Genomic DNA, 144,179 nt, shown 5'->3' with positions numbered 1-144,179 from the left:
TTCAATCACCATATACTTTTGTTGTTATAGTTGTTGTTGATTGTGGGGCCTAGAACTCAGGGCCTGACCACTGTCCCTCAGCTCTTCAGCTCAAGGCAGGCACTCTACCACTTGAGCCACAGCGTCACTTCTGGCTTTTTCTGTTTATGTGGTAATGAGGAATCAAACCCAGGGCCTCATGCATGCAAGGCAAGCACTCTACCACTGAGCCACCTTCTCAGCCCCTCCATATACTTATTAAAATGGACAAAATTATCAACAATATCAGATGATAACCAGGACACAGAATGACTAGAACTTCTCTTGTTGTTGGTGAGAATGGGAAACAAATCTGCCCAAATGAGTGGTGATAGGGCCACAGTAGTAATAATTGTTCTAGATATTTCTATGTTGGTAGATTTTGAATGAGATTAGCAACTAAATTATCAGGCATTATGAAGATCTACCAAGTAAACTAGATATCTCTCCATAATGCATTGAAACTTATTGATTTGAGCCCTTAACAGAACACACACCAACTTTTCAAGAACAAAAAAGAAGTTCTGTCTGGAAATGGTCTTTATACTTGAACTATGACACTTCCTGGAGTTTTTATCCAGCCCACTGCCCTATCGAACCAGATTATGAACTTCTTAACCTACTATGTCAACATGACCCAGTTCCTAATTAAATCTCCTACCTTCCCTTCTCCTCTTCTCTCTTCCTCCAATTATCTAGTAAAAATCCACAAGTGGAGCTGTGGCTCATGTGGTAGAGTACCAATCTTGTGCAGATAAAGCTAAAGCCCTAGCACTAGCACAAAGAAAAAAAATAAACTTCAAAAATGGAGACAACTGACAAGAAAGGAAATGGAGGAGGACCTCACCTAAAAACAAATTATCAAACAGCAATAATAAATAAATTCTACCACAGAATATATAAACTGGAAGGGAGCAAAGGCCTGAAGCAAGCCTGTGCCCATAAGTGAGTGTGTACCTAACAAGTGCTTCTCATCTCACAAGAGAGAGGAGGGATATTCAGCACATGGTGGGGGATCAGTCAACAGCCTGCTAAGAGGAAACAAAAATAGGCTAATTGCTTAATATTATGCCACAAAATAAATCCCAATATTGTCAGAGTCAAATGTGAAATTAAAATCCTGGAAGACCCATGAAAAAGTCAGAAGGATCCTGTCATCTTGGAGTGGAAAATATTCTTTAGGCACTGAGATCAGAAAAGCATGTTTATCACAGAATGTAAGTGAAGAAGAATAAATGATTTTTAAAAAGATAGAAAACAAATAAGAGAGGGAGGGAATGAATGAAGTGAGGGAAAAAGGAGGAGAAACATTAAATAAGAGGTAGAAACAATAAGGAGTGAGGAAAAAGGGGGCAAATGTAAGCAACTTGCATGGGATTACAAATTGCTTATATTGTTGATATTCAAGGAACCCTTAAAATCTTTGAAAAACACCAACAAATAATAAAAATAACAGTACAGGATATGAACACAGTTTATTTTTTTTAAGGTAGATTCAAGGGAGAACTCAAACAGTACAATACTTTAGAAAGGCTAAATCATAGTACAAAAAAATAAAGACCAGGAAACAAGTACTGGAAAGGGAATGGATTATGGTTTAAAGAAAGCGAGTAGACAAATAAAGAGAGGAGGGAGTGAAGGCAGTCAAAAGTTCAATGCATATCCTACAAAATTATGAAAAGTGAGAGGAAGTGGTAGGTTGGGAGGGGTGAATGAAAATGCTGAAGGTAACACTGACAGAGACACATTGTGTTCATAAATTGATTTGTTGGATGGCTACACTTTGTACAACTACTTAAAGATAATAAAATATATTTTTAAAAAGAGAACAAGATAAGGCATGGTGACTCATCCTTGTAATCACCCATCTCCTACCTCCTGGGTACTAGGCAGACTTTTGTAAACCAGACTAGACGAATAATTAATAAGACCCCATCTCAAGGAGTTGCTGTACATGCTGGTACCTGCCTCTTATCTGAGCTACACTGAAACACTAAATAGGAGGGTCACAGTAAAGGTAGGCTAGGGCAAAAGCTCACGTTCAGAAAGATAACTAAGACATTATTGAATCTATTAGAAAAATAAATAAAGCAAAATAAGCTTGAGCAATAGTTCAGGTGGTAGAATACCTATCTGGAAAGTACAAGGTTCTAAGCTCAATGCCAGGACCACTGAGACAAGGCTTGGGGGGGAGAATATGTGTGTGTGTGAGAGAGATAGAGAAGCTGTTGGATACAATTGAATATAAATACAGAAACTTGTATTTATAAATGCATCTATATGCAAAAAGCAACTTCATATACTTAAGAAATTGCTGGGCACTGTAATCCTAGATACTCAGGAGGCTGAAATCACAATTCAAAGCCAGCCCAGGCAGGAAACTCCATGAAACTCTTTTTTTTTGGGGGGGGTGTCTGGTCATGGGGCGTGAACTCTGGGCCTGGGAGCTGTCCCTCAGCTCTTCAGCTCAAGGCTAGCACTCTACCACTTGAGCCACAGTGCCACTTCCAGCTTTTTTCTTTTTTGCTTATGTAGTGCTGAGGAATCGAACCCAGGGCCTCATGCATGCAAGGCAAGCGTTTCTACCATTGAGCCACCTTCCCAGCCCCTCCATGAAACCCTTATCTCCAATAAACCACCAGAAAACTGGAAGTGGTGCTGTGGCTCAAGTGGTAGAGTGCCTTGAGCTGAAGAGCTGAGGGACAGTCCCAGCCCCAAGCCCCAGGACCAACAAAAGAAAAACAAGAAAAAAAAGATACTTAAGAAATAAAACTGGACTCTGCCAGTGGGAGTGGGAATGGAATTGGAAGGTGGGTGACAAAATGGAAGAAAGAATTTTATTAGATAATTTTTTACAATTTAAAAGTATGTGAACTACCTAAAGATAATGTTTACTGAAAGTTAAGTGAAAAGAAATGAGCTTCCCTCCATGGGGTGAATGATTTAGTCACTCATTCACCACCAAACTAGTGATATATGACAGATACTGTAAGCCACAGGAAATAATATGATCACAGACATTAGTCTCCCTTTCTTGGAGTTAGAAGGCAAAACATTGAAAAGCCAATAGTTACAAATCATTGGCATTTACAAGTACAAGTAAGTAAGTACTTCTTGTACTTTTGCTAATACTTGGATGATAAACTCTCTTTTCTGATCTGCAAGGGTTAATAAGATTCCTTCATGGTTATTAGCAAATGGGCTTACACATGTTGAATAATGCAACAACACAGGAGACATTACTCTCTTCAATGTACTCTTCTACCAAGCTAGTTACACTACCTTGCAGTCATTTTAGGGGCCAGTATGGATTATGGACTGGGAATTCCTAACCAAGAATATTGAGAATCAATTAAAAAAAACCTGATTGGTTGTTTAGCATGACATAATTAATACAAGTTTCTCATTTGGTAGCAGCTTAATTTTTGAAAACCTGGGGTTTCCTTATGCAGTTTGTTGAGATACATATCAGGATCAATCTTCTTGGATGTAAAATTATGCCATGTTTCAGAGAGACAAAAATTCCCTTTTAATATATCAAATCCCTGACACTGGTGTTGAGTTTATGATAAACAGTTGTTTGTAGCTGCCCTGCCTGTCAGAAGGTCATGGATCTTCTGAGTTTCAGAGCTCATTGCTAAGTATGTATTCGTGAATAGGTATTTTGAAATACTAGACTTTTATTTCCATTTAAACCTTTTCCAGAAATAATTTGTTCCTTATCCTTGGAAAAATAGTGGGATCAAAAATAAAGTATGCTCATTTATTTTTGGACAAATTACTGAAGAGAGAGACAGGTGCATTTTCCCAATGTTTTCTTAGTAAAAAAATTCTCTGAGCATATGAAGAGGTTCTCTGAGTCTCTGTCCCATGTCCAGTCTGTAGGTGTGAGGAAGCCCTTGCAAAGATAGGCTGTGGTGATAACAAAAGTAAAGAGCCTCTGGAGATATAAATAGCTTTGTTTGTATTCTAGCTCTATGCTTCTTGACATGGAGGCCTTGGGCAAGTTACTTCTGAATCAGTTTCTTCTCACAAAGAATAATAATAAAACTTCCTTATGGTGTCATTATTGGGAAACAAATTATTTGCAAAGCAATGGAGGGACCTGTGTGTGGGGGGAATCATCTTAAGTGAAATAAGCCAGACCCATAGGGTCAAAAGATGCATGTCTCCTCTCATATGTGGTATCTAGAATTAATTTATAAATATATAAATAAACACATTGGGTGATATGCACATGTATATAACTGTATTAAGCAAAATATGGTAGACTGGGGGAGAATTCAAATAGTAAAATTTCTTAGTAGGGCTAACTAACAAAATAAACACCAGGAAAGGAGTACTCAAAAGGCAAAGTCAGGGCCAAGAGGAGGGGTGTTGACATATGAAAAGAGAAAGGAAGAGAATACAGTAATAAAATTCACTGAACAACATATAAAATTAAGAAAACTAAGGGAAAGGGTAGGTTTGGGAGGAAAGGGGGAGAAGGATGAAAAGGGTGACATCACTGAAGATGTATTAGATTCATAAACTGCTTTGTTGAATGTCAGCTCCTTTGTACCACTATTTAAAGACAATTCATACACACACACACACACACACACACACACACACACACACACACACACACACACACACACACACACACACACACACACACACACACACACACACTGGGCTGGACACCAGAAGCTCAAACCTATAATCTTATAATCCTAGATAATCTGGAAGCTAGGATAAAGCCAGTCAGGGCAGAAAAATCTGTGAGACTCTTACCTCCAATTAACCAGCAAGAAGCCAAACACAAATGTCACACCAAATGTCCTCAAAAAAGTATAGGTCATTATTCTTTTAGATTGTTTGTTTTTAAGTTGACAAATTTCAAATTTGTATTTTTATAATGGTTTGACTATATTGCAAACAACATTGTCAAAGTTAAAATACAGGTTATAACAAGGCAAATTTATACTCATGCAAAAGATGAAAAGCTGAAAATTACATTTATCAATTCAATTTCCATTAAAACATTCTTATTCATTTGTAATTCTTTTGGAGGGAACTCTGTTCAATTCGTTTGCCTGTTTATTAATGGGGTATTTATTCTTTTGCTGTTTAGATTTTTACTTATTTTTATTATCTTTAGGTAGTTGTACAAAGAGGTTACTATCCAACAAATCAGTTAATAAGTTTAATATATCTTGATTGGCATCACTTCTTCCATTGTTCTCTCCCACCCTCAGCCCCATCCCTCCTCTTTTTGCCCTACTTTCACTAGATAGGCCCTCAGTATTATGACTGTACTACACCCTTCTACCTTCATTCATCTTTTTAGGGTTCACAATTTTGAGATTCCATTTTTTAAAGCAATTCAGTTCTGAAAATTACCCTAAGTCCTTGCTTGTTCCCTCGATCATTTCTTCTTTTTTCAATTAAGTAAATATGCAACTTGTTACGGAAAGATCAGGTTAGTAAAATAAATGACATTAAAAGCCTTTTTGTTCCATATCTTAGCTATAGTAAATAATGCTGCAATAAACATACCCCGATATCCCTCAGTAGATGAATGGATCAAGAAAATGTGGTATGTATACACAATGGAATTCTATGCCTCCATCAGAAAGAATGACATTGCCCCATTTGTTAGGAAATGGAAAGACTTGAAAAAAATTATATTAAGTAAAGTAATCCAGGCCCAAAGAAACATAGGTCCTATGGTTTCTCTTATTTGCAATATCTAGTATATGTATGAGTCCAGCAGAAAGGTCAGATAAGGTGATGTTAGGGAAATGAACCCCAAGATATGTATTCAAATGTTTTTTTCTTTCATGCAATTGTTTCTAACACATTTATAAGATTAATTCTTTGATGCTTTGTATGTCCCTCCCCCACAGTATAACCCCTGCTTTCACTGTATTTGATGTGGGTATAATTTGTGGAGGAGAAGGGGAAAAACAAATCGTTTAAATAGGGATACAGGTGGACCCATTGCAACAATGAGATGTACAAGTCATTATGTCAAAAACGAAATTTACAACTTTGGTGTGGGGGGGCGGGGAGGATTGGGGGGGTAGGGGGAGGATGGAAAGGGATGGGAAGGGGAAACAAAGGAGGAGGCTACAATGCTTGATAAGAAATGTACTCATTCTTTCTGATGGAGGCATAGAATTCCATTGTGTATATATACCACATTTTCTTGATCCATTCATCTACTGAGGGGCATCTGGGTTGGTTCCATATCTTAGCTATGGTAAATAATGCTGCAATAAACATAGTTGTGCTGGTAGCTTTAGTGTGGTCTTGTTTGTAAACATTTGGGTAAATGCCCAAAAGTGCGATTGCTGGGTCATAGGGGAGTTCTATGTGAAGTCTTTTGAGGAACCTCCATACTGCTTTCCAAAGTGGTTGAACAAGTTTACATTCCCACCAACAATGAAGTAAGGTTCCTTTCTGTCCACATCCCCTACAGCATCTGTTGTTGTTAGAGTTCTTGATTTTTGCTGTTCTAACTGGAGTGAGGTGATATCTCAATGTTGTTTTGATTTGCATTTCTTTTATGGCTAGGGATGACATTGCCCCATTTGTTAGGAAATGGAAAAACTTGGAAAAAATTATATTAAGTGAAGTAAGCCAGGCCCAAAGAAACATAGGTCCCATGGTTTCCCTTATTTGTAATATCTAGTATATGTATGAGTCAAGCGGAAAAGGTCAGATAATGTGATGTCAGGAAAATGAACCCTTAGATGTGTATTTTAATGTTTTTTTCTTTCATGCATGTGTTTCTAATGCATTTATAAGATTATCTCTTTGTTGCTTTGTATATCCCTCCCCCACAGTATAACCCCTGCTTTCACTATATTTGATGTCAGTATAACTTGTGGAGGAGATGGGGAAAAACCAGTTGTTTAAGGATACAGGTGGACCTGTTGCAACAATGAGAAGTACAAGTTGTCATGTCCAAAACTAGCTTTACAACGTCTGTGGGGGGGGGGAGGGGAAGGGGGAGGGAAGGAGAAGGATTGGGATTGGGGGGGGAGGGGGGAGGCTGGGAAGGGATGTGAAGGGTAAACAAAGGAGGAGGCTGCAATGCTTGGTAAGAAATGTATGCATTATCCTGCCCACGTAATTGTAACTCCTCTGTACAGTATGTTCACAAATAAAATAAAATTAAATTAAAAAAAAAAGAAATGTACTCATTATCTTGCCGATGTAATTGTAACTCCTCTGTACAGTATTTTCACAATTTAAAAAAGCCATTTTTTGACATTTTCTTCTTTAAGAAGTAATGTCCTGTCAATTTTCTTAAGAGAACTTCAATATATTCAATTTAATAGCTATCGATTGAGTGTCATCTTGTCTCAGACACTTGAGTTAGTCTTAGGAAAGACATATGTGGCCTCCTTCTGTGTGAATCTCACACTTTCATGGAGTTTATGTAAAATAAGCAGACAAATAAGGTATTATCAGACATGTTATATTAGAGAATACAGACTGTTATATAAAGAAACTCCTAGAAAGGGGTATACAAATGAAGAGAGGAAGGCAGAGGAAAATACCATGAAAAAACTCAAGGAAGGCATATCTTACAAAAATTATGAAAATTGAGGAGAGAAATAGAGATGGGAAGGATGTGAAGAATAATGAAAGGGGTGTCATCAATAAATAGTCATTTTATTCATAACTGATTTATTGAAGGAAACTTCTTTGTACAACTACTTTATAATAATATTTTTCAAAAATCGAAAAAGACCAGTTAGGCACTGATTGCTCATGCCTGTAGTCGTAGCTACTCAAGAGGCTGAGATCTGAAGACTGAGGTTCAAAGCTAGCCTCAGAAGAAAAGTGCATGAGACTCTTATCTCCAATTAGCTAGAAATGGAGCTGTGGCTCAAGTGATAGATCACTGGCCTTGAGTAAAAAAGCTAAATAAGACAATATCATGTGTTCAAGCCGCAGTACTAGAAGAAGAAAGAGAAAGAAAGAGACAGAGACTGGAATAAAGGAAGGAAAAAGGAAGAAAAAGAAAGAAAGAAAGAAAGAAAGAAAGAAAGAAAGAAAGAAAGAAAGAAAGAAAGAAAGAAAGAAAGAAAGAAAGAAAGAAAGAAAGGAAGGAAGGAAGGAAGGAAGGAAGGAAGGAGTGAGGGAGGGAAGGAAGGAAGGAAGGAAGAAAGGAAAGAAATAAGAAAGAAAGAAAGAAAGAAAGAAAGAAAGAAAGAAAGAAAGAAAGAAAGAAAGAAAGAAAGAAAGAAAGAAAGAAAGAAAGAAACAAGAGAAAAGGATGGAGAGAGAGGATGGGGGAAGGAAGGAAGGAAGGAAGGAAGGAAGGAAGGAAGAAAGGAAGGAAGGAAGGAAGGAAGGAAGGAAGGAAGGAAGGAAGGAAGGAAAGAAGGAAATCCCAGCCATAGAGGAAATGCTAATGTCAGGCTAGAAACATAGGAAAGAGGACTTGGAGTTGTCAGGTTTGGGCAGAGGAGCAGGAAGGAAGAAGTGCAGAGTCAGTTGAATAAACAAGAAAATAAACTTAGTCAAAGGTTTTGTTCTAAATCAATGTAAAGGCTTTAGGATGTTAAGACTAAAGGGAAGCTGCAAATGTAGATGACATCATAGTGCAGATGATTAGGTCTGTCCTTTAGAAAGATTCCCCTGACTCATAGGATATGATTATCACTGCCATTGTTAGGCAGACAAATATTGCAGGTGGAATAGTCACAGGAATAGGAGGCAAGTACCTTTGGTGCCTGCAAATCTGATCACATCAGTAAGAGAATAAGTGAGTCGGGGGTAATCACTTCTATTTTTTTTAATTGTGAAAATACTGTACAGAGGGGTTACCATTACATGGGCAAGATAACGAGTACATTTCTTATCAAGCATTGTAGCCTCCTCCTTTGTTTCCCCTTCCCATCCTTTCCCATCTTCCCCCTCCCCCCTTTCCCACCCCTGGCCAAAGTTGTAAAGTTCGTTTTGGACATAACGACTTGTACATTTCATTGTTGCAATGGGTCCACCTGTATTCCTATTTTAACAACCTGTTTTTTTCCCTTCCCCTCCACAAAGTATACCAACATCAAATACAGTGAAAACAGGGCTTATAACATGGGGGAGGGACATACAAAGCAACAAAGAAATCAGAAGAAATGCTCAACCTCTCTAGCCATAAAAGAAATGCAAATCAAAACAACACTGAGATACCATCTCACCCCAGTTAGAATGGCTATAATCAAGAACTCTAATAACAACAGATGCTGGAGGGGATGTGGACAGAAGGGAACCTTACTGCATTGTTGGTGGGAGTGTAAACTTGTTCAACCACTTTGGAAAGCAGTATGGAGGTTCCTCAAAAGACTCCACAAAGAGCTCCGCTATGAACCAGCAATCCCACTTTGGGGCATTTACCCAAATGATCACAAACAAGACCATACTAAAGCTACCAGTACAACTATGTTTATGGCAGCATTATTTACCATAGCTAAGATATGGAACCAAACCAGATGCCCCTCAGTAGATGAATGGTATATATACACAATAAAATTCTATGCCTCCATCAGAAAGAATGACATTGCCCCATTTGTTAGGAAATGGAAAGACTTGGAAAAAATTATATTTTTTATTGGGAAAATATCATACAGAGGGGTTACAATATACATAGGTAAGGTAATGAGTACAGTTCTTTTTTTGTTTGTTTTTGTTTTTTTTCATCATGTGTCTGTTTTTTTTTTAATTTTAATTTTTATTTTTTGTGAACACACTGTACAGAGGGGTTACAATTACATGGGCAGGTTAATGCATACATTTCTTAGCAAGCATTGCAGCCTCCTCCTTATGAGTACAGTTCTTATCAAGCATTGTTGCCTCCTCCTTTGTTTCCCCTTCCCATCTATTCCCCCTCCTCCATCCCCATCTCACCCCCCTACACCACACCAAGGTTATAAAGTTTATTTTTCAACATAACGTCTTGTACATCTCATTGTTGCAATGGGTACACCAGTATCCCTATTTAAACGATTTGTTTTTTCCCTTCCCCTCCACAAATTATACCAACATCAAATACAGTGAAAACAAGGGTTATACCATGGGAGAGAGACATACATAGCAACAAAAAATCATCTTATAAATATGTTAGAAACAATCTCAAGAAAGAAAAATCATTTGAGTCCTTATCTTGGGGTTCATTTCACCTAACATCAACTTATGGTAATCGCTTCTATTGAGACTTAATATTAGGGTCGGAAGAGAGTTATTATAAGCTGAAGAAAGACGTCTGAATACCAAAGCAGAGAAAATGGAGTGAAATCAGAAAGATAGAAAAACAGGCTGTATGCTCTGGAAACCTCGGTGCACTCTGGTCCATCTCCTCCAGTCTGTCCAAGGTGCACAGGTTGCAGGCAAACACAGTGGTAGAGAACACACAGAAAGTATTTAGAAAATACACACTGCAGAGAACGATGGAGCTGTAGAGGATGACATTTTCAAAATCCTCCCAAAAAGTAACATTAGAGATTTTTAGGTATGAAATAGATGTAGACCAGAATCAAATTCACTATCTTAATGGATTAATTGTCTCTCTTTACTTTTGTGTGCCTTTTACTTTGTGTGCTTTTTGTGACTCTTGTGTTCTAGTGTTTTTCTGTTCTAATATGTGTATGCATATATATGTGCAATATGAGCATGAATGTGAGCATACATGTGAATGCTGTGTGCCTATATGTGTATGAATGTGCGTGAGGTATGTGTGCGCACATGTGAAGTTGTGCATGTGTGTATGCACTCTACCTGCAAGTGGTTAGGTTTGCAACACAGATATTTCCTTTTATGTATTCCACCTAAATCTTTATGATGAGTTTCTAACTTGTACTTGTCATTTTTGCCTTTTCTCACAGTTGGTTTGCAATAATCACTTCACACGTGCTCTCAAATTGGATTATTTGAAACTCATTTATTTGGCTATGTTTATGGTGAGAACAGCCCTGCTGGTGGACACATGCAAGCAAAGTTGAGGCTATAACTTCCTGCATGATCCCTTTTTGGCCCCTCAGCACATACATCTAAAGCATAAGAGTGGAGAGTTACAGTTCTGTCTTAGCCAGGAATGAGAACAGAAAATCTGCCATCCCCAAAATGGGGATTTTGAAGTACTGAAATCTAGATCATTCTCTGTCACCAGGGTGGCATTCCCCATGTGAGCCCTGAGGGACGACTGTGCCCACATGTCTACTTCTGTGGCTGTGTTGTCAGCTTCCCTCTATTGTTAAATATCTCTTTGCCTCATTCTTATAAGTGTACTTATCTTTGGACTGATAATGTAGGAAAAGTTCCTTCTCACAAAATCATTCACTTAATCATGTCCTTTTCCAAATAAAGTAATAGATGATTGTTAAAAATGTAAGGAATATTAGAATTAGCACATGGAAAGACTTTCTTTTTTATAATATATATTTTTATTGTAAAGATATTGTCCAAAGGGGTTACAGTTACATGAGCAAGGTAATGAGTCCATTACCCCTTCCTTGGATTTTCCCCTACCACCCCTTCCCTCCCCACCTCCCCAACTACTCCCAGTCCAAGTTGTGAAATTCATTTCCAACATAGTGTCTTGTACATCTCATTGCTACAATGGATCAATCTGTGTCCTTCTTTCAGCATTTTGTTATTTACTTTCTCCTCCCCAAATTAGAAAAATGTATATACAAGATGCAGGGCACCATAATCAAATACATCAAATACAGTGAAAACAGGGGTTATACCATGGGGGACGAACATACAAAAGAAAGAAAAAATCAGATAGTACATTATAAGTACTTTATAAATAACAGCAACATAGAAAAAAAAACCACTTGTGTCCCTATTTGGGGGTTCATTTCACTTAGCATCATCTTATATGGTCAGTTGTCCATAGCTTTTGACTTTTCTACTGGTCTGGTCAGATTATACTAGACTCATACTAGTTAGTGAAAATAAGGGAAACCATGGAACCATGTTTTTGGGGAATGGCTTATGTCACTTAGTAATATTTTTCCCAAGCCTTTCCATTTCTAACAAATGGGGTAGTGACATTTTTTGTATTGGAGGCATAGAATTCCATGTATATACCACATTTTCTTGATCTATTCATCTACTGAGGGGCTTCTGGGTTGGTTCCATATCTTAGCTATGGTGAATAATGTTGCCATAAACATAGTTGTGCTGGTAGCTTTAGTATGGCCTTGTTTGTAATGGTTCATGTAAATGCCCAGAAGTGGGATTGCTGGGTCATAGGGGAGCTCTATGTGGAGTCTTTTGAGGAACCTCCATACTGCTTTCCAAAGTGGTTGAACAAGTTTACACTCCCACCAACAAAGCAATAGGGCTCTATTTTGCCCACATCCCCTCCAGCATCTGTTCTTGATTATAGCCATTCTAACTGGTATGAGGTGGAATCTTAGTGTTGTTTTCATATGCATTTCTTTTATGGCTAGAGAAGTTGAGCATTTCTTCTTGTATCTATTGGCCATTCTTATTTCCTCTTCAAAAAAGTCTCTCTTTAAGTCTTTTTTATATATTTTTTTATTGTGAAAAAACTGTACAGAGGGGTTACAATTACATGGGCAAGATAATGAGTACATTTCTTATCAAGCATTGCAGCCTCCTCCTTTGTTTCCCCTTCCCATCCCTTCCAACCCTCACCCCCAATCCTTCCCCCACCCCCCACCAAAGTTGTAAAGTTCGTTTTCGACATGATAACTTTTACTTCTCATTGTTGCAACGGGTCCACCTGTATCCTTATTTAAACGACTTGTTTTTCCCCTTCCCTTCCATAAATTATACCGACATCAAATACAGTGAAAGCAGGGGTTAAACTGTGGGGGAGGGACATACAAATATATACACAATGGAATTCTCTGCCTCCATCAGAAAGAATGACATTGCCCCATTTGTTAGGAAATGTTAAGACTTGGAAAAAATTATATTAAGTGAAGTAAGCCAAGCCCAAAGAAACGCAGGTCCCATGGTTAGTATATGTATGAGTCAAGCAGAAAAGGTCAGATAAGGTAATGTTAGGAAAATGAACCCTAAGATATATATTTAAATGTTTTTTTCTTTCATGAATTTGTTTCTAAGGCATTTATAAGATTATCTCTTTAAGCCTTTAGCCCACTTATTAATTACACAGTTGTTTGAGGATTTGTTGTTTGGGTATCTATCTTTTTGAGTTCTAAGTATATTTTAGATATGGGACCTCTGTCTGTTGTATGGCTAGTGAAGATCTTCTCCCGGTCTATGGGCTTTCTATTGATCTAGCTATGTCCTTTTCCATGCAGAAGCTCTACAGTTTCATGCAATCCCACTTCTCCAATCTTTCTTTGATTTGTTGAGTTTCTGGGTTTCTATTAAGAAAATTTTGGCCTGTTCCAAGTTTCTCCTATTCCTTCCTGTAATGTTTCTAGGGTGTCTTCTTTTACTTCGAAGTCTTTGATCCATTTAGAGTTGATTCTGGTGCAGGGTGATAGATAAGGATCTAGCTTTAGTTTTCTACAGTTGTTTAACCAGTTTTGCCAGCACCATTTACTGAAGAGGCTGTTTTTCTTCCATTCTACTTTTTAGCTCCCTTGTGAAAGACCAGGTGACTATAGGTTTGTGGATTCATTTCTGGGTTCTCAGTTCTATTCCATTGATCCTCTGGACCATTCTTGTACCAGTACCAAGCTGTTTTGATTATGAAGGCTTTGTAGTAGAGTTCAAAATTTGGTATTGATACTCCTCCAGCATTATTCTTTCTGCTAAGGATTGTTTCTGCTATTCAGGGTCTTTTATTTTTCCATTTGAATTTTTGGATTGCTTCTCCTATTTCATTGAAAAATGAGGTTGGGATTTTGACAGGTATTGCGTTGACTTTGTAGATAGCATTTGGCAGTATTTCCATTTTCAGAATGTAAATCCTCCCAATCTAGGAGTATGGGAAGTTTTTCCATTTCCTTAGTTCTGCTTTAATTTCCCTTTTAGTTTTTTTAAAGTTTTCTTCATACAGCTTCTTCACTTCTTTAGTTAACTCTTAGGTATTTTATTTTTGTGAGGCTATTACAAAAGGAGTTATTACAGGAAAGTCATTGATTTCTAAGATTTAATTTTATACCCTGCTACTTTGCCACTCAAGTAACTTGGGAGTGGAGTGCCTGGGGTTCTTTAAATACAAGATCATGTCATCTGCAAAGACAGAGAATTTTACTTCATCTTTCCCTATTTGGATCCCCTTTATGTTTGCATTTTGTCTTATTGCTCTAGCTATGAAATATAATAGAGAGAGTAGACATCCTTGTCTCATTCCTGAATTTAGAGGAAATGGCTTTTAGCTTTTTGCCATTAAGTGTAATGCTAGGTGTAAGTTTGTCATATACAGCCTTTATTATATTGAGGAATGTTCCATGGATTCATAGATTTTTCCAGAGCCTTCATCATAAAGGGGCATTTTCTGTATCTATTGATGTAACCATGTGGTTCTTATCCTTGTTCTTGTTGATGTGATGAATTATATTCATTGATTTGCATATATTGAACCAGCTTTGCATCCCTGAAATGAATCCTGTTTGATCATAGTGTATGGTTTTTTTTGATGAAATGTTGAAGTCTATTTGCCAGAATTTTGTTGAGAAGTTTTGCATTAATGTTCATCAAAGAAATGGGTCTATAGTTCTCTTTCTTTGATGAGTCCCTACCTGTTTTTTTGGATGAAGGTTCTAATAGCTTCATAGAAAGAGTTTAGTAGCACACTTTCACTTTCAATTTCATTGAAAAGTTGGAGGAATATTGGTGTGATATCTGCTTTGAAGGCTTTTTAGAATTTAGCTGTAAACCCATCCAGTTCTGGCCTTTTCTTTGGTGGGAGGGCTCGTAATGCTGCTTGTATTTCAATGCTTGATATGGGTCTGTTAAGTTGGTTTAAATCATCTTGGTTTAGTTTGGGCATGTAATATTTGCTAGAAATTCATTCATTTCTTCCAGATTCTCACACTTATTAGCATAATGGTTTGAGAAGTATTCCCTTATGATGTTCTGAATCTTGGTTGTTTCTGTGGTGATATTTCCATTCTCATCTCTGAGTTTGTTTATTTGGATGTGTTCTCTTTTTTTCTGATAAGATTTGCTAAGGGTCTGTCAATTTTATTAACTTTTTTGAAGAACCAATTCTGTTTTCTTGATTCTTAGTACAGTTTTTCTGGACTCAAATTCATTTAATTCTGATTTAATTTTAATTATTTGTTTCTGTGTACTGGATTGGGGTTTATCTTGTTGCTCTTTTTCAAGGAACTTCAGTTGCCTCATTAAAATGTTGGTTTCAGATCTCTTCAATTTGTTGATGTAGGAACTCAGAGCTATAACCTTGCTTCTACCAGAGGAGCTGGTAGTTTGTGTACTCTTTTTTGTTAAATATCATGAACATTTGAATTTCCTTTCTAATCCCTTCTATGACCCACTGGTGGTTCAACAGTGTGTTGTTCAGCCTCCATGTGTAACAGGATTTTCTTTGGTGGTTTTTGGTGTTTAATACTAATTTCATTCCCTTGTGGTCTGTGAGAATGGCAGGGCATAAATTCAATGTTTCTGAATTTGGACAAATTTGCTTTTGACCTAAAATGTGGTCTATTTTGGAGAATTTCCATGTGCTGCTGAGAAGAACATTTATTCTGATGCTGCTGGGTGAAATATTCAGTAGATGTCTGTGAAGTCTAGTTGATCTATGCAGTTGTTTAGATCCAAGGTTTCTTTGTTGAGTTTTTTCCTGGGTTAATCTGTCCAGTGGGGATAGTGTTGTGTTAAAGTCCCCAACAATTAATGTCTTTGGTTTATGTGAGATTTGAGGGAAAGTAGTGTTTCTTGAATAAATTTGGGTGCTCCATTATTTGGTGAATAAATATTTAGAATTGTAATATCCTCCTTTAATTAGTATGTAGTAACCTTATTTATCTCTTGTCACTAACTTTAATTGAAGTCTATTTTGTCTGATATTAGAATTGTAACTGTTTATGGAAGCTGTTTGCTGGGTAGATTTTATTCCAGTCTCTTACTTTCAGATTGTTTGTTTTTCTGAGCAAGGTGTGTCTCTTGAAGGCAGCAGATAGAAGGATCTTGCTTTTTGATCCAACTAGACAATCTATGTTGCTTAATTGGAGAGTTAAGTCCATTAATATTGAGAGTTAGGACTGAGAGGTGTTTGTTCCTGATTTTTTAATCCATTTTTGAGGGGGTACTGAGCCTTGACTGTCCTTGCTGTGATTACATACTTCAGTGGTTGTAGGTTATTTCACAGCCAATATCCTGTTCTTGTTGGTTTTCTATGTGTACCCAGGAATAGAGAGAGATGAGTTTAAATTAAGAAGAAAAATTGGATATAATGATACTGGAGGGATAAGGACAGCTTAGAGGAGAATTATATGTAGTAGTAAGAGAATAGAGACCTTGTTTCAGAGTGTAAGTGGTAGAAAAGAATTTGAAGAAAGGTTATATAGGGAATAGCTTAGAGATCTAGATGAAAATGAGAAAAATTATATATATATATATATATATATCGATATATATTTGGGAAAATTGCTGATATTAGAAAAAGGTTTATTGAAAGAGTATTGGAAAGTTGATTAATCTAAGATAATTCTTGTAATTATTATGTTTACAAACATAGAAGGCCTTACTTGTGTATAGAAATAGACAGGTTATCTCTGACAGAGTAGTAGTACAATGTGGAGAGAAATGAAGAGGAAAGAGTGAGAGGAAAAAAATTAAAATTAGGGGAAGTGGCACAGTGGCTCAAGTGGTAGAGCACTTGCCTTGGGCTGAAGAGTGCAGGGACATGCCCAAGTCCAGAGTTCAAGCCTTAGGACCGACAAAAAAATAATAATGATTAAAATTAGGAAATTGAAAAGTGGACAAAAAAACTAAATAATAGTAAAAAAAATAGAAGATTTAAGTAAAATAGCAAATCCTAAAAACACAAAATAATGCAAAGAAACAAAAACAACCAATAAACAATCAAACATTAAAAAAACTAAAAGAAAATCGAAAGAGTGAGTTTTGGGCTTGTTTGGAGGAGCTTGTGTCGCCACATAATCCTCTAAACTGATTTTTGATAAAACCTTGTATGCCTTGCAACAGTCCACTTTCCTCATGGCTTGGTTGGATTCAGACGGCCTTTTTTTTTTTTTTCCTTCATGTGTCTTTTCTTTTTCCCTTCTTTTTTTTTTACTGTGAAAATACTATACAGAGGGGTTACAATTGCATGGGCAAGATAATGAGTCATTTTTCTTATCAAGCATTATTGCCTCCTCCTTTGTTTCCCCTTTCCATCCCTTCCCAATCCCCCACACACACCCGATCCTCCTCTACCCCCCCACCAACCAAAGTTGTAAAGTTCGTTTTTCGACATAACGACTTGTACATCTCATTGTTGAAATGGGTCCACCTGTAACCCTATTTAAACGATTTGGATAAGTTGATATTAGGGAAATGAATCCCAAGATAAATATTCAAATGTTTTTTCATTCATGCTATTGTTTCTAACATATTTATAGGATAATTTTTTTGTTGCTTTGTATGTCCCTCCCCTATGGCATAACCCCTGCTTTCACTGTATTTGATGTTGGTATAATTTGTGGAGTGGAAGGGAAAAAACAGACAGCCATTTGACAAAGGACTGTGACCACTACCTAGAATCCCACTCTCAAGCCTGATGGCAGGGAGTTGGGGGGAATTGAGATTTGTAATCTGTGGGGCTGTGTTCGCAGGCTTTCCCAGGTAGCCATTGGAGGTTTTGGAACATATTTTAGATCTATGTTCACTTCTGATGTGATCTCTCCCTTTTGGGCGGAGTCTTGGGTCAGAGGGCTTTGGGACCCTACAGAGTATTGCCACCCCCAAGGAATGGACCCAACGGGGTTACTTACAAGATCTGTAGCTGGTGGTGCTAGACCACAGAGCCTGTGTTGTGGCAGCCAGGATGGTGTTGGTGGGTTCTCAGTGGAAAGGTCTAAGTGTTGGCAGGACCAGGTTGAGGGAAGGTGGGGTGGCATCTGCAGCAGCTGTAGGTTCTTGCTCTATGGGGTGGGGAGTCTGGGCACTGGGAGGACCAGGTGAAGCTTGGTTTGGCGGGCTGCGGTGGGCAAGGGTGGGTGGCAGCAGGCATCCCTGGGGGCTTCTGCCGGCTGTGGGCTGTATCAGCTGCAGTGTGGTGGGGTCACCTAGTTCGGAAGGTGGTGTCGTCCTGGCAGCAGGGCAGCAGGGTGCAGGCTTGTGCAGGGTCAGCAGAGCCAGCAGAGTAATGCTGCGGTGGCTCTGGGAGACCCGGGTTGGCTCCCTGTGTCGGCTGGGAGGGAGCAGGTCCTGGCAGAGGTTCCAGTCAGCCGTTAGCCAGGCAGTTGTCCCTTGGGGGCAGGGGATTGGCTGTGGCTGTGGTGTCCTAGGGGCTGTGCGTAGAGGTGGCAGGGCTCCACTGGGATCTTGCTGGCACTGCTGGCTTGGGACCTCTCGTTGCCTCCAGCCGCGATTTTGGGGTTCTTAACCACTGGTGTCAATTTCTGGTGGTTGCAATGGTGTTTGCTGAGTCCCCTCAGAGCACATTCTCTGTGGCCACCCAGTGAGTGGGTTGGAGCCAGGGTTTGCTTGCCGACTCTGGCATCTTCACTGGTTTCCCTCTTAACTTTCCACCGGTCTGGTGCTGAGAGCTTTCTTCAGTTTTTGAATGCTTCTCTGCTTAAAATCTGCAGAAAATCTTGGCATGGTGTGCAGCTGTGTGGTGCCACCCAGGTGGGGTCCTGCTCAATGTTTCCCTTTTCGCTTTCCTTGTTTGCCTGTTGGGATATTCCTTTTGTAGTAGGAAACGTCTTTAGCCATTTAGAGTTTGAGGTAAAGTGTGGCTGTGGCCCTAGATCTTAGTTTTGTCAGAGACACCTGGGAGGATACCTATGAGAGCTTCGCCATCCTGGAATCTCAGACTTTTTTTTTCTTAATGGGGCTTGGACTCAGGGCCTGGGAACTGACCTTTAGCCTTTTTGCTCAAATTTCCAGCTCCAAGTCCAGCCTTTTGTGGTTAATTGGGGAGAAAAACCTCATGGACTTTCTTTCTCAGGCTGAGATTGAACTGCAATTCTCAGATCTCAGCCCCATGAGTAACTAGAATTAAAAGCTTGAACAACCAGTACCTGACCATTCTGTAGTTTGTTGGGTTTTGTTGTTGGTGGTGGTGGTGGTAGTGGTGGTGATCATAGGCATAATGGGCAATTGAACTCAGGGCCTTTGCACTGTCTTTAAGCCTTTTACTCTATAAGCTAGTGCTCTCATTTTGAGCCATAGCTCCACTTCCAGTTTTCTGGTGGTTAATTGGATAAGAGTCTCATGAACTTTCCAGCCCAGGCTGCCCTTGGACAGTGATCCTCAGATCTCAGCCTCCTGATTAGCTAGGATGAGAGGTGGATGGCCAGCTTATTCTGTAGTTTTTTAAGACAGTTTTTTTAAGACAGTTTTTTTTTTAACAATTTTATTCTCATCTACTAGTTTGTGTTTTTTAAAGGTAGACTCAAATGTTTTAAAATTTTCTTCCCAATTGTACCCAAATATTGTGTATTTCTTTAAACTTTTTTACTTTAGAGACCAAAAATTTACAATTGTTTTTGTCTTTTCTTTTTTGGTACTGAGGATCGAACCCAGGATGTCGTACTTGCTAGGCAAGCGCTTTGCCACTGAGCTACATCCCAGCCCAAATTTACAATTTTTTATTCCCATGACCACTAACAAACTCTTTCACATACAGTAGCCAGGGGAAAAATGCTCTGTTGCATGGTTGGATCACAGAATGGAAGAATGTATGTATAATGATTTTTAAAGCAGTTTTGCAACAGATGCATTCAGAAGCAAGCATGTTTGATCAAAATGTTTGAAAAAGTGGCCATGTGATGACATAAAGATAGAGCATTTGGGACATTGGCTACAACTGGATTCTAAACAACTTCACTCTACAGGGCAGGGGTCAATGCTGACACAGCATTTGCATTTCATGTCTGAGAAAGTAGAAAACATCCATTGTGCTCGTAGTGTCATGAAACTGTGTTCTTCTTATGTAATATCAAAGAACATTCTAAGAATTAGTGGAGTGTAAAGAAAGCCTACAATTCTAAATTACAGGATGTATGATGCTGCCCTGATGGCTTCTAATTATCTGTGATGGTGCTGAAGCCTAGAGTGGAACAAAATTATAAAACATGGCAATGAAGGTGTCCTGGGCATGACCATTGCTTTGTAAAGTGCCAGCTGTGACTGATTTGACAAGGGAATCCACAGACCATCTGCAGCCTGCTGAGAGGATGTGACCAGCTCTAACATCAGACCAGGCTACGCTCCAACTTGACCTTCTGATTGAACAGCTGGACAGGACATGGGCTCATGGTGTAGACATCCAGCTCTTTATTTTCACTCCTTAAGCTCCTCTTGCTACAGCTAAGTATGCTGATCAATAACCATCTGCTGACCCAAACTTCCTGATAGATAGGGACTAACTGAAAACTGCCCAGTCTTTGAATGTGACCTGTTAGCTATATTGAACTTTAAGAGAGAATGTGGAAATACCAGTGAGAGCAGAGACTCAGTAGAATTCTAGGAGTTGCTAAGACCTGGAGGGGGTAAGCTAGATGATCTTACTATGAACATCTAGAAAGGGGTCAATAAATGCCAAAACATAGAAAGAGCTTGAATTTCCTCTAGGCACACATATGCATGTGCCTAACTACTAGTATGCTCAGTGCCTGGGAGAGAGCACCAGCACTGTCTCCCAACTCAGCTGACAGCTTTAGATGAAATCCACTGCCCTCTCCTGTCATTGTTTGGTTGTTGTTTTACAGTATGTGGAGTGGGGGCTGGGAAGGTAGCTCAGTGATAGAGCACTTGCCTTGCATGCCAGAGACCCTGGGTTCAATTCCTCAGCACCACATAAGCATAAAGAAAAAAGCCGGAAGTGGCATTGTGGCTCAAGTGGTAGAGTGCTAGCCTTGAGCTGAAGAGCTGAGGGACAGCACCCAGGCCCAGAGTTCAGGCCCCATGACCGGACCCCCCACAAAAAAATGTGGAGTGGTGATCCATATCATGGTGCTATATTTTATGGCTGTCTATAATATCAATTTTAAGAAGTAGTATGTGAGGCTGGTGAGGTAGCTCTGTGGTGGAGTGCTTGCCTTGCATGCATGAGGCCCTGAGTTCAATTCCTCAGCACCACATAAGCAGAAAAAGCCGGAAGTGGTCCTGTGGCTCAAGTGGTAGAGAGCTATCCTTAAGCTAAAGAGCTGAGGGACAGCACCCAGGCCCAGAGTTCAGGCCCCATGACTGATTTAAAAAAAAAAAGTAGTATGTATTTAAAAACACAAGTCTATAGAAGTAGAAGCAAGTAGAGATAGTATTATTTCTACTTTATTGAAATGCTGCAACGTAGAAAAATGACATTTAAAAAGTTGGATTAACCTGTTTATAAAAGAAATGAAGGGGTATAGGAAAAAAACAAAGGAGGGAGGTAACAATGTTCAACAAGAAATGTACTGATTACCTTATTCATGTAACTGTAACCCCTCTGTACACCATCTTTACAATAAAATAAAATAAAATAGTTTTTAAAAGTAGTGAACTCTAATACATGTGCTAGTGGTTCATTCCTGCACTCCTAGCAAATCAGGAGGTGGAGATATGATTATAGTTTGAAACCAACCCAGACAGAAAAGTCTATGAAACTTTTTTTTTTTTTTGGTCCAGTCGTGTGGCCTGAACTCTGGGCCTGGGCACTGTCCCTCAGCTCTTCAGCTCAAGGTTAGCACTCTACCACTTGAGCCACAGTGCCACTTCTGGCTTTTTTCTTTTTGTTCATGTGGTGCTAAGGAATCGAACCCAGGGCCTCAGGCATGCAAGGCAAGTGCTCTACCACTGAGCCACCTTCCCAGCCCCTCTTATCTCCAGTTACCCAACAAAAACTTAGAAATGGAGCTGTGGCTCAATTTGGAAGAGGCCCTGCCTTGAGTGTAAAAGCTAAGGGAATGCACAAGGCCTTGAGTTCAAGGCACAGTACTGACACTAAAAAAAAATCAATTAATTAATTAATAGTGGTTAACTCTGGTTCAGGTTGACCATTGTCATTTCTTTATTTTAATTTAATTTTATTGTCAAGGTGATGTACAGTGGGGTTACAGTTACATAAGTAAGGTAGTGAGTACATTTTCTCCCAGTTTCCCCCCCTTCCAAGTTGTATAGTTCATTTCCAAATATTGTCTTGTAAGTATCACTGTTGCCCTTTGTCTCACTATTTTGTTGTTCCCCTTCCCTTCCCTAATTTAGATAAACATATATACAATATCCAGAGTACCTAAATCAAATACAGTGACAACTGGGGATAACCAATAGGGAAAAAAACATGAAAGAAAAAAGAAATCACAGAGTATATTAAAAACAACAACAATTGCTTCTTAAATGATATAGTACCCTTTCCATGATTTGTGTCCTATTCTTTAAGTAGAAACTGTTAGAATCTTTGTGAGAAAGCATCATAAAAACTCGTTTATTTCTGAAGGTCTCCATGGGTACTAGGAAGGAGTCTGAGTCTGTGATAAAAACTAATTCATTTGATGTTATAGAAACTGAAGTAAATCCATGTTCCACTCACCTTATTTTATATGAAAGGAAGTTTCCATTAAAGAGTTTGTAGTGGTATCCTGTGGAATTTCATTATAAATCCAACTTCAGGGCTCTGACATTAATATGATTGACTTCTTTCCAAAAGCCTAGGTTTTAGATAATTATACTATCACTTAGGAAAATAATTAGAAAAATATCTAGAAAAGGAACTCCAATGTGAACAAGGAAAGGTTAGTCAAGTGATATAATGGAAACAAAGGGACTATAAAATGAAAATCATGATTCAGATGCTGTCTGAGGAGCTGCTTGTAGTCATTAGGCTACTGGTTGGCTGCCTCTTTATGACTGAGGTTCATGCACATTCCTCCTGGCTACACAAGAAACTGGAAACACTCCTGAATATTTGTGCTCTGAGTAACAGGCATATATTCATAGGAACATACCACTAACAATGCATGCTAGCCTTCAAAACAGAAGATGTTTGACAGATTTTGTCTTAACCAATGGAGAGGTCTGTATTCAAGATTTATATCAGAATATTTGTACTTCTATGGGGAACAGATGGACAATTAGTTTAACATGAAAAGTAAACCTAAGTACCGCAGCCACTGTACAGAGAAGAAGGAAAAGCAAGTTAGATTCCAGAGAAATATGAAAAGTAATGGGTATTAGGAAAGAGTCATTCTATTAGCACATTTCTTCAACTACCAGTTTATATGCTGATAATTTAGAGTTTCTTTCAATATGCAAAGCAAGAAGAAAACAAAAACCTTCTTTAAAGATGGTTCCTAGATTTCTGGATGCCAGTGACTTATACCTGTAGTATTGTAAACACAGGAGTCTGAAATCCTGAAGATTACATTTCAAAGCCAGCTCCCAGTATAAAAGTATGTAAAACTCCATTCCTAAAAATAACCAGCAGAAAGCTAGGCTGGAGGCATAGCTCAAGCAGTAGAGTCAGTGAGTAGAACTAGTGTGAAATCCCGAGTTGAAACCTGGTATAGGATAAAGAAAACTTTTTTCACATGATGGCTAATGTGAACATAACTCACACAATGCTTCAAGAGAAATGATTTGAGCACTCTACTAATCATTCACTTAATTCTATGTTTATAATCTGCCTCCTTAGATGGGTATCAAACTATGATACATGGATATCGTAATAAAAATTATAAGTATAAAATCAGAAGCATGATCAAGCTCAGACCTGAAAAGTAGTAGAGCTGAATTCATTGAGTTTTGGAGTAATTATTTCCTAATCTAACAATGGAAGTGATAGTGATTTCTATTTATTAGAGTTCTGGTGAGTAGTGTTCAACAGAGTATCTGGCAAATGTTAAATAGTTGTATCATTCAACAAACTCATGTTTGTTTTTTATTTTTTATGACTCTAATGTCAAGTTCCATAGACTATGAATGTGGAGTCAAAATACTGGTTAATAACTAAATAGGTGTCATTTTGCTATATCTAATAAGTTAAGCAATGCAAAGGAACATACCAAAAAACCATTGATAATAATAAAAGTTGTCTGGGTTAAGCAAATTGAGGACTTAAAAAAGTGTCCTAAAAGATTTTCCATGTCTTACTGATCCAAGTGTATATGAGATTGCTACTATCTAAATATCCCTGCTTTCATAATACTCTTCCTCTATCCCAGGGTCTTGAATTAAGTACTCACTACAAGTGCCTCAAGCTCTCTATACCCCTGAGACTTTAACACAGTTTCCACATGCCTATAGGTGTAACAATAACCATACTTTATAAGAATCCCATGAGGATTAGTTTTGAACCTATTAATAAAACAACAAAAAACATTATAAATATCTTTTTCTGCCCCCTTATCTTTTTTGCCCTTGTGATGAGCTGCCCAAATGCTTCAACCACACTAAGGTGTCAATAACCAACATGAAAGTTTTCCTGTTCTGGTTCCTGCTTCTTTAGCTTTCTTTTCCCACAGCTGGGACCACTTAATCCTCATGTGCAGCCCATGGGAGTGCCTGTGTTCTGCCAGAAGGCATTAAACAACTCTCTCCATATACAGAAGAGGGGTTGGGGAAGAAAGGAATTACTCACAAAATTACCCATCCATCCATCCATCCATCCATCCATTCAAGTCATTTTTTTTTTAGTAAACACTTAATAAACAGATACCATGTGTCGTGCTCTTAGGTATGTAATATAGACATGATGAGAAGAATAAAACCATATTAACCATAATACATGTCCCTGTTCTCAAGTTGCTCAGTATTCAGTGAAGGAGACAGAAACATAAACAAACCCCTGATGAACAGCATACCAGAGGCAGAAATGAGCTGTAGCAAGACAGGTTGAACTATCTTCATCAAGAGAAGGAAGCAGCTTATCAGTCTCCATTGTGGATCCCAGATCTGCTTTCTGAAATCTATGCTAGGTTGATTGAGATCCCACCTTCCAACGACTCCAGGAAAAGTGTCTTTAACTTAGTTCCATCTATTGAGCTGCCTGTTACCCAAGTCCTTTTCTTTTCATCTATGCCAACAACTAGGGTCAGCATCATATTAGGCACCTTGAAGTCCTTACTGTTGCCTTAACTTCTAAAAAACTATGCTGATGACAAAGTATATCCATAATATGCATTAGTCTTTATACTTAATATAAATTAATAAAAATGATCCCTCATAACTGTAAGTAACATACTTATATTTGGTGTGGAAATAGAAGCACTTTAAAATTTTAATTCACACTTTCATTATTCTCCACCATCTTGCTTAAACCCACTTTCCTCCTCAATTTACCTAGTTACATTTTGACTGAATATTATATGTATACTGAATATTATGTCTGATTTGCCCACGTTTCTTCTATTTGTCTGAACCCTCCCCTTGAAGCCTCTCCTCAGACAACACATGCTTCAGCTTCCTGTTAAACTGTTAGTTGTTCAGAGGAGTTACTACTCCATTGGTATCTTCTCTGTATATACCATAATTTAGTTAATATGTTTGTGTATATATGCATATGATCCTGTATATGTTGACATATGTATGTATAATTTAGATCAGCTCAGAAAGACAACTCTACTCTCTGAATCTGCTTTCATATGCTGGTGATGGAAGGCATCCAGTCATTCAGTGTGAAGAATACCTGATCAGACAGACACTGTGATCGACATTGAAGATTTTACAGTGAACAGAGGCATAACCCATGGACTCTCGGTGAATCAGACAAATCCTACCCAGCTCTGCCCCTATAAGCAGTGGTAAGACAGACAGAAAGCTTAGCTTTGATACTTCATAGTTCAAAAGCAAATTCAGTTTACAGAGTACCCAATATCTGAAGATAATAACATTCGTTAAGTACCAGTAGTTGGTCAAGTTCTTTTCTCAGCTTAATTTTCTCTAACTCTTGTATTTTCTTGAGATAGACATGCATTAAACATCATGGTATTTTTTAAAAAGTCAGTCATGACTAGAACTAAAAATTGGAAGTGTTTTGTATATCCCATTATACTACATATGAAGGTAAATTAGTGACAATTTCTAACCAAAGAAGCTCATTACATAGAAATCAAGGACAAGTATAAAAATTAATATATAATCTTAAGTGCTCTATTTCCTGATGGATTTGTTATGTATATGAAAGACTTCGCCTATGCCTAGAACTTGAAAAAAATTCCATATTTTAGATGTGATTAACTTGGAATCACAGACACATGTTTCTCCCTACTGGCCCCTCATTGTTAGACTGACAACATTATGGGCATGCTTTTCCAGACAGGTGCACTTTCTGACCTTCACATATATGCTGAAAAGAGAATTCTGTATTTGGTTGCGATTTGTTGGTTCGAACCTCAGGCTTAGTGTCATGCTGAAACACTTGTATATAGTATTGCATATGTACTTGGTTCTATAGTTTATTATTAGCCCCAGTTTTCAGATGAAGAGGATGAGTTTGAGTGATATTACATAATTCCCTAGACTACTTCACTGGAGGTTACAAAACATTTTAACATTAATCTCATTCTCTTGTTCCTAATGGCTTAGTCCATCTTAAAGAATCTTATTTATTCACTCTGAGTTTTGTCTTTTGCTTCATTTTCTTGGTAGGAATTTTCTCAATCTTTTTCATTCACATTGAATGCATGCCAATGCTCTGCTAGGGATGCAAACCAACCTCCACCCCAAAAGAACTTTAATCTTTTAAACCTCCTGGAAGTGGCACTGTGGCTCAAGTGGTAGAGGGCTCACCTTGAGCTTAAGAGCCCAGGGACACAGTTCAAGCCCCACAACTAAGAAAACAAAAATAAAATTATATCTATGTACACACACACATATATATATATATATATATCCATATGTGTGTGTGTGTGTATATATATATATATATACATATACATATACATTCTCCCAATATCTTTTGATTTAAAACAAACATAGTCCTAGTCATCACTTTGTGTTCCATAGCCTAACCTCCAGTTAACATATTATACCATGGGGAATGTCTCCTATGGAAGCCTTTCAGGCCTTTGACATCAGGGACTCACCATCTAATAGCAGGGATAAATGATTTTCAGAAGCATAAAATGGACACGATGACAGAGACAAGAAGAGATGCTACATAAACTCAGGTGGAGAAGAAAGCTCAGGATGGACTGCTTTGGAGAGAAAACATCTGCATGGTATCCAGATAAGTAAGAAGAAACAGTAAAGATAAGGGTGATTTATAATAACATGTGAGGTGACAAGTTGGCAATGTTCCTGCATGAAATTGGAAAGATCACAGTTAAAACCGACTCTCCCAATTCATTACATGCTCATTGAGCCCAGGCTAGGATTCAGCTAGGATGCTAGTTGAAGCATCAGACAGGCCTGATTTCAAAACTGCCACTCTCTGAACCTCAATTCTTCAATTGCCAAGCAGGATAATGTCTGTGGCGAAGAATGAATGAGTTTGTGGTCAGCATTTAACAATGATGAGAATGATTCATGCTGCTGCTGGCATGCAGTTACTGGTATAGTACAAGAGACTGGGTAGATATATCCATTACCACCCTCTTAGGGCTTCTATTACACATGGTTTTGAGTTGTAAAACGCTGCGGCAGAATCTACCTTTGGTCTCTGAGAGAGGATATGAATCAGTGCTGTCTATGGTATGAAAGCCATAATTCTCCAGTGATCAGCCAGACATGTCTAGGCACGACACATTCAGGAGAAAGCTGCCCCTGACATCCACTCTCATTTTGTTTTTCTAAGAATGATAATGGTCTTGGCTTCCTTCTTTCCTCTCAGTGAGCTCGAACATAACAAAAACAAAATTTATTTCATTGTTCTGCCAACACTTCATTTCTCTGGAATAATTCTCTGGGTATACCTTAGCTGCTTCCTATTTGTCAGTCTTTGCCAGGTACAGCTTAGGAGAACTTAGAGGAGAGATACTAAATCAATATTTGAGCTTATGTAGGTCCTAAAACAGTCTAAATATACAACAGTGAGCTAGTAGTACCCGAGTTGCCCTGACAGCAACCCTGTCCACTTGGGTTAGATTGTGACTTAGAAGTAAGACCTTTCCAGCAAAGCCTACTTCCCTGTCTTCTTCCATAAGTCCAGAAGCTGGAATTTCCTTTCTGTTGCCAGCTCAGAAATATCAGTCAGTGGGTTTGGGCATTATGTAATCTTCTCTCTGTTGTGTGACCATAAGTAAATCATTGACTTCTATGATCTTTGTTTACTCTTAGAAATTGGATAGGTCTGGTTAGTCTCCAAAGCTACTTCTAATTCTAGAGAACAGCTAGCAAGCTCTTTTCAGTACTTAAGTAGCAAAATAGTCATACAGCTACTCATTCATTCATCTAGGAAACATGTGCTGCATATTTATTCCTGCTGTGCATTCTACAAGCACAGCAAACAAAAATGTCTTGTGGTCTTTGTCCTCTCAACATTTTTATCCCAACTGTGCCTCGCAGAAGACGTCACCATAAGATAATTGCAAATGTCATGAATCTTAATTAAAAGCAAATAGGAATTCATAGATAACTCTAATCTTCCCTTCTCAGAGTATCAAGCTTAAGAGACTTGGATACAAAGATGAGAGCTGTATTTAAACACTCATGAAGACAGAGCAGAAAACGTTTAGATTTGAACACCCCAGGAGAAGCAGAGAGACACTAAGGAGACTAGCACACATAAGTAACTAAGCAAGAAGACAACCTGAGAGAGAGCATTTATTTTTTATTTGCAAAAAATGAAAAGTATTTAGTGTCGATGAAAGATTAAATGTGTCCTAGATGGTTTCATAAGACAAAATTATGCCCAGTAATTGGAAGATAGAGGGAAATAGATTTTCACTTTATATAAAATATCTCACAATGTAAGGATGCAAAGATAGACTGCTCAGAATATATTGAATTGTTGGTGGTATTGAAGCCTAGGCTAGCAAGCTGACAGGAAGAGCAATTTTTAGCTGTATTGTAAACATACCTCTTTCATGTGTTCAGTAGGTAAAACAGAGGAATAGCTAAAATAATTAATATACTTAGTTCCAGAACACACAGTACCCCAAAAGCTTTACAAACAAGCTTTACTTTTGCTGCTGGAAATATGATCTACAATTTGATGGATCTAGAATTTCAAAGAAGTGTCTAGGCTATGTAAAGTGATTTGGGAAGCATAGAGAAGATGTTCTCACCATAAAAGATCTTTTTCACCTGCTTGGAATAAAAAGGATCTCACTTCCAGAATCTATAAAATGATAGAAATAAAATAATTGATAGGCATAGATATTACATATATACAAGTGATATATACACATATGGTATATATACAAATATGCATATGTACATATGTATCACAGAATATGAGGAATAAAATCTATGTAAGAAGTAGTTACTGCTGTGAAATTAATTAATTCTCACAAAGCACTTAGAATTGTACCTGATAGATATTGATTCTAGTTTGAGGCAGTAAGATTTGCTGTTTTTATATAGGAAAGGACACTAGAGATAAAGAACACATTACCAAAAACCTTTGAGGAGAAAAGCAAAACCGAAGATAGCGACGGGGCAGTAGGGAAACGCCACAGCTCTCTCCAACCAAAAAGAGAGTTCGAGTTCCAACGCTTAATCTCCCCAAGAGACTGACAACAACAAAAAGAAGAACACTCAGAGAAAAACCAGAGGCGGAAAATAACAAAAAAGAAAGAGAGGAAAAGAAGAATTTCAGAACAGAGAAAAGCGAAGACCCCTCCCCCAACCTTTACTGGAGGCAGTGCGCCAAGCCACCGGCCAGCCGGCCCGGTGGGGGCTGCCGGAGCCCCAGAGACACAGGGGACCGCCTGCAGATCACCAGGTACCAGTTTGCAGAACAGTGGATCGCCAGGAACAGAGAAACCTACCAGCCGGGAGTCTCCATGAGGATCCCACCCCCACCCCTCACTCTCCACCGGAGCAGAGAGGCTCCATCCCGCCAAAGCTGCTTGGCACCAGCAGCGCGACAAAGGGACCTGTCGGCAGACCACCCGCCGGATCGCGATCACAACGATCCCGCAGGGCCGCCCGGGCCTCAGAGGCACCGCGAAGAAGCTGCATGAGCATGGACACTTTTGACCTGACAGCTTCAACAGAGGCAGAGACAGAAAAGAATCACACAGAGCCACCACCACCCAACCCAGCCCGCAACCACCCCAACTGAACTCGGATTGCAACAACAACTGATGACCTACACCACACAGAAACAACCAGCTCCAGGGTGAGTACCCCACAGGGGAAGTGTATCCCTCAAGGGAGACCAGAGCTGGAGGGAATCCCCAGACCCTGACCTAGATTCCCTACCCCAACACCCGGACCACAGGACCCACTAAAACTGGGAACTGTTTGAGAGCTCCACCAGCCCGTGGAGCACACTCAGCTGGCAAGGCTAGAGCAAGAGCACCCCTGGAAGGGAGCTTAAATGCCCAAGCCAGGAACAGCGCCCCTGGATCAAGACTACCAACAGTAGAAGAAATTTGAACTATGTCCCCCAGGCTGTATAACCTAGGTGGTATACACATCAGCACAGGCCTAACGAGTGTGCTCCAGGCTGCATAACCTAGGTGGTATACACATCAGCACAGGCCTAACGAGCGTGCTACAGGCTGGGGCCGGAACCAGGCCTGGGGATCCGGCACCTGAACAACACGACCAACTCCTCCCAACTGAAGTAAAAAGCTGAGCATACGCCTCAACAGAGGGGAGAAAACCAGGAAACAACACTCCCCGGGAAGCACGCCTGTGACAACAAAAGACCTGGAGGCCCGGGACAAGAGAAGCCCAAACCCCACCAAAACTCCACCCATATACCCTAGACTAGGAATTGGGCAACACAGGCTGCCAGCACCTGATAGTAAGCAGGAGCTCAGACTGTTAAGGCAGCTCAGCAATAGAGTGATAGTCTTGGATGTATGAGGCCCTGGATCTGATTCCTCAGCATCACAAAAGCAAAAAGGGTCAGAAGTGGTGCTGTGGCTCAAACGGTAGGGTGCCAGCCTTGAGCTGAAAAGCTGAGGGACAGCACCCAAACCTAGAGTTCAAGCCCACAACCAGCCCAAAACAAACAAACAAAAACACATCAGGAGCCCATAGCAGACTCCAGTATTTGGGAGAGTGCATCCAGAGCATCTGTTCTTCACAAGAGCACCCGTAGGAGCAAACACAAGCAGTCTAGGCTGCTCAACCCTTCCAAAGGTGGGAACTGCCAGCGATCTACAGCAGAGAGCTGAGAACCCTAAGTAAGTCAGAATAGCAGCTGGAAATAGGCTCCCAACAGAACCCAGATCAGGCACAGACTCTCTCTACCAATACAGAATCAGCAACCAAGCAAAGACAGACACACCAAAACAAAATTGAACAGCAGTCTCCTGAACCTGCATGCGAAGTCTCCTGAACCTGCATGCGAAAATCACAGAGAAAAATCACAAGGTTTACCTCCACCCAGGACAGCAAGCTCACCTCAAAAGCCAGCAGCCACGCAGGGGAGAGCCCCAGTGGGAACAAAGCAGGAATGGAAGACAAAAGCTACATCCAAGGGTTGCTGGAGGCAATGACTCAAGAAATAAAGTGAGAAATTGATCAGAAATTGAAAGAGCACAAGGATGAACTATCAAAAGAGATACAGGATATCAAACAAGAGTTGGATGCAAAAATAGAAGCTGCACAAACCTCAGTAAGAAGTGAGATAAACGCCAAATTAGAGGTAATGCATACCTCACTGAGAGGTGAGATCAGTACTCTGAGAACCAACATTGAATCCATAAAGGGATCCATTTCCTCCATGCAAACCGCAATAGAAGCCACGATCAACAGAGTGAATGAAATGGAAGGTAGAGTGTCAGATACAGAAGACAGAATACACCAACTGGACCAAAAAGTGACAGATATGGAAAAATCACTCAAATTAAACCAAAGGTAAATTCAAGAGCAAGCAGATAATGCTAAAAAATTTAACCTTCGCATAATCGGAGTGGACGAAGGTGAGGAATTCCAGAGCAAGGGAATGCAACACCTATTTAACAAGATAATCAATGAAAATTTTCCCCACCTCAAAAACGACCATCTTAACTACATCACAAAAGCTTATCGAACACCCAACAAGCAAGACCCCAGGAGAAACACTTCTAGACACATTATAGTAAAAATGATAGATCTGAATAATAAGGAAACAATCCTGCATGCAGCAAAAATGAAGAAAGAGCTATACTACAACGGGAAAAAAATTAGAATCACTGCAGACCTCTCCACACAAACAATGAATGCAAGAAAAGCCTGGGAAAGCAACATACGAGCCCTGAGAGCCAATAACTGCCATACCTGGCAAAGCTAGCATTCACATTCGATGGAGAACTGAAAACTTTTAATAGCAAAGAAAAACTAAATGAATACATAAACATTAAGCCAGCATTACAAAGAATTCTAAGAGGGGGGACACAACCTGAAGAAAGCAACCAGGAACTGGGGCCTGCCCCAAACAGGAGTTACTCAAAGTCTAACTGAGCAAGCACAGGAGGAAAGGAAAGAAGAAAAACTTAGGAAAACTGAATGGCAGAGACAACAATGCATCTCTCTATACTTTCTCTTAATATAAATGGGCTGAATTCGCCAATTAAAAGAAAACGAACTGAGGACTGGATCAGAAAACAAGACCCATCCATCTGTTGCCTTCAGGAGACCCACCTCTCAGCCGAACATACAAACAAACTCAGAGTGAAGGGGTGGAAAAGGATCTACCAATCAAATGCCCCCAGTAAGAAAGCAGGAGTAGCTATCCTGATATCTGACAAAATAAACTTTTCATTAAAATCAGTACAGAAAGACAAGGACGGACACTACATATTAATAAAGGGAACAATCCAAGAGGAGGATATAACCATCATTAACTTATATGCCCCAAATATTGGTGCACCCAGATATGTCAAACAAATGCTCTCAAACTTACAGAATAAAATAGATCCCAATATGATAATACTAGGAGACTTTAACACACCACTCTCACCAAAGGACAGGTCTACCAACCAGAGGATTGGCAAAGAAGCTACCGAATTAAGAGAGGCCATACTCCAAGCGGAATTAACTGACATCTACCAAGTATTTCACCCTAAAACAACACAGTACACATTCTTCTCAGCAGCTCACGGAACTTTCTCCAAAATAGACCATATCATAGTTCATGCAAGGAACTTAAGCAAATACAAAGGGATCAACATAATCCCCTGTATCCTATCTGACCACAGTGGAATCAAGCTAGTTCTCAATAACAAAGCATACCACAGAAATTTCTCTAATACATGGAAATTGAACAGCACACTCCTTAACAATGCCTGGATAACAGCAGAGATCAGAGAAGAAATAAAGCATTTCCTACAACTCAATGAAAATGAAAACACCTCACAAAGAAACTTGTGGGACACAGCAAAAGCAGTCCTGAGGGGCAAATTTATTGCCCTCAGTGCCCACATTAAGAGAATGGAGACAGACCAAGTAAATAATCTCATGTTGCAATTAAAACAGCTAGAAAAACAAGAAAAAATGGGACCTAAAGGTACTAGACGAAGCCAGATAACCAAATTAAAAGCAGAGATTAACCAATTAGAAAATCAGAAAACCATAACCAAAATAAACCAAACAAAAAGCTGGTTCTTTGAAAAAATAAACAAAATTGATGGCCCATTGGCTAGATTAATTAAAAAAAGAAGAGAGGATACCCATATTAATAGGATTAGGGATGTCACGGGAAACATCACAACACCTACCCAAGATATCCAAACAATTCTAACAGACTACTTTCAAAAGCTATACTCTCTAAAGGAAGAAAATCGGGCAGAAATGGATGCATTTTTAGAGAAATACAAGTTGCCCAAACTGAGCAAAGAAGAAGTTAACCAATTAAATAAGCCAATATCCGATAATGAGATACAGGAAGCTATCAAAAGTCTTCCAACAAAAAAAAGCCCAGGCCCAGATGGATTCACAGCAGAATTCTATAAGACCTTTAAACAAGAACTAATACCCATACTCCTCAAGCTCTTCAGAGAAACCGAGAAGGAGGGAGCTATCCCAAACTCATTCTACGAAGCCAATATCACACTCATCCCCAAACCAGGCAAAGACCCAACCAAAAAGGAGAATTACAGGCCAATCTCCTTGATGAACACAGATGCAAAGATCCTTAGCAAGATTCTAGTTAACAGAATCCAGAAACACATAAAAAAATAATTCACTATGACCAGGTAGGCTTCATCCCAGAGACACAGGGATGGTTTAACATACGTAAGTCAATAAATGTAATCCAACATATCAACAGAGCCAAGGTCAAGAATCACATGAGTATCGCCACAGATGCAGAAAAGGCCTTTGACAAAATTCAACATTCATTCATGCTAAAAGCTCTGGAGAAAATAGGAATAGAAGGAACATTTCTAAAAACAATAAAAGCCATTTATGACAGACCAATAGCCAATATTATACTTAATGGGGAAAAGCTATAACCAATTCTCCTAAAATCAGGAACAAGGCAAGGATGCCCACTGCCTCCACTCCTCTTCAGTATAGTCCTAGAACCCTTAGCCAGGGCAATAAGGCAAGAAAAAGACACTAAAGGGATCCGCATAGGGAAAGAAGAAGTTAAACTATCCCTTTTTGCAGATGACATGATACTATACCTCCACGATCCCCAAAACTCCATCCCCAAACTCTTAGAAATCATAAATCACTTCGGCAAAATAGCAGGATACAAAATAAACCCACAAAAATCAGTTGCCTTCCTATACACTGATAATGTACAGGAAGAGAGGGAAATAAACGGAGCAACCCCATTCACAATAGCCTCCCAAAAAATAAAATATTTAGGAATTAACCTAACCAAAGATGTAAAAGAACTATTTAAGGAGAACTATAAAAAGTTAAAGAAAGAAATTGCAGAAGACACTAGGAAATGGAAAGACCTCCCATGCTCCTGGATAGGCCGACTTAATATAGTAAAGATGGTAATACTTCCAAAACTAATATACAAATTCAACGCAATTCCTATTAAAATCCCAATGATATACATCACTGAAATACAGAAAACAGTCCAAAAATTCATATGGAACAACAAAAGACCTAGAATAGCCAAAACAATTCTAGGGGATAAAGACAATATGGGCGGGCTATCCATGCCGAACTTCAAACTCAGAGCTATAATAACAAAGACAGCATGGTACTGGCACAAAAACAGACCCGAAGACCAATGGAACAGAATAGAAGATCCAGAAATAAATCCACAGGCCTACAGCCAGCTGATATTCGACAAAGGATCAAAGACATACAATGGAAGAAACACAGCCTCTTCAACCACTGGTGCTGGGAAAACTGGGCAACCACATGCAGAAAACTAAAAGTGGAACCCAGCCTATCACCATGCACCAACATCAACTCAAAATGGATTAAAGACCTTAACATTAAACCTGAATCTCTGAAACTACTGCCGGACAGAGTAAGAGAGACACTTGAACTAATAGGCACAGGAAGGAACTTCCTGAACAGAGTCCCAGGGTCACAACAAGTTGGAGAGAGACTCGACAAATGGGACTACCTTATAATAAAAAGCTTCTGCACAGATAAAGCTATCCCAACCAAGCTAGAAAGACAACCAACTAATTGGGAAAAAATATTTACCAGCAATATATCAGACAAGGGGTTACCATCCTGTATATACAGGGAACTCAAGAAATTAATCCCTCCAAAACCTAACAAACCAATTACTAAATGGGCAAGGGAACTAAAGAGGGACTTCTCAAATGAAGAAATAAAAATGGCAAAGAAACACATGAGGAAATGTTCATCATCTCTGGTGGTGAAGGAAATGCAAATAAAGACAACCCTGAGATACCACCTTACCCCAGTCAGAATGTCCCACATCCACAAATCAGCCAAGGACAAATGCTGGAGGGGATGTGGAGAACGAGGAACGCTATTACACTGCTGGTGGGAATGTACACTTATACAACCACTCTGGAAAGCAGTCTGGAGGGTCCTTAGAAAGCTAAAGATTGACCTCCCTTACGACCCAGTCATACCACTTCTAGGCATCTACCCTGAACAACAGGAACCAATATACAAGGACACGTGCACCTCCATGTTTATTGCAGCACTGTTCGCAATAGCTAGGATATGGAAACAACCTAGATGCCCCACCACAAATGAATGGATCCAAAAATTGTGGTATCTATACACAATGGAATATTATGCAGCCATTAGAAATGACAAAATAATGGCATTTGCAGGGAAATGGATGGAGCTAGAAGGAATCATGTTGAGCGAGGTAAGCCAAGAACGAAGAGACAAACAGTACATGGTCTCCCTGATAAGAGGATGCTAAATCCAAAATGTTAGGTGATATGACAAAACTAACAGGACTTAAGAAACAAAGAACTCCCACTCATCTGGTTGAACCACTACTAAATATCCCCATGCTGCTGATCACATATATGGTATATAACATGTGAGCACCATTATATATTACAGACTGTGATAGACAACTTGCTCCAGGAAAGTTAGAATGAACTTGTGACTTTAAATGAGCATCATTATTCCACAATACTGTGAATTTCCAGAAATTATGTAATCACTTAATCACAATCAAAAAAAAAAAAAAAAAAAAAGAACCTCGGGGAAGGGAGGGAGGGAGGGGATGGTAGGGGGAAAACAATGGAGGGGGTAACAATGTTCAAGAGGAAGTGTACTCATTACCTCACTCATGTAACTGTAACCCTCTGTATAGTATCTTTACAATAAAAAAATTAAAACAAAACAAAACAAAACAAAGCAAAACCAAATAATTTCCCGGAGTGGTTTGGACTTCCTGGCTTCTCTTCATAAAAAAAAAAAAAAAAAAAACCTTTGAGGAGGAGTCTGGTTCAGTCAGTGGGAAGCAGAAACTTGAAAGCTTGAATCAATTGGAGATGAGCTAGTTACCCCATCCACACACAAAAAGTGTCCTGAATGTCAGATCCAAGAGAACACCCTTTAGGAGCACAGGCTTGGATTTAAATAAATAAGGATAAACAATATTTTTTTTAAAAAGTCAAGCAATTTCAAATTTTAGTATGTACATAGGCCCAGTAGGTAAAGCTAATAAATATATTTGTTGACCCTACTTCAAAAATTATTTCCAACACTTTTTCTCGTCTCTTTCTTTTGTGTCTCTGACCTTGAACAGAAGGAAATAACTCAATTAAAGGACATAGAGCAAGAGTTTGAAAGAGCAGACAAGATCAAAACCAAGGTAGACCCCTGAAGTGAGTCCTTCCCTGAGGTGAGTAGAGGGGTAGACTTTCATCTTTTCCTTGTTATGGAAGGAAGGAGAAGATGCTAGCTCAGATCTCCATGAATCTCCTTTTTGTCAGCTTCTGTCCATCTTCCCTGCCAGAATGGTCCTCCAGGACAACAAAGATGTCTACTAAATCTCTTCACCGAGTCAGTGTGGACACACCCTTGTAATCCAGTACTCAGGAAGCAAACATAGGACTGCAAATCTGAGTCTAATCTTGGTACATAACAAGACTCTATTATAAATAGATAAATAAATAAACAAACTTGGCTGAACACACATAGTACAGTCACCGCTGCATCCCATTCTGTTTCCTGAGGGCTGCTGCCCACCCAGACCTTCCTGCTCATGTCTATTACATTCGCCATTCCCTTCATTTGAGACCATGCTCCTGCCCACTGGAACCGCTCCTCACTGTGGTCTACACAAATCTATCCCTTCCAAATTCTTCCCATAATACATTACAGCAGCACTTCGGAAAACTTTCTGCATAACCTCTCCCAAATGGGACCAATTCCCAGTCATAACAGGCTTCATTTCCCCCAAATCACTTTCTTTACGTCTCTAAACAATTTTTAGAAAGAATTATGTCAGGGACTCATTCCAAGTGCATAGAAGATGCTTGGCACTTAGTAGGTACAATATCAATATTGTTAAATCAACAAATGCTTAACCTTTCAACTTAAAGTCCGTAGAAACAAAATAAGTTCTGAACAAGACACAATGATAATAATTTATCATCACCAAATAGTCATAATTTATGACATACTTATGTCATAATTTATATGACATAATTTATGACAATGCTGATAAGTATGAATTGTAATAAATAAAAAATAAATAATAATATGATTATAGTAATGATCATCTTGTTTTCCTATTCTGTCTTCTATTTTATGTACTATATACATCTGCACATCTATTTCAATCAACTAGATACTTATTCATTTCTTCTGATTTAATTTCTTTGTGCATATATCTATCAGGCATGGGTATCTCAACTACTGAGCCTTGCATTCATAAATATCTGCTGGTTGGTTAAACTGTTCCAACACCATCACCATTTTAATGGAGGTGGTTTACAAAGCCTGCTTGATAAGCTTTGCCAGGGCCTAACCTATACTGGACACTAAGATGTGTCCCTCATATCAATTCATACTGCATTGAAATATAGATTAAAACACATAAAAGTAAAGTCAACTTCCTTTAGACTTAATAAAATTTAACCCATCTTCAAGAGTGCATATATTTTCAAGGTGAATATCTTTACAAAGAGCTCTGTGACAGGCAAACATCCCTCAGGAGACATGCTGTTGGGACATGGAATTGGTTAGTAGCTTTGGGATCAGCATTTCATGATATACTATGATTTGACTGACAGCTTTATTTCTAGAGTTTTCCGTAAAGGCTGGACAAGGAATTGACTGTCTCAGGATGGAAGTGCACCTTGGTCTTTGGATCCTGAGCCATTACATTTTAATCGTAAACTCCTGGTGATGAGAGAGGCAGGTAGGTGGGAGCAGAAAGGGGCTATTATTCAAGCCAGCCTCATTCTAACCCAATTTGGAAGGGGAGCTGGCAACAAACCAGATGAGCTGACACGTGGAGTCCCTATTAGCTGTTGCTGCTTGTGATTTCTGTGATTGAAGAAAGGAGCTGATTGTGTTTTTCACCACATTAATAGCAATGGAGTGGTGAAGTGCCAGGCTCTTCCAGGGCCAGCTGCAGTCACAGCCAGACTGTGTCAAAGGATAGTGCTACTACTTGCAGCACCCCTGCCAGGTGTGGATGGGTCCTGCTTATCCTATGACTGGAGGCACTTGCTGGCCTGAAGCTTGATCAGAGAGAGGGAAGACCGCACTGACTGCACAGAGGTAAGCGCCAGTTTTCCAAACCACTTGGATGTTTCCCAGAAAGATAGAACTAGGAATTCCTTGCCTCACTGCTTTTCTTCTTCTTAATACTAGGTGGCTCAGGAAGCTTTGCAGATAGGGTAGCTTCTTCAGATCGCTCCTGAATCTTTAGAATAGGATATGGTTGCAGTTTTGAGAAGAATGTGAGGTCTATATGAGATATGTCAGTAGCAGCCCATGGATGCAAACTGGAGTTCATTAAAGAGAGGAGGAGAGCCAGGCATTGGCAGCTCGTGCATATAATCTTAATTACTCAAGAGGATGAGATTAGTGAATTGAATTTGAAAGCCAGCTCAGGCTGTGGGATTCTCATCTGCAATTACCCTGCAGAAAGCTAGAACTGGAAGTTTGGCTCAAGGACTGGAGCGTCAGCCTTGCCTCAGTGAAAAAGGTGAGTCGAGAGCAAGGTGATCTGAGGTCAAGTCTCAGTACCAGCACAAAAATAAGTAATTAGATAAACAAACAAACAAACAAATAGAGTGAGGAGATGGGGAATATGGCTGAAAGCCATCTCAGTGGTTTTTCCATACTCCCCCTCATGTCTGAGGAAATACAATTTCTCAGGACTCCTGGGTGAGCCCATGGAAGATTTCTCTCTTTTCCCCTACTCTATTTTGTTTCGGTTTTAGGCTTACTTTTGTTTCCTTTTTAATGATATGGACATCTGTGTCTACTCCTGTGTGTATGAGTACACACAAATATACACACATGTTCTTTTAATGAAAACAAGACATGTTATGGTTTAATATGTATTATTTCATCTAATAATGCATGCAATAAATATATATGAATGTTTATTAATCAGTGACAAGAATCCTAATATTATTCCAAACAGCAGTATCATTTTCTCAGCCTATTTTTATCGGTTGGAATTTCACTGTGGCATTCATCATCAATTTAACCATGAGAACTGAAGTTTAACCATGAGAACCACTCAACATTTTTACCACAAACAGTGCTACTATGGTGACACAGCTGCTACTCAAAATGGAGCAAGGAGAGGGGGAGTCTTGAGTCCTCTGATTCGTAGTTAGACTTTTAGCTTTCATGAGAGACCAGGATAAAGTTTCTATCAAACAGTAGCATTGATTTGCTTGGGATACAAAACACCAGAGACCAGATTACATAAACAACAAAACTTTATTTTCTCATAGTTGTGAAAAGTTCCAGAACACGATGCTGTTAGCTTTCGCTGCTCCCAAGGCCTTTCCTCCTGACTTGCAGGTAGCCACCATCTCCTTGAATCTCCACACAGCTTCTGTGTAGGTTTAGATATCTCTTCCTCTCATAAAGTGATTCCAGTCATATTTGATTATAATCAACATTTGTGAAGCTCTTATGTAAGTTCATCTGATTTGGGGAGAAGAAGGGAAGCATAGGAATAGTGGGACAAAGGGTGAATTACTTCATGATACTTCATGAATATCATGAATATCATGATTACTTCATGATACTCATGAGACACTGTTGAAAGTACAGTATGAAACTTGGGGGGAAGGGGCTGGGAGGGAGAAAAAAGCTCAAAGAAAAAGAGGGAGGGGTTAACACCTTTCAAAAAATTTTACTTATTACCTGACATGTAACTGTAACCCTTCTATACATCACCATCACAATAACAATTTTAAAAAAAATAAAATGCAGTTTATTCTGAGGTAATGGACTATTACACCCAACAGAGGTATTTGAGGGAACATAGTTGAGTAATAATAGTTTGTTTCTCAAAAGAAATCATTGAAGCCCAGTGTCAGTGGTTCACACCTAAACACTAGCTTATGAGAAGCCTGAAATCTGAATACCACAGTTCAAAGCCCAACAAGTCAAAGAAGACCATGAGACCATATCTCCAATTAACTACCATAAAAAGCCAGAAGTAGAGCTGTGGCTCAAGTGGCAAAGTGTTGGCCTTCAGCACAAAATGGACAGTGCCTGGACCCTGAGTTCAAGCCCCAGGACTGGCACCAAAACATAAATAAATAAATCATTGCAAACCTCAGAACCAAGATTGATCCAAATTGGGGCTGGTGGCTTCTGCAATCTGCAGTTTGACACTGATATGCTTATCTGAGTCATTCTGTGAAACCCCATTTAGAGTACTAATCATTGTCTTGCAGTACTAAACAAAACATAATAAAAGATCTTTGGAAGCATAAATCAAGATGCCAAAAGGCATCTTTTACAATGAGACTTTTGGAAAGCTTTTCATGTGACTAAAATAATAAGAAAAGAGATTCAAGTTTTTGCTGATATAAAGCTGGAGAAACTCTCTGGAATATATTTTTAACTCTTCTTCATCTGCACTGCCTACTCCCATCTCTCAGAAGGTACTGGAGAAAAACAAAATTTTAAATTCCCCCACTAAACCAAGCCTCCTTTGGACAGCCATGAGTAGACATACACATGATTCTTGAATAATCACAGACTCATAGACTACCCCATCATTGTAAATTGTTTTCCTTGACTGTACTGCCTCAATCATAATGATATTAATTTTTCTTATCAATGTTAACATGACAAAAACAAAATCAAAGCTGCTGTTATTCAATGACAGATATATCCCTAGATAGTTATTTAAGTTTATTATAATTAACTTCTATATATATTACAATTCACTTTCAAAATAGCCACATGTAAAAAATGTGACTATTATTCTTATTAAAAACTGAGAATAAAAGGCTGGGTGTGGGGTCTACTGCTTCTGATCCAGCATTCCTGAGGGAGAAGCAGGAATATCATGAATTAAAAACCATCATGATCCAGACAGTGTTGCCTAGACTCAATGAAAAAAAGAACAAAGAAAACACCTTAAAAAAATCTCATGGTTTCGCTTATTCGCAATAAATAAGTATATGTCTGAGACGAGCAGAAACGGTCAGATAAGTTGATGTTAGGCGAAATGCACCCCAACATAAGGATTCAAATATCTTTTTCTTTCTTGCGATTGTGTCTAACACATTTATAAGATGATTTCTTTGTTGCTTTGTATGTCCCTCTCCCATGATATAACCCCTGTTTTCATTGTATTTGATGTTAGTATAATTTGAGGAAGGGAAAAGAAAAAGCAAATTGTTTAAATAGGGATACAGGTGGACCCATTGCAACAATGAGATGTACAAGTCGTTATGTGGAAAACGAACTTTTTTACTTTGGCTAGGGGAGGGGCGGAAATGGGAAGGGATGGGAAGGGGAAACAAAGGAGGAGGCAACAATGCTTGATAAGAAATGTACTCATTACCTTGCCCGTGTAATTGTAATCCCTCTGTACGGCATTTTCACACACACACACACATAAAATCTCTATTGACTGGGTGCCAGTGGCTCATGCCTGTAATCCTAGCTAGTCAGGAGGCTGAGATTTGAGAATCACCATTCAAAGCCAGTCCAGGGGGCTGGTAAGATGGCTCAGTGGTAGAGCGCTTGCCTTGCATGCCTGAGGCCCTGGGTTCGATTCCTCAGCACCACATAAGCAAAAAGAAAAAAGCTGGAAGTGGTGCTGTGGCTCAATTGATAGAGTGCTAGCCTTGAGCTGAAGAGCTGAGGGACAGCACCCAGGCCTAAAGTTCAGGCCCCATGACTGGACCCAAAAACAAAACAAAACAAAAATATCAAAGCCAGTCCAGGAAGGAAAATCCATAAAACTCTTATCTCAAATAAGCCACTAGAAAACCAGAAGTGGCACTGTGGCTCAAGTGGTAGAGTATTTGCCTTGAACCAAAGAGCTCAGGGACCACGCCCAGGCCCAGAGTTCAAGCCCACCTTGGACAATAATCACACAAAACAAAATTCTATTCATGACCAATGTTGTGACTATTTTCTGTTTGGTTCAAAATCCTTCCAATTTCCTGTGAGTGCAGTCAATCCAATTTGACTAAGTACTATTCTACAGCAGTGTTCAACACATTTGCTCAAAATCTCAGGCTCAACTGACTTGATCAAGCCCAAAGTCTGAGCTGGTATCCTGGGTTAGAGTCTTATTTACTGTCCTGTCTCCATACCCAGGGGTGTGTAAATGACATGGATTGTCATTCCCAGAACTGTTAGTCATGGTATACACATTTTGCATTATTTCATTTCATTTTCCATGTCTGTGAAATGTCCACTCACTTAGTATTTAATTATTGTAATGAATTTGATTTTCATCCAATACTCCAGTAGCTGTAACCAATGCCAGACATCCCAAATTGATATATTTCTGTTTTGGTTATGTTGTTTGTGTATTTCACAACATAAAACAATTGACTAGAACTATTCACACACTAGGAGACTAACATCCTTTCTAAGTTTTAGGCACTTTCTGTGTACTTAAAAGAATTCATTTGGTCCTTGTAATGACCAATTAATATTATACCATGTAGCAGATGAAGAAGCTCTAGAAAAGATCAATCATTTACTCAAGTTTACCATTTACCCACTGGGATTGGTAGAACTGGAACTGAGCTATAACAAGGTAGATACAGAGCTTGTCTTTTTACCACCCCAACCTAAAGAAATGGCTCAGGACATACTCATTGGGATGCCATTGCCTCAGAAATACATGAAACAATTTCTTGCACTTCACAGTTTGAAAGACATTTTTTTCCATCTATCACCAGCTCAGTTAAGGACACTGGAAACTCTGGTAACTAATACTGTGTGATTACATAATGTGTCTAAACATAGTTGAGTTGCAGTGAAAATTAAAGAGATACAAAATGCATTGCATTGTTATAAATACACCAACTCTCAAAAACATAATCTTGGGGACCATTTCATTCTATTCCTAACTTCTTATATTTATATAGCGTGCTCTAATTTCTAAAAATATTTACATAATATTTTCTATAAATTGAACATTTTATATCTATTCATGCTTCATTATAAGGAAAATATAATCATTAAATAAGCTTGTTAAAATGAGCATACAGTAAGTGAAGGGTTAAAGTTTTGAGGCAGTGATCACTTGTTGCTTGTTTCTAGCAGAGCAACATATGGTGGTAATCCAAACACCTGGTTGGTTGTGAGCCTTTATAACCCCTGCAAATGTTTAGCTCGGGGGATCTCCTCCTGGGCTTCACTGTGTCAGAGTGTAGGACGAGGCCCAAGCTGCAGCCCGTTTAAATAAAACCTTAAAACAGCTGTAGAGTCTGACTCTCAGTGGTCTTCTTGGTGGGGGTCCTGCGACCTAGGCATAACAGTAAGTAAATAATAATTATCCAAAATATCAATGAAAATCATCTTGGTGGTAAGCCCAGAGGAAATACAGATTTTCCTGAAAGCCTACATGTATGGAAAGTTCCTGTTTCGTCGTCGTTCTTCTCTTTCTCTCTTTTTTTTATACCTTTCTGTTTTCTTCCTTCCCTTCACAATCAATGAGTACATACCATATGCACAGCAATATTCTTAATACTAGAGAGAATTAAAAATAAAGTTTCTGTTGGGCACTGATGGCTCATTCCTATAGTCCTAGATACTCAGGAGGATGAAATCTAAAGACAGGGCTTTGAAGCCAGGTCAGTAGGAAAGTACATAAGACTCTGATCTCAATTAAGTGTCAAAAATGCTGAATGTAGAGAATTGCTCAAATGGTAGATCACTAGCTTTGAGTAAAATAGCTCAAAGACAGAGTCCAGGCACTGAGTTCGATCCCTGGAATGGCACTAAAATTAATTAATTAATTAAAAACAAAAGTCTCATTCCCACAAAACAGTCTTCCTATCCCCAGGGAAATCAACCAAGCCAGCATATAACATTAAGAAATTTAAGGAACACATGATAAAGAGGCAAAAAGCAGAACGAATGTGGAGAGAATTCAGCCCCTGAAGAGACACTCTTCACACTTTTCTGTTTTGTCCTGTCTGAGCTCTGTCATAAGAATGTCTCTGGGAGGAGATAACAAAGTAGAGCAAAGAGAGTCATCAGAGGTTTTTCTCTCTCACTTCCTTCCTGCAAGGTCAATGGATTACAGAATGGGCCTCCTTGCTTTCTGTTCCTGAAAGTTGACAACTAGTTCCCTGGTTATAAGAATAGTGAACTGCTATTTAAGTGAGGTGGCCAGGGATGTCCTCTTCTGGAGAGTTTCATTTTTCCTTCAAAGCAGAATGTATTAAAAGACAGAAAATAAGATAAGCTCAACTATCTAATAGTGCAAGCCTTTCCTGAGGCCTCATTACATCACTTCAAATTTTTTGAAATTTGAGTCATATATTTGTATTGTTGCTATTCCTTCTTGGATACAGTTATTAGAAAAGAAAAGCAAAGAGCACCTGAATTACAAGCAAGGACTTGCACATTGGAAATGATACAGGCAGCTGTTTAGAAGGGCAGTTGAGGGTCAGTTAGCACCACCGACAAGGGAAGGAGGTGCCTCTCTGATGCCCAGGACAAAATCCTCATCTCCATTTGTGAAGATGAGACATTCTCCATATCTGATGATTGGGTGTGTCCACACACATGGATACCCTTTTGTTATCTTCACATAAAGCAATTTTGTTAGTTTTATTTTCCCAAGAAATACTATTAGAAATAATAAAAAAAAATGTAAGCATTTTTAGAGCAAAGTGTATTTTTAAATTCTCTTTGCTTTAGTTGCTCTTTTAAAAAAAAAAAAATTATGGCTGAAAGAATATAATTAATTCAACATGGTTGCTTAGAGAGAAACTTTTCAGGTCCTGCTCGTTATACTATAGACATGTATTCCATGTTGGACCTAGGGAAATAAGACTCTCAAGTAAATAATTTATTAAATTTGATATAAATTTATCTGGTGTGGGGAGCCGGGGCGAACGCAATTAGACTCCGCCCACTCCCTTGCAGCTTTGAGGTAAACAACTCCATATTAGGCAGTGCTTGGCAGGACAGTGGGTCCTGGGCTTTGCGCATGCCCGAGCCACGTAGAGTCCCCAGCCAATCCTGTGGCACCTGGTGACGGTGAAAGGCAGACGACCAATGATAGAACGACACATATCCCTATTCCCTATATAAGCGGCCATGTTTTTGTGCACGCTCTCTCGCGCTCAAGCTCTCCTACAAGTAAAAAGGCTCTCCAATAAAGTGTGATCTGAGAAGACTCCTGGTGTGGTGGTCGTTCTTCCTCGCTGCTGAGAAGGCGTTCGCCGCAAGTGGTGCCGAAACCCGGGACCCACACGAAAGGCTGAACAGGAGCCAGAACTCAACACACGGAGAGGGTGGTGCACCGGTAAATTCCCAGGAAAAGGGGGAATCCGACAAGAGCGGGGGTAAGTTCCCAGGTGAAGTGGGAATCCGCGATTAAAGCGGGCATAATACGGGGCTCTTCTCTGTAAAAGAGAGAGCGGAAACCCGGGAAAAAAATAAAACACAGGCCTAAAGTGAAAGTAACAAAAAACAAAAAACAACTAAGATGGGCGCCACGACGTCACATCCAATTTTTCTGGCCCTGGAAGAGCTGCTACGCTCAAAAGGACTAAAGTTAAAGAAGGGTACTTTACAGAGCTTCCTCGAGGAATGCAACATTGTAGCTCCTTGGTTCATAGTGTCCCGGAGCCTTACCTCAAAGGAAATGATGTTACAAATGGGCTACTGCCCAGGGCAAGGACTGGGAAAAAACTTGCAAGGCTGTAAAGAGCCTATTGATGCCCACCGAAAACTTGATAGACATGGGCTGGGTTTTTCATAGGGGCCGCTGAGAATCATATTTGAAAGAATTATATTTTACTGCTCATCATTGTCATACATTGTAACTAGCATTTAGATATTTAAAGGATCTATTAAATTAGCATTGTATTTGGACAAAACATAACCAAACTGCAGGCCTATTTTCTTTCATACCTAATTAGAAATAAAAGCTAGAAGTTCTTTAAATTCAGTAGGCCAGTAATAGCTTATAATTCCCTTTCTTAAATTGACTCTTCTGCTGTGAGCTTTCTAATGACTTTATTTTCGAAGTTCCTGCTCAGGAACTTGAGGAAAAAATGCTTGGATTCAGGTTGATTTTGAATGTAAGTTTCCTATAACTCAAACACAAATTTTGATTAGTTTTAATTGGATCCTAAGTGTTTTGAATTTCTTGATTGATATAGTAAGATAGTAGAAAGATTCAAGTTTCATAGACTCACGAACAAAAGTTAGACCAACAGGGACTGGGTTTTTCATAGCGGCCACTGGGGTGGGCATTCCCATAGTTTGGAAGACGGGGGATCCAGTATGGGTGCCTCAGTGGCCACTGCCCTCAGAAAAGCTTGCTGCTGCTCAAACTCTAGTACAAGAACAGGTAGAACTGGGGCACCTTAAGCCTTCTGTTTCTCCTTGGAATACTCCTATTTTTGTAATAAAAAGGAAATCCGGAAAGTGGAGATTGCTACATGACTTGTGTGCAATCAATGGACAAATGCAAATTATGGGTCCAGTTCAGAGGGGCATTAATTCTCAGTTGCGAGGAGGGTTAATGGTGGTCAACCAAAGGATTGATCTCATCCAGGAACAAGTGGACACCCTTTGGCAAATTGCTCAGCTTGGCTGTCAGTGGAAGTATGAGGGGTTATGTGTGACAAGCATTCAGTATGATAACCTTACCCGAGCTGCAAACTTATCTAAACAGTTGTCGAGTTATCTTCTAGGTAACTGGACTGGTGAGTTTGATGAAATGCTGGATCAGCTGCGGATTGCCATTGTGACCGTGAATTCAACGCGAGTGGACCCTGGATTGGTGGAGGGACTCCAGTCTTGGATCTCCTCTGCAGTCTCCTGGTTTAAAGAGTGGGTGGGAGTCGGAATGTTTTTAGCCTGCTGCCTGGGAGGATGCGTGGTCTGCCTATGGTTGGTCTGTCGCCTTCGAGCCCAAACCAGAAAGGACAAGGTTGTTATCTCGCAAGCATTAGCCGCTTTGGAGAGTGGATCCTCACCCCAGATCTGGCTGGCGGCCCTGAGAGGCAATTAAGCCTTACCATCCTGCATAGCCTTAGCACCCCGAGGGATCAGGGGATCCCATTGCACCGGGACAGGTATGCAACTTGTAATTTGGGACAGGGTGTGAGGCAAGTGCACTGCACTTGAGGAGGACCATCTCCTCAAGAAGAGCATGTTGGGTTGCATGTGGGTTGATGCCCAACATCCCACCTCTGCAAAAAAGGCATCGGATGGGCCTGGTCATCACTGGGGAAGGCGCCCTTCAGGCGAAGGCCAGTGCAAGGTCCTCTCATTAATGTTTTAGACAGAGGCCCAACCTCTACTCTTACCTGTTGCCAAAAAACAAAAAGGGGGAACTGTGGGGAGCCAGGGCGAACGCAATTAGACTCCGCCCACTCCCTTGCAGCTTTGAGGTAAACAACTCCATATTAGGCAGTGCTTGGCAGGACAGTGGGTCCTGGGCTTTGCGCATGCGCGAGCCACGTAGAGTCCCCAGCCAATCCCGTGGCACCTGGTGACGGTGAAAGGCAGACGACCAATGATAGAACGACACATATCCCTATTCCCTATATAAGCGGCCATGTTTTTGTGCACGCTCTCTCGCGCTCAAGCTCTCCTACAAGTAAAAAGGCTCTCCAATAAAGTATGATCTGAGAAGACTCCTGGTGTGGTGGTTGTTCTTCCTCGCTGGCCGAGAAGGTGTTCGCCGCAATTTGGATTCTTTCACTTTTCTGAAAAATACATATTAATGGTTTTAGACAGTGTGAAATATTTGTAACACCTGATATTTCTGGGAGAGTTTTACTATTCCATCACTCTGCTAAACACAAATTAGAGTTCAGCACCTCAGTGGGTTTTTCTGAAAATAAGTTCATTTGGTAAGAATTTGTATGCCATGTGGATTTTACCCAGGGCAAAGTAAATTGAACTTCTGAGGATGAAAGGAAAATATATTTTTTCTTATTACTGTTATCAAAAAATTGCTTTTGGGAGAGCCTTTTATTTGCAAATGGGTCCTTACTCATTTGACCAATCATCTATGGTTTATGTGAAATTTTAAAATACATGTTTTGCTAAATTCTAATATAGCAAGAGCTCTTTATTTTCCTGAAATAACCACTTTGAAAGAATGAGCTTGCAATTTTAGAACTAGTACTTATTATTTCAGACCATTCTAACATGACTCATGTAGCAGGTTTGCCACTCACTCATTTTTGGCTAGCAAGAACATTACCTCCCACAAATTCCAGAAGTGTTTATACATGCTATGTTAACTGTAAGCTCCTCTGAGGATTGGGAATGAAATAATTTATGCCTTTTTTTATAAAGTTTGTATTGCTATAAAGCAAAATTAGAAACTATGTTCATAATGCTTACTTTAAAATATGTAAGAACAACAAAAATACTCTTTGCTACATTTTCCTGTATAGAAAACATAGTTAACCATTCTGCTAATATTTCTTCTGGACAAGGTATATTTTGGGATTTCTCATATAACAGGGCTTGGCTTTAGAGCTAGAAAGGACCTTAAAATTTACTGAGTTACCCAGAATGTCACCACTTCAGAGTCCACACAGAGGTGCCCAGGCACTTCCCTATGTTCATCTTTCAGGGTGGCTCTGAGACTTCAGACTTCAAAGACTATCAAACATGGAACCAGGCCATTGAGAATCACTAACAGGGACCCTGGAGGCCCCTGGAAGATGTCCAGGTTGATGACCTAAAGAATTAGGACACAGTAATGACTGCTCCACAATATGCTACCAAGCTTTAGCAAGACTCTACAGCTGAAAATTCTTGTCTCGGGAGTTGAATTCCCTGCTTTGTACAGGAATACATAAAGCAATGTGTGGCTTTCTACTTTCTACTTACTACTTTCTACTCTCCAGCCTTAACTTGGTCACCAAGCTATACATTTCCACAAATAGTGCTCTAATTCACCCCATGTAAATCATATGGGCTGGCAGAATCCTGAATACTATTTAGAAAGTGTCAGGCTGGGAAGGTGGCTCAGTGGTAGAGCTCTTGCCTTGTGTGCATGAGGCCCTAGGTTCGATTCCTCAGCACCACATACAAAGAAAAGAAAGCTGGAAGTGGCGCTGTGGCTCAAGTGGTAGACTGCTACTTTGAGCCGAAGAGCTGAGGGGCAGCACCCAGGCCCAGAGTTTAGGCCCCATGATCAGGAAAAAAAAAGAAGTCTGCATTTCAAATGGCCTAGATGCATTTCCAATTAGCTAGATGATCTCCATTGGCATCTCTGACCTTTTTAGTTACAACACCAAGAGAGTGCCCATGTCTCTTTTATTCCAATTCTTAATCATTTCTAAAGGGAGATTTGGCCACTTGTCAGGTTGTACAAAATCCTCTGTGCACAATAGAGCAGCTACACTTGAATTTAGAACCAGGAGTCATTTTTCATATTCCAATAATAATCAGGTCTACAGAGCACATCTGTTGTAACATTTTCTTAAAGAAGGACTTTTTCCCAATTTTTTTCCCTTTTGCCCTTACATGTTTTTTTAAATACTTCAATTATGTTTTGCCATTTTCATGTCTTCATTAGCAAGTACTAGCAAATCTTTTCTCCTTGAATCCATTACTCACCCCAACACTACCTTCAGAGTATCAATTGTTCACCAAAGGACTAGAGCACTCTTTATTACCCTGCACAATAAAATAACATGATGTATTCCTTGGTGTGAATTATGAGGACATCCATATTTCTTATGTATCCTCTCATGATGTTGAAAATTTTCAGTTGGCTAAATTTAATTCAACCCCTTGATCCACAGAATGTGAACCCTGGAGCAATACATATTTATAAAGTGCCTGCCACATAGACACGACACTGAATCTTCTTCACTGGCTTAAATCAAGCTTTTCCTTTTCTCCTCTTACTGACTGCTGTGCCTACACCCAACAAGCTCTCGGATACATCAAATACCACAATAAGTATAGAATAATATACTCAAAAGAGTTAATGACAACTTCAAGTGTCTATGTACAGAGTTGGGAATACTTGTCCCCACCAAAAACACCAGGGCAAACCAAAAGACCAGAAAAAAAGTGCCAAAACCATGTTTGGAGCCAAATGTTAGTGGTTCAAGAGGCTAGCTAATCAAGAAGCTGATGATCACAATTCAAAGCCAACGAGGTAGTTAATTTGTAATAATCAACAATTAACCAGTAGAAAAAACAGAAGTAGAGGTGTGGCTGAAGGAGGAAAGCACCAGCTTTGAGTGAACATATAAGAGAACATAACCCTGTGTTTAAGCCACAATACTGGCACCAAGGGAAAAAAGAAATTAGGAAAAGAACAAGACATATTCAGGCAGAACCCAAAGATCTCAACCCAACACCTGGCTGCATGTAAACCTGTCTGTCAAGCTATACTAAAGAGGCTGTGAAACACAGCTATCGTCAATGGCTAATATGAACCCTAGTGACACCTCCCTCCCCCACATTCTTCCCCTTTCTTTCCATGCAAGCAAGCAAGTCCCATGATTAATCATTAGTACCTAACTTTGTTTCTTTCTTCTTTTCACCTCTATTCACATTCACTTCCATTAGTAGTCAAAACTCTATTTACTTCTCTAATGAGCTAAAACACAGATTACAACCATGAGTAAGTGTGCTGAAAAACAACAAATAATGAGGTGGGGAAGAAAAACTTGTGAGATATAATTAATTCCAGATAATATTTTTATAGTATCCTTTTAATGCTTTATATGAAATGAATTATGAAATGAATGCAAAGTATTGTAATCTGAGGGTTCCAATTTACTTCTTCACTACTAATGTGTTCAATGAAGTCATGGAGGTTCTTTTGGCCTAAAGAAATCACTAGAACTACTTTTATTACCAGTAGCCATGTATGTTTTCTGACAAATTGGGAGACAAGTCTCCCAATTTGATTCTGAGTGCTGTTTGTACTACCCATCCCCCGACATGTGGCTTTTAAGAACATCTGTGTGAAAACAATTTCACATGTTTTTGATAACCACCTTCTCTGGTCAGATAACCAAAGAAGGGAGAGGGCAACCTGCAACCTGAAGCTCAATCCTTCACCACCACAGATGCTACCCTGATGCTATGCTTTCCCCACTCTTCATGTGGAGTTCAGAACAAATTTGGAAGTGAGTGAAAGATTGAGATCCAATTATTTGGCCTATTATTTAACTGTTATTTTCATTAACAGTTAAAACAAAGGATATAACCCAATACAGAAGATCTCTAGGCTTTTTAACACTAAACCTTAGAATGGATCAGAATGATTTCTCTTTCTACCAAGTCCCACACTGATGCAAGCTAAGATTTATTTACCAGAGTGGACAGTGATGAAGTTTTTGTTATTTCCAAGAGGAATTACTGAGCTGAGCTCATGCTGCACAAATATACTAATCAGATTTGTTGCTGGCTGGCTGTCCCAGAATGCTGATCACATAAAGTGGTTAAATGTAGCCAGAGATATTGGGGGAAACTCCCTCACAATGTAAACCTAAGGCTGGGAAGAAGCAACCTCTCTTTCAAATTGAGGGCAGGCAAACCCACAGACTTAAATGGAATCATTTTATAACTTTAAAGCTTCATCTAGAATTATTGGTCTAACAGTTTTTGGTCTTCTTAGTTACTTCAGGAGTAGTCCTGGCCATTTCTGTAGTTGGTACAGCCATGGGGTCTATATCTCCTGCAATAATGTTTACTTCTGAGCATTGTTTCCTAATTATAATGCTTAGTCAACCAAAGTAGGCTGGCCAGACATCTCATTGGAGCCACTGTGGGAACTGCCCAGAGATTAGATTACCCACTTCAGCAGCCTGGGAGTCGATCCAGACTTATGGCTGAGTCTAACATCTCTGACTGAATATGTGGAACTCTGCCCTGGCAGAGCCATTAACTTTTTCAGGGCCATGTCATTGTCCTCTTTGCTACCATGACACTAATTTGACTCTGCAGCAGAGATAGCCAGTGTTTAGTGCTTTGTGTAGCAACTCATTCATCTGACTCCCAAAGAGCCCAGATGGACTGATGGCACAATCATAATGCTAAGTTCTTAAGAATGCAATGGAATGACAACAGGTTATACTGCCAGCATGGTCACCATGTTCACTGTGTCAGGTGAACATATTATGGCACCTATTGATCTGTTGCTAATTATTGCAACTCTATATTGTTTTGTATTACAACACCTTTGAAAGCATAAACATACATCATTCTTTCATCATTTCCATTTGTTTGACCATTTTGCATGAAGAAAAGGTTACAGCTTGTGACTTGCAAGGCACTGAAATTTATCACAGTGAAATAGGGAATGGGATCACCTCTCTTGGTGTTCTTAAAGGGAGCATTCTTTCCCATGTGCAAAACATACATTCGTAGTGAGACATTGACAGTATCATATGTGCAAAGAATTTATCAAACATATATATGTCAAACTTTATAGTATTTAAGAATTGATTGGATTTAAAAATCTATATTATGACACTATCACACAGCAGAACTGTAATAGTCTTTTAGTATGCTTTTGGTGTTTAGGCGATAAAACTTTTGAACAAGGAGATTAAAGAAAGTCTTCTCTTGAATGTTTAAATTATAGTTTATCCGTTGTTCTTTATTCTTTAATCTTATTTGTTATTTAATGGGACTAGCTTTAAATGGTGATGTTTTATAGGAGACACAGAAGAAGAAATGATGGCAAATTGAAGTTTCTGGGAAGAGAGTAATGACAGCGTGATTATCTTTCTTAAGACAGGTGCTGACATCCATTTGGTTAAACAAGAAAGCTGCCAGGTGCTGGGGATTCATCTCTGCTGAGGATGGACATCCTAGACACACTCTTAACACATTGTCCAAATCAGCAGATGGTCAAAGAAAGGCATAGCTGAGATTAGGTGAATCACAGTTCTAGGAATTCCTTTAAAAATATTTACATAACTTCTTCTCCATAGATAGAAGCTGAACATGGTGGCACCTCCCAGCTAACCCAGATAAAAATAGATAGATCATAACTCAGATGCACCAGAGCGGGAAGCAAGACCCTATCACAAAATAATCAGAACATAAAGGGCTAGGTGTGTGGCTAAGTGGTAGGACACCTGCCTAACAAGCACAAATCCCTGAGTTCAAACCCTACTTTTGCCAATAACAAAAACAGAGCAGCAAGTTGAACCTAAGACTGCTTCCAAAGCATTTACTCTACAGGGTTATTTCCTGGTCTCAACAGGAAATAGGAAATCATCAGTTAGGACATCTGGTGGAACATCCATAAAATAAATCACAATATGAAATAATTAAATTTATTAATGACTATCAGTCAGTGAGAAAGGATGTCAGGAAAATAAAATTACAAATAACTTTTATTTTTTATTTTTATCCTTTCAATATTTGTTCCCTTATCTTTCATGCCAACTTATCTCACTAAAATTGTGTTTTCATTCATAATAAGTATTTATAGAATAAAAATGTATGCCTTATACTCAAAATATTCCAAATTAAAATGAATCCTTTATTTTATCCCTCTTACAACCTAGTAATATTTCATTTCATCATCACTTTGTGTTTATTTAATCTCACACAAGTACTCTACATGAGCCTTTATAATCTAGCCTCTCCAAATGGAGATGTAGGCAAAAGTCACTCTAAATCATCAAAAATTCCTAAAGCCTATTATTACTTAAGGTCCTCTTACAGCCCTAAATCTAGAATAAGTTTTCTGAACCCCTCATGTGTTTATTTAAAATGTAAAGAAATCTGTCATGAACTTTCAAAGACACATTGGTGTCTTCTACATGCTTCTTAATCTTTTTGAAAGTATTTATCAAGCTTTTACTTACCCTTATCTACTCATCCTCCTAGTCCATGAATGACTTAAGAGAAGCTGTTTTCTTGTGCAGTCACATGAGTAAATGAATCACACGATCAATGAGCTGGGTCACAGATAAATTTGAAAGTGTCTGGGTAATTTAGGAGCTCAATATATGTTCATTATGGATTCCATGGTCCATAGTAGTCTTGCCTTGACAGTTCTTTACAATCTTTACTTACATCCTAGCAATCTTTTCATACATCCATCTCCTAGAGAAATTATAGAACCTTCACAACCTATTCCATAGAAAGAAAAATTAACAAGCATAAAAATTAAATGTGTTAATAAAAATTTAAATAATGAATATTTTAAATTCGGTCCTTATATTCAGTTACATAGCAAATTTTATATCTAGGTAATACTCATGATTATCTAAAACCCATTCATTTAACAATAAAGGAGTGTGTGCTCTATTCCAAAAGCATTCTGTGGAAAGAGAGTCGAAAAGTAATACCATCACCAAGGTTCTCTGGGCCTCAGTGTTCTCACTTTGTACAAAGTTCATAAGATAATAATTCTATATGGCAGAATTTATATAATTACTAAAAATGTGGTTGGCTTATAATCAGCATTTACTACAAGTTAGCTTTTGCTAGGGGAATAATAAAGATGAGGTGACGACAACAATGATGGTGGTGGTGGATATTTTACCACAAAGAGATCTTACATTCTTATGGAAATAATGAACACCAATGAATTATTATACACAGATTTAAGAGTACCATGAAAACCTAAATAAAGGAGGCAGAGAGAGGCCAGGTGTATGAATGAGAGAAGTCAGTTCTTCCTGAGAAGGGGACAAGAAATTGGACTCCCAAACCTAGGGAATCAAAGGATTCATTAGAGTTTGTAAGCATTGTGAAGGTCCTTTGTTAGCCCAGCTATAAGAAGACAATCAAGTTGGCTCTCCTGGGCAAGCATGGGAACTCATTGATCAACTCTCACTCCAGAGTGAGTTAGTAAAGGAAAATAGATCTCTTACCTTCTATCCTGGCAGTAAGTAACAAGAGGGAGGTGAAGGAAAGCAAAAGGAGGATGATGATGTGTAGTTATAAAGGTAAGAAGCTCGGCATGGGAAAAGCCATGGGACATTTTAGATAGACCTGCTTTAGGATCTTCAGAATAACTAGTAACTCAGTGAACGTTAAAACATGCAACATTCCAATACCTATTCCAAAGGCAATACAGCTGAGAGGCAGAAAGAAATAATACAGGCAAGCATTACTAATTTCACTCTTAGATTTCTATATAGTATATATACTATGAGATAACATCTACATTTATAGCTGTTATACTAGGGTGTGCTTTTTGACTGAGACTTGATACACATGTGAATGGAAGTGTCGTTAAAGATGATCAAAGCATTTTTATGTTAATCAATTCAGGATGCTCAGAGAAGACAAGCCATTCAGGTTGGATTGTAAAGGATCATACTTTGATAGGAAAACCAGAAGATGAGAGAATGCTTCTGAAGCAATAGCACAGAAGATACACCAGTACAGTTGGATACTCAAGTAGAAGCACAGAAGTGAGGGTGTGAGAAAGGACAGTGGAAATAAAAACAGAAAATTAGGATATGAGTATCTGGTTAGAAACCTGGATTTATACCTGACACAGTATAAGCTATTCAGAGTTTATGCAAGAGGACATGTATTTTACCATGATAAGTCTACAGGGTCTGAGATATTTATAGGAGTTACTGAAAGAGTAAAATCACTAAGAAGGTTACTGAGAGAGAGAGTCTCAAAGAGAGTTTCAAAGACAAAATGGAGTAAGTTATCCACTAGGCATGAAATCTGCAAGAGAAAATTGTAGGTCTGTGTGTCTCAAACTTGAATTATTTTGCACATGAAGTGGATCACACTTATAATCCCTTCCTAGTAGGCAATCATTGGGAAAATTGCAGTTCCAGGCCAGTCCATAACCCTAGGATATGTATTCAAATGTTTTTTTTTCTTTCATGCGATTGTTTCTAACACATTTATAAGATTATTTCTTTGTTGCTTTGTATGTCCCTCCCCCACAATATAACCCCTGCTTTCACTGTATTTGATGTGGGTATAATTTGTGGAGGGGAAGGGGAAAAACAAATCGGGATAGGGATACAGGTGGACCCATTGCAACAATGAGATGTATAAGTCATTATGCCGAAAACGAACTTTACAATTTTGGTGGTGGGGGGGAGAATTGGGGGGGCGGGGGAGGATGAGAAGGGATAGGAAGGGGAAACAAAGGAGGAGGCTACAATGTTTGATAAGAAATGTACTCATTATCTTGCCCATGTAATTGTAACCCCTGTGTATAGTATTTTCACAATAAAAAAAAGAAATTCCCATCCCAATCAAAAATATAAAAACAAAATAAAACAAAATAATTTAAAAAGCCCCAAAACACACCTGAGTGTGGTGGCTTATGCCTGTTATCTCAGCTACGTAGGAAGTATAAGCAAAAGGATCAAGGTACAAGCCCATGGCCAAAATATAATAGCTTATTTAAGAAAACAACCAAAAAGCAAAAAGGGCTAAGGCTGATCTCAAATAACAGAGCCAGCCTAGAAAATACAAGACCCCCAAATTCAAACCCTACTACTCTAAAACAAATGAAGATTCGAATTCAATAGGCCTGGAAAAGGCAGTAAATGACAGATGATTATAATGGTGCTGATGCATGAATTGTACTTTGAGTAGCAGAATCTGGGGCAACCATAACTCACCTATCCCTATGAGACTAACTGTGCTGTTTCATTCAACATGTTTGGATCAGGGAGAGTTGTTAACTGAACCCATTACCGAACACATTCATTAAATGCAAATTCTAGAAATGTACCTAAAGCTGGGCATGTGGAATTGGAAATCACTAGAGCAAAGGAAGAAAACAAAAACTGAAGTATATAACACTTTCCAGATAGAAAGATTTGTAGAAAACAAAGATCAACACACTCCATTATTAAAGACCCATTCTTGTTGAAGGAACAAATGAATACACTCATATATAAGAAGAATATAGGGGGAAAAACAAAGGAAGAGATAAGAGTGCTTGATAGGAAATGTACTAATTACCTTACTTGTGTAACTGTAACCCCCTCTGTACAGTACTTTTACCATAAAAATATATATCAAAAATAAAATGTAATCTTAAAATAAAGTCTAATAACTTTCCCTCTCTTGAACACACTTGGAATAAAATTAGCATATAAAAAAGAACTTAGTGGGGGAAAGAAACAAAAAGAACAGAAAATTGGATTTGGAATGGAAGCAGTCAAAGGAACTAACAGAAGTCTAGGTCACAGAATACAAAGCAAAGAAGCCTACGCATGGGAGCAGGAGTGGGAGTGACCCACATGGCAATGTGACTCAAACTTTTCTCTCGAAGGATGACTTCCTAGAGGCCAGCCTAGGCTAAGACAATCCCGCGGAATTCAATGGGACAGCTCCATGACCCTCCTTCCCTCCATGCAGATTCTGAGAGCATGGCCCGGTGTAATTCCATTTCCCTGAGTCCTGTTCTATGACAGATGCGGTGCTCATTTCTAAAGCATAAAAATCATTTCTCCATAAGTGTGTCTCCCCACAGGCCCTCTGCACACTGAGAGTACCCTTCTCTAACTCATCCACTCTGCATTTCTGCTCGTGAAACTTTACTACTAGGTGCTGCTATACCATCTGTGCAAAGCAGCCCAGCAAGCTTGGGGGTCACGTTTTGCTCTAGTAAGGTCATATTACCAGCTGTTTTCTCATGTCTTGCACATCTTCTCTCATTCCTTCCCACTCCTTATTTTGCAGTGAGCTGTTTAAGGTACAACATCCCTCCTTCCTTGTTTCTATTATCCACCTGCTGTTGCAGAGAATTGACATTATCATATGTACTCTTGAAAATGGAAGGACATAGAGCTCACTAATTAAATTTGCAGATCAAACTAAAATGTAAGGCATAGTAAAATCATTAAGGACAGGCAAATAACATAAATTGGGTTTAGAACTTCAAAATAGGAGCAGGAAATAAGCAAATGTGTTGTAGCATGGAGATGTGAAAGCTAATACATCTGGAGGAAAGAAACTCGAAACACAGTAATTTAAATTTCCAGGGAGAAACCCACAAAGCAGCAAGACTATCAAGAACAGAAAAGAGAAAAAAGAATAGGAAGTTAATATTAGACACTTTGACACAAGCTTATGGTGTATGGCTACGGAATAAAAACAAGATGCATTTCTTGGCTGCATTTTAAAACACATTTCCACACATGGCTGCAAGGTGATCCTATGTGAATTTGCTGTGTGAAAGACCATGTAGGTCTTCAGGTTCTTGGAAAATTGCATGAAACAGACAAAAGGAGGGCCATTGGAAGACAGACACAGAACAATTAAGGAATGGCAGTGATTGAATTACATGAGGAGGGGGCTGCAAGGTTAGTTGAGGGAATCTCATTTACTGCCAAGATGCTTATAGGAACAACATGTGTTCTAGTGAGGAAAAGCCTGTGCTGGGGTGTCGCTCACCAAAATGGGGTTAAGGCTGGGAGACAAGGGGAGTTCTGAAAAGTTGGCAAGTACTTCCAAATGGGCAGCCACCATCTATGGCTGTCCACAGAGAACTGTAAAAGAAGCATCAGCACACCTGTGGAAGAGATGAAAACAGAAAGGATCGTGAGCCCGAGACCAGCTTCTTATGCCATCAATGCAGGGATGGAGTCAGTCAGTTCAGGTAACAGCTAGTCTATGTTCTCAGGTTTCATTGGTTTAGGAAAAACACTTGAATGAGCAAAATCCACTAGCTTAGATTATTAATAGAAAAACTTCCGTCCTTCATCTCTCTATTTTAAGCATCCGGTGGAACACAAATGCTTATTAAATATTTTCTGAATTAATTAATAATGGAAACCTGAGGAAAAAAATATTATAACTGTGATGAAGTTCTGCTAGAACACAGGCTCAGCAATTCTGTGACTGTGGGAAATTTCCCAGAGGGTTTACATTCAAGAAAGATGTGCATGTTTCTCTGGCTAGGCTCATATTATCTTTGGGGGGGAGCGCAGAAAACCCTGTATCATGTGGCTAGACAGGGTCCTACATTAAAACTTAGGTGGCTCCTTTCTTTTTAATGTTTAAGAGTGAAACCAAAGAACCTAACAGGAAACATTCATTAATGAACTGAACAAATGTTAGGATGCTATGTAGTTAAGAACACAGGTCTAAAGGCCAGATGGCTAGATTTCAAATTCTCTGCTGCTTCCTAATTGAGTACGTCCTTTGCAAGTTATTTAACTGCCCTGTGCTAAATTTCCCTACTTGTAAAAATAAAGACATAATAGTTGTACTAAATACACAAATAAAGCTTTCAAAAGAATGCTGACTCATAAATTTGTGTGTGTGTTTGTGCATATTTATGCATGTTGATGTATGCAACTGGCTACAGATGTGAGTGTGTAAATATGTGAATACTATGTGTGTGCAAATGTATGTGTATGCAAGTTACCTGTGTGCATGTGTATGTGTGCCCATGTGTGTTGTGTGTATGTATATATTGTGTATTGAACAGTTATGTTGGACTAGGCATTCTTGCACATTAGGGAGACAGTGATAAACAAGACTTCTAAGTTCTTTTCAATGTAAACCTGTTCTTGGATTTCCATTTTAGTTAGGAAGTTAAGTATAAATGAATACTCTAATTTCAGATATATATCAGTCCTATGAAAAGATAAAATGAAATGAGGTGCTAGAGAATGATTTGTGGAGACACAAGATGATGCAGTAGAGTGGCTAGATGAAATCAAAATGACCAAATGAGACAACCACATGAGGGTGTGGAACAGAGGGATGTGGTGCAAAGACCCTCTCAGGGGAGGAACAAGTTTGTTACATCCAAGAAGACAGAGTGAGGAGGGCTTTGTGGAAAGGCAGAGCAGTGGAACTGGAGGAGGGTGTGAGATATACCTGAAGATACTGAGCTGTTGTGCAGGAGTAATAACACCAACTCAAACAGAACTGCACGTGTTCACATTTATATCCGCAGAGGGCATGCTGCTGACAAGCATGGCAGCTGCTCAGATCATTTCCAAACACAGCACCGCTTGGTTGGATTGGCCCAGCTCAGGGTCACAGTCTCCTTACAATTGGATAACACCCAGAATTTGAACCAAGGAGTGGGGAGTTTTATTGTCAGGCTTTTAACAAAGAACTTTGGGGAAGTGTATGGGAATGTCTCTCAGACTTGATATCTTGGTGGGCAAATTTCACAGACAAAGGGGGAAAGGGCTAAGTGAGAGTCCATTTGAACATGGAACCAAAAATTAAGACTAATGATGGAAGACTGGACAGGACTAGATTAAGTAGAGCTTAGCTGCATACAGTAGTAACTTTTCCTTTTATATTGGGTAACAGGAAACCATTAGAAATGTCTACACAAGGAAAAAGTCATGTGATGTAACTGGCAAGTGCTTTGGCTTTTGGGGGCCTGAGAAGAGCAAGGATATCAAGATGGACATTGACTGTCACAGAATCCAGGTAACAGCTAATGTCATGTATCTTCAAATATGACCTTGGGAAAGATGTGTTAAATTTAAGGTATGTGTTAGAGAAGAACTAACCAAACTGTTTAGAATAATCTATGAACATCTTTAAACCTAATTAAGCCCTGGCCTGGGTGTGGGAAAAATACTGAGATCATTAATACAAAATCCCTCCCTTTCAGTAGCTTTCAAATTATTTTTCAGGGTCCTAAAAGGAAATAGAGTCCCATTCAGACTTTAGTGAAGGCCTGGGAAAAGTTAAGGAAACCATCAAGAATGGTAGAGAATGGAGAAATTAACAGAGTTGGAAAACCTCACTACCTGAAAAAGCAGGGGGAGGAAATGGTATTAACTGAACCAAGTGAAATCTGAGCCCTTCTGGAGAAGTGGTCTGGAAGAAGATGTGCTTCTAACAGTGAATGCTCCTTGCCACAGGGGATATCTGAGGGCAAGACAGGAAGCAGTGAGTAAATGCCTCAACTTCTTTCCCTCTTACCCTCCATTAGCTAAAGCTAATGTTTGTCATTAGGCCAAACCAAATGAACTCCAATCAGCAGAGAAATGCATGTATAACCAGAGGTGCCAATCATTCCAAGTCAACCAATAGGCCAGAGAGAAACAGAGGATGGACCTGGGTATGGTGCTGGATGAGATAAGGAAAATGAAAATACAAGCACACACAATTGCTAGGCACCAATGGCTCATGCCTGCAATCCTAGCTACTCAGGAGGCTGAGATTTGAGGATTGCGGTTCAAAGCCAGCAGGAAGGAAAAGCAGGCAGGAAAGTCCATGAGACTCTTATCTCCAGAAAACCACAAGTAGTGCTGTGGTTCAAAGGGTAGAGTACTTGCCTTGAGCTGAATTGCTTAGGGACAAGGCCCAGGCCCAGAATTCAAGCCCCACGACCAAAAACAAACAAACAAACAAAAACTCACAATTATGTGTGAAAGAAAATACAAACAATTGTAATATCAATTTTATGGTTTTTGCACAACTTGAGCTCAGTGCCAGTACTCAGCTCAAATTCTACCTTGCAGAAATCCATGAATATAACTTTGAAAGAAACCCTATTCACTCTTCTTTCTTGTATTTCATAAGAAGAAGAAGGAGAAGGAGGAGGAGAAGGAGAAAGTTATGCTTGCCAAGAGTAATTTCATACCTGTTGCTTCTAATTGAAAGTAGATACTGTTTGTAAGACAAGAAGGACAAAACCAAATCAAAACAACATTGAGATTCCACTTTACCCCAGTTAGAATGGCTATAATCAAGAACTCTAATAACAACAGATGCTGGAGGGGATGTGGACAGAAGGGAACCTTACTACATTGTTGGTGGGAGTGTAAACTTGTTCAACTACTTTGGAAAGTAGTATGGAGGTTCCTCAAAAGACTCCACAAAGAGCTCCGCTATGAACCAGCAATCCCACTTTGGGGCATTTACCCAAATGATCACAAACAAGACCATACTAAAGCTACCAGCACAACTATGTTAATTGCAGCATTATTTACCATAGCTAAGATATGGATCCAACCCAGATGCCCCTCAGTAGATGAATGGATCAAGAAAATATGGCATATATACTCAATGGAATTCTATGCCTCCATCAGAAAGAATGACATTGCCCTATTTGATAGGAAATGGAAAGTCTTGGAAAAAATTATATTAAGTGAAGTAAGCCAGGCCCAAAGAAACATAGTTCCCATAGTTTCCCTTATTTACAATAACTAGTGTATGTCTGAGACAAGCAGAAATGGTCAGATAAGTTGATATTAGGTGAAATGAACCCCAAGATAAGGACTCAAATGGTTTTTCTTTCTTGAGATTGTTTCTAACATATTTATAAGATGATTTCTTTGTTTCTTTGTATGTCCCTCCCCCGAGGTATAACCCCTGCTTTCACTGTATTTAATGTTAATACAATTTGTGAAGGGGAAGGGAAAAAAATTGTTCAAAAAGAGATACAGGTAGACCCATTACAACAATGAGAGGTACAAGATGTTATGTCGAAAAAGGAACTTTACAACTTTGGTGCAGGAGGGTGCAGGAGGCAAAAGAGGGTAGGGGTGGGGATGGCAAGGGATAGGAAGGGGAAACAAAGGAGGAGGCAACAATGCTTGATAAGAAATGTACTTGTTACCTTGCTCATGTAATTGTAACCCCTCTATGGTATTTTCACAATAAATAAAAGAAGGACAAAACCCAAAATGGGATGGAAAATCTTTTTTTCTGCAAAGGACCATGTGAGTATTGTATGATACCACTCAAAGACCATACTAATGATCAATATAGGTATATGGCTTTATGTTGCTGAGAAGAAGCTTATGTGTTTGTCCTTCCATGTACGAAACACTTTCATGGTGCTGCTACAGCCTAGGGCCCAGACATTTCTTATTCTTGGGGAAACATAAAAAGGAGAACACAAAATTTTACAAAACTCAGTTCCACCAGATCCATGAGCACAGGTGCTACAATGTTTCTGAGACTAAATGCTCAATAGCATCTGCTTTTGCTTATGCTCTTTCTCCACATACACTTATTTAAGTACCCACCTTAACGCATATCTCTGTGCTTTCTTGGGAGTAGAGTTGCAAAAAGCCATTCTATCAGGGAAAAGTTTTCATGATTCTCTCCTTACCAATATCACCATATTTATCTGAATCCACATTTTATGAACCACCTCACATTTAGCACCTGAGGAAGTGCAAGTCACCATCCCTGTGAAGCTTCTGGATTGCCATGGAATGTGATTTGCTTCATCTTCCTCCACTTGCCTTCAATTTGCTTTCTTATCATATCAGAGGCTTGAGCTGCCTGTGCACACAATAAATCAATGGCATGTTAAGTTTTCCCTGTGGCCTCAATTACAACGCATCATGTTTCAGCTTGCTGTGCTGATCACGTTTATGGTTTCAGCTAAATTGTTAATGCTCAATCTCAGTGCAAAGAAATTGGATTTTTTTATGAAAATGTAACTTTTATCTTACCTATCAGACAATTGCCAATATTCTGTCAAAGGAATGAAATAGAACCCCAAAGCCATACTTTCTAGGATTTAATACTAATACAGTTTGAGGCCTTGGTTAGAAACTCAAATGTAGATACAGGTCATTTCTGCCTTGAACATTACTGTATTACTATAGCTCGTTGCTATAACTATCATATCATTAACACTTAGCAAGTATTTGTTATAACTGAAGAGCAAATTGTTTGGCAAATGGAGTTTTTAAGCATCTTTTCTGTTATGCCATCTTAAGCATGAATATGTACCTATATATGTGTATATACATAATCTATATTCACAGAATTATGATGCTCTTAGTGATGCTTAAACCCATGCATATCTCAAAGTGTTCATATGATTTATTAATACAAGAAAGTAGAAAGTATGTCTTTCAAAGAACAATTGACAAAGTTAGCATAAAAGAGACTGTCCACTTCACTCACTGGCTCTGTGTCCAACCATTAAAGGAGCCATGTGTTCTCAGAGTTCTTTCCCATTTGCTGCCTGTTCATAATTGAAGGAAGAAACTCAGTTTAGTCCTTACATTCACTACCACTTTAGTTCACCATAATTTCAACAGAATAGGAATTCTGACTCTCACATTTATGTTGGCTATTCTGGGATTATTCTTGGACATAATTTGATCCTAATCTTTCTCTCCCACAAAACCTTTCTTATCTCTTTCCATCCCTACTCTATTGCACATTTTGTGCTTTGTCCAAATGCTTTCTTTAACAACACCCTACTACTACTCAAGATATTTATAGTTCCTACCTGGTGCTTAATTTTTCCTTTGTTTAATTGCACATTTATTTGTAGGCTATTAACATATTGAGGAAAATTCTTAAAGTCTTTTTAATCTTATATTTCCTCACACATATATTTAACATTCAGCTATAAAAGTTGGCTTGTCTTTGGTCTCAGAGCTCCTGCTTCTTTCCATCTTTGATCTGTCAAAGTAAATGTGATTTGGAAGAAGAATACAAAAACAGAGAAGCAAAACTATTAAGGTAAGCCCATGAAAGTAAAATGCTCTTTGAGCACTACATGTTTAGCATGCTAGGTTAAATACTACTCAAATCCTTTGAACTGGAATTCTTATGAGACTTCTTTTCTTCCTTCCTCAGGCATTAGCCAGACTTGGAAAGAAAGCAGCGTCCTTGTCTGCAAGCAGGCCTAGCACAGTAAGAACAGATGTCTCACATGTATTGCTTTTATGATGATCCATAAATACAACATCATATACAATAGGTGGTCAAAATAAAATAATGCTGTTTTTATTTTTTTGTTTTTGTTTTATTTTGGTGCTGAAACTGCAGCTTGAACTCAGGGCCTGGGTGCTGTCCTTAGCTTTTTGGCTCAAAGGTGGCACAGAACCATTTGAGTCCCAGATCCATTTCTGGCATTTTGGTTGTTAGTTGCAGATCGGTATTACACAGACTTCCTGACTAGGCTGGCTTCAAACTTCAATCCTCAGATGTCAGCCTCCTGAGTAGTTAGGACTGTAGATATGAGCCATCAGTGCCTGGCTTGGATGAAAGAAAGAATAGAAAACACAGATCTTCTTATTTATATGCAGCTTAATATCTAAAGAGTATGTCATATCCACTTGACAGCTAGTGCTCATAACATTAAAGCAGGCAAGGCAGTTCCTATTCCTCACCTGACAGATGAGGACACTGCTTAAGGTAACATATAGCTATAAATGTTAAGGTCAATCCTCAAAAATAGGATGAGGCTGAATACAGTGAGGCACATCTGTATACCACTGTGCATACCTGTAGCTACTTGAGAGGCATTAACAGGAGGATACTATCCAAGGCCATCCCTTGGCAAAGGGCTGAGGAGTGTGGACTAAGTGGTAGATGGCTTGTCAGAAAGCAAAAGGCCCAGAGTTTAAATCCCAGTAACATATCTTCTCCAGAAATGAAAGTTGGATAGGTGTAAGAACTTCTAATTTTTTATAGCACAATAGAATAACTATGGTTGGCAGCATTTTTGTTGTAGATCCCAAACTTGAATGTTACCAATGAAAAGAATTAATAAGTGTTGGAGTGATGGATATATTATACATTGTGAAAAAAATCAGTTCTCTTTAAACTTACAATGACTGTGTCCCAATTAAAAGAACCTTGTGCACTGTATATGTAATATATATATTATATATATATTCTTGTAATTCATGGAGAAAAACTCCTACACAATTTCAGACCTTGAGGGAAGGGGTGAGTGAGGACACAACGTTTGTCTATGACATTTTAGTTCCTGAGTGATATCAGTGGACAAGAAGAGTGGATGTCACAGAAATGTCTTTTCTGGAATAAAAAGACAAACAGGTTTCGTATTATGAATTCTGGCATTAGCGATCCAAGTTTAGGCTTCCGGTGTCATTTCAACTTGTTCCCACCTGATCGCCTTCATCTGAGCTGGTACTACTCCGGATGGATGGATTAGCAATCACCCCCCTCCTCCCCACACCCACACACACACCACCCAGGGTCATCAGAAGGCTGCACTTCATCAGCTAAAGTGCAGGAATCCCGAAAGAGCCCGACCTTACCCCTGGCTTAGCAGTGAAGGGCAATGAAACTCTGAGGCTCATTTGCGGCTATACGTTAAGTGCTAGTTTATGTAACTTCCTTCCATAATGTCTTAAAGAACTTCCAGCCACCAGCCCGGCCCCGCCACGGGACTGGGGTGCGGACTTGGGGTGTGTGCCTGGGATGCGCGTGGCCTGCCGAGCTTCTAGAATTCGCTCCAGGACCCCGTGCTCCACTTCCATTCCAAGTTGCCTAGGCTCTACATCTGACAGGCAGCATTGCTCAGTCAAAGTCAGGCCTGGCTTGGAATACAAGAAATGTTCAACTTTTGCCTTAACATTTGCTTGGCAGAGTGACTTGGTAAAAGTACCTTGTTGATTGACACCCCACCTAGCGTGGGAGGGCGGAGCCGGGCAGGGTGAGCAGGGCAGGGCAGGGTGAGCCCCAGGGTGAGCTCCCAGCCCCACACTGCCGGTAGGTGAGGACAGGGACTTAAACAGAGAGTCCCTGGGAGCTGAGCCCAGGGCCTGCTGGCCACTGCCCAGTCTGGGGCCTAAATCCTGGGTCCCATGATAAAGTGAAAAGGAGGGCTTGGTTTTGCTTTTAAAGAAAGATGAGACTGGCTCGATTCTTTCCTTTTTTTTTTTAAGTAAGTTTTTTATGGTGAGAATACGTACAGAGGGGTTCCAGTTACATGAGCGAGGTAATGAGCACATTTCTTATCAAGCATTGTTGATCCTCCTTTGTTTCCTCCCATCTTCACAACTAACCTCTTCCCCGCCCCCCCCCTAAATTGTAAAGTTCGTTTTCGACATAAGGAGTTGTACATCTCATTGTTGCAATGGGTCCACCTGTATCCCTAGTTAAACGATTTGTTTTTTCTCTTCCCCCCCACAAATTATACCAACATCAAATACAGTGAAATTAGGGGGAGGGACATACAAAGCAACAAAAAAAATCACGTGGTACCTTATAATTACTTTAGAAACAATAGCAAGAAAGAAAAATCCACTTGTGTCCTCATCTTGGGGTTCATTTCACCTAACATCAACTTATCTGTGCTTTTTTTAAAATTTCCAGTGCAAACCTACATATTTCCACTCTGTCCCACATACAAATTAAAATAAAGTATTTTATTTGCATTGGATATGTCATTATATCCTGTTTGCAACAAGTGGGAATTTCTTAAGATAAAATTATATTTATTAATAAAATGTATTTAAAATACATTTTAATAAGGCAGACAAACTTTCAGTCCTCAATAATTCACAGTTCTGGGGCTGGGAAGGTGGCTCAGTGGTAGAGCACTTGCCTTGCATACCTGAGGCCCTGGGTTCAATTCCTCAGCACCACATAAGCAAAAAGAAAAAGCCGGAAGTGGCGCTATGGCTCAAGTGGTAGAGTGCTAGCTTTGAGCTGAAGATCTGAGGGACAGCGCCCAGGCCCAGAGTTCAGGCCCCACAACCGGACCCAAAAAAAAACAAAAACAAAAAAAAAAAAAACAAATAATTCACAGTTCTGTAGGGAATACTTAAGATTTTGTTTCATCAGCAAGAAACTATGCAGCAATGCATACACATACACACTATGTATTTAGCAGCCTAACAGATCATCATATGTATGCTCAGATTTCTAGCCATATAGCTTGTTAGGTCTGATAGTATAGCATTCTATAAATGTTGCATAACATGCCAGGTACGAGTGGCTTACACTAGTAATCCTAGCTATACAGTACACTGAAATCTGAAGATCCTAATTCAAAGCTAGCCCAAGCAGAAAAGTCTGTGAGACTCTTATCTCCAATTAACTACTCGAGTTGTTGCCCAAATGGTAAAGGATCAGCCTGAAGCAACAACAAAAACAAAAGTGAAAAACTAAGAGACAGTGCCCATGCCCTGAGTTTAAGCCCCAGTAACACCCCACAATGGAGGAACAATTGTCAAAAATTCCAGATAGTATTAGAAGAATGCATTTGCTGACATCAAATGCAAAACAACTGGAAGGTATCTACAACTTGGATAGAATTCCCTCTGATTCAGATAATAAATTGTACAATAAGGAAAGCAAGCAGAGAATTTAGAGTCATAAAACTAATAGGAAAATTGCTAGATCTTTGGGAGCTTGACCAGGACATACCATATTAATATTTCTACAGATTTCTGCATAGTAAAAGGCCCATAACAAGGCTCATAAATGCTCCCTAGCCAGAGCACAATGTGCAGGTCTGCACTCAGCCACCATGACAGAAGACTGAATCCCATCACCAAAGCTCACCAGCCCAGAGAGCAATACTAGCTCCTGCCCCCCTAAAAGGCCCATATTAACAACTGAAACATTTCCCATGCCCAGAACCCCAGGATTCAGTAAAGACCACTTTGTGATTTTCCTACCTTCACTTGTTTACCTGTTTTCATGGAAAAGAAGAAGAAACAAATACTTAGGCATAGGAAAATACAGAATAGGTATACCAAAAAGTAGCTCATTGTATTTTGGAAGAAATTTGGCTTCTGACAGGGGAGAAATATGCTTGAAAATTTGCTAGGGGAAAACTCAGACATGTTGTTAAATTTATTATTTTAATTTACTACCATAGAAATATACTCATTAAATCACCAAAAGCAAAATTGAAGTTTAACCAAATGAAAGAGCACAGGATAGAATCTAATAGAGACTTGTTTCCCATTAGAACTCTAGGAACAATGTTAATTCTCCAGAAAACAATATTTGGCAACAAGGAAGCTGTCCCAGGCATAACACACACAGACACACAGACACACAAACATAGACACAGACACACACAGACACAGACACAGACACACACACACACACACACACACACACACACACACACACACTATTTATTGGAATTCAGTCATGTAGGGAATGAGTGTGTGCTAAAGTGACCTTACTTGGTTTCCAGCCACTTCAGAGACCCAACTGACTGATAAAGCAAGGCCCAAGACAGCCACCATCAATCACATTGTTAGCCCAGACAGACTAGCATGTTTCCAGTCCCCATATGCAGTGAAACTCATACAAAGCAGAATGTTCAAAGGACATAGAGGTTATCTCCAATGAGCCATTAAGGGTGAATACTTTGTTTATAATACACAGATCTGACCTACACAGATCTAGTCCATGGATGATATCATATCACATCTAGAAGACTAGGAAATGAACCGGCAGCTAAATATAGCAACAGAGTATAGAATTGTTTAGAGTGAAGCAATGTAAACTAATGACCAATTTCAAATTTGTTGTGCTCATCCAAGTAAGATACCAAAGCTGTGTAATAGCATAGACAAGGGAGCATTTATGAGCCAAGGAATTATGTGATGAGATCTGTGTGAAGTCTAACCAGAGCCCAATGTGCAGGTCTGCACTCAGCCACCGTGGCAGAAGACTTGAATCCCATCACCAAAGCTCACTAGCCCAAAGAGCAATGCCAGCTCCTGCCACCGTAACCCAAGAGCAGGCGTGATGCCTGTATTTGATGAGAGACTGCAGTAGTTGGTCTTTTGAATGGATTTCCAAGTTAATATGTCTAAAAATGATATTCTACCAAAAATAAATAATTTAAGTCAAATAAAATAATTATAACAAAGAACAATTTTCTTGTAAGTGCTGGTGCTGGGGTTTGAATTCTGGCCTAGAGTGCTATACTTTTTCACTCAAGGGTGTGCTCTACCATTCTAGACAGAGATCTATTTCTAGGTTTTTGGAGATTACAAGTCTTATAGATTTTCCTAGTTAAGCTGGCTTCGAATCTTGAGCTTCACATTTCAGCCTTCTGAATAGCTATGGTTATAGGCATGAGCCAATAGTTCCCAGAGTATATCACAGCACTTTTTAAAAGGTTTTGCAATTATTTTATTTTTCCATTTGGTCCTTTTCCCATTCCAGCAGCAAGGTTTTCTCAATTAGCAAATGAGTAGAACAGTCTCAAGCAGGGACAGAGAGAGATAGAATAAAGACAGAGATGGAAAGAGGTAAAGATAAAGAAAGAGAAATGGGAAGAGACAGAGAAAAGGGAAATAATAAAGGAAAAGAGAAAAGAAATAGAAAGAGAAAGAAGGGTCAAGAAGAGAGAGAGTGGGATTGCTGGGTCGTAGGGAAGCTCTATGAGTAGTCTTTTGAGGAACCTCCATACTGCTTTTCAGAGTGGTTGAACAAGTTTACACTCCCACCAACAATGCAGTAGCGTTCACTTTTGGTCACATCCCCACCAGCATCTTTTTTTAAATTAGATTTCTTGATAATGGTCATTCTAACTGGAGTGAGGTGGAATCCCAATGTTGTTTTAATTTGTGTTGTTGTTTTTTTTAATAGCCAGGAATGTTGAGCATTTCTTCATGTGTCTATTGGCATTCTTATTTCCTCTTCAGAGAAGGCTCTCCTTAAGTCTTTAGCCCACTTGTTAATGGCGTGGTTGTTGCTTTGAGGATTGGGGAATTTAGTTTTTTGAATTCTAAGTATATTTTAGATATGAGGCCCTTGTCTTTGTATGGCTAGTGATGATCTTTGGGTTTTCCATTTATCTGGCTAGCTATATCCTTTGCCAGGCAGAAGCTCCACAGTTTAATGCAGTCCCATTTATCCAACTTTTCTTTGATTTACTGTATTTCTAGGTCTTTATTAAGAAAGGTTTGACCTGTGTCAAGGAGCCCTAGTGTTTCTCCTATTCCTTTCTGTGATATTTTCGGGGTATCCGTTTTTACCTCAAGGTCTTTGATCCATTTGGGCATTTATCCAAATGACCACAAGAAAGGCTACACTAAAGCCACTAGCACAACCGTGTTCATTGCAGTATTATTTATCATAGCTAAGATTTTGAACCAACCCAAATGCCCCTTAGTAGATGAATGGATGAAGAAAATGTGATATATATATATATATATATATATATATATATATATATAAACACACAATGGAATTCTATGCTTCCATCAGAAAGAATGACATTGCCCTATTTGTAAGAAAATGGAAAGACTTGGTGAAAAAAAAACATTAAGTGAGGTAAGCCAGACCCAAAGAAACATAGGCTCTCTGGTTTCCCTCATTTGCAATAATTAGTATATATATAGAATAGTCTTAGCAGAGGATGACAATAGCTTAATAGCTATGTATTTATGACTATATAAGCTGAAGCTAAGTGAAATGAACTCCAAAATATAAAAAACAACAGGTTTTTCTTTGCTGTTGTTTTTTTTTAATATACTGTGTGAAGTTATTTCTTCTTCCTTTTGTTCCTCTTCCCTTTAGTTTATCCCCTGTTGTCACTGTCTTTGATTTTGGTACCCTGGGCCTTGTATATGCTTTTATCTGATTTGGGGAAGGGAATGGGAACAACAAAATGATGAGACAAGGACAAAGAGTGAACCAGTGTAACAGTGACAACATGTTGGAAATGAACTTTACAACTTGTAGGGGAGGTAGATGGAGGTCCGTAAAGTGGGAGAAAAACAAGGGAAGGGGTACAATATTCAACAAGAAATGTACTCATTACTTTATGGATATAACTGTAATGCCTTTATAAATCACCTTGATAATATAATTAAATTAAAAGAAGAAGGAAGAGAATGAGAAAAATTACATTTGATTTTTATGTATAAACACGGTATTTGGGAAAAATATAACAGGGAAATAACATAGACAAGAAACAGGGTAAACATTTAAAAATTAATCAGTTGTTCTATCCTTGACCTGCAAATATATTCCATTCAAGCCAAAAGGCAGGCCGAGATGAGAGAGCAGCTAGAATAGAGTGACTACACACAGGTCTAGGATGATCTCTGGGGACAGCACAAGCTGAGAAGAACCTCTGAGCCTCATTCTGAGTTTGTCTTCAGGAAAAAGTGAACCTGTGGGAGGAAGACATTACTTCATAGATTGGTAGGCCTTAAGAGAACCTCACAAACTCCTATGGTGCTGGTGAACAGCATGTATGCCTCCAAGAGTGACTTGAATGTGGCAAAGCAGGGTGAGTTGCTGCCTAGACAGGTTAAAAAATGGTATCATATGCAGCTGCAAGAACATGATACTGCCCAGGACTATACTAGTGACAAAACACTGCACAAAACAGTAGTGGTTTGTCTGACAAAGAAGACTTATTGGAGCTTGTCTTTTGGTAGGTTATTCTAGGAGCCTCCTAGATAAAATGAAATTCAGGGGAAATGTTAGTGTAATCCACAGACTGACTAATATTAATTTTCCCAACTAGTCAGGAGAAAGGGACATTAAAATCTGTCAAATCTGTCAAAGTAAAGAAACAAGTAAAATGTTATTTTTCACATGTTATAGATGCAACCTTATACACTCACGTGACTCCTTCCCACCTCACCACATGTATTCCAACTGGTTTGAAATGTGATCCCTGAGTGTCTTATCATCCACTCATACTCCTCACATTGGATCTAATCACTATATTTCTGTCTCAGTGAGATGAACCTCCTGAGAGAAGAAATTGAGTTGAATACAGTGTTTAATCTTCCCTGGTGCCTAGCAGACTGACAGAAGTGCCAATTGCTTTAGTGAGTTTGATAAATGAATAATTATTATTTGGAAAAATAACATAGGAAACTGAGTTTCACAAGGACATGCCACAATGCTGCAAGATTATGCCATCATATTTCGGCCAAATTTCCAGGTAGAATTGTTTTGTGCCATCTGATAACTACTCAGGGACTTAATAAATCAGTCAGTAGTTCTGGGTCTGCATGGACAGTCAGACCTCCAATGAAAATGTGAACCTGACAATGTGGGAAGGAGATGTTAGGGAGAAAAGTCCCCACTATATGAAAAATATTCTGTAGTCTAATGAAAGACTCCAAACACAAATATGCCACTGGTTCTTTGCAGCTCATTATTCAGATTGAATCCCTACAGAATGTGTTCTCATCAGAGAGAGAACATGGCAAGGGCAAAAGAAGGAAATAAGTGACTCATATGTGTGCCAACACAGTGCCATCCCACCTTGTGAGCAGCAATCTTCTCTGCAAGAGGAAATGTTCCTTTGTCATCCTGCAGACTACTTATCCACAGATGTATCCTCCCTAAATTAAATATTTCTTTTATTTTCCCTTTTGGAGCCTATATTTAACTTCCATTTCTAATCAACTGTCTGTTGAATGGCATAAATTAGTTATCATGCAAGAAGCATTTCCCTTGCTGACAAATACCTGGTTGTCTGAAAGCCACAGGCTTAGTTTCAAGGCAGGCTCTCTGCACACAACTCAAAAGCCAGTGATTTGTTAATATATGCATAATGCCTCTTTAATTTGTTAGATAGATATTTAGTTGAAAAAATTAAATCCTGCCAGAGTGTTATTGAGCCAGTTCTGATTTTAAAAAAAGAATTATGCAGTTCACAGAATTTTAACACAGCTTAAATCAGGCATTTTCAGTCTTTCTCTTATGACAGAGTACAAGCATATCCCAAAGCTACCTGTCACACATCTGCAGTCAAAGGAGTCTTTGAGGAGATATGATTTCTGTTTTTCTCTCCAATTCCAGATGTAAGGGATCTAGAACTGTGACATAGGTGAATCTCCACATTCAAAAGATGTAGAAGTAAAGCACATCACCACTTTATTGTGTGGGAAGCAGCATGAGATAATCTAGTCCAAACTCTTGAATTGCAGTCTTTTCATAGTGACATTGTTAAGTAGCGATATCATGCAATACAACTAGAAGTTCCCACATGAATAAGAAGGGGCCATTCCCTCTTTTTAGAGGTCATTTTTCTAATATGAGTTATGGAATAAATATGTGCCCCTCAGATTGCTGTTCTGGAGACACCAAGTTCTGAAGAGGCTTGGATAGCATCATTAGTGTTTGTCCATTGTTTGCTAAATACCACCTATAATATCACTCCCTCCCTCCCTTCCTTCCTTTCTTCCTTTCTTCTTTCCTTCCTTCTGTTTTATTTCTTTTTTCCTTCCTTCTTTCCTTCCTTCCAGTTTTTCTTTCTTTCTTTCTTCCTTTCTTCCCTCCTTCCTTCCTTCCCTTCTTCTTTCCTTTCTTTCTGTTTGTCTGTGTTCTATGTACTTTTTTGGTTGTGTGGTTTGATTATCTATGCAAATTTGATGAGGATTTGAATTTTTCATAGTGATAATAAAATGCCAGCTTACTTGTTTAACAATGTGTTGATTTTGTATTATTTATGGTTGAGGAAAGCTTTTATAAGTCTACAGCACATAAGTAGTCATGTCATTGAAAACATTTAAATTGGTGTTACATTGTGAAAGCATGAATCAAGTTCTTTGCATGTGTCACCTATATCAGCCCATTGTGTGAAGATAATGTTATTTCTTCCATAAATGTTCAGTAGAATTCACAAAGAAATCTACAAAGTATCTGAAATTTCTATGGCCAAGGTTTGAAATGTTTCATTACTATGTATTTATTGTAAAAAAAATTAAAGGTGTTCATTATGTCACTTTAACCATCTATATAAACTACTTTGATCATTTTCACCTCCTTTTCATCTCTTACCTCCGGTCCTTCCCACTAGTCTCCTTCCTCTTCAAAAATAATACCTGTTCAACTTTCATGTATTTTTTTAAATCTAGATTCTACATTTGAAAGTAAAATTGATTGATAAATCACTCTCTTTTCTCTCCTCACTTCTTTCTTTCTCCCCTCTTCTCTCTATTCTGTCCTCTCCCCTCTCCCTGCTCCTGTGTTTGATTCTGGGCCTTATAATTTGAAGGCAGGCATACTACCATTTGAGTCACTTCATCAGCCATTTTGTGTTGGTCACTTTGGAAATAAGTTTTGCTTTATGTACAGCCAGCCTGAATCACAAACCTCTTATTTGTCTTTGCTTGTGTTTCTAGGATGACAGGTAGACACCATCATGGACAACTAATCCTTCAGATTTCTGCCTCCTGGGTTACTGGGATTCCAGATGTGAGCTACCACGTTTCATATCTAGCTTTGAGTCTGACTTATTTTATTTAATATAATGATCTCAGGAATCCAACTTCTCTAATAAATATGACTACTCAAATTGCTTCTTCTTTTATCAGTTTTATAAAGCTTTATTTTTCTAGATATTTACCCATTCTATCTGTAATTCAAAAAATTCCGACATGACTTGTTCACTATATCCTTACATAGAAATGTCTTTCATTCTTGTTTTTTTTTGGGGGGGGGGGGTCCAGTGGTGGGGCCTGAACTCTGGGCCTGGGCACTGTCCCTCAGCTCTTCAGCTCAAGGCTAGCACTCTACCACTTGAGCCACAGCGCCACTTCCAGCTTTTTTCTTTTTGCTTATGTGGTGCTGAGGAATCGAACCCAGGGCCTTAGGCATGCAAGGCAAGCGCTCTACCACGGAGCCACCTTCCCAGCTCCTCATTCTTGTTATTTTTTGAGCTATTTCTTTATTGCTTGGTAAGACTTGCAAAGGGTTAACATTTTCATTATTTTGAGAGAATTAGGCTTTTCCTTCCTAATCATTTTTTTATATTTTGTACTTATCTATCATGCTATATTTGTGTCAATGTTCATTCTTGCTTGCATTTTAGTCTTTGTTCTTCTTGCTTTTAGTTCTTTATTTTTTGAGATGCCATCTTCACCACCTTAATGATTTCATGATACTTGCTGTTGGTAGTGATGTCAAATCTAAAAGGGCTTGCTTTGTTAGAGATTATGCTCATGAATATAATTCCACTTATATTTTATATTGTTTATTGAATTTTATTTTTCCTAAACTGTATCTTTAAGTCTAATGTTTTGAGTGATGCTCATCGAGTTTCATGGTTTCTCCATTAACTTGTTTCTGAAAATATCAGTTTTTCCTCTGTATTTTTTTTTACCAGGTAGAGAATACATGCTGGCAATCAATAACTGCAAAAATATTTATTATTCCATGATATCCAAGATCTGTTTATTCCTTAATTATATTACTGTCTTTTTACTTGTTCCTATTCTATGTGAAAGAAGGAGCTATATCTCCTGTGTACTAGAAAGCTTTCTGAATTACATGTCTGAATCATTCATTCTATTTTATCATTCTCAGATTCTTTCCTATTACATTTGCATAAGACTTTACCATTACATCCTCTCTTTTTTAATGTGTATCTTAAACCTGCATACACAATTTAACTCTACCTTAAACATATATCCATTGTGGTATACTTCTCTTCTTCAGATCGTGGTCAGACTACCACAGTCTATCTCCTAAGATTTGGCAATGGCCTTGTTATTCAGATCGTTTCTCATTTTTAGGCTAAAATCTTTGATCAGAAAAATCTTGATGAGATGTTCTACAGATCATGTAACACCTACTCAAACCCTTCAATGTCTTCTTTGATGTCTCACATCAATCAAAGTGTAAAACCTTTCACTCTTCCAAAGCCTAAAATCTCCCAGTCCCACCCCAGCTCCCTCTGCGGTGCTTTGCAATACTCTTCCATCTTTTTAAAAAACTTATTATTATTGTGAGAATACCGTACAGAGGAGTTACAATTACATGGGCGAGATAACGAGTACATTTCTTACCAAGCATTGATGCCTCCTCTTTGTTTCCCCTTCCCATCCCTTTCCATACACCCCCAGGCCCCCACCCGATCCTCCCCCAACCCCCCACCAAAGTTGTAAAGTTCGTTTTTCGACATAACGACTTGTACATCTCATTGTTGCAATGGGTCCACCTGTATTCCTAGTTAAACGATTTGTTTTTTCCCTTCCCCTCCACAAATTATACCAACATCACTCTGAACCTACCAGTTCCTTGTCTCTGAAGTATACTACCTATGTTCCACACCTTTTCCTTTGCCCTTAAGGCTCTGTCCCATTCAAATCTCCTCTTCTGAGGGTTTTGCTCCAATGTCAGGTTTCAGTGGTCTTCTTGCCTACTCTACAAAATTCCTCTAAGACTAGCATGCTCCCTGCAGCTGTACCATAGAGTCTCCTCTCAGGGCAGTCACCACTGCCTGAAATACTATTTGCATTAATTCCCCAAGTCGATCATTATCTCTCATTTTCTTCCTGTAAAAAATGTACTCTAATAAGGGCACCTAGCTTTATTTTCTCTTCCCTTAGATTTCTATTTTCTAGTATATTTTTTAAAATCTATATATATAAATAATTAATATTGATTTACAAATAAGAAAACAACTTTTAATTACCTTTTTTGACTTTTCTCTTTCTGGTCCATAGTGGTTAATTTTGTCATATAAATCTAACATTTTATTTTCTCAATTGTGTCTAAAATACTCTTTATAATATCCAGTATTCTTTCTCAATTTTGTTCTTAGTTTTTAAGAGTTATCAAGCTCTTAATTCATCTATACATTTATTTTTATTTCATTAGTGTATATTAATTATACAAAGGGGTTTTCTTGTTATTTTTCCATGCAGGTGTATAATGTTCTCTGAACAAATGTTCTCTGAAGGGATTTACCATTTTTCATTTCTTTCTTTTTAAAAAAATTTTTGGTACTAGGGTTTAAACTGAGGGCATCTCACTTGCTTGGCTTGTTTGTTCAGCTAGTATTCTATCACTCAAGCCAGTAGCTCCAGCAAGTTCTTACTATTTATTCTAGAAACAGTGTTCCTGTACTTTTCTGCCAGGACCATTCTGATTGCATGTTGAAATGCAAGAATTTATGTGCAAGTGTGAACTTGGTGTCTGGTAGCTATGGTGACCTTGGGTATTGAAAGGACAAAACCCCTGTTTTCACTGTATTTGATGTCAGTGCCTTGGATCTTGTATATACACGTCTCTAGCTTGGGGAGGGGAAGGGAAAAAATAAAATGCTTAAATAGGGATACAGGTTGACCCATTGTAACAATGAGATGTACAAGACACTATGTTGAAAAACGAGCTTTGCAATTTAGGGGGCGAGGGGACAGAGGAGGGGGGAGGGCATGGAAGTTGGAGGGAAGGGATGGTAGGGGAAAAACAAAGGAGGAGGTAACAATGCTTGATAGGAAATGTACTTATTACCTTGCTCATATAAGTGTAACCCCTCTGTACAGTATTTTCAAAATAAAATGTATTTAAAAAAGAAAAAAGAAAATAAAAGAGGTTTAGAGCTTTTATAACTTAAAAAATGCAGTTTAGTGATGACCCTGGACCTTTGATAGTAAATAGAGGTGTCTCTCAGAAGGTGTAGTATCTCTGTACTCCATAGTTCTCAGGAGATACTATTCGCTAGGGTTCCTAGAATCTAAAATACATGTAAGCAACCATAGAGAGGGGTTACAATTACATGGGCAAAGTAGTGAGTGCATTTCTTACCAAGCATTGTTGCCTTCTCCTTTGTTTTCCCTTCCCATCCCTTCCTATATCACCCCACTCCTCACCCCTCCCTCCCCTTTAAGGTATTAAACATCTGTGTATGTTATTAGAACTCAGTTTAACAGGAAGCAGAGAGGTGTGAAAAGTGTATCCAGCCATTCCTCTCAGTCCTGTCGTTCTCTTGTCATGGCCATGTGAGGGCAGTCCTATTAGCTTGGCCACACTAGTGGCTCCAAGGCTAACATGAGATTTTGACTTCAGAGTATGTCAGGCACCACTTTTTTTGGTTATTGCTGTCTACTTCCAAGACTGAGAGTACCTCTGCATTTGGTGGCTTGAGTGTCAAGTGCTGTCCTTTATGAGTGAGTTTTCACTTTCATATAATGATCATTATAATGATATTCTTGTGTTTTTATGTAATCTCCCAAATAAAACTGGTTTTGCTGATTTAAAAGTGTAGACAAGCAGGACATTACAATGATCACATAAAGAATAGCTCAGAGTTCTAGAGCAAGTGTTGTAGCATTGTTAAACACTTGAACACATTTGGGTATATGCCCAGAAGTGGGACTGATGGGTCATAGAAGAGCTCCATATAATGTCTTTTGAGTCCATTGTATAAATATACCACATTTTCTTGATCCATTCATCTACTGAGGGGCATCTGGGTTGGTTCCATATCTTAGCTATGGTAAATAATGCTGCAATAAACATAGTTATGCTGGTAGTTTTAAAATACCCTTGTTAGTGATTGTGTGGATAAATGCCCAAAAGTGGGATTGCTGGGTCATAGGGGAGCTCTATGTGGAGTCTTTTCGGGAACTTACATACTGCTTTCCAAAGTGGTTGAACAAGTTTACACTCCCACCAACAATGCAGTAGGGTTCCCTTTTGGCCACATCCCAGACAGCATCTGTTGTTATTTTATTTCTTGATTATAACTATTCTAACTAGAGTGAGATGGAATCTTAATGTTGTTTTGATTTGCATTTCTTTTATGGCCAGAGAAGTTGAGTATTTCTTCATGTGTCTATTGGCCATTCTTTTTTTTGTCTTTTCTTTAATATCTTTATTCTCCTTAAGTAGTTGTAAGCAGGAGTTGCCATTAAACAAAGCAGTTTTTGAGTAAAATGCATCTGGATCAATGTCAGCCCTTTAACATTCTCACCTAACTCACCCCTTCCCCCACTTTTCTTAATTTTGTAAGATATGCATTGAACTTTGTCTGCATTCTCCCTACTTCTCTTTATGTTTTTTTTATTTTTTGTACATTTTTTATTGTAAAAGTACTGTACAGAGGGGTTACAGTTACATGAGCAAGGTAATGAGTACATTTCCTATTGAGCATTATTGCCTCCTCCTTTGTTTTTCCCCTACAATCCCTTCCCTCCAACCTCCACAACTACCCCACACATACCTCCACCCCCCAGCCCCTCACTCCTACCAAAGTTGTAAAGTTCCTTTTCAACATAGTGTTTTGTGCATCTCATTGTTACAATGGGTCAACCTGTATCCTTATTTAAGCATTTTGTTTTTTCTCTTCCTCTCCCCAAGTTAGAGAAATGTATATATAAGATGCAGGGCACTGACATCAAATACAGTGCAAACAGGAGTCAAACTGTGAGGGAGGAACATAAAAAGAAACAAAAAAAATCACATGTTTCATTGTAAATACGTTAGAAACAATAGCAAGAAAGAAAAAAGATATTTGTGTCCCTATCTTGGGTTTCATTTCACTTAACATCATCTTATATTTCATATGTACATAGCTTTTGTCCTTTTCTGCTTGTCCTACACATGTACTAGTTATTGCAAATAAGGAAAACCATGGGACCTATGTTTCTTTGGGTCTGGCTAATTTGACTTAATAAGATTATTTCTAAGCCTTTCCATTTCCTAACAAATGGGGCGATGTGATTCTTTCTGATGGAGGCATAGAATTCCATTGTATAAATATACCATTCATCTACTGAGGGGCATCTGGGTTGGTTCCATATCTTAGCTATGGTAAATAATGCTACGATAAACATAGTTGTGCTGGTAGCTTTAGTATACCCTTGTTGGTGATTGTGTGGGTAAATGCCCAAAAGTGGGATTGCTGGGTCACAGGGGAGTTCTATGTGGAGTCTTTTTTTTTAATTGTGAAAATACCAAGTCTTTCCATTTCCTAACAAATGGGGCAATGTGATTCTTTCTGATGGAGGCATAGAATTCCATTGTATAAATATACCATTCATCTACTGAGGAGCATCTGGGTTGGTTACATATCTCAGCTATAGTAAATAACGCTACAATAAACACAGTTGTGCTGGTAGCTTTAGTATACCCTTCTTGGTGATTGTGTGGGTAAATGCCCAAAAGTGGGATTGCTGGGTCATAGGAGAGCTCTATGTGGAGTCTTTTGAGGAAACTCCATACTACTTTTCAAAGCGGTTGAACAAGTTTACACTCCCAGCAACAGTGCAGTAGGGTTCCCTTCTGGCTACATCCCCTCCAGCATCTGTTGTTATTAGATTTCTTGATTTTTGCCATTCTAACTGGAGTGAGGTGGAATCTCAATATTGTTTTGATTTGCATTTCTTTATGGCTAGAGAGGTTGAGCATTTCTTCATGTGTCTATTGGACATTCTTATTTCCTCTTCAGAAAAGTCTTTCTTTAAGTCTTTAGTCCACTTATTGATGGGGAAGTTGTTTCTTTGAGGAATTATATTTTTGTGGATTTAAATTTTTGAGTGCTAAGTATATTTTAGGAAGCTACCAGCATAACTATGTTTATCACAGCATTGTTCATCATAGCTAAGACATGGAGCCAACCAGATGTCCCTCAGTAGATTAATGGATCAAGAAAATGAGATTATATATATATATATACATATATATATATACACCCATATATATATACAGATATATATATATATATATGTATATAAACAATGGACTTCTATGCTTCCATCAGAAAAAATGACACCTGCCCCATTTGTAAGGAAAGGGAAAGATTTGGAAATAATCATATTGAGTGAAGTAAGCCAGACCTAAAGAACTATAGGTCCCATAGTTTCCCTTGTAATGCAATAATTAGCATATGTTTAGGATAATCTTATCAGATGAGCAGAAAACTCAAAAGCTATGTACATATGACCATATAAGTTGATGCTAAACAAAATGAACCACAAGATATGGACACAAGAGGTTTTTCTTTATTGTTGTTGTTTTTAATGTACTATGTGATTTTCTTTTTTCTTTTGTAGGTTTTCCCCCTATGCTATATCCCTTGTTGTATTTGATTTTGGTAACCTGCATCCTGTATATACATTTATCTAATTTGAAGAGGGGAAGGGGAATAACAAAATGCTGAAATAAGGACACAGGATGACCCATTGCAACAATGATACTCACAAGGCAGTATTTTGGAAATGAACTTTACAACTTCAGGGTGGCGGGGAAGGAGTGATAGAGGTGAGGAAGGGAAGGGATAGTAGGAGAAAAACAAAGGAGGGAGTAACAATGTTTGACAAGAAATGTGCTCCTTAACTCCTCATGTAACGGTAACCCCTCTATATAGCATCTTTACAATAAAATAGTTGAACAAACTCATGTGTGCGTGGGAACACACACACATATTGAGATTATACAATTCACCATCATCACCCCATTTTTATATGTTTTTTATTGTAAAAATACTGTACAGAGGGGTTACAGTTACATGAGTAAGAATGAGTACATTTCCTATAGAGCAGGTTCCTCCTCCTTTGTTTTTCAGCTACCATTCCTTCCCTCTCCGTCTCCCCAACTCCTCCCCCCACCAAGTTGTAAAGTTAGTTTTCAACATAGTGTCTTGTATATCTCATTGTTACAATGGGTCAACCTGTATCCTTATTTCAGCATTTTGTTATTTCCCTTCCCCTCTCCAAATTAGAAAAATGTATATACAAGATGCAGGGAACTGACATCAAATACAGTGAAAACAGGGGTTATACTGTGGGAGAAGAACATACAAGAGAAACAAAAAAAAATCACATAGCAAATTTAAATACATTAAAAACAATTGCAAGAAAGAAAAAGCCACTTGTATCCCTATCTTGAGGTTCATTTCACTTAAGATCATCTTATATGGTCATCTATACATAGCTTTTAACCTTTTCTGTTTGTCCTAGACTAATGCTATTTATTGCAAATAAGGGAAACCATGGGACCTATGTTTCTTTGGGCCTGGCTTACTTTACTTAATATATTTTTTTCCAAGTCTTTCCATTTCCTAACAAATAGGGCGATGTCACTCTTTCTGAATTCCATTGTATAAATATACCACATTTTCTTGATCTATTCATCCACTGAGGGGACTCAGGGTTGTTTCCATATCTTAGCTATGGTAAATAATGCTGCAATAAACATAGTTGTGCTGGTAGCTTTAGTGTGGTCTTGTTTGTGATCATTTGGGTAAATGCTCAAAAGTGGGATTGCTGGGTCATAGGGGAGCTCTATGTGGAATCTTCTGAGGAACCTCCATACTGATTTCCAAAGTAGTTGAACAAGTTAACACTCCCACTAACAATGCAGTAGAGTTCCCTTCTGTCCACATCCCCTCCAGCATCTGTTGTTATTAGAGTTCTTGATTAGAGCCATTCTAACTGGGGTGCAGTGGTACCTCAATATTGTTTTGATTTGCATTTCTTTTATGGCTTGGGAGGTTGAGCATTTCTTCATGTGTTTATTGGCCATCCTTCTCTCCTTTTCAGAGAAGTTTCTCTTTAAGTCTTTAACCCACTTATTTATTGGGCTGTTGTTTCTTTGAGCATTTGTTGGGGGATTTAGTTTTTTGAGTTCTAAATATATTTTAGATATGATACCCTTGTCCATTGTATGGCTAGTGAAGATCTTCTCCCAATCCATAGGTTTTCTATTGATCTTGCTAGCTATGTCCTTTGCCATGCAGAGCTCTGCAGCTTCATGCAAACATGACCCCATCTTTTTAGATGGTAAGTCAGACTGCTAAGCTGACCTAACTGCTGATCTGTTTATTCAACATAGGATAGAATTTACTACTTTAAGTTCCTATGGTTCCTATGCAACACAGAAAGAGATTTACCAGCTCACTTATGACATCCATCAAAAGCTTGGGTGAAGACAATGTAAGCAACAAGATTTCAAGAGCATTTTGCTCTCCATAAAGTATAAGGATTCATCACCTCTTAGAATTTACCTGATTCCTCCTTCCCTTGTGATTCACTAGAGGTATAAGGGACAATTTCTCAGGTAAAAGTCTGTGCTTATGTGTTGATGATAGTGATATGATAGAACCCCAAATTATCCTCATTGCTCATTTATAGAAAAATAAAGTGGAGAGGCTTCTAATAAGAAGAGCGTCCTGCTTGAAAACAGCTTAAATGCCTGTCTCTACCATTCTTTCCACAGTGCCTGGAGTCAGCTCTCTCTCTTGGTTGTGAATGGCACACATAATATCAAGAGCAATGTGACATCAGCATCAACAACTACATTCTTTACCATAGAGCACTCATTGTGTGCCCGGCAACACACCAAACACTTTGCAGAAACCATAGTTTTAATTCTCAGAAAGACTAAATGAGGAAGGCTGGGATGTTAAGAGAGATAAAGACTCTTAAATAAAAGATTAAATAATTTGCTATAATCACCAAGAGAGTAACTAGCCCAAACTGCTACATAAAATGAAGTCTCTTCCTGAAACAAGTGCCTCAGCCAGGTGCCAGTGGCTGATGCCTATAATTCTAGCTAATTAAAAGCTAAGATTTGAGGACTATATTCAGGATCACATTTCTCTGGGTAGAGAAATCCACCAGACTGTTATTTTCAATTGGCTAGCAAAAGCTGGAGGTGAATAGAGGTGAAGGAGTGGTTCAAACCATAACAAACAAACAAACAAACAAAACAGTTGTGAACCAAGCTGTGGCTCATGCCTGAAATCTTAACTACTCAGGAGGCTGAAATCTAAGGATCATGGTTCAAAACCAGCCAGCAGGAAAGTCTGTGAGACTCATAACTTCCTTTGACCTCCAGAAAACTGGAAGTGGCACTGTAGCTCAAACAGATAGAGCTCTAAGTTTGAGCAAAAGAGCTTCAGGGACAGTGCCCAGGTTCTGAGTTCAAGCCCCACAACCAACTGAAAAATAAAACCAGCTGTGAGAAAAGCCTAGTAAGAACTAAGTTCAAGCTCCAGTACTGACTACTGGCACTCACACATTCATACACATCTGTGCACAAGTGCACATATGCACACTTGTGCACACACACACACATACACACACACACACACACACACACAAACTTGTCCTCATTACCATGTCACTCTTGTTTTTTGTCTGCTTTACAACCCACCTCATACTCCTTGTTCAAAAGCATCAACCAGGCTCCTCTTTGTGAGCTCCTGGTAATCAATTAGAATAATCCTAAATCTCAAAACTGGTTTTTACATTAACAAGTAAATTATTGTACTGGTCTCACAGTTCTTTGTGGTTTTTCATGTGATATTTTCTTAGTCTACCAAGAACTAACAAAAATATGTTTTTAAGTTTATTACAGCATTATTTACCATAGCTAAATATGGAACCTACCCAGAGGCCCCTCATAGATGAATGGATCAAGAAAATGTGTTTTTAAGTTTAATATGTTTACAAGCGCTTTTAATGAAAATGGATATACTTCTGATGTTTCCAAACTGACATTTGAAGTCATTAGTCTCCAGTTTTCCCAACACACGTTTCCCATAGCAAACTTCTTCTGGGCCTTCCACCCCATCTTCCAGGAATACTGACATTTATTTCTCCCTTCAAAGGGGAGCACATCATTCCTTCTTCTGTACCTTTATCTTGGAGCCCACTCTGTCTGGAATGTCTTTGTCTGACTGCTGTCTGCCTGAAACAACTCAATTCAAATTCCTACATTGCCACAGTTCTTGCTTTGACAATCCTATTTTGGAACTGACTGATTTCTCCTCTCACTAAACCACTGAGTTTGTGTTAGCTGCCCCCCCCCTCACACACATGTGTATACATAGAGAAAGGGGGGGGCAACAGACAGACAGACAGAGAGGCAGAATACCTTCCAGGTGCACACCGAGGTAGAAGTCAGATCCCATGGCTCATGTCTGTAATCCAAGCTACTCAGGAAGCTGAGATCTGAGACTCTTACTCCAAAGCCAGCCCAGGCAGGAAAGTCTGTGATACTCTTATCTCCATTTAACTATCAAAAAGCCAGAAGTGGAGCTGTAGAGTGATGTCCCTGAGCAAAAAGCTCAAAGACAGCACCCAGATCCAGAGTTCAACCCCCAGGACACACACGCACACACACACACACACACACACACACACACACACACACACACACACACGCACACACACACACACGGAGATAGAGGGGGAAAAATCCCCATCAAACAAAGATCCTATTTCAAAAATAACCAGTGTAAGAATGGAAGTTTTGTCTCAGTACTAGAGTGCCTGTCTAGCTAATGTGAGGCACTGAATTCAAAATCCTTACCCCAACTAAAACAAGAATATGAAGTTTTGACATCACTTGTTGCTCAGTTTATCTGTGGTTCTGTTGATCTCTGTTGGTCAAGTAACATATACCAGTTGTCTAGCTTCCTTTTATTGCTTTGATGTAAGGAACATTTACCTCTAGGCACATTGTGAATATAGTAGGTTATCATATTAACTTGACTTCTAATCTCCTTGCTCTTAGGTAGTCACTTCCCCCACATTGAATCAAGCTGACTCTATACAGGAAGACATCGTGGAAATCGAGAATAGGACTTCAAAGACCATGTCAGTCAGAATAGATCATGTGGCTAGCTAGTATCCTGCTCCCATGTGGACCACTTGTTCTAGCAGAAGCTCAATGCCATGTGTGAGGACATCCAAGCAGCCCCATGGAGAGGCCCATGTGGCCAGGAACTACAGTCTACCACCAGCAGGTGGGCCAGGAAGCCATCTTGGAAGCAGGCTCTCCAGCCCCAGGCAAGGGCTCAGATGCCTGAAAGCTTATCCAACATTTGAAATGCAACTTCATTCATAGTCCTAAACCAGACACAGAGAAGGTGTTCCTGACCTGCAGAAACTATGCAATAATAAATGTTTGTTTAAAGCCTGTCAATATTTTGTCATTTGTTCTACAGCAATAGATAGCTGATATATAATTCAGTGTCAATGATTAATTTCCCACTGCCTTTACCCATTATCACATTTTGTCTACTCAATACATTTTGAGGGCAAAACTATTACAATAAATTCTGAGAGTAGTCACATAGATATGAAGTTGTTGGCTTGGACTTGAACCCATATCAGTCTGCTTCCAAAATCTATCTCTTTAACTATTACATGGAATCATAAAATCATTTTGTTAATGCACTAAAAATAACTGCCAGAACGGATGTTTATCAACCTGGCAATTAATCTACAATGGATTTTCATGCCAGGAAATAAAACCATGCTGAAACAGACTGTTCAGAATTTCAAAAGATTGCTTTTTTTCTTTTATACTACCTTGTGAACTACTGAGATTAAAAGGTACTTAATGTAACCAATATAAAGTTCATATGGTCTGATTAGGTGGTGGGTTACTCCATAGATTTCTCTTTTTGTAGTCACTCTGGGGCTAATATTTGAGAAAGTCAAAATTTTAATAGTTCATTAAATTAAACTAAACCTGTGAGCAGAGATTGGCTGGCAATAAGAGAATTGCTTTTGTAGACCAAAGCAGCACTGTCTGGTGATCACTGTGAGCAGCGCATGATCCTCTTCAGACAAAACTTGCTCCAGCAGGAGTGTATGACATTCAAAAGAAGATCTTAGGTTTTAAATTGCTGTTTCACTACCATGTATCCAAGGGGTTATGAAAACCCAGAAAGGGCAGACAGAGAAGGAACTGGGATAGCATATTTTGTGGAATAAGCTGATGTTAAAATAATAATATAGAGGCCAAACTTACATGGCCCTTGTAAGCTTATTAAATCTCTTGCATACATGTGCTCCCAGGAGCCTTCAAATTCTCTTAAATGAAAATGGCAATGATAATGACCAGATGGAGTATTATTACCCTTATTTTACAGCAGAAAGTATGGAGGATGAAGTAATTCTCTCAGAATCATTCAGCTGGAAATACAATCTACAACTCAAATCTAAGTTGTCTTACTTCATGAAATGCTTTGACTGTTCAGCATTTTCATTCATGTCACCACAAGTGGAAGATGACCTTACCAATAGCAGGATCTCAATGCTTTCTAGTTCTACTGAAAATAAGATGGAGTTTATGAGAATTAGAGGAAAGTCAGTTACCAGGCATCCAGTATTATTAGTTTCTTTACCTACTTTTTCCCCTCTAAATGCAGAACAAGCACAAAGAATACAGGAAGCCAATGGACTGTCTTGGAGCTGGATTCCAGGGGGACAGACCAAATGGAAACACGTTTCCTTATCTCCTCATTTCATTCTTGCTCTTTAAAAATTGTGTAACTATTAGCTGGATCATTATGGCAGGTGTGAAGGTTATCTTGATTCCTTATTCTCCCTCCCCTTCATACACATTAACACTTGAATACTCAGAATAAAAACTGTCCTGAGGCTTTGGAAATTTCTTTCCTCCAACTCTTCAATGAAATTGAAAGTGAAAGTTCATGAGCAAACTCTTTCTATGAAGCCAGCATAACCCTCAACTCAAAACCAGATGGGGACTTTCGAAGGAAGAGAACTATAGAACCATTCCTTTGATAAACATTGATACAAAACTTCTTAATAGAATTCTGGCCAATTGACTTCAACAATTCATCAAAAAAAATCATACATTATGATCAAACAAGATTCATTTCAGGTGTGCAAAGCTGGTTCAATATAATCAAGTCAATTAATGTAATTCATCACGTCAACAAGAGCAAGGATAAGAATCACATTTTCATCTTTATAGATGCATAAAAAGCATTTAACAAGATCAAGCATCCCTTTATGATGAAAGCTCTGGAAAAACTAGGAATCCATGGAACATTCCTCAATATGATAAAAGATATGTATGACAAACCTACAGACAGCATTATACTTAATGGCCAAAAACTAAAGCCATTTCCTGTAAATTCAGGAACAAGACAAGTATGCCCCTCTCTCCACTTCTCTTCAACTTAGTATGAGAATGCCTAGCTAGAGCAATAAGACAAGATGCAAACATAAAGGGGATCCAAATAGGGAAAGATGAAGTAAAACTCTCTGTCTTTGCAGATGACATGATCTTGTATTTAAAGAACCCCATGGACTCCATTCCCATGTTGCTTGGGCCGATCCAAAATTTGACAAACTAGCAGGGTATAAAATTAACCCTCAGAAATCAATGGCTTTCTTATATGCCAATAATGAGAATGGCATGGCTGAAATCAGGAAAGCAACTCCTTTTGTAATAGCTCCTCAAAAAATAAAATACCTAGGAGTTAACTGAAGAAGCAAATACGTTATGGTGAAAACTTTAAAAACCTAAAAAAAGAAATTAAAGCAGAACCAAGTAAGTGGAAAAACCTCCCATGCTCCTAGATTGGGTGGATCAACAGCATGAAAAAGGCAATACTGTCAAACCCTATTTACAAATTTTCTGCAATACCTATCAATATCCCAACCTCATTCTTTAATGAAATAGAAGAAAAATCCAAAAATTCATAGGAACAATAAAAGACCCCCTATAGCTAAAACAAGAAAGAACAGTGCTGGAGGTATTTCAATACCAAATTTAAAACTCTACTACAAAGCCATAATAATCAAAACAGCTTGGTACAGGCACAAGAACAGACCTGAGGACCAGTGGAATAGAATTGAAGACCCAGAAATGAACCCATAGATCTATAGCCACCTAAGTTTTCTATAAGGAAGCAAAAAAATAGGATAGAAGAAATACAGCCTCTTCAGTAAATGGTGCTGGCAAAATTTGGTTAACCAACTGTAGAAAACTAAAGCTAAATCTTTATATATCACCCTGCACCAGAATCAACTCCAAATGGATCAAAGACCTCAAAGTAAAAGCAGACACCCTGAGAACATTACAGGAAGAAATAGGAGAAACTCTAGGGTTCCTTGACACAGGCAAAAAAATTCTTAATTAAGACCCAAAAACACAATAAATCAAAGGAAGGTTGGACAAATAGGATTGCATGAAACTTCAGAGCTTCTGTATGCCAAAGGACATATCAGGTAAAATCAATAGAAAGCCCACAGATTGGGAGAAGATCTTCACTAGCCATACAACAGACAAGGGCCTCATACCTAAAATATACTTAGAACTCAAAAAATTAAATCCCCCAACAACAAATCTTCAAAGAAACAACTGCTTGTTTAATAAGTGGGCTAAAGACTTCAGGAGAGACTTCTCTGAACAGGAAATAAGAATGACCATTAGACACATGAAGAAATGCTCAACTTCTCTGGCCATAAAAGAAATGCAAATCAAAACAACATTGGGATCCTACCTCATCCCAGTTAGAATGCTATAATCAAGAACTCTAATAACAACAGATGCTAGAGGGGATGTGGACAGAAGTGAATGCTACTGGACTGTTAGTGGAAGTGTAAACTTGTTCAAATGCTCTGGAAAGCAGTATGGAGGTTCCTCAAAAGACTCTACATATAGCTCCTCTATGACCCAGCAATCCCACTTTTGGGATTTACCCAAGTGATAAGAAACAAGGCAATACTAAAACTACCAACACAACTATGTTTATTGCAGCATTATTCACCATAGCTAAGATATGGAACTAACCCAGATGACCCTCAGTAGTGAATGGATCAAGAAAATGTGATATTGGATAGATGGATAGATAGATAGATAGATAGATAGATAGATAAATAGATAGATAGATAGATAGATAGATAGATAGATAGATAGATAGATAGATAGATATGTGTGTATGTGTGTGTGTGTGTGTGTGTGTGTGTGTGTGTGAGTGTATGTACACACACCATGGAATGCTATGCTTCCATTAGAAAGAATGACACCATCCCATTTGTAAGGAAATGGAAAGACTTGGAAAAAATCATATTATGTCAAATTATCCAGACCCAAAGAAACATAGGTCCCATGGTTTCCCTTATTTGCAATAATTAGTGTATGTCCAGGATAATCTTATCAGATCAGCAGAATAGCTCATATATATGTATATATGCATATATACATATATATGTACATATAACCATATAAAATGATGTTAAGTTAAATGAACTCCAAGACATGATCACAAGAGGTTTTTCTTTGTTCTTGTTGTTTTTAATGTACTATTTGAATTTTTGTTTATTTTGTATGTTCTTCCCCCTATGGTATTTCCCCTGTTGTCATTGTGTTTGATCCTGGTACCCTGGTATTGTATATATGTTTATTTGAATTAGGGAAGGGAAGGGGAACAACAGAAATCCTTGGCTGAGTGGGATCCTTCTGAATGCTTTTGTCTCAATGCAGCCCACCTTTGCTGAGAAGTAGATCACAAAAGAAGTTGGTTTCATTCACATCATTTAATCAATTAATCATGAATTAAAGCCACACTCTCAGGTAATTTCATCATTCTACTTTCAGAGGCAAATTGCCATTTAAAAGAAAATGTGAGTCCTCATGCTTCTCCCTCCTTTCTATCTTCTATCTCCCCTGCTCCCTCCTCTCTCTGAGAGCCAGCACAGACATTGTTGAATGTCTGGCTGCTAACCTTAAACATCCCATTCAAGATACTTGGTCTGTATATCTATCTCCTGTCAAAATCTGTTTACCAAGATTAAAGGTTTTGTGAAAGATAACAAGCATTTTGCCTTTTCACAGAAGAGTAATGGCTGAGCTGAGATGCCCACATTTCTGTCCTTTGATAGCTTTGTGTTTGTACCTATGTTAGAGAATCAAGAAAATCTTAACAGCTGCCTTTCCAACAACACCAAAGTTATAACTACATCATTAAAATGAGATTACTTAAAGAGATAGTACTTATTTTTATGCCCTCTTTCTTTACTTGACAATATTTCACTACATGATTTTTCAGAAAAAAAATCATTCTGTGAAAGAGATCTTTGTTTTACATTGTGTAGATGGAAACATCGGTTGATAAAAAAAAAAGTAACATTCCCATAAAATAACATTTCCCAAAAGCTAGATTTAGTGGCCTGGGTTTGGGGAACATTGTTCTTGATCTGTGAGCTTCACTTATTCATTTCATTCTAATTACTCCTTACACATAAATTTGTTCTCATAGAAACTAAATTTTACCTTTTCTCTAAGGGACTTGGAGTTTTAGAACTGCATGTTAACCCTATTGAGATGCAAATGACTCCTGGTGAAGTCTACAACAGGCATTTCCGCTATAAACTACACTTGCTATATAAAAATACATCAAGCCACAACTAAGGACTGGGATGTGGTTTACTAAGAGTGCAAGATATGATCAAAACACTTCGCAAGAGAAGAGTAAACAAATATGAACACGCTTAAAATATTTCAAGCACAATCATTAATTACTCATTGATCAGTCAGTGTTAATTTATTTAATTAATTTGAGAGTTGTACTTTTGAACTATGAGGCTTATAACAAAGCTTTAACACCAACATGTCCTTTATAATTTAAGCCATATAATGGTATAATTATAAAACATTTCCTGAGTTTCCATTGGGTATCAATATGTGTTTATTTAAAGAGATTCCCAAAAAATTGCAACTGATCCAGTAGGATCAGTACGTAGTCATGGGAAAAAAAACCCTCAGCTATGGCAGAGCTTTTTTTAAAAATTATTTTTCTTATTTATTATTATTTCTTGATGTGGCTGCTTTTACTGTTTTTTGGTTTAGGGCCAAACTATTTTTAACCAAGAAGAAATTTAAAATTCACAAATACTTTATTCAGACCTTTGGGGCCACATGCCATTGGGCATCATGCACATATCATATTTTACTTGAATTGGTTGACTTGAAATCAATAGAAGAATTTTATGAAGATTGACTTTTAAAGTTCTGGTCCCATGTTTTTAAAAAGTATAAGACAATTTTATAACTTTAATAAGCTCAATATCAGTAAACCATCACTTGTAATATTTGCTTAATGATTTATTGTCTCAGGCCTTGGAGTGAGCCAACATGGTTGCACTTGAACACTTTTAAGCACAAGGTGGTAAACTTGGAGTGAGCTGCTTACTTCTAGATCTAAATTTCATCATGAACTTTCTCTGAGGATTCAGTGAGATATGGCATATAAAGGTTCTAGAGTTTAAGCACATAATAAATTATAAACTAGCAAAATTATTACAATGGTAGTGACTCTACCAAGTTTACAGCTCGCTCAGTCAATAGAAATACTTACGCATGGCACATATCATTTTCTTTAGATAAATGGTATTATTTTACATATTACAAGATAGATCACAGAACTGAAAGATACTTCATTCTTAGACTAGCTTATTTCTCTCCCTTTTCTTTTCTTTTTCCTTTCCCTGTCCTTTCCTTTTCTTTCTACCTGTCTTTAGCCCTCTCTCTCAAACACTGGATCTCTCATTCACTCACACACATACTCACAAAAAATACAGGTTTCTTCCTATATATTGTAATTCCTAATTTTCTGTAACTGCATTGCTATTTTTATTTTTATTTTTTTTCATTTTATTTTTTTTTACTTTTTTGTGAACATACTGTACAGAGGGGTTACAATTACATGGGCAGGATAATGCGTACATTTCTTATCAAGCATTGCAGCCTCCTCCTTTGTTTACCCTTCACATCCCTTCCCAGCCTCCCCCACACACCCCCCACCCAATTTTCCCCCCCCACCCCCGCACCAACGTTGTAAAGCTCGTTTTTGACATGACAACTTGTACTTCTCATTGTTGCAACAGGTCCACCTGTATCCTTAAACGACTTGTTTTTCCCCATCTTCTTCACAAGTTATACTGACATCAAATATAGTGAAAGCAGGGGTTATACTGTGGGGGAGGGACATACAAAGCAACAAAGAAATAATCTTATAAATGCGTTAGAAACAAATGCATGAAAGAGAAAAACATTAAAATACATTTTTAGAAAAAAAATTCAGAAACTACAAACAGGTCTTAATGGCAAGAGAGCCAAAATTTTGAGATTCCCTTTTGCTAAGTCATGTTTTTTACCTGCTCAGGGTACACCTTGGCTAACATGCCCCAGGCAACTTTGATTATTTCTATTCCCTAAAGTTTCCAGTGAATTTAAGAAGTTAGTGTTTTCCTACCATTTGCTATTTTTTCCTACTATTCTCAAATGTTAGATCCTTTTCAATATTCTAATTTTAAGTATTGTACTAACTTGCTCTGAGACTTGGACCTCTGTTTACTCATTTACTCATTTATATAATGGTAATATTATTTCAATATTATTACCATAAACAAGAAAATCTCACTTTAAAATATACCCCATTTCCCAGCACCATAAAGTAGAGGATCTTAAAAACAAACATACACATGCACAAATACAACAAACACCAGCTACAATGAGTTACAAGATTTTTTTATTATTATTTTGTTTTGGGAAGTCAGAGGATGGAGATAAAGTGGAAAGGTAACAAACTTAGGAACTACTGTGAAAGTGTTTGATGTTAACTAAAATCTCTAATTAGTTGACTTCTTATACAAGGTGGGCCTATTTAATAGAATAAAAACCTTTTAAAAGATGAGAGTAACAGAAATACAGAGACAGAGGAAGAGAGACAGAACCACAGAAAGAGACAGAGAGAGAGGAGGAGGATAATATCCACCCATGGATCACATGCTCCTGTTTGTGATCACCAAATTCCTATTCAATCTAGAATTTCTCAAAAGCAATTGCTTAACCCAATGTATTTTCAGAGAGATAGATCTGATATATAGATGATTAATATAATATACATGTATGTGTGTGAGTGTGTGTTGGTTTGTTGCTTTGGTTGAACTTTGATTGATAATAATCCCAAGCTTGATAATTATCATTTCAGTTAAACACCATCATTATGCCTAGTAGGGAAGGGTAATGATAAATGAAAAAAAGAATACAAGCTTAGATTCCAGGAGTGAGAGTAATCCATCTCTACAAACTTCTTAGCAGGATGAAAACATGGAGAAACTTTATCTCCTAAGTACAAGTTTGAAAGAAACTGACACTAAATCTCCTATCACATAATAAAATCTTAGTAAACATTACCTCTCTTTTCTTCCTTTTCCCAAGTACAAAGGATTTAAAGGGAATAGAATGAGCCACACCTGTCATCCTAGCTTCTCAGGATCTTGGTTCAGAGCTAGCCTGGGCAGGAAAACCCGTGAGACTCTCATTTCCAATTAACTACCAAAAAGAAGGCAAGTGAGAAGTGGAGGTGTGGCTTATCTGGTAGTGCACCAGTACCTTGCACAAAAAAGCTCAGGAACATTGCCCAGGCCCTGAGTTGAAGCCTGAAAGGCAACACACACACACACACACACACACACATTGAAAGAGAGAGATGTTTTGATTGACATTAATCTGGAGAATAATGCTAGCATTTACTGTATACCAAATATTCCTAAAACATTAGATATAGATATTAACTCATTTAAATAAGGTAGTCCATGTGTAAAGTAAATGATTAATGCTATAGCCACTCCTATTTTTACAAATGAAGAAACTGAGTCTCAGGAAGGTGAAGAAACTTGGTTAAGAATGTCGGGCTGGGAAGGTGGCTCAGTGGTAGAGCGCTTGACTTGCCCCTGAGGCCCTCAGCACCTCATAAGCAGAAAAAAAAAAAAAAAAAACAGAAGTGGCACTGTGGCTCAAGTGGTAGACTGCTAGCCTTGAGCTGAAGAGCTGAGGGACAGGACCCAGGCCCAGAGTTCAGGCCCCACAACCGGACCCCAAAAAAATTTTTTTATAAAAAGAATGACATGATGCATTAGATCCCAGCATATCTGGCTCTAGATTCCACATTCCTGGCAAGTACGCTATACCAAATATGTGAAAACATAATGAAGTTTGCAAAAATAGAGACACAACAAAAATTAAAATATTGTCATATTAGTTTAATAGAGATCTAAAGTATCTGACCTTTATAATTTCTCATAGTTTTGAAAACTAGCTCATCCAAAGCAGGACTAGAAGCTCTTCTCATTCTGCACCCCAGATTCTTGGGAACTAGAATTTTTTTCTCATTTCCTAGCATATATACAATATATATAATTTATACACACACACACACACACACACACACACACACACACACACACACATATATATATATATATATATATATATACATATAAATCTTGTCCAAAAGGAACTTGAAAATTTGTAGAGCTGGTTACTTGTTATTTGACATTAAATTGTGTTGCATTAATGAAGTTCTACTTTTCATCCAAAAAAGGTTCATAAATCCACAAGTTGCCATAAAGGAAATCAGTGCTTTGAGGAACCTAAGATTTTTTTTCATAAGAAAGGAGAAATAGGAAAGGGATAACTAGGAAGAAAAACAACACCCAGAGGGTTTTTGGAAATGTATTTGAAGCTGGGACTAGTAGATTGGACATGGGCAGGGTGGCTTCCAATGCCAATGACTAGCGAACTTGCACAATTATAACTGCTGTCAAGAAATGACACTTGAAAAAGAGAGAGAGAAATGACACTTGGCTTCACCTTTCCAGTTTCCAAGTCTCATGTTCAAAAAAATTTCATGTTCAATAGCTTTCCAATTTGCAGATAGGTAGCACAAGGATTAGGATTATTTTCTCCAATGTTCCAACTGTTACTTTACATAAAATATAGAGAGAAAGCAATATTGAAGGATCATTTGTTACCTACAGGATAAAGGAAAAAGAGAGAAATTTTCATTTATTTTGAGTAACCTCCATGTATTAATAAAAGTAGCTTATATTTATTGTTTATTAATAATTTCAAGCCAATATGCTTTCACAATATTAGTCATTTATACTCATTAGAAATTGGTAAAGTATGGGCTGGGAAGGTGGCTCAGTGGTAGAGTGCTTACCGTGCATGCATGAGGCCCTGGGATCGATTCCTAAGCACCACATAAGCAGAAAAAACCAGAAGTGGCACTGTGGCTCAAGTGGTAGAGCGCTAGCCTTGAGCTGAAGAGCTGAAGGACAGTGCCCAGGCCCAGAGTTCAAGCCCCACAACCAAAAAGAAAAAGAAAAAAGAAAAAAAGACATTGGTAAAGTAGGTTCTGTAATACTTCTCACTTTATAGATAAAAAAAAAATACCTTAGGGGAGTAAATCGGCTTCTCCAGAACGCAGAAATGATTTTGGATCAAGATGTAGAACTCAATGTAAACTTGTTCAACCACTTTGGAAAGCAGTATGGAGGTTCCTCAAAAGACTTCACATAGAACTCCCCTATGACCCAGCAATCCCACTTTTGGGCATTTACCCAAATGTTTACAAACAAGACCACACTAAAGCTACCAGCACAACAATGTTTATTGCAGCATTATTTACCATAGCTAAGATATGGAACCAACCCAGATGCCCCTCAGTAGATGAATGGATCAAGAAAATGTGGTATATATACACAATGGAATTCTATGCCTCCATCAGAAAGAATGACATTGCCCCATTTGTTAAGAAATGGAAAAACTTGGAAAAAATTATATTAAGTGAAGTAAGCCAGGCCCAAAGAAACATAGGTCCCATGGTTTCCCTTATTTGCAATATCTAGTATATGCATGAGTCAAGCGGAAAAGGTCAGATAATGTGATGTCAGGAAAATGAACCCTTAGATATGTATTTTAATGTTTTTTTTTCTTTCATGCATGTGTTTCTAATGCATTTATAAGATTATCTCTATGTTGCTTTGTATGTCCCTCCCCCACAGTATAACCCCTGCTTTCACTATATTTGATGTCAGTATAACTTGAGGAGGAGATGGGGAAAAACCAGTTGTTTAAGGATACAGGTGGACCTGTTGCAACAATGAGAAGTAAAAGTTGTCATGTCCAAAACGAGCTTTACAACGTCGGTGCGGGGGGGGGGGGGGAATGGGGGAGAAGGAGAAGGATTGGGATTGGGGGGGAAGGGGGGAGGCTGGGAAGGGACGTGAAGGGTAAACAAAAGGAGGAGGCTGCAATGCTTGGTAAGAAATGTACGCATTATCCTGCCCATGTAATTGTAACCCCTCTGTACAGTATGTTCACAAATAAAATAAAATTTAAAAAAATGTAGAACTCTAAAATTTCTGTGTAAAAATGCAAATCAACAGCAACAAAGGAAAAACTCTTGTGTCCATATCTAGGGGTTCATTTTTCTTTTATCTAATCTTGATTCTCTCCAGAACAGTAGACTATGCAGGAACTGCCCTATCACACCAGGGGAGAAACTAAGTCAAGGACAGGCTAGGAAGCAGTGAGATTCTACATGGAAAATGAGGACTTCACTACTATACAAACATCTTGCACCAATTCCACAACCCTTTCCCATGTTTCTCCCCAGAAGAATGATACAGGAAAGCAGCAGTAACATTCAGGCATTCTTCTGTCCCTGGGCTAAGAAAGCACTGTTAGTAAATAAAAAAGATATTTCTGACTAGAATATTTATAAAAGTTAATGAAATAAAAATGAAGCAAAAGCTAGCAGAGAAATCCTCACAATTGTAAACATCAAACTCATATTTCTGATTATATAAGAGAATATTCTGAGCAATATTCAATTTCTTTTTTTTTTCTGTTAGATTCAGTGGGAGCGGCTAAGCAACCTTTATATTTTTACTATTTTGTGGCCAGCACTGAGTTACTCTGGCGGTTTCACTATGCGGAGACACCTAATGATGGACAGTATCACAGGAAATAGGCTGTGAACCCCTGCATTGAGAAAAGCATAGAACCAAAGACTATATATAACACCTCCATTAAAGTGACAAAGCTGTGTTATAGTTTACCAAAAAGTGGAAAATGATAAAGATGAATGGAGTTGATGTATGTGTGTGTGCATGCGCATGTGTGTGTGTGTGTGTGTGTGTGTGTGTGTGTGTGTGTGTGTGTGTGTGTTTAAATAAGAGCATCTTTTGGAAAGCTGATCTTTTATATCCTTGCATTAAGTTTTATTCATATTCAACTAGCCTTGGGACTACCTGTGAACCTCAGTTTGAGAAAACTTGTTGATTACAACAGAATCTCTCTCTAAAGTTTTCAGGATTCCATAGTTAGATAACAAGATTGAGCTCAGGAAAGTGAAGAATCCAGGAACTCATGTTGTTGGTCCATGAGAAATCTCTCAGCAGCTTCCAAACAACTGCATGTGCTCTGAAGGTTGTGACAATCTATACATCTATAATTTTACTTAAATCAGATTTCTCTTACACTGACAAAGAAAATGGAACGTAGTTTTCTCTAGGTCCAAAGGTGGCAACCTACAACATTTTCATCCACGATATGAGTGCCACCTCTGTTGTCCACATCTGCCTCTGTCACTCAACCAATTCCCAGCATTCACATACCTGAAAGACAGGTATCCAATGTCACCCAACTCCCTTTTGTTTCCTGTGCCAATCCTCCTTCTGCCTTCCACATTCCTGTTAGTAACTGCTTTTTTCCCCAATACATACAGGCTCAAACACTCAGAATCATGCCAAACATTTTTTTCCTCTGTCAATCTGGCTAATTCTGCTCCTATAGCATCTCCAAAATTCATTACCTCGTAAGAATCTCAACTGACCACATTAAACTTATGATATTGCAACAGCTTGCCAACCATTCTCCTGTTTTCTAATCACTTGCCTTCTAATTCATGCTTTCCTAAATCTGTTTTTATAGAACCAAGTTCATCTTCCAAACTTGTCACCATGTAACTTTCCTTATCAAAAACTTACTTAAAAATTATGCCATGTGATTTCCACCTCATTTTCAAAGCCATAGATCAACTATTCCATGAATAAATTCAATAACCTATATGTTGGGTGGAATACTTTCAGGTCATTGGAGATGTTCATAACTTTTAATAGCACATCTTATTTCTATTAATTTTCCTAAGCTTCCCCAAACCAAGTCATTTGTAAGTTTTGGAAGAATAAAGATAAATCACATCACATTATTTTCATCTTTGGTAATAATAGACTATTATGTTAAATAGGTAGTAATATTTTATCAGCTGTCTCTGTACTAATGAAGTAGAATGATTTGAAGTGTCAAAATTCATCTAGATAAAAATTATCAAGTTCAAATGACAGAAAATAAATCTGTAAGAACATGAACTTACTACACAAAGTTGTACACCCTTTAACTGTGATGCAATGAGCAGAGATGTTAAGAAGTAAGGCAAGAATTGATTAAGGGATAAATTGAAAAGACATGGACTGTATACAACCACAGACGACACAGGCATGATCTGAATAGGAATGAATCCTGCTACAGGAACATTCACCACAAGGACAGATACAGAAGAAAATGAGAGCCAGAAAAGAATGAAATTAAAAATAGTCTAGGAAATTAAAAATAGCCTAGTTTAAAATGGCGTAGAAACAAATGACTAGGACTTTTATAACCCATCTTTTCCTAAGCTAGTTCCTGATGACCGCCTGCCCTATTATTCTTTTTAAGGACCTGAGATAAATAGTACCCAACTTCCATCAAATATATTGAACAGATACAGAGATCTTATATCTTTCCCTGCATAGTTCTTCCTTATGAATAATAAAAAAATTGTATCTCTGCTACTATGCTAAGCAACACATCCCCATCATGTGAGCTTTCACAAAGAGAACTCACAGGGGAAAAATGTTTCCTAATGTAGGTAATCTTACCTCTAAAAGAAAATACAGTGAGAACCCATGCAAAAGGGATGAGAAAAGGAACAAAGCACAAAGGCCACAGAATTGAAAATAATTCAAAAAAGTTGCATTCAAATGGAAATCATACAAATTTTAGACTGTACATTTCCAAGTAAAGGCTCTACGACCAAACTGCCCAAAGGAATGCATGTTAATTACTAGTTTATAACCTTAGAGAAGCTTGAAAATCCTAACACACTTAGAGTTAAAATGCAATATTCTTACAGCATCCTTGCAACTAAGAATCCCTTGCTGGAACACTTGTTTGCTTCACATTGGGAAGTAAGTTATTTCTGATTACTTCAGAATGAATATATCTAATTTATTGATCAGTAAATGTTATCCAACGATTTATTCTTGAAATACTGAATAATGTTACTAAACAATTCACTCCATGGAACAAGTGTAAATATCAACATATAAACTTGCATTTAAAAGTGTTTTATCTTATTAAAAACTCTTTTCTCAGCCGGGCGCTGGTGGCTCACTCCTGTAATCCTAGCTACTCGGGAGGCTGAGATCTGAGGATTGCGGTTCAAAGCCAGCCCGGGCAGGAGAGACCGTGAGACTCCTATCTCCAATAAACCACCAGAAAACCGGAAGTGGCGCTGTAGATCAAGTGGTAGAGGGCTCGCTTTGAGCTGAAGAGCTGAGGGACAGCGCCCAGGCCCAGAGTTCAAGCCCCACGACCGACAAAAAAAAAAAAAAAAAAAAAAAAAAAAAAAAAAAAAAAAACTCTTTTCTCCAGGGAGTTCCGGGAAGATGGCGGAGGAGAAGCTGGAATCTGAACAAGCTCTCGCATAGAAAGCAGTTTTAGAGTTCCAGTGAACAGTCCTAAGCCAGAGAATCACACCAAGTGTGCCATCACAGGACAGAGAGTTAGACAAGAGAGGGGAAGCCAAGACAAGGAGACACATCTGAGCGCCTGCCAGCAGCCGCCGCGGCGGCGGCAGGGTCACAGCTTCGACCACAACCGCGGCCATACCTTAGCGCTCACACAGAGAGTCCGGGATGAAGGAGCCAGACCCAGCGGGCGAGAGGATTCTACTCAACACCAGCAAGAACCGACAAGGAGCGGACATCTTCATCCTGCAGTTTGCAGACCAGAGACGACCCAGGATCCAAGACTCGGCATGAGTACAAGCCCGACGTCCTCACTCCTTCTCAGGGAGCAGAGGAGGGAAGGCCACCCCTCCCCCTCCAGCAGCGGTGATCTCCATCTTGGATACTGACAAAGCTCAGAGGAGCTGCTAGCTCCAACTGAGGCCTTGGAATAAAACAAGTCATTTAGCAGGTCACAAGAACTTAACGGCGAAGTGACCTGCCAGACTCAGCTCCATCCAGGGAAAAGTCACCCAGCTCAGGCACCAGCCATTGGAGTGGTTTCCTCACTGGATAACCAGAGCCAGAGGCTGCCCCTCCCTCTAGCAGCCTCCACAATCAATTGAAAAACAGAAACCCTGAGAATGACTCCAGGCTGGGCTCTGTGAGTTTTTCACAAAATAACCCCAGGTAAAAGCTACTGTTTGTTGAAAGGCCTCAACTCTACCAGAACCTAGCCTCATCACCCCTCTTTTGTGATTCTCAAAGCAGATCACCCTCCCATTAACCTAACCTGGGAGGGGGATCTCAAAATCTTGGGTAAAGCAGAGCATTTTTCTGCCTGTTCGAACAAACTGACTTAAGAAACCAATCAAGCCACAGGACCTCAAGCTGACCAGAGACTCCAACAAGAGGCTGGTTACAGACAAAAGGGAGATATAGGATTCTTCCCACCCATCCAAAAAAAATAAAAAAAAAAATCAAAGAACATTTTTTTTCTTCTTTTCTTTTTTTTTTTTTTGGTACCTTATATATATATATATATATATATATATATATATATATATATATATATATATATATATATAATTTTTTTTCCTTTTCTAAAAATTTTATTAATCTTTAATTTTTGCCTTTTTTGAAAAAATAATTGTTTTCCAGTAACTTTTTTTTCCCTCTTATAATTTTTATTTTAGGAATACGTGAATGTGCGTTTTCCTTTCTTTTCTTGTCTTCTTTCTCTTTTTCTTTTATTCTTAATTATCTTTTTGTTTTTTGTCTAGCTCTACTGAACTTCTGATCTTTTTTTTCTCCCTTTCTTATCCTTTTCACCTTTTCCTCTCTTTTGTTCTTCTGTATGTGACTTAACTCTTGTCCTGCACATCCTCAGATAAACCCATAGTTAACTAGTAGACCCTATCCCCCATTGTGTACACACTTAATCCACAAATTTATTACTCAATCCAAAACCTCTGACACTTAAATTCCTTAATAGCAGTACTACCTCTTTATACCTATATAATTTTTTAAGTTTTTCACATCTCCTCTATCTCCCTCCTGTTTTCTCAATATATTCACATTCCTCTCTAAATAGATGGTCTTTCAATATCCATAACTATATTAATTTTTACGTTTCTAATTTTTTCTGGTCTCTTTTCATTTCCCTTTCCCTTTCTTCTTTTTCTCTCTCTCTCTACTTACATCCTACCCAACCTATTTCCTGCATTGAGATTAAGACATAGTTAACTCTCCCTGTGCCTCCCCACACCAATCTATTCCTATTTTTTACCCACATCTCTCCCTAACCCTAAAACTTTCTGGTTTTCCAAATTCTTCTCTGCAGTTCGAAGCCCATTAACATATAGTTGTTTGATCTTGAATAGATATATCTGTTGAACTAGATTGTATCTGTAGACTATTGACAGTATTAATGCAAACGTTGGTTGATGGTTGCCTTAAGATAGTGTTCTAGCACAAAACTGGTGCTATTTTCATCTCAAATGGGCAGAGTAAGCCGGAAAAACACAAGAAAAATGGCAAATCTGGATATCTCAATTCCCAATCTTGATAATCAGGGGTCAGAGCAGATAATGAACAATCCAGAGGAGAGTTCCCAAATAGCTCTACAAACACTGGTGGCAAACATGATAAATGAGAAGTTTGACAACTTACAAAGGACTCTGTATGAGCGTGATAGGGAGAGAGAGGAGGCATCCCAAAAGTTTATACAGGAATATCATAAGCGTGAGGAAGCTACTCAAAAACTGATACAGGATTTGCATGAACAACTTGAGAATACTCAAAGAGAAAGGGAGGAATGGCGTGACCAGGCTGAGAACACTCAAAGAGAACTACAGGAATCCCACGAACGGGAGGAAAGAGAACTGCAGGAATCCCACAAATGGGAGGAAGCTAATCAAAGAGTAATTCAGGAATTGAGGGACCAGGTAGAGAATACACAAAGATCACTAAAGGCATTCAACAAAGAGCTGAAGGAAGTCAGGGAGACCACAAAGGGAATGCTGAATGGAACCCAACAGGAGGAATGGGAGTCCAAAGAAACCATAACCAATCAACTAAGTGATTTGAGAACAAACACTGAACACCAAATTAAGGAAGTAAAGAAATTCATACAAGACCTAAAACAGAGCTTCAACAAAGAACTTGAAGCCATCAAACCTGACCAATTAGAAGGAAAAGATATAAAAAACAAAGTAGAGAGTCTTGACAGCAGGTTAGACCATGCAGAAGATCGAATCTCAGGAATTGAAGACAGCCTAGATATTATAGAGAAAGAACATACAACCATCCAAGACAAGTCCAAGAAATATGATAGATCTATCCAACACCTGGAAGACACCATCAGAAGGCCTAATCTAAGGATAATGGGTGTAGAGGAGCACCTAGAAACAGAAGTTAATGGTCTAGGAAATTTCTTTAACAGGATCCTAGCAGAGAACTTCCCAACCATACAAAAAGATAGGCCTGTTTAGATACAAGAAGCTTTTAGAACCCCAAATAGACCAGACCAGAATAGGACATCCCACCATCACATTATAATCCACACAGGATCAACTCAGACCAAGGAAAAGATCCTTAAAGCTGTCAAGGAGAAAAGGTTAATCACTTATAAAGGGAAACCAATTAGATTCACCTCAGATTTCTCAGCAGAGACAATCAAAGCAAGAAGAGCCTGGAATGATGTATGCCATGCCCTAAAAACAAACAACTATCAACCAAGAATACTGTACCCAGCTAAACTCTCCTTCATAACTGAAGGCCAACTAAAAACCTTCCATAGCAAAGAAAAATTGAAACAATACATCTCCACCAAACCAGCCCTACAAAAGATTCTTAAAGATGTCCTACACATAGAAAACCAACAAGACCGCAACAAAGGCCAAGAAACTGCACCCAAACTGAGAAGCCAAGAACCATAGGAAGAACCCAGTTTTCACAGCCCCCAAGAAGGTGGCAGGAACTCCCAAATACCTCTCAGTCCTATCTCTTAACGTTAACGGACTGAACTCTCCAATTAAGCGACATAGACTGTCTAGTTGGATTAAAAAACAAGACCCTTCTATCTGCTGCCTGCAAGAGTCACATCTTGCCTGTAAAAACAAACACATTTTCAATGTTAAAGGCTGGAACAAAATCTACCAAGCAAACGGCCCCCATAAACAGGCGGGAGTTGCAATCCTAATATCAGATAAAATAGACTTCAAATTAAAATTTGTGAGAAGAGATAAAGAAGGTCGCTACATACTAATTAAAGGATCTCTCCTTCAGGAGATATTACAATTCTAAATATCTATTCGCCAAACAATGGAGCAAGCAAATTTATCAAACAAACACTACTTTCCCTCAAATCCCATATAGATCCAAAGACATTAATTGTTGGGGATTTTAACACACCGCTCTCCCCACTAGATAGATCAACTCAGCAAAAACTCAACAGAGAAACAGCAGATCTAAACAGCTGCATAGATCAACTAGACTTAACAGACATCTACCGAACATTTCACCCAGCAGCATCAGAATACACGTTTTTCTCAGCAGCACATGGAACGTTTTCTAAAATAGACCACATTTTAGGCCACAAAGCAAACTTGTCTAAATTCAGAAACATTGAAGTTATACCTTGCATTCTCTCTGACCACAAGGGAATAAAATTAGAACTCAACACCAAAAGCCACCAAAGAAAGTCTGGTATCACATGGAGGCTGAACAACACACTGCTGAATCATGAGTGGGTCATGGAAGAGATTAGAAAGGAAATTCAAATGTTCATGCTATTCAACAAAAATGAACACACAAATTACCAGCTCCTCTGGGACACAGCAAAGGCAGTACTCAGAGGCAAGTTTATAGCTCTGAGCTCCTACATCAATAAATTGGAGAGATCTGAAACTAACAATTTAATGACACATCTAAACCTCCTTGAAAAAGAGCAGCAAGAAAAACTCTTTTCTCCAATTAATCACAAAAAAAACACAAAAACACTTGGAAGTGGCACAATGGCTCAGCTGGCAGAAAGCCAGCTTTGAGTGAAGGAATGAAGGGAAAGTTCAAACCCCAGTAGCAGCACAAAGATTAAACAAAACTGACATTCATGCCTACTTATACTCTCTCCCTTTCTTTCCCCCCTCTTCCTCTTTACCCCTTTCTTTCTCTTCCTCCCTCCCTCTCTTGTCTTCCCTCCCAACCTCCTTCCCTCCCTCTTTTCCTCCCTCTTTGGGCACTTAGCTTTATTTTGTTCTAAAGGCTAGCATTCTAACACCTGAACCTTTTTATATCCCTCTACCACCTGAACTTTCCGGGGCTTTGGTGGTTAATTTGAGATAAGAGTCTCAGGGACTTTCCTAGCCAGGCTGGATGGAACCTACATAGTCAGGTCTCAGTCTTATAAGTCTATACAGCACCCGCTGTTCTCATTTTTTAAAGGTTATTTCTTTTTTATTATTTTATTGTTAAGCTGTTGTACGGAGGGGTTACATGAGTAGGGCAATGAGCACATAACTTGTCCATCATTGTTACCTCTTCCCTTCCCTGTTGTCCCACTATCCCTTCCCTCTCCCAGCTTCCACACTCCTATCCCCCCTCCTCCCCTCACCACCCCCCGAAATTGTAAAGTTTATTTCCAATATACTGTCCAGTAGGTATCTTCATTGTAATGGGTCACCCTGTATCCTTATTTCAGCATTTTGTTATTCCCCTTCCTCTCCCCAGATTAGACATATGTATATACAAGATGCAGGATATCAAAATCGTGTACAGCGACAACAAGGGATATGCCATAGGGGAAAGAACAAACAAAGGAAACAATAACAACAAAAATAATACAATCACATGATACATTTAAAACAGTAACAATAAAGACAAACCTCTTGTGTCCATATCTTGGGGTTCATTTCACGTAGCATCAACTTATATGATCATTTGTACATGGTTTTTGAGTTTTGCAACTCATCTGATAAGATTATCCTATATGGATGCTAATTATTGCAAATAAGAGAAACCATGGGACCTAAATTTCTTTGGGACTAGTTAACTTCACTTAATATGATTTTTCCAAGTCTTTTCATTTCCTAACAAATTGGGCAGTGTTGTTTTTTCTGATGGAAGTATAGAATTCCATTATATATATATTACAACATTTTCTTGATCCACTCATCTACTGAAGGGTAGATGGGTTGGTTCCATATCTTAGCTATGGTAAATAATGCAACCATAAACATGGTCATGCTGGAAGCTTTAGTGTGGTCTTGTTTGTGATCATTTGGATAAATGCCCAAAGTGGGATTGCTGGGTCATAGGGGAGCTCTATGTTTAGTCTTTTGAGGAACCTCCATATTGCTTTCCAGAGTGGCTGAAAAAGTTTACACTCCCACCAACAATGCAGTAGAGTTCCTTTTGGCCACATCTCCTCCAGCATCTTTTGTTATTAGATTTCTTTATTATAGCCATTCTAACTGGGGTGAGGTGAAATCTCAATGTTGTTTTGATTTGCATTTCTTTTATGGCTAGGGAGGTTGAGCATTTCTTCATGTGTCTATTGGCCATCCTTCTTTTCTCTTCAGAGAAGTTTCTCTTTAAGTCTTTAGCCCACTTATTTATTGAGCAGTTGTTTCTTTGAGGATTTGTTGTTGGGGGATTTAATTTTTTGAGTTCCAAGTATATTTTAGATATGAGACCCTTGTTCATTGTATGGCTAGTGAAGATTTTCTCCCAGTTTGTGGGCTTTCTATTGATCTTGCTAGCTATGTCCTTTGCATTGCAGAAGACTGGAGTTTCATGCAATCCCATTTGTCCAAACTTTTTGCTTTTTTGATTCTGGTGCAGGGTGATACATAAAGATCTAATTTTTCTAATTTTTCTAATTTTCTACCGGTGTTTAACCAGTTTGTCCAGCACCATTTACTGAAGAGACTATCTTTCTTCCATTCTGTTTTTTGGCCCCCTTATCGAAAATTAGGTGGCTATAGATCCGTGGGTTCACTTCTGGGTCTTTGGTTCTATTCCACTGGTCTTCAGGTCTATGCTTGTGCCAGTACCAAGTTGTTTTGATTACTATGGCTTTGTAGTAGAGCCTGAAGTCTGGTATTGTTATTCCTCCAGCACTGTTCTTTCTGCTAAGGATTTTTTGCTATTCAGGGTCTTTTATTGTTCCATATGAATTTTTGAATTGCTTCTTTTGTTTCATTGAAGAATGAGGTTGGGATATAGATGGGTATTGCTTTTGGCAGAATTGCCATTTTCATGATGCTAATCCTCCCTATCCAGGAGCATGGAGGGCAGGGGTTCCACTTCCTTAGATCTGCTTTAATTTCCTTTTTCAGATTTTTAAAGTTTTCTTCATAGAGGTCCTTCACTTCTTTAGTTAAGTTTATTCCTAGGTATTTTATTACTTGTGGAGCTATTAAAAAAGGAGTTGCTTTCCTGATTTCCTCTGAGCTCTATCTCATTATTGGCATGCAGGAAAGCCATTGATTTTTGAGGCTTAATTTTATATCCTGCTACTTTGCCAAAGTTTCGAATCAACTTGAGTAGTTTAGGAGTGGATTCCATGAGGTTATTTACATACAAGATCATATCATCTTTAAAATGTTACTTCTTTTGAAATCACTTGAATCTTAAAAATACAGGAAAATATTATAGACCCAAAATAAAAGTGTAAATGAGAGTGTTAAATAATAGAAATATTACTTAATGACTTAAGCACACCACCAAGTTCCATGTTTAAATACACTGTAGTCAAAGTGCTGTTAGGTAACTAAGGTAACCCTTAGTTACTAACTAAGGGTTAGGTAATATTTGCTCATTAATGAAGGATCAAATTCTGATATTATCAACACTGTTGATTTTCACTAATGTCAAGCACTTCATCTCAGAAGCCTTGGACAATAGAGAAGAATATGAGATTAAACCCATGCTTTCAAAATGTCCCTTTTCATTTTTAGAGAATATAAAGTCAAGGCTAAGTCTAAAATCAAAATTGAGTTTCTTCCTGTGATCCAGGGCTGACCATGTACAGACTTATATATTCTTAAAATTCTAGCTCCCCATCATTCTCATTATTCCTTGGTTACAAATTTCTCTTAAAATAAAATGTTATTTTCTCTACTGAGTTATTCTTCTATGAATTAATGGGTTCTAACATTGATTTTCTTTTCACTGACTGTCTCAAAAGAGAGGATTTTAATGGAATGTGCATGAAATAGGTAAAAGTTGTGTTGGGATTAAAAGGAATGAGCTGGGATATAGTACACATGAAAGCCAAGGAGAGCAATAAAAGATCAGGTTAGGACCACTGACAGAAAAATCCTTGATTATGGAGAGCTGCTAAAAAAAAAAGTTCATTTCCACAGGAAGACTGGGTGTGCAAACAAAGTGTATACTCAATTTGCAATATAGCCTAGGGGCAAGCCCTGCTGGTTTCCAGGAAACCTTTAAAAATGCATAAGGAGTAAAATTCACATAGAACATGAGTTACATAGTGGTATATTAGTGGAGGAAAATACACCCTTTATAGTTTGTAGCATAGCTCCTATGAACCATGAGCCTGGACCCCTGCCCATAGTTACTGCTGGGTGTACCAAGAATGCAAGGTCCTAAATGGCCTTTATCAGGGCCATTCTCTGAGTCATACTTACTGAAGACAATGACACTGAGGGAAAAAAGACTGGAACTAAGATGGCCTTTTATAAATTTTTTATTATAAAAATTATTATAAATTATTATAAATCTTTGGCTGCAGTGAAGTCTGTCCATATGCTCAACACTCACCTGCTCTATCCTAGTCACACATGTGAGATTTGGGAGAAACAACAAGGACTAGCACATGTTCTAATGCTCATGATGTTACACTAGGAGTAATAAAAAACCTTTGTCTGACTCAGATGCTGTGTGTCTTCTCAGCATCCACAACACAGGCTTAACCTGTGAGGTAACAAGTAGAGTTAAACTTCACAATTAACACATAGGAATTGCTTAGTTAATATTGTTAACCAGGAACTGGTGGCTCATGAATACAATCCTAACTACTCAGGAAGATAAGACCATAAGGTCATTGTTCAAAGTCAGTCTGGGCAGCAAAATGTACAAGACTTCATCACCAATTAACCAGCAAAATGTCAGACTGGAGGTGTGGCTCAAGTGGCTGTACACCAGCTATGAAAAAGAAAGCCAAGCAAGATCTTGAGGCCCTGAGCTTGAGCCACAGTATCAGAAACAAATAGTTAATATTATCTATAAAAATTGCACATTTCAAATTTTCTGCTACAAAAATATGTGGAAAGAAGTAATAATTTATTCTAAGACTTGAAGTCAAGCACACGGGTTTTTAATACAATAATTTATACTATAATACTAATGATTTTACAATAGCACAATTCAATCAACCAACAACGATCATCTTTTCTCTGTCAGTCTAAAAAACAAAACTAGATTTACTGTTGGAGCTGGCTTCCTACATAGTTCTTATAAAATTCAGTGTTTGCTATTACTCTAAATTTTTGCTTCCTTAATAAGCATATGTAGAATTTCTTATCATTCCAACAAATAATAATAACAATGACTAATATGGCCTCCAATATTGTTCTAAGAAACTTAGAAATTTATTAATGCATCACACAGTGTTTTTGTTAGGTAGCTACTTTTACCATTATATCCATTTTACAGACAAAGAAATTAAGACATAAAGTAAATAATTTGTTACAAGCACTCAATTGACAAATGGCAGAATAAGAATTTGAACTCAGTTTTTCTACAAAGGCTCTGCTCTTGTATACTGCATTAAATCCTTTAATAAAATCATGGTCAATAATAGTTTATGACAATGAAAAGCAATATTTGAGTACATCTTGTTGATAAACATTTATACTAAATTATATATGTATTCTCCTTGTAAGGAAAGTAAGATGAACTATTTTACAGGTGAGGAACCTATACCTCTGAGTGAATGCATAACATAGCCATGGTCACTCAAACAGAAACCAAAGAAATGAGAATTAGAACTCGGGTGTGATTTATCCCAAACAGTATGTTCTTTCTGTTAAACACTGGTGTCTAGAAGACATGGAAGAAAAGCTATGAACTTAGGAGTTACATTTTTTCTAATGGTATTCTTGTCTAACATAACATTTTTTTTTACTTAAATACAAGTAGAAACAAGTAGAAGCTGGCTATGCATGCCATACTATTTAAAGATTTTTGCTTGTTTTAATTTGTTTCATTTGGTATAAAGAAACTTACTTTGTTAAGTATTTCTTAATAAAATTATCATCTCCTTGTATTTTTCAGGATGCTTCTTTTTAACGCTATTTATATAGTATGAATCTATATTTGTTGTAAGCAAATAGCATACAATTAGTTTCTGTTGGAGTCCAGGAATAATTCTTTATAAATATCTAAATCACTTTTAGTATTTCAACCGATTCAAAGCTATTTAAGATGACAAAAGAGCTGGATGAGATTCCTGAAATAATTTAATCTCCCCTGCATTGAGAATACATTCCTTAGAGACGTAGTTGACCTACCCAGGTGGGTCATGAATTTAATAGTAGAAATGAGGCTGGAAGCTGGGTTTCCAGTAGCCAGAAGTGCTGTAAGAACTGATCTAAGCTGTATATTTCTATACTTTTTTGAATCTAGGAAATTATCCCAGAAAGACTACAAAAATTATGAAATTGCTCATTTTGTTGTTTAACATTGTATTTTTTGATAATCTGGTTTTGCTTTTGGTGTCTACATGTGAACATATGTCTATACATCTGCATGTGTATATTTGCAGATGCACACAGATATGTGCACATCCAGTCTGAGTTATTTGTAGTATTTATTTTCTATAAGGTCAGTCATTTGCAAACATTAACAGAGTACTCAACAATTACTCTAACTGAAAATACAGTATTGGTTTCATGTGAGCCTTTGGTTGTAATATTTTTCTCAACCAATGAAAGCATAATCTGATTTTAATGTGTTTCTTTGGGTTAGTAGTTGTAGTAGTAGTAGTAATAGTAGTGTTGTTACTGGGATTTTTGAACCCAGGCTTCACGCTTGCTCAGCTCACTTTTTCAACTGGCACTCTAATGATTAATCTACATTTTGAGCCCAGCATTTAGCTGGTTATTTTGGAGATAGTGCCTAGTGGACTGGGCTATCCTTGATCTAATGAACCTCCAGTCTTCAGCTTCCTTAGTCACTAAGATTAGAGATGTGAGGCACTGACACCTGGCTTAAATTCACCTTATTTAACATTGGCAATTCACAAACACTGAGCTCAAAAGCAACAAATGCCCACAATTAATCTAATCATGTCTTTTCTGCATAAGCCTCAGCAGAGCCTTTTTGGTTATTTTGTGTTTAGAAATATCTCACAGAACTTCATCATTAGACTCGGATGTTATTTGAACAGCAAAACGCCCAAGGCAAAGCAACAAAATGTGAAAACTGTAACCCATGTAGACTGTGAAAAAAATTGTTCATGTTGGGAGAGCTGAAGAAAGACAATCTGAAGCCTTATATATGTCAGGTATCTCAAATGTGTCACCAGTCTGTACTTGGCTGCAAATGACCAAGAGAGCACAATTTGAATTTAAGGGTTTCAAATCCATCTTAGGGAATGAGCAAATTCACAGATGTAAACTTCATAATAATGGGGCTTAGCTGCATAGATGAACCTTTAAAATTAAATAACAAAATCTCATGTTGTTTTATGCCCAAGACATCAAAGCTAGTAAGTTGTGAGTACTGGTGACTTGAAGTAAAAGTTAAAATAAATACACAAAAGCTATTTTGACTGTTTTACTGGCAGAAGAACCCCACACACACACTTAACTAAAAATTTTAGAATATCTATCTGTATTAAGCCTATTTGACATAGTAGTCCACAGCACACCATTCTCAAGCTCATGATTACACAAATAAGGAGGGCTAAGTGTTAGATATTAGCTATCAGTGGAATTGCCAAAACACATGCAGTATAACAATTACCTCTTTTGATCTGTTCCAGAGACATCTCTATATCTCCATCTGCCAATGCCCCTTTTATGTCAATTATGGGTTTCAAATGACAGTATTTCTTTGAACCAAAAATCTCTAGTGCCCATGGAGGTGATGTCTCACAATTACTCTAAAGTACATCTTAGTCACTATAGCAGTGTTACAGACAGTAGCAAAGCAGAAAAGTTTCCTGTGCCTCATACTTGAAGATTGTATTCATATCTGTGCAGAGATGCAGTGTGATCTTGTATCTGAAAGGTAGAGACAAAAACAGACATGAAACTTTTGCTTTGGCTCCCAATTAAAGCCATGTTCAAATTTTTTTTTGTCAGTCGTGGGGCCTGAACTCTGGGCCTGGGTGCTGTCCCTCAGCTCTTCAGCTCAAGGCTAGTGCTCTACACTTGAGCCACAATGCCACTTTCAGTTTTTTCTGTTTATGGAGTGCTGAGGAATCAAACCTAAGGCCTCATGCATGCAAGGCAAGCACTCTACCACTGAGCCACCTTCTCAGCCCTAGCGGGGGCTGTTGATTGTCCTCCATGTTGCATCTATGTCCTCCACAGCACCATTATAGAATATCAAGGTAGCTGATAACTCTTCATGAGCATAAATTGCAAGAAGCAGCATCCATATCAAGCTAGGAAAATGTTACCAGAATAGGAGGGAATACTTTAGACTTTAGATCATTAGGCTTCATTATGGAGTCTAACATACATGTTATCATTTGTGAATACATTATGCCTGACTCAGCTGCTTTACTACAAGACTTTCTAAGGGGAATGAAAACAAGTCACTAAACTGGTCTGTCCTCTAGTTCTATGACGCAGAGAGTCTCAGTTGATGCCCTCTGAGTCAGGAACACCACAGGTCACTTCACCTCAAGGGCCTCATGCCTGAACCCTTTCTCAGGCTTTGTTTGGCAATTGAAAATCTACCTCCTCCCTTCCACAGTGGACATGTCATCTTCCCTTTCACAGTCTTGTTTCTTATACTGTGTCCTCACAAAACACCTCCAGGACTTTGCCTCAGATTTTTTATCATCTGTTCTCCAGAATTGCATGCTATCTGTGTTCCTGTCTCATACCCTTCATCCTGAGCCATATGACCTATCCCTCCCATCAGACTCCAAAATGGTCTCTTGTTTATCAGTTTGTCTTGTGTGGCACAGTACCTGGGGCAGATGGGAGCTCAAGAATGCGTGAAAGATTGGTCAAGGGGAGGTAGACAAATGGAGAAAGGAAGGGAGGAAGAATGGACTCATAATATTCAAGGCATATCCCTGGGTGGGGATATGCCTGGGGGTGAGGATGGAGGGGAGAACAGTGAGGGGTGATGTTGATTGAGATGCAGTGTGCTCATAGATTGACATGTTGAATTATTGCCCCTTTGTGCAACTACTGAAAGATAATAAAATATAATTTTGAAAATATTGAATAAAAGTTTGAGTAAATGAATGAGTGAATTCTCATTTGTTCAAACAGAAGGTATCATTTGTCCTGTTTAGAATTCCTATCTGAGTCTCTTTTTTTTTTCCTAGTTTGGAATCCCTCTAATTAATTTATAGATTTGCTTTTCTTCAAATATTTCCATACTCAGGAAGGAGACCATAAATTCATTGAAACTAATTCTTTGTATAATTATCTGAAAAGTGCAAATTTCCCACAATGTCTTAATACCCTTGTAGGGATAACATACTGTTAACAAGCAAATGCTCTGAGTCTCACTGGTGGAAGTGAGGAGATGGCTAATCAACCTGCATAACCACAGGCCTCAACAGATCTGAAGGACTGAAGTCATGTAATTTCTCTTCCCTGGAGGTCACATATGTCCTCTCAGTCCTCTGTCCATCAGAGGGCCTATGCGCCTCCTGGGAGAACTTGACACAGGTCCTACCAAATCAATTTGGTGTGTGGAAGAGTGAGCCCAATCCATGTCACAACATTTGACTTCAGTCACACTCCATCGTTCATGTATCATACAGCAGCAGAATCAGTCTTTCCATTATTTTCTATCAACATAATGAGGTGCCTTTAACCATTGCAAACAAACCAGTATCATCAGAAGAAGCACAAATATTCAGCTTATTTCTCATAATTAAATCCAAGAAGTATTTGGAATGATAAAAGCCAGTATTTGTACATGCTCAGCAATATTAGCACGGAAAGGGTAAATAGGGAAATTGGATACAGCAAACTCAGCTACTCAAGGAGAATAAGCCTATGGGATGACTTTCCCAGCCACGCATTTGGAGCCAAGAGCAGTTGAAAATTCTAATGACACTCACCTGGCTTCCAGAAACTGTGAGGTGAGAACTAGATGGACTAAATAGAGATCATATTAAGAAATAAGTACATTAAATCCAACAGACAGATTCTATACCAGAGGGTACTACCTGTGTATTGTGGAGAATAGAGTTTAATATTAATAGTGAGTTAATCAGTTTAATAGTTTAATAGTGATCACATAGTTCTTCTATCTCACATTTTCCATGTGTTCTGTAAGGAGACTATATAAATGATATTTCACGTGAGTCTATAACTCTAGAACATAAGTGTTGTTACTGTTTGGATCTTATTAATGAAGAAACAAGCTCAGAAAAATAATTTACTTGCCAGTGATCAAAAACATGTTCATTACACTGTCATAACTTATGTGTGTTTGGTTGAAAAGTATACAACAATTCTCTCACTATAGGCAGACACCAAAAGGGAGCGCACATCCTAGGAGATGCCAGCACCTGATTCACTAAGACACAGCAAACCCAGCCCCTCTCCAAGCACCTAGTAAAGCTTACAACCCTGCCACCCCTGTCTCCAGCTAAGGTCCAGTTGCTCATAAAACACCTTCACAGGCATGTTTGCCTATTTCCTGAAGTTTGACATCTTTAACCAGGTGACCTTCTTAAACTCCTCAACCTGGAAAAATAAGCAATATATGTATATGGATTGAGGCATAAGCAAGAGAGAAGTGAAGACAAACTATGTTTGGGGAGGGGAGGATGAGTAGGATGTGAAGATTTTGTTTATTGAGTACAGAAGTGCCTTTTCAAGCCTCCCTTCTATGCAAAACATCTTTTTAAAAAATGACAAATACTTACATTTCCAAACCTTGACCTCTATTGATTCTGGCCTTGAATCTATATCTGGAATATTGTGTGTTCACACTCCATTTTCATTTCCCTTTTCTCTACAAAGTGATTATCTGATTGTTTTACCATACCACTTCCTATTGCAGTTGAGTGCAAATCTTCTCCCTCAACTTGGTAGCTATCATAAATCCAGAGTTCCAGGAAGAATGACTCTAAATCAAATCTCTACTTTCATGCTTGTACTTATTTATCACTTAGTACTATCATTCTGCTCTCCAAATCCTTACTTTATTCTTAAATTTGTTTCCACTTCTCTATAAGCATTGGTGTCTTATGGTATTGCAACTGTACAATTTCTGGTTTTATTTTCTCCTTGCTCTAACCCATGTTGCAAATCTAATCTCAAAATATTATATTTATCAAAAGAGACTCAAAACTATAGATGGATATCCAGTTAGGAGAAGATTTAAGAGGGACAGAATAAGCTATTTTCAAGTACTATGGGATTTGATTATTTTTGTATTACCCTAGCAGCTGGAAGAACTACCACTACTTTTCACTAACCCTGGACCTGATCTGCTATATTGAAAACAAACTTTACAACTTCAGGAGGGAGGGAGAAGTTAGGGAGGTAGGGAAGGAAGAGATATTAGGGGAAAAACAAAGTAGGGGTAACAATACTCAATCAGAAATGCACTCATTACTCGTAAATGTAACCCCTCTGTACAGCATCTTTACAATAAAAAATCATGATGACTTACATGGAATGGGGGGAGAGAATGTTGAAAAATAAACTATTGACATGAAGTATTAATTTTTCTCAATTATAGCCATTCAAAAATGGGAAAAAAATAATATTACATTGTGATTTTCCCACTAATGCATTCAAGAAGATGCTAAAATATTATGGTAGAGTTACAATAGAGATCTGAACTCAATTAGCTCAGATATCTTTTATACATTTTGTTCAATAATGAATTTCAAGTTCATATCTCTCTATAATTTTATATCTCATTATTTTCACTGTGGAATGAAATACCTATTCCAGATGAGTGAAACTTTCATGCAGCCAGTTTATCCCTCAGCTCTACTTTTGTCTAAGCAGAGTAACCCTAGATAATTCTTTCCAAATCCTTACCTCCAACGAATCATAATTTTGTTTTAGGTATAGAATGCTCCTCTAGAAATTCAACAATATTTACTTAGCCTATGTTCTATTTCCCTCTTCTTAGTGAAGTCTTAGTTAACCCATATAACATTCCTTCATAAAAGCATTTCAGACTTTATGCTAATAAGTTTGAGAACTTGACAGAAATGGACCTTTTCCTAGCAAATATTGACATGCCAAAACTAAACCAAGATGAGATAAACTATCTTAACAGGCCCATATCAAGCACTGAAATAGCAACAGCAGTAAGAGACCTCCCAGCTAAGAAAAGTCCAGGACCAGATGGTTTTACAGCGGAATTTTACAAGGCCTTCAAAGCAGAGCTCACACCAATACTCCTCCAACTCTTCAATGAAATTGAAAGAGAAAGCTCACTACCCAACACATTCTATGAAGCCATCATAACCCTCATCCCAAAACCAGGAAGGGACTCATCAAAGAAAGAGAACTATAGACACATTTCTTTGATGAATATTGATGCAAAACTTCTCAACAAAATTTTGGCCAATTGACTTCAACAATTCATCCAAAAAATCATACACCACGATCAAACAGGATTCATTTCAGGGATGCAAAGCTGGTTCAATATACGCAAATCAATTAATATTATTCATCACATCAACAGGAGCAAGAATAAGAACCACATGGTTATCTCAATAGATGCAGAAAAAGCATTCGACAAGATCCAACACCCCTTCATGATGAAGGTTTTGGAAAAACTAGGAATCCATGGAACATTCCTCAATACAATAAAGGCTGTATATGACAAACCTACAGCCAGCATTATACTCAATGGTGAAAAACTAAAGCCATTTCTTCTTAACTCAGGAACAAGACAAGGATGCCCACTCTCTCCACTTCTCTTCAATCTAGTATTAGAATGCCTAGCTACAGCAATAAGACAAGATGCAGACATAAAGGGGATCCAAATAGGGAAAGAAGAAATAAAACTCTCCCTCTTTGCAGATGACATGATCTTATATTTAAAGAATCCCATAGATTCCACTCCCAAATTACTCAAGCTGATTCAAAACTTTGGCAAAGTAGCAGGTTATAAAGTTAACCTCCAAAAATCAATGGCTTTTCTGTATGCCAACAATGAGAAAAGTGTGGCTGAAATTAGGAAAGCAACTCCATTTGTAATAGCCCCACAAAAATAAAATACCTAGGAATTAACTTAACTAAAGAAGTGAAGGACCTCTATGATGAAAACTTTAAAATCTTGAAAAAGGAAATCAACACAGAACTAAAAAAATGGCAAAGCCTCCCATGCTCCTGGATTGGCAAGATTAACATCGTGAAAATGGCAATACTTCCCAAGGCTATCTACAAATTCAACGCAAGACCTATCAAAATTCCAACCTCATTCTTCAAGGAAATAGAAGAGGCAATCCAAAAATTCATATGGAACAATAAAAGACCCCGTATAGCAAAAACGCTCCTCAACTGAAAGAACACTGCCGGAGGAATATCAATACCAAATTTCAAACTCTACTCTAAAGCCATAGTAATCAAAACAGCTTGGTATTGGCATAAGAACAGACCTCAGGACCAATGGAATAGAATTGAAAACCCAGAAATGAAACTACAGACCTATAACCATCTAATCTTCGATAAGGGAGCTAAAACAATAGAATGGAAGAAAGAAAGCCTCTTCAGTAAATGGTGCTGGCAAAATTGGTTAACTACATATAGAAAATTAAAGCTAGATCCTTATATATCACCCTGCACCAGAATCAACTCCAAATGGATCAAAGATCTTGAAGTCAAAGCAGACACTCTGAAAACATTACAGGATGGAATAGGAGAAACCCTAGGTCTCCTTGGCTCAGGCCGAAATTTTTGAATAGAGACCCGGAAACACAACAAATCAAAGAAAGGTTGGACAAATGGGATTGCATAAAATTGAAGAGCTTCTGCAGGGCAAATGACATAGCTAGCAAGATCAATAGAAAGCCCACCGATTGGGAGAAGATCTTTACTAGCCATACAACGGACAAGGTTCTCATATCTAAAATATACTTGGAACTCAAAAAATTTAACACCCCAACAACAAATCCTCAAAGAAACAACTGCCCAATAAATAAGTGGGCGAAAGACTTAAAGAGAAACTTCTCTGAAGAAGAAAGAAGGATGGCCAATAGACACATGAAGAAATGTTCAACATCCTTAGCCATAAAAGAATGCATTTCTTTTCTTTGATTTGCATAATCAAAACAACATTGACATATCACCTCACCCCAGATAGAACGGCAAAAATCAAGAACTTTAATAACAACAGATGCTGGAGGGGATGTGGACAGAAAGGAACCTTACTTCATTGTTGGTGGGAATGTAAACTTGTTCAACCACTTTGGAAAGCAGTATAGAGGTTCCTCAAAAGACTTCACATAGAACTCCCCTATGACCCAGCAATCCCACTTTTGGACATTTACCCAAATATTTACAAACAAGACCACACTAAAGCTACCAGCACAACTATGTTTATTGCAGCATTATTTACCATAGCTAAGATATGGAACCAACCCAGATGCCCCTCAGTAGATGAATGGATCAAGAAAATGTGGCATATATACACAATGGAATTCTATGCCTCCATCTGAAAGAACGAAATTACCCCATTTGTTAGGAAATGGAAAAACTTGGAAAAAATTATATTAAGTGAAGTAAGCCAGGCCCAAAGAAACATAGGTCCCATGGTTTCCCTTATTTGCAATATCTAGTATATGTATGAGTCAAGTGGAAAAGGTCAGATAATGTGATGTCAGGATAATGAACCCTTAGATATGTATTTTAATGTTTTTTTTTCTTTCATGCATGTGTTTCTAATGCATTTATAAGATTATCTCTTTGTTGCTTTGTATGTCTCTCCCCCACAGTATAACCCCTGCTTTCACTATATTTGATGTCAGTATAACTTGTGGAGGAGAATGGGAAAAACCAGTTGTTTAAGGATTCAGGTGGACCTGTTGCAACAATGAGAAATACAAGTTCTCATGTCCAAAACGAGCTTTACAACGTCGGTTCCGGGGGGGGGGGGAAATGGGGGGAAGGAGAAGGATTGGGATTTGGGAGGAGTGGGGTGGCTGGGAAGGGATGTGAAGGGTAAACCAAAGGAGGAGGCTACAATGCTTGGTAAGAAATGTACGCATTATCCTGCCCATGTAAATGTAACCCCTCTGTACAGTATGTTCACAAATAAAATAAAATTAAAATTAAAAAAATAAAAAATAAAAGCATTTCAGATTGAATTTTTATTCTTGATAGGAAATGAACTCATTACCTTGCCCATGTAATTGTAACCCCTCTGTACGATATTTTCACATAGGAAGGATTGAATTTTTAATCATCAACTCTATGAAATCTTAATGTTAGTAACATCAATAAACTTGCTGTCCTAGAAAGATGATAAAATTTTTCAAATGTAATGCTAATGTTCAGTGGACAGAATTGTCATTATATTTCATTAGTCTCTGCAGGATCTTTTACCCTGAAAGGTTGGAGAAATGTTGTTTTTGTTTTTATTTACATTGTTTAGGACTTAGCTATTCTCGCTCAGCGTTTTCACTAATAATCTCAGCTATATTATAAATCTCTTGTAGATAGAAGTAATTCAAATTGGTTATTTACCCTAAGTTACTAATGCATTTTTAAAAAACAAGACAGCCAGATACTAATGGCTCATGACTATAATTTTAGCTATCACAAAGTCTGATATATGAGGATCACACTTCAAGGTAAGGTAGCACAGGGAACTCCATGAGACTCTTGTCTTAGCTACCAAAAATCCAGAAGTGAAATGGAGCTGTGATTCAAGTGGTAGACCTCTAGCCTTGAGTAAAAATTCTCAAAGAAAAAGCCCAGGCTGATTTCATGTCCCAGGAATGGCTAAATAAATAAATAAATAAATAGGATAGTAGTATGTCTATACTCCAAAGATCCCACATTCAGTAGGCAATTTAAAGAAATCTGTAAATAAATGTCTGTAAATTTCTATGACTATTATCTGTTATTATCCTCCAAATATTCACAAGGGATTCTGTAATCGCCCAAATAATTGTCTTCTAAAATTCATATATTGAAATCACCATACCCAACATGATTGTTTAAGGAGGTAGGACATTATGTCATGTGTACAGAGATCTCAGATTAGTTCCCTAATATAATACCCAAGAGAGACCCATTTCCCCACTTATGGAAAGTTACAAGCAGACAAAAGAGAAGGATCTCACCATCTTCTGATAGTTTATTCTTGGATTTCTATATTCTCTAGAATTTAAAGAAACAATAAATTTCTTTTTATGAGCTTCTCTGGCTATGGTATTGGGTGACGGGAGCTGAATAAGACTAAGACAGGAGAATATTTTTAAACTCACTGTGTAGTCAGCTTATTAATTCTTAACATATAACTGAGATCTACAAATACCTGTCATGTTTGTCAGACTTGGCTGCCACGATTTTCTGAGGTATTTTGTCATAATAAAGAAGTAACCACGGTCACTTAATTTCCTGTTGGTGGTGTTCATAAGGCAGCATCTTTGATGCTTTGGTGATAATCACATACCTGTCTCTTTCCTGTTATGCAATGAAAGGCTCTGTAAATGAGCATGCAGGTAAAAGCTATAAAGGGAACAATGATGAGTTCCCACAAAGACCACAGAAAGAAATTCAGCCAAAGAACGAACTTAACTTACCACCCAGAAGCCAGCAGAACTACCAATATTGCACTTAATCTGGATCTGATCCGCAATCTCATTTCATGGTTTTTAAAATAATCATAATGAAGGGGTGAGCATGGTTAGCCAACATGGAACGGGTCGTGGTTTAAGGGGAACCCAAACAAAGTAAGTTAGTAAGATCCCACTTCAACAAACAAACTATGCACAGTTTCCTCCCTAGATTCCCAACTACAAAGGAGACATAAGAAGGAGGATGGCTCTCAAAGGATGGTCTGGGTAGTGAAACAACCTACCTGATTAATAACCTTAAACCAAAATGGAAACTCAATGGTAGAGCAATTGCAAGGGCAGGGCACTAAGTAATGTGTGTGTGTGTGTGTGTGTGTGTGTGTGTGTGTGTGTGTGTGTGTGTGTGTATACACATGTATATATAATCCATGAATATACATACATATATACATATCTTTGTGTAGCAGTATTCTGTTCCCTTTAGTTAATTTAATTTAATTTAGTTAATAAAATGTGGAGGATGAACTGAACAAAAATAGACTCATTCATTTTACCCATGTATTTCTGAGCCAAGTATGCCATGCACTGCGTTAGATGCGCTCTCTCTTCACAGAGAATATTCAAGGCAGTGAACTCATTAAGTAGCAATTCTTTAATAATGGTGCTTGCATGTTAAGAAGGCAAGAAAATGGTTGACTTTTGTTAAATGCTTTTTCTTCCTACAAAAGAAACTACTCTATTTTAAGTATCTAATATTTTTATCGTTTGAGCACCAACTGTGAGCTAAAAATTGTATTGCAAATAGATATGTTCTTATTCTCAGTGACTGCACTCTATTGGCCACTTCTAGAATAACGAAGGATTGGCAGACTTGCAGTGTGACATATTAAATGACACAGACCTGGTGAAGCCTGAAAGTGCCCTCAAGAATAGCAAGCTGGCAAGAATCAAGTGCACTTTAACGCTCCGAATCTTTTCAGAGGAAACTTCTGGTTATTGATGATGAATTCCAGTCTTACCTGTTATCTAAACTGCAACAAAGGTAATTATCATCAACAGTAATACATTTTGCATTTTACTGTCCTATGCATTCCCCAATTCTTATTCAAGCTGTGGACTTTGGCAGATGAGGAATTGGAGGTCCACTAAGAAGAGGTGACTTTCAGGGATGATAAGGCCAGTAAATGATAGAGATGGTTTTTCCATCTAGATTTTGGGTCCAAACCCTGTCCTCCTTCCACAATGTCAAAGGTCTTCAAGAAGTATGAGTTTGTTTGCTCCCTTGTATGAGTAAGTCACTGTATAGTTTTGGGGAGAGAAAGCATAAAATAAGGTACTCTCAAGAATCTTGGAATTCACTAAGAGTGGTAAGAAACAGAAAGACTCACTGCAAATACCCATACCACGAAGAAATATGGAATGAACATGTGCATAAGGTATTTAAGCCAGCATTCTGTGCAATTCAAGAAAAAAGGTATTTCAGCAAAGGCTTCTGGGAGCGGGTAGTACCTAAGCTGAACAATCAGGAAATATATAAACGAAGAGGGCCCAGCAACAAAATAAAAGAAATAGTAGAAATTGTAGATTGAGACACTTTCAGAGCTCTTGTGGACAAATGCATGAGGCCATAAGATATAATCCCTGTGCTCAAGTACCTTACAATCAAATTGAGCAGAAATGAAAAATGTATTTACACTATTGAACAACTATAGTAATGATGAATCACATGATATAGTAAAGCAAATATTGGCGGTACTCTGAGAACAAGTTTTATAAGTCATAAGGGAAGTTAGGCCATCAAGAGGAAAACAGAATGGAACACTGATTAACAAAGCCCAAGGAAAGATAGTCCCTATAAAAAGGATTAAATGCTTTGGAAATAGTTTTTTCTATTTACCAAATTTCAATATATTACACACACCATTCACTTCAATAATCTGGACACAGATTAATGTAACAGGAAAACTAAATTGAGAACCACGATGGCAGCTGTGTTTGGAAACAGGATTCAGAGCATTTAAGCTGTGTGGGATACCCCCAAATTGAGGGGAGAGTTCTACCCACAAGCTGTGTGATTTTGCTTGAAAACTTATGGAATTTCTGGGCCTCACTTTTATCATCTATCAAATGGAGTGAACACAATCTTTCCTGCTTCAATTGCAAGTCTGGAATGGGAATTGTGTAAGGGTTTGTTGATTTCATTCACCACACATCAAACACCAAAAACACTAGACAGTCCAGATGCTCAGAGAGATCACACAACCCTCTCACGAGCACCCACACAGTCTGCTCAGGAGTTACAATGCTTCTCCCTGGGGATCCTAAGTCAAAAAGGAAGAGTGAGAAGAAAAGTGAACTATAAACTTGTGGCTAAAGATCTGTAATTTTTAAAAAAAATATAAGCCCTAAAGTGCAAGCATAATGGCATCTAACATGCATGATAAATGAAGGAGATTTTGTGAAAGGTAAAACTTCTATTTAACAAATAATTTTCTCATAAAAATGGAAAGAAAACCCAAAGTGTTGGGTAAAATGTTTGTAAACATATTTCATGAGAGGTAAATATACAAATGTTTATCAAATCCTACCAATTAATATCTGTCATCATATATTTGATGAGTGTTATATCAATATGTTTAACAAACTCCTATATCTTAACAGTAAAAGGACAAATAAAAATGTTAAAAAGGATTTGAATAGAGATCCCTCATAGAAAACAAAAGTGGATGCCCTACTGATGGAAAGATATTCACTACCATTATTCATTACTAAAATGCAAGTGCAAATTTCAATGAAATACCACTTCATTCTCATTATGATGACATAATTAAATGATGGTCAATAACCACCACTCAAGAATATGGAAAATCTATTCAAGCTACTATATTAAAATATCATAGACTCAGTCGTTCATAACTTAGCAGATTCAGTGTCCAGTGAGGGCCTGTGTGCTCATAGGTGGTGCCTTCTAACTCTGCTAACAGAAGGGGAGACTAGAGGGACAGGAACATACATGTCTGTAGCCTCTTTATGAGCACACTGACCCTATTCTCAAGGTACTCAGGGTCTCTGAAACATGCTGCCTCTGATACCATTACACTGCTTAGTAGGCTTCAGCATATGCATTTTAGGGTAAACAACTGTCAAAACTCTAGCATGGAAAAGTTTGTAACCTTGTACATTGCTAGTAGAAACATTAAAAATATAATAACTACTTTGGAATATCAGCTTGTTAGTTAATAATAAAAAAGTTTAATATAAAACTATCATGTCATTCAGGAATTGCTTATAAATATATATTCAATAGAATTAAAAAGATTCACATAAAGTCATTAATACAATGCTCTTAGTAACATTGTACTTAGTTGCTAAAATATAGGAAAAAGTAACTGTTAACTTTGGAGTAGCTACAAAAATGAACTATGATTTTTCACTGATATATGTTACAATATTGATAAATCTTGAACTTTTATGCTAAATGAAAGCCAGTCACCAAAAGCCACACACTGTATGACTTATATAACATGTCCAAAATACTTAAATGCAAAAGATGCAATGTAGAATAGGAATCTCTAAGAACTAGAGTATGGGACACATTGGAAAGTGACTTCAAATGAACGTAAATTTCATTCTTTCTGTGTTCATTTATTTAATTCTTTGACTGATTGTTTTCTTCTGATTTGAGTTTTAGAGGTACTGGGATTTGAATTCAGAGCTTCTCACTTTCTCAGCTTGCTTAATGAATTGCTGCTCTGCCGCTTGAGCCATGCCTCTAGCACATTGGTTATTTTGGAGACAAAGTTTCAAACTTTTCTATCAAGGCTGGCTTAGCCCCAATATCCTTGAAGCCTCAGCCTTCCAAATAACTAGGATTACATTCATGAATCATATACACTTTGCAATATTTTTTGGTGGTGGTGGAAAGAGTTGGAGAGGTGGTAATAAAGTCATCCCTGTGGACATCATAAAGTGCATATTGTGAAAGACAGTACTTTGTAGTATGGGAAGTATTTCTTGAATTAAGACAGTCTCTCTTCTAGGAGTTCACAACACATAGCTTAAGAGAAGGAAATTACTTGCAATGCAAAACCCTGATTCCTCTCTCTCTCTACATACACACACACACAACCACACACACACACACACACACACACACACACACACACATACACACACACACACACACACACACACACACACAGAGTCAGTTGTGGCGCTTGAACTCTGGGCCTGGGCACTGTCCCTCAGCTCTTCAGCTTAAGACAAGCACTCTACCACTTGGGCCACAGCACCACTTCCATTTTTTTCCAGTGGCTAATTGGAGATAAGAGTCTCATGGACTTTATTGCCCAGGCTGGCTTTGAACCAAGATCCTCAGATCTCAGCCTCCTGAGTAGCTAGGATTTCAGATATGCCTCTCCTCTCTCTCTCCCTCTCTGTCTGCCTCTGTGTGTGTGTGTGTGTGTGTGTGTGTATATATATATATATATATATATATATATATATATACACATATATATATAAAGCTTTGATGAGTTTCACATGCATCTACAGATATTAGATAATAACTAAGTCATTGAACAAGATGTCAAGGATATCAAGGATTGTTGTAAGTAATTTTTATGTGAGCACTTGATTGATTCTCATAATGAACATTTGAGTTAGTAGCATTCACTTCATTTTTGTAGATGAGGCACATAATGCAGAGTGGCCAAAGTTACACTGAGTATAAATGGCAAAGGCACTATATGAAACTAGGAAAGCAAACTAAAACTCATTTTCTCAACCGCTAGACAATGCCATTTCTTTAGAGAAAATAAGGCACACTGCACATATAAAATTGTTATTAACACATTTAATTGAAAGTATTGTTAAATCTGAGGACTGACACTTCATCCATTCCCATGTCCTAGTTCATTCCTGATGTCCCTATACAATGCTTTCCCAAATATTTGTAGCCAGCTCATATTGCACATTCATGGAAGAGGAAACTCAGCATTGACTCAATTTATTCTCTCTGAACAGCACTGACTACTCTGAAAGTTGTCTGCATGAAAGTTGTCTTACTTGAAGAAGCATTCATTGACAATAGAGTTTTCTTAGGTTAAATTGTCCAGGAGCAGAGCTGGAGATGGGGATACTGGTGGGAACAATGTATTGACAGAAGTCCTTTAGAAATGAACTTTTCCATAATGGAAGGAAGAAAATGGGACAGGAAAATAAACACATATACACAACCAAAGATGTGCTCTGACTCCTTTCTTGACCAAATATGTGGAAGTACTTATTTTCAGACCATAATCCATACTGCATAGTCACCAGCTTGTTTGTGTTAACACATCAGGAGCCAACCGTGATGGTAGAAAGTATATCAAGAAAATGCTTCAGAGCAGCTATCGACTCTTAATAGCTAATGTAACCCCTGAATTTTGTCTCCAGGCCCATCAAAGGAAATCCCAAAAAGCATCTCACAGCACCTACCAAACTGTGTCAAGGGGTGAGGCACAATGGTTGGTAACAATATTGAGAAAGATAGATTGTTTGTGTGTGGTATGATGTGATGTGTGTACACACGTGCATGTATGTGTGTTCACACACATGTACCTGAATGCACAAGCCTGTATTAGGGCCTGAACACAGACCCAGTTTGTTCTCTGTTAGCTTTTTCACTCACAGCTAGTGTTCTACCACATAAGCCACAGTTCCATTTCCAACTTTTTGTTTGTTAATAAGAGTATCACAAAAATTTCTCCCCAGGCTGATTTTGAACAATGTTACTTAGATATGTTCGCCCCTTGAGAAGTTAGCATGATAAGCATGAGCTGTCAAAGCAGATAAAAAAAGATTTATTGTTCTTTGTTTGAAGGTTCTTGGATTTGAACTCAGGGCCTTTACCTTGCTAGGAAGGCACTGTACCTCTTAAGTGGCATCTCCATCACTATTTTGCTTAAGTTATTTGCCAGGTGGTCTTATGTTTTAGCCCATCCTAGCCTCAGCCTTACTCTTTCTATTTCTCCAGCACACCAGGGATCACAAGCCTACACACCATCTCCAGTTGGTCTACTGAGATGGAAATCTCATTAATTGTTTACCCTGGATAGTCTTGGACCATGATTCTCCTGATTTCTCCCTCCCAAGTAGCTGAGATGACAAGGGCTCTATGCCTCATGAGAAAGCAGTTTTAAAACCTAAGTCTATTCTATAGCCTCTGCTTTATCACCAGAGTTGTATGACCGAGCCGCTAATCATCTTTGTCTCTTTATCACTAGAGTGAGCATAATAAAACAACTTCATAGGTGTGAAGATAAAGAGAAATGACACCCAAAATAACCCTACGTTTAGTACAATAATGTCCTATAAAGAGCAGTTTCTACTATGGTCAGTATATACTACACTCTTACCTGGATTAAATTTTGCCTGTTTCTTTTAAAGCAAAGTATAAAATGTCCACCAATTTCAAACTTTAAAAATTGCCTTTTAGGAGCTGGGAAGGTAGCTCAGTAATAGAGTGCTTGCCTTGCATGCATGAGGTCCTGGGTTCGATTACTCAGCACCACATAAGCAGAAAAAGGCAGAAGTGGGGCTGTGGATCAAGTGGTAGAGCACTAGCCTTGAGCTGAAGAGCTGAGGGACAGTGCCCAGGCCCAGAGTTCAGGTCCCATGATAGACAAAAAAAGCCTTTTATTTCTACTCTTTATAATATGTCTTAATATTTGCAACATAGATTGAATTTGCACAGTGAGAATATGAATTTTGTCTGTAAACCTTGCTATTCACTGAAGCTATCACTTCAGAAGGAACAGTTTTTCCAGTTTTGCTTTTTTGTTCTATGTGAATTAAGTTTTCATCCTAGACTGTCATAAACCCATCAGTGTCTGGCCTTTTTATTTATGGTGGGGAATACCAATGTCTGTTTGCAAATTCTTGGGCGGCTCTAATGCTCTCAAATACATCCTAGGTTATAGCATTGTTCCTGTTAATGACATTTTTCAAAGTCTGTTATTTCACCAGGAAAAGACCTGAGGTTTGGCTCCCAGTACACATGCCAGCAAGGATCTGACAGACCAGTGACAATGTGGCTAGTGGTCAGCATGGCAGCTCCATCAGTGATGGTGGAATTGGAAGAGATGGAAAAGTGGTGCAGAGAACAGAGAAAGCCTGATTCATTGTTCAACTCTTATACGAAAGCAGCTGCCTGGTACACAGCTTTGGGGTAAATAACCCCATAGCCCTGATTTCTAGTGAGAATAACCCCATAACCTTGATTTCTAGTGAGAATAACTCCAGAGCTGTGATTTCTAGTGGGAACTTCTTTCAGTCAGAACATGTACTGGCTCTCAAGTGCCACACTTCACTCCAACCCAGGACAACAAAAGCATCTCTCACCAGTGTTTTTCCTATGGAAAGCAGGAGTATCCTTTATTTGTGTATGCTTTCAGTCATTAAATATTCATTCACCCCTGCTTAGTTGCATGCCATGTTGAAGATGAATTTATAATAAAGGATACTGGAATGAGTTGACTAGGATTAACCCTTGTCCTCTACAAACTCTACCTCACACCTCTAGTATACAACTGCTTTTTAAAAAAGAGGAATTAGGGAAGGTTGCTCCAAACTTCAAATACTAAGTCAATAATGATAGAAATGGAGAAACTGTTCTATAGAGAGACAATCAGGGTACTTTCTGGTCTTCAGAACACACCACTTACATAACAGAATATGAATCCTAGGGAAAAGCCTCGCACAATGTAGGAAGAAGCTATGGTGAAATGCCAGTTGATAAAGTTAAGCCTCTGGCATGTCCATCGACAGTCAAGGCACTCCAAGTGTCAGCAGCTCTATTCTCTGTGACATTGGGATGCTGTCAGAGGCTGAGGCTGCCAGATACCTGGAAGGCAGACAGCACCATTATTTGCATAGCTAATGGATTCAATTCCAATTGTTAGCTTTTCTAGAATGCTTGAAATACTCAGCCAATAATAATGAGATAGGATGTGACAACTAAAAACTCTCCAATTTAGCAAGATTCATTTTGCAAAAATCATCACAGAGCATCTGAATCACTGCCTCACAGAGTAGAACAACATCTGGCAAACAAGCAGTGATGAATTATCATGTTTTAGCACCATATGGCTGCATGTCTTCAAAGTCACCTGCAGGTCAGAATGAAAACCCATTGCAGAACTACTAAGGAAAAGGAGAATGGAGGCACATAGTCAAGGGGTACATTGAAATATACTCTAGGGGTAGCAAAAGTATATGCACCTATGTGTCTAACCAAATGTTGAAATTGCAGTAGATGAATGAGAAGACAAAGTGACAAGTTTTGCAAGACCATTAATTACTACAAAGTATAACAAACCCAAGACCCACTATTGAACTAGAAGAGACTTCATTATCCAAGCCCAATTAAAAGTGATTAATAGCTACTGTGGTCAGCTTTAATTAGAATTCTTGTCTTTTAATAAAATAAACAGAATCCAGAAGCCAGAAAAAAATAGGACCGTATTTATCAGCTGTTTTTTGTCTTTTGTCTTAAATCTATCAATTATACCATTTCATTCCCTCTGAATATTGATTGTAAACAATCACTGTTGGACTGGGGAACATGTTTTGAATATTGTTTTATAATAATATAAATAGTATAATAATATATAGTATATAATATGTAAACTATAATATATAAACAATATAATATTAATGATATAATATTAATAATAATATCAATCTAGCAGTTATGCCATTTAATTCCCTCTGAATATTGATTGTTTAACCCATGGTGGATTGGGGAACATTGTCTGGAGGGATGGAGACATCACTCTGCCTCAACCTGTCATGTACTTCCATGCCGCACTACCTTCCTCAGCATAGTTCTCTTCATGGGCATCTTTTTGTAAACCATATTCGCTTTCATCAAACCAGCTTGTAGAGTAAGAGCACACCGAGCAGGAGCCGAGAAAGACACAATGATAAATAGAGAGTAATACCCTGTCTCTCACTCTGTCTTCCTCAAATTCCTTCCTAAATATCCCAAAAAGTGTTCAGAAAAATGGCCTATGTGTGTTCTCAAGTTCATGCCCCAACAACCCAGTGCCTTTCACTGTTTTCCTTTTCTACCAGGCATAGCTGTTTCCTGAGGGCTCACAGAGGAGATGTTTGCTTCAGAACTCACCTGCCTCTGTAGCAGAGCCATGGCACCTTGTGGTACAATTTCCTTCTTTCTAAGTTTCTATGCATGGCAATTAGTACTGTTTCTAATAGACTCTCATTGCCTTCATTCTGAACCATGACCCAAACAATGTGGTTCCTTGTGCTCTCCATATCTCATGAATTTGCCTTCTGGTAAAGCCTTCCCTACTCCTTAAATGTGACTCTGCAAGGAGATGTTGCCATGAAATACCACTGACTAAGCCCTGAGCCACTAACCAACCTTGTACCAAGCATCAAATAATGGTAATCAACAAAGCAATCATAGTAATCATAATTTATTAACCAGTTCACACAAATGATTCCAGTCATAAACTAGGGAGGCTGCAGGGTTGAGGAGAGCTGATAAACTCAGCTCTCATTGCAAGTGTGACTTCAGACCATGTACTCTTTCCCTTACACAAAACTACTCTAAGTTCTCCACACTTTCTTCCATTTAAAACACGCTCTTTTCAGGCATTCATGGAAATTAGGTCCAGGAATTAAAATAGAGCTAGAAATATACAATCAAATTTTAAATGAACTGTTTAGCTTAGTGTCTCAAAGTGATATCTCACCATGATGGGAACTGTTCCTTGGATATGTTTCTTTAGGTTTTACAAACTGTACCCCATTTGTTTTTTCAACGTGCACTGAGGGCAAAATCATTATCATGAATGTTCACAGAGACAAATGCCATACCAAAGGGTTGAAAATGGAACCCAGGTTCTCCTGAGAACTTTCCTAAGATTCTTCAAGGCTTTCTTTGTCTCTCCCATGCCAGTTGAGAGGCAAAATAAGCTTCAGTTATGTCTTCAGGCTTCATTCATTCCCATAAGTTCTGGGTGTAAGCACAGTGGATATTTGCATTGCATTCTCGCCATGCCACCCACCTCTGCTCATCTGCCCTGGCTGATTGATCCCTTCATCTTATAACGATGCCTGGTCCATGCCTATGTCTGGATCCATTACTATGAATGACATCTTGTTCTGACTCCAGTATGGAAGGCCCTGTCCTCTACTTTGAGAAGATGTTGTAAGTGAAGGGTAGTCCTAGGCTTTGGGTTATTGTAGGTCTCTGAAAATTCATCATTCTCACTGTTTTGATTAGAAATTCTCTTAAGAGAAAGATTTAGCCTCCCATTCTTATACCCATTGCACTACATATAAGCATACTCTTTTCTCACATAGGACACTTGACAGTCATCTCTCATAGGACATTTGATAGTCATGTGTTGAAATATAAATAACTATAGCTTGTATTTCATATAGTTATTTACATATGAATTTCTATTTATAAATATAAAATATATTTTATGTTTATATGTACTTATTTATACTTCAACAGATAGTCATCAGTAAAATCGCTCCCCCAATTACTTTTTGGGAGACTATGTATACTCTTGAGAGAAAGAACACTTTGAAGTCACTCAGAGCTTTTAATTTAACCTTCCCTTACTGGAGTTTATCTCTCAGTTGGTTCAATATATTTTTCAGATGTCTACATTTTAACGGATTTATAGCCTTGAAAAAATTTTATTTTCTGCCTTATAACCCTCTCAATTATTTATTGGTTCTGACTCATATCTGGTGAATTTATATTGTTTTCTTATCAATGAAGCCCTATTACATTTCAGCTAGCACATCTTCAAACTCCAAGTGATTTATGATGCACATAGTATATTTGGGGAAATTAAAGCTTTTTATAGGTTGAACAAAAATATCTTGCATTGCTATTTCATAAAAGTCTAGCACATCTACATTGTTTCTGCCCAGTTGTGTATGCAGAGTCCTGTCTGGTGACAGTGGAGTGTGGGTCACAGCCAGAGATGTCAAGCAAGCTGCCCAGCTGCCCTCTGCCTTGCAATGTATGTGATTTGATTTCATTCTTCTATCCGTCGACAGGCTGTGTAGCTCTAAGCCTGCAAATACACAGAAAATATCTAGGGGAACACTACTTGGAAAGTAGCCTTTTAAAACTGTTTCAGGCAAAGTGGCACATACCTATAATCCTAATTGTTCAGGAGAGTTAGATCTGAGGATAACAGTTCAAAAGTCAGCCTACTCAGGAAAGTCCATGGGACTTTTAAAAAATATTTTATGTGTTCATTTCTTATTATCTTTAGGTCATTGCACAAAAAGAGTTGCCATTCAACAAAACTGTTTATGAATATAATGCATCTTGATCAGTATTACCCCTATCAACATTCTCACATGATACTCTTATCTTCAGTTAAATACTCAAAAGGCCAGAAATAGAGATGGGGCTTCAGTGGTAAGGTGCTACATTTGAGTAGAAAACCTTAGGGAATGTACTCAGATCTTTAGTTTAAGCTCCAGGACCAGCACAAATACAGAAATTCAAGATTTAAAAAAATAACTTTTCCTTTAGTTACACTTTAGAAATGCATATGATGCATTACTTATAGCATAATAGGTACAAAAAAAAGGATGCCTTCTACTACACTTCTAGTTTTATACTCCAAGTACAATGGCCTCTAATGCTCTTTGTATAGTCTATTCTAAGGTCTTGAGGAGAAGGCAGAGAAATTACAATAAGTTTCTTCAACAGTCATTGTTTCATAAGGAATACAGCTAGAAGGGCTGAGGGCAAAGGGGAACCTGCACATCTATCTCTGTGGTGGTGGACACCTTCATGGGAGGTCTAGTAGGCAAGAAAAACTGGACCTCTAGAATAACTTCCACAACAGCAGAAGGTAGAAGAAAAAGCACATCAGGTTTCAAAAACTAAAAAGTAGTCAGTGTGGTTAACCTTGAGTAGGGAGAAAGATGGGTAGTAAAATACCAAAGACAAGAAAGGAAAAACTAATCATTTGCCATTTTTCCCTATTCTTGAGATCTCATTGTATAAAGAAATTACAGGACACAGTATATAACATAGGAAAAAATACCACATTGAAAACCCATATATGGTATACATAATAAGAATTAACAATAATTAAAATAATAAAACATAAAAATGAAAATATAAAAATATGAAAATTGTATATATTACTTGGTTACCTGGAAATGTTTGTACAGTGCATAATATAGAAATGTTTATTTCCTCAAACATTTAAAAAAGTTTTGAACAAAAAGATTTCAAAAATCTTTCCTTCAAAAAAAAATCTTTCCTTCAGGAGTTTTGAAATGTAGAATAAAAATTATTAGTTATCATCATTATACAATGCAATCGTTTCCTCAGCAATTCTTGTTCCTATCTTCCATCACTTCTTGCTTATTGATCAACAATGTCTTACACCTCTCCCTTCCTTTACTTTCCCTGATCTTTAGTAACCAATTTTGTACTCTTGACATTTGTGAGCTGATTATTTGCCCATCTCACATTTGCATGAGATAATATAGTACTTAACTTTCTGCATTGGGCCTAGTTCATTTCACATAATGAACTCTATGCATCTATTTAACTGTGGATAAGAATGCTTCTTTTTTTCTTTTTTAATAGTATTCCTATGCTTCCTTCAGAAAGAATGGCACTGCCCCATTTAGGAAATGGAAAGACTTGCAAAGACAATTTTTTTTAAATTAATAAAGAAAGTTATTCCAGATCATTGGTATTTCTGCTGGCACATCTGCATATAACAAAGTCCTAATTCAAGCTGAGAACTGTAGAACTATAAACAAGATGGACTGGGCCTTCCCTGGACCATATCCTGGAAGTCCCAGAAGCCACTTCCTCAGACAATATGCTGGCTCTGCCTGGAAGGGTCAACCATTTTGAACACTTCCACCTATGTAGTAAGACACTATAATGCAGATTCCAGAGGAAGATGGCAGAGTGCAAGCTGGGGGCTAAACAAGTTCTTGCATAGAAACCAGTTTTAGTGTTCCAGTGAAACGTCCAAGGCTAGAGATTCACACCAAGTATGCCATCATAATACAGAGAGTTTGGCCAGAGAGGAAAAATTCAGACAGCTTGCTTAAGGAGACAGATTCCAGCACTCATCAGTGTCTGCAGCGGCAGCAGTAGCAGATGCTGCCCCAGGTGTTATATCAAGAGAGAGTCCAGGACAAAGGTACAAGAGGCAGTATGTGAATGGATTCTACTCACTGCCTGCAAGAAGTGACAAGGTGCAGAAATCTTCATCCTGCTGGCCACAGAAAGTTGCAGACCATGGAACGCCCAGAAACCAAAGGAAAGGAGTGAGTACACCACGAGACATCCTCACTCATCCTTGGGAAAGCAGCCCCTCCCACACCACCGGATAAGAATTCCACCTTTGATACTGACAAAGACAGCCAGAGCAGCTAGCATGTAATTTAGGCCTTGGAAGAAGATACTAGGAGCCATTCAACAGGTCAAAGGAACAAGACCTGTGGGGCTCAGCTCCACCCAAGGGAAATTTGTCCTTCCAGGCAGAGGCAGCTCTGCCCTTGGAGGAGTAAACAGAGCCAGAGGCTGCCCCACCCCACTGCAGTACTGGCAGCAGATTTAGCTGCTGGAGGGTAAAAGACACTTGGTATACATAAATCCTGAGAATGGCTCCAGGCTGAGCTGTTTGAGTCTCACAGGAGCTAGCCCCTCAGGGAAAATCTACTGATTGCTGACAGGGCACAAACGTACCCACAACCTAGCCCCATCACAGCAACTCCAAGCTAGAGGAAACAACCATCTCTCTCTTTTGTGATACTCAAAGATCTCCCTCTCACTGAACTAGCCTGGGAGGAGGGTCATGAAGTCCTTGGTAAGGCAGAGTTTCTTTCTGTTCACTCAAACAAACTGATTTAATAAACCAGTCAAGATACAGGGAAACTAGACACCACAAGCAAAACAGCAACTCCACCAAGAGACTGGTTACAGATACAGGAGAGATACAAGATCCCCCAATCCCACAAAAAAATCAAAGCACTCTTTTTTCTACCTAATTTTTTGTATTAAAAAAATTCCAATTTTTTCATCATTTTTAGTTTAGGTTTTTTTTTTAATTCTCTTTTTACTCTTTTCCTTTTTGTTCCTTTTTTAAAAACTTTACTTAATTGCTGTTCTGTTCATCACCAGCTATTAATCATCTTTGATTATTAGACCTTATGCTTCATTGTGTACATGCTTTATTCAGATATATCGATTACTCAATTCACAAATGCTCAGCCTTAATTCCCTTAATTGTCTTATTAATTCTTTATAATTATATAATTTTAAAATAAGTTTTTTATTGTGAAAATGCTGTACAGAGAGGTTACAATAACATGAGCAAGGTAATGAGTACATTTCTTATCAATCATTGGTGCCTCCTCCATTGTTTTTCCCCTACCATCCCTTCTCTCTCATCTCCAAAACCACATCCTCTGCCTAAATTGTAAAGTTCATTTTTCAACATAGAGTCTTGTACATCTTATTGTTGAAATGGGTCAACCTGTATCCCTATTTAAACAATTTGTTTCTCCCTTCTGCTCTCCAAATTATACCAACATCAAATACAGTGAAAACAGGAGTTATACCATGGGGGAGGGACATACAAAGCAACAAAAAAAATCATGTGGCACTTTATAAATTCATTAGAAACAATAGCAAGAAAGGAAAAACCACTGTGTCCTTATCTTGGAGTTCATTTCTCTTAACATCATCTTGCCTGACTTTTTCTGCTTGTCTCAGACGGTTATTGCAAATAAGGGAAACCATGGGACCTATGTTTCTTTGCACCTGGCTTACTTGTTTCATTTTTATTTTCATTTTTCCATTTTCTGTATCTCTCTTCTTTCCTTCTATCCTTTTCCTCTCTCTGCATTTAGGTCTTAGTTATATTCCCTTTCTGCCTTTCCCTCCCCAATAAATAAAAACCTTCCACAGCAAAGAAAAATGGAAACAATCTTCTCCAAAGCAGCCCTACAAAAGAGACTTAAAGATGTCCTACACATAGAAAAACAACAAGAGCACAATAAAGGCCAAAAAACAGACTTGAAACAGAGAATCTGAGAATCATAGGAAGAACCCAGTTGGCATAGCTCCTAAGAAGGTGGATAATATGGTAGGAATTACAAAACACCTCTCAGTCTTAACTCCCAATATTAATGGACTTAACTTTACAAGCAACATAGACTGTCTAGTTGGATCAAAAAGCAAGATCCTTCTATTTGCTGCCTTCAAGAGACACAACTTGCCCACAAAACAAACATATTCTGAATATGAAAGGCTAGAATAAAATCTACCAAGAAAACAGCCACCATAAACAGGTGGGAGTTGCAATCCTAATATCAGATAAAATTGACTTGAAATTAAAATTATCAAGAAGAGAAAACGAAAGTCATTACAAAATAATTAAGGGATGTCTCCTTCAGGAGGATATTACAAATCTAAATATCTATTCACCAAACAACAGAACACCAAAATTTATCCAAGAAACACTACTTTCCCTAAAATCTCATATAGATCCAAAAACATTAATTGTTGGGAACTTCAACACACCATTATCTCCACTAGATAGATCAACCTGTCAATAACTCAACAGAGAAACCTCAGATCTAAACAACTATATAGATCAACTAGATTTAACAGACATCTATCGAATATTTCACCCAGCAGCATCAGAATAAATATTCTTCTCAACAGCACATGGAACATCAAAAACAGAACATATTTTAGGTCACAAAGCCAATTTGTTCAAATTCAGAAACATTGAAATTATGACTTGTATTCTCTCAGACCATAAGGGAATAAAATTAGAATTCAAAACCAAAAGCCACCAAAGAAAATCCTGTTAACACATGAAGGCTAAACAACAAACTGTTGAACCACCAGTGGATCATAGAAGAGATTAGAAAGGAAATTCAAATGTTCATGATATTTAACAAAAGTGAACACACAACTTACCAGCTCCTCTGGGACACAGCAAAGGCAGTACTCAGAGACAAGGTTATAGCTCTGAGTTCCTACATCAATAAATTGTAGAGATCTGAAACCAACAATTTAACAAGGAACCTGAAATTTGTTGAAAACGAGCAACAAGCAAAACTCCAAACCAGTAGACAGAAAGAAATAATTAAAATTAAATCAGAATTAAATGAGTTAGAGTCCAAAAAACTTTAGGATCCACAAAACAAAGAGTTGGTTCTTCAAAAACATTTACAAAAATAATAGACCCTTAGTAAATCTTATCAGAAGAGGAAGAGAACATACCCAAATAAACAAACTCAGAAATGAGAACAGAAACATCATCACAGAAACAACCAAGATTCAGAACATTATAAGGGAATATTTCTCAAACCTTTATGCTAAGAAGTTTCAGAACCTGGAAGAAATGGATGAATTTTTTAGCAAATATTGACATGCCCAAACTAAACCAAGATGATTTAAACCAATTTAAGAGTCCCATATCAAGCATCGAAATAGAAACAGCAATAAGAAACCTCTCCCACAAGTAAAGCCCAGGACCAGATGGATTTACAAGTGAATTCTACAAGGTCTTCAAAGCAGAATTCACAAATTCTCATTGAAATTGAAATTGAAAGTTCACTACCAAACTCTTTCTATATAGCCACCATAACTCTCATCCCAAAACCAGGCTGGGACTCATCAAAGAAAGATAACTATAGACGCAATTTTTTTATTAAGAACTTTTTTAATTGTGAAAATATGGTACAGAGGGGTTACAATTACATGAGCAAGGTAACAAGTATATTTCTTATCAAGCATTGTTGCCTCCTCCTTTGTTTTTCCTTTACCATCCCTTCTCTCCCATCTCCACAACTACACTCCCCCCATTTATAAAGTTCATTTTTCTAGATAGCATCTTGTACATTTCATTGTTGGAATGGGTCCACCTGTACCCTTATTTAAACAATTTGTTTTTTCTCTTCCCCTCCACAAATCATACCAACATCAAATACAGTGAAAACAGGGGTAGACCCATTTTTTTATGAATATTGATGCAAAACTTCTCAACAAAATTTTGGTCAATCAACTTCAACAATTTATCAAAAAAATCATAAACCACTATCAAACAGGATTCATTTCAGGGCTGCAAACCTGGTTCAATATATGCAAATCAATTAATATAATTCATCACATCAACAAGAGCAAGGATAAGAACCAAATGATTATCTCAATAGATGCAGACAAAGCATTTGAAAAGACCTCAACACCACTTTATGATGAAAGCTCTGGAAAAACTATGAATCCAGGGAACATTCCTCAATGTAATAAAGGCTGTATAAGACAAGCCTACAGCCATCATTATACTTAATGGCAAAAAGCTATAGCCACTTCCTCTAAACTCAGAATGTCCACTCTCTCCACTCCTCTTCAATTTAGTATTAGAATTCCTAGATAGAGCAATAAGACAAGATGCAAACATAAATAGGATAAGAATACAGAAAGATGAAATGAAACATTCCCTCTTTATAGATGACATGATCTTGTATTTAAAGAACCTCATGGACACCACTGCCAAGTTACTCGAGCTGATCTGAAAATCTGGCTAAGTAGTAGGGTATAGAAACTAACCCTCAGAGAGCTAAAAAAATAAAATGAAGAAAGACAGACTCTTCAGTAAATGGTGCTGGCAAAATTGGTTAAACACCTGTAGAAAGATTAAGCTAGATCCTTATATATCACCCTGCATCAGAATCAACTCCAAATGGATCAAAGACATCAAAGTCAAAGAAGACATCCTGAAAATATTGCAGGAAGGATGAAACCCTGGGTCTCCTTGGCACAGGGCAAACTTTTCTTAATAGAGATTCAGAAACACAATATATCAAAGAAAAGTTGGACAAATGGGATTGCATGAAACTGCAGAGCTTCTGCATGGCAAAGGAGATAGCTAGCAAGATCAATAGAAAGCCCACGGATTGGGAAAAAATCTTCCCTATCCATACAATGGACAAGAGTCTCATATCTAAAATATATTTAGAATTCAAAAAACTAAATCCCTCAACAACAAATCCTCAAATAAACAACTGCCTGGGCTAAAGATTTGAAGAGAGACTTCTCTGAAGAAATAAGAATGGCCAATAGACAGATGAAGAAATCCTCAACCTCTCTAGCCATAAAAGAAATGCAAATCAAAACAACATTAAGATTCCACCTCACCCCACTTAGAATGGCTATAATCAAGAACTCTAATAACAACAGATGCTGGAGAGTATGTGGACAGAAGGGAACCTTACTGCAGTGTTGGTGTGAGTGTAAACTTGTTCAACCACTTTGGAAAGCAGTATGGAGGTTCCTCAAATGACTCCACATAAAGCTCCCCTATGACCCAGCAATCCCACTTTTGGGCATTTATCCAAATGATCACAAACAAAGCCATACTAAAGCTGACACTACAACTATGTTTATGGCAGCATTATACGCCATAGTTAAGATGTGGAGCCAATCTGCCCTCAGATCAAAAAAATCTGATATATATGTACACACACACACACACACACACACACACACACACACACACACACACACACACACACACATTGGAATGCTATATCTCCATCAGAAAGAATTATTTGCCCCCTCTCATTTATTAGGTATGGAAAGACTTGGAAAAAATTATATTAAGTGAAGTAAGCTAGGCCCAAAGAAACATAAGTCCCATGATTTCCCTTATTTTCAATAGCTAGTATATGTCTAGGACAAGCAGAAAAGTTCAAAGCTATGTGCACACGAACGTATAAGATGATGCTAAGCCAAATGAACCTCAAGGGGTTTTCAATATACTTATAATGTACTATGTGATTTCCTTTTGTTTCTTTTGTATGTTCTCCCCCCATGACATAACCCCTGTTGTCACTGTATTTGATTCTGGTGTCCTGAATCTTGTATACACATTTTTCTAATTTGAGAAAGGGAAGGACAATAACAAAATGCTGAAATAATGATACATTTTGACACATTGTAGCAATGAGATGTACAAGACACTATGTTGAAATGAACTTTACAACTTTGGGGGTTGGGGGAGGGAGGAGTTATGGAAGTAGAGGGGGGTTGGAAGGGATGGTAAGGAAAAACAAAGGAGGGGGTAACAAAGCCAGGTGTTGGAGGTTCACACCTGTAATTCTAGCTATTCAGGAGGCTAAGATCTGAGGATCATGGTTCAAATCTAGCCTGAGCAGGAACTCGAGACTAATCTCCAATAAACCACTCAGAAAACTCTAAGTTGCTCTGTGGCTCAGGTGGTAGAGTACTAGCCTTGAGTTGAAGAGCTCCCAGTTGTACAGCTCCCAGGCCCAGAGTTCAAGCCCTACGACCATCAAAAAAAAAAAAAAAAAAAGGAGGGGGTAAAAATGCTCCATAGAAAATGTGCTCATTACCTTATTTATGTAATTGTAACACCTTTGTACAGTATCTTAACAATAAAAATATATATTTAATAAAAAAGACAGTATAATGGCATATCCTAAGGCCTTATATAATATATTTTGATCAAACTGATTAATATGCACATACAAAAGGGCATAGACAATTTATAGTTTAGGTAACAAATTAAGCTAATACTCATTTAGATACACCAAGTAAAATTGTAAGACTGGCCAAGAAAGACTTGCTTTCTTGTCTGCTATTTTAGGTAGAAATAGGAGCTCTAAAAAAGTTATTTTAAAAGTTAATTATTTTCAGAATAATAAGAGCCGAAATTTTGGGGTGTTAGTGCTTGGTTTAGTGACTTTATTTAAAAATTTTACACAGCAACTGATATTGGGTAGAAGACTTGGGAATGAGTCATATATTTTTGCCCATTAATTACCATTTAATTTTCACTTCAGTGCTTGCAAAATGAGTGTGAAAATGACAATTAAGTGACAACTGGAGGATAAGAGAGACCATTGTGTGATTTCTAACCTCCAGTTAGGTTTCAACACTAAGAGTGAATTAGCTATGACAATTCATGCATCTGACCCACTTAAGAGTCTATGGTTAGAGGATTCAAAATACTAAAAGCAAAAAAGATTTGAAAGACCTGGAAAGATAACATTTTATACTGGCACATAGGAATGTATTGTCTACTCTGTACGTTTTCCACTATTAGGACTTTACAACTCTTTAGTGAATTTTGTATGCATTATCTTTGCTTCCCAAATAAAGTGAAGAAGATTATCTGATGCATCACACACTGTTTATAACATGCCAAAAATTGCTAGGTAACCATTTTTTACCTTGGGACAGGTAATGACTCACTCAATCGCTCATTTCATGGACATTTCTTGAACAACTATCCAAAAACATCCAAACTACCAGCCCCTGGAGATTCACTGGTAAGCTAAACATAGTCTCTGAGCTCAAAGAAGGATGGCATTATGTATCAAGGACTGAATAAAAGTATAATTTATAAAGGGATTTTTTTTGTATAGAGAATGTGAAGACTAATTACTCTAGGTCAACTGTGGGTAGGATTATAAAAGTATTCAAAAAATTACAAATGCATGTCCTGTGGCAAAGGTGTAGAAATGACTCTGTGACTAAAATCCAATTGTTCTCACCCTAAATTAAACAGTGGAAAAGAAATAGTTGATGAAGGTGGAATGAGTATCACACAGTGACTGCCAGTTCCATTACACATCCCATCTGAATTAGTCAAAGAAAACTTCTATCTATTCTTTACGAGATAGTACCTGATGATTGGAGTTCACTGTTCAGCTATGTGAATGGCTTCAACTGAAGCACTTTTGATCCATATAGCCCAAGGCTGGATATTTCCTCATGAGGTCATTGCAGAGGAACACTGCTGCTCACTTCAAAAGCTCAAATGAGATCTGGAAGAGCATCCGCACTGCACACTCCATGCTGCACACATTACACACTGCCCACACTACATACTGCACACATGACATACTACACACACTACACATTCCCACTGCACACACTATACACGGTACACATTACACACTAGACACTGCACACAGCATACACCACATTGCACACAGTAGACACTACACACGTGACACATATACACTGCACACATTATACTCTACACACTGCATATACTACACAGTACACATTGCACACTGCATGCATTATACTCTACACACTGCACACACTACACAGTACACACTGCACACATTGCACACACTACACATTGCATACACTACACACTAGACCCACTATACATACTCACTACACATAGACACTACACACTGCACACACTGCACATAGACACTACATACTGCACATGACACAAACACAGCACACTGCATATACCACACTACTCACTACACAGTATACACTGCATATTACACACTGAACACCACAAACTGCCCACAATACACATATACACTGCACACTACACACTGCCCACACTACACACTGAATATCCTACATACTGCACACACTACATACTACACACTGCATATACTACATTCTACACACTGCACCCTACACACTGTAAGCATACACACTGCATATACTACACACTGCACACATTACACACTACCCACAATACTCACTACACACTACACACTGCAATATTTCACTCTACATTCACTATACACTATACACTCCACACAATACACTCTACACACTGCATTTACTACACACTGTACACAGAGAGGTTTTTGTTTTGTCTTTAAGTCAGTGCACATGGATGGTTAGTGTTTCTGCAGAAATAAATTCACCCTCTGTTCAAAGC

This window comes from Dipodomys merriami, unplaced genomic scaffold (assembly GCF_024711535.1).
Source record: "Dipodomys merriami isolate MVZ:Mamm:240054 unplaced genomic scaffold, mDipMer1.0.p SCAF_38, whole genome shotgun sequence".
In the NCBI taxonomy this organism is placed as follows: domain Eukaryota; kingdom Metazoa; phylum Chordata; class Mammalia; order Rodentia; family Heteromyidae; genus Dipodomys; species Dipodomys merriami.
Note: the sequence above shows the minus strand (reverse complement) of the source record.